The 115,101-nt window shown below is 39.6% G+C and overlaps 1 protein-coding gene across 1 annotated transcript; it reads left to right on the top strand.

Moving 5' to 3' along the window:
• The first annotated feature begins 11,354 nt into the window (after positions 1–11,354).
• Positions 11,355–99,349, top strand: SYNJ2BP (synaptojanin 2 binding protein). The gene is made up of 4 exons (XM_010588709.3): positions 11,355–11,538; positions 75,909–76,045; positions 92,329–92,424; positions 94,435–99,349. The coding sequence occupies exons 1-4, from the start codon at positions 11,475–11,477 to the stop codon at positions 94,573–94,575; spliced, it is 438 nt and encodes a 145-aa protein (XP_010587011.1). The 5' UTR covers positions 11,355–11,474; the 3' UTR covers positions 94,576–99,349.
• Positions 99,350–115,101: the final 15,752 nt, after the last annotated feature.

Genomic DNA, 115,101 nt, shown 5'->3' with positions numbered 1-115,101 from the left:
TTATAAAAATTAGAGCTGAACTAAATGAATTAGAGAACAGAAAAACAATTGAAAGAACTAACAAAGCCAAAAGCTGGTTCTTTGAAAAAATTAACAAAATTGATAAACCATTGGCTAGACTGACTAAAGAAATACACGAAAGGAAACAAATAACCCGAATTAGAAACGAGAAGGGCCACATCACAACAGACCCAACTGAAATTAAAAGAAACATATCAGATTATTACGAAAAATTGTACTCTAACAAATTTGCAAACCTAGAAGAAATGGATGAATTCCTGGAAAAACACTACCTACCTAAACTAACACAATCAGAAGTAGAACAAATAAATAGACCCATAACAAAAAAAAAGATTGAAACGGTAATCCAAAAACTCCCAACAAAAAAAAAGCCCTGGCCCGGATGGCTATACTTCAGAGTTCTACCAAACTTTCAGAGAAGAGATAACACCACTGCTACTAAAGGTATTTCAAAGCATAGAAAATGACGGAATAATACCCAACTCATTCTATGAAGCCACCATCTCCCTGATACCAAAACCAGGTAAAGACATCACAAAAAAAGAAAATTACAGACCTATATCCCTCATGAACATAGATGCAAAAATCCTCAACAAAATTCTAGCCAATAGAATTCAACAACATATCAAAAAAACAATTGACCACGACCAAGTGGGATTCATACCAAGTATGCAAGGCTGGTTTAATATTAGAAAAACCATTAATGTAATCCACCATATAAATAAAACAAAAGACAAAAACCACATGATCTTATCAATTGATGCAGAAAAGGCATTTGACAAAGTCCAACACCCATTTATGATAAAAACTCTCACCAAAATAGGAATTGAAGGAAAATTCCTCAACATAATAAAGGGCATCTATGCAAAGCCAACAGCCAGCATCACTCTAAATGGAGAGAGCCTGAAAGCATTTCCCTTGAGAACGGGAACCAGACAAGGATGCCCTTCATCACCGCTCTTATTCAACATTGTGCTAGAAGTCCTAGCCAGAGCAATTAGGCTAGACAAAGAAATAAAGGGCATCTGGACTGGCAAGGAGGAAGTAAAATTATCTCTATTTGCAGATGACATGATCTTATACACAGAAAACCCCAAGGAATCCTCCAGAAAACTACTGAAACTAATAGAAGAAGAGTTTGGCAGAGTCTCAGGTTATAAGATAAACATACAAAAATCACTTGGATTCCTCTACATCAACAAAAAGAACATCAAAGAGGAAATAACCAAATCAATACCATTCACAGTAGCCCCCAAGAAGATAAAATACTTAGGAATAAATCTCACCAAGGATGTAAAAGACCTATACAAAGAAAACTACAAAGCTCTACTACAAGAAATTCAAAAGGACATACTCAAGTGGAAAAACATACCTTGCTCATGAATAGAAAGACTTAACATAGTAAAAATGTCTATTCTACCAAAAGCCATCTATACATACAATGCACTTCCGATCCAAATTCCAATGTCATTTTTTAAGGTGATAGAGAAACAAATCACCAACTTCATATGGAAGGGAAAGAAGCCTCGGATAAGCAAAGCATTACTGAAAAAGAAGAAGAAAGTGGGAGTCCTCACTCTACCTGATTTCAGAAGCTATTATACAGCCACAGTAGTCAAAACAGCCTGGTACTGGTACAACAACAGACACATAGACCAGTGGAACAGAATTGAGAACCCAAATATAAATCCATCCACATATGAGCAGCTGATATTTGACAAAGGCCCAGTGTCAGTTAATTGGGGAAAAGATAGTCTTTTTAACAAATGGTGCTGGCATAACTGGATATCCATTTGCAAAAAAATGAAACAGGACCCATATCTCACACCATGCACAAAAACTAACTCCAAGTGGATCAAAGACCTAAACATAAAGACTAAAACAATAAAGATCACGAAAGAAAAAATAGGGACAACCTTAGGAGCCCTAATACAAGGCATAAACAGAATACAAAACATTACCAAAAATGATGAAGAGAAACCAGATAACTGGGAGCTCCTAAAAATCAAACACCTATGCTCATCTAAAGTCTTCACCAAAAGAGTAAAAAGACCACCTACAGACTGGGAAAGAATTTTCAGCTATGACATCTCTGACCAGCGCCTGATCTCTAAAATCTATATGATTCTGTCAAAACTCAACCACAAAAAGACAAACAACCCAATCAAGAAGTGGGCAAAGGATATGAACACACACTTCACTAAAGAAGATATTCAGGCAGCTAACGATACATGAGAAAATGCTCTCGATCATTAGCCATCAGAGAAATGCAAATTAAAACCACGATGAGATTCCATCTCACCCCAACAAGGCTGGCATTAATCCAAAAAACACAAAATAATAAATGTTGGAGAGGCTGCGGAGAGATTGGAACTCTTATACACTGCTGGTGGGAATGTAAAATGGTACAACCACTTTGGAAATCTATCTGGCGTTATCTTAAACAGTTAGAAATAGAACTACCATACAACCCAGAAATCCCACTCCTCGGAATATACCCTAGAGAAATAAGAGCCTTCACACAAACAGATATATGCACACCCATGTTTATTGCAGCTCTGTTTACAATAGCAAAAAGCTGGAAGCAACCAAGGTGTCCATCAACGGATGAATGGGTAAATAAATTGTGGTATATTCACACAATGGAATACTATGCATCGATAAAGAACAGTGACGAATCTGTGAAACATTTCATAACATGGAGGAACCTGGAAGGCATGATGCTGAGCGAAATTAGTCAGAGGCAAAAGGACAAATATTGTATAAGACCACTATTATAAGATCTTGAGAAATAGTATAAACTGAGAAGCGGGAGAGAAGAACACATACTTTTGTGGTTACGAGGGGGGGAGGGAGGGAGGGTGGGAGAGGGTTTCTTACTGATTAATTAGTAGATAAGAACTGCTTTAGGTGAAGGGAAGGACAATACTCAACACATGGAAGGTAAGCTCAACTGGACTGGACCAAAAGCAAAGAAGTTTCTGGGATAAAGTGAATGCTTCAAAGGTAGTGGAGCAAGGGTGGGGGTTTGGGGACCATGGTTTAAGGGGACTTCTAAGTCAATTGGCAAAATAATTCTATTATGAAAACATTCTGCATCCCACTTTGAAATGTGGCGTCTGGGGTCTTAAATGCTAACAAGCGGTCATCTAAGATGCATCAATTGGTCTCAACCCACCTGGAGCAAAGGAGAATGAAGAACACCAAGGTCACACGATAACTATGAGCCCAAGAGACAGAAAGGGCCACATGAACCAGAGACTTACATCATCCTGAGACCAGAAGAGCTGGATGGTGCCTGGCCACAACCGATGACTGCCCTGACAGGGAGCACAACAGAGAACCCCTGAGGGAGCAGGAGATCAGTGGGATGCAGACCCCAAATTCGCATAAAAAGACCATACTTAGTGGTCTGACTGAGACTAGAGGAATCCCGGCGGTCATGGTCCCCAAACCTTCTGTTGGCACAGGACAGGAACCATTCCCGAAGACAACTCATCAGACATAAAAGGGACTGGACAGTGGGTAGGAGAGAGATGCTGATGAAGAGTGAGCTAATTATATCAGGTGGACACTTGAGACTGTGTTGGCGTCTCCTGTCTGGAGGGGGAATGGGAGGATAGAGAGAGTTGGAAGTTGGCATAATTGTCACGAAAGAAGAGACTGGAAGGGCTGACTCATCAGGGGGAGAGCAAGTGGGAGTACGGAGTAACGTGTATATAAACTTATATGTGACAGTCTGACTTGATTTGTAAACGTTCACTTGAACCTCAATAAAAGTTAATAAAAAAAACATGCAATCAGGATGCATTGATAATTACTGGTGATTGGAATGTGAAAGCTGGAAACAAACAAGGATTGGTCATTGGAAATTATAGCCTTGGCAGAAACAATGCCAGAGATTGCATGATAGAATTTTGCAAGACCAACTACTCCTTCATTGCAAATACCTTTCTTCACCAACATAAATGGCAAATATACAAGTGGACCTCGACAGATGGAATACAAAGGAATCAAATCGACTACATCTGTGGAAAGAGAGAATGGAAAAGCTCAACATCATCAGTCAGAACAAGGCCAGGGGCCTACTGCAGAACAGACCATCAACTGCTCATATGCAAGTTCAAGTTGAAGCTGAAGAAAATTAGAACAAGTCCACGGGAGCCAAAGTACAACCTTGAGTATATCCTGCCTGAATTTACAGACCATCTCAGGAAGAGATTTGACCTGTTGAACACTAATGATTGAAGACCAGAGGAGTTTTGGAATGACATCAAGGACATCATACATGAAGAAAGCAAGAGGTCATTAAAGACAGGAAAGAAAGAAAAGTTCAAAATGGCTGTCAGAAGAGACTCTGAAACTTACTCTTGAAATGTCAAGTAACTAAAGCAAATGGAAGAAATGATGAAGTAAAAGAGCTGAACGGAAGATTTCAAAGGGTGGCTCGAGAAGACAAAGTAAAGTATTATAATGACATGTGCAAAGACCTGGAGATAGAAAACCAAAAGAGAAGAACACACTCATCATTTCTCAAGCTGAAAAAACTGAATAAAACTTTCAAGCCTCAAATTACAATATTGAACGATTCTATGGGGAAAATATTAAACGATGTAGGATGCATCAAAAGAAGATGGAAGGAAAACACAGAATCACTATACCAAAAAGAATTGGTCGACATTCAACCATTGCAGGAGGTAGCATATGATTAAGAACCAATGGCACTGAAGGAAGAAGTTCAAGTTGCGCTGAAGGCATTGGCAATAAAGAAGGTTCCGGGAATTGATGGAATACCAATTGAGATGTTTCAACAATCTGATGCAGAGCTGGAAGGGCTCACTCATTTACGTCAATAAATTTGGAAGACAGCTGCCTTGCCAACTGACTGGAAAAGATCCATATTTATACCTATTCCAAAGACAGGTAATCCAACTGAATGCGCAAATTATAGAATATCATTAATACCACAGTCAAGTTACATTTGCTGAAGACCATTCAAAAATGGCTACAGCAGTATATCAACATGGAACTGCCAGAAATTCAAGCTGGATTCAGAAGAGGACACGGAACAAGGGATATCACTGCTGATGTCAGATGGATCCTGGCTGAAACCAGAGAATACCAGAAAGATGTTTACCTGTGTTTTGTTGACTATGCAAAGGTATTTGACTATGTGGATCATAACAAATTATGGATAACATTATGAAGAATGGGAATTCCAGAGCAGTTAATTGTGTTTGTGGGGAACCTGTACATAGATCAAGAGGCAGTTGTTCGAACAGAACAAGGGGATACTGTGTGGTTTAAGTCAGGAAAGGTGTGAATCAGGGTTATATCCTTTTACCATACCAATTCAATCTGTATCCTGAGCAAATAATCTGAGAACCTGGACTATATTAAGAACTGGGCATCAGGGCTGGAGGAAGACTCATTAACAACCTGCCTTATACAGATGACACAACCTTGCTTGCTGGAAGTGAAGAGGACTTGAAACACTTACTGGTGAAGATCAAAGACCACAGCCTTCAGTATGGATTACAACTCAACATAAAGAAAACAAAAATCCTCACATCTGGACCACTAAGCAACATCATGATAAACTGAGAAAAGAGTGAAGTTGCCAAGGATTTCATTTTACTTGGATCCACAATCAACATCCCTGGAAGCAGCACTCAAGAAATCAAAAGACACATTGCTCTGGGCAAATCTGCTGCAAAAGATCTGTTTAAAGTGTTGAAAAGCAAAGATGGCACCTTGAAGACTAAGGTGTGCCTGACCCAAGCCATGGTGTTTTCAATTGCCTCGCATGCATGAGAAAGCTGGGAGATGAATAAGGAAGATCGAAGAAGAACTGATGTCTTTGAATTGTGGTGTTAGTGAAGATCACTGAATTTTCCACAAACTGCCCCAAAAAAATCTGTCTTGGAAGAAATACAACCAGAATGCTCCTCAGAAGCAAGGATGGTAAGACTACGTCTCACATACTGTGGACGTGTTAATCAGGAGGGATCTGTCAACAAAAAAAGAGGAAGACTCTCAATGAGATGGATTGACACAGCGGCTGCAACGATGGGTTCAAGCATAACGACGACTGTGAGGATGGCGCAGGACCGGGAAGTGTTTCCTTCTGTTGTACATGGGGTCACCATGAGTTGGAACCAACTTGATGGCACATAACAATAAGACGCTTCTTGGAAGAAAGACCTGGGGATCTTTCAAAAACAACAGCCCTTGAAAAGCCCTGTGGAGCACAGTTCTACTCTGACACACATGGTGTTGTCCTGAATCAGAACTTACTCAATGGCAACTGGTACAGGTACAAATTAATAAGCTAAAAAATAGATCCAAATCCACTGTCGTTGATTCTGATTCATAGTGACCCCATAGGGTTTCCAAAGCTATAAATCTCTATAGAAGTGGACTGCCATATCTTTCTCCCCAGGAGCTGCTGGTGGTTTCAAAATGCCAGCCTTTCGGTTAGCACTCAATGAGTTTAACCACTGTATCACCAGGACATCTTAAAAATGAAAAACAATAGAAAATTAGAAAAGATACTTGAATAGATTTTCTACAAAAGTGAATATCCAAATGGATAACAAACATACAAACACACACCAGCTTCATTTTTTTTTTTTTTTTTTTAGTAAACAGAAAATGCAAAGAAACATCTGTCATGGATTGAATTGTATCCCCTCAAAATATCTGTCAACTTGGATAGGTCATGATTCCCAGTATTGTATGGTTATCTACCATTTTGCCATCTGATGTGATTTCACTATGTGTTGTAAATCCTATCATTATGATGTAATGAGATATGAAAGAGAGAGGCCAGCAGAGAGACAGCAGAATCTCACACCACCAAGAAAGCCGTGCTGGGAGCACAGCGTGCCCTTTGGACCTGAGGTTCCTGTGCTGAGATGCTCCCAGACCAAGAGAAGACTTACGACAAGGGCTTTCCCTCCAGAGTTGACAGAGAGAGAAAGCCTCCCCTTGGAGCCAGCACCCTGAATTTGGACTTCCAGGCTACTGGATTGTGAGAGAATAAATTTCTCTTTGTTAAACCCATCCACTTGTGGTATTTCTGTTATAGCAATACTAGATGACTAAGACGACATACTAAGGAGATACCACTGTTTCTGAACCCAGGAAGGTGGGTCCAGTGCTCTCAGGCTTGCCAATAATCTGGACACCAGTCTCTGAGAAAGAAAAAGTGACTTTATAGCAATGCACAGAGCAAGGAGCCAAGAGGAAGTTCCTCAGATTTGACTCCCCAAGCTATGGGGAAACGGGGCTTTTATGTGATGTGGGCAGCAAGATGGTGGACGCACAGGTGTACTGGAGAGGGAAATTCTAAAAGGTAGCCAGGAAATAGGAGGTGATATGGTTATTCATTCCACCTGTTGCTGCATCCTCCACTGAGGTCAATTATCCATCACCGCTGGGTCTTCTGCACGTGCGGGGCAGGCCAAATTTGGCTCGGGCTAGTTTAAGGATAGGCATTCACAAGGTCGGGTTACACCACTTCACACCTACCAGACTAGCAAAAATTAGAAAGACCAATAACCCAATTATTAGTGAGGATGTGAGCAGTGGGAACTCTCAGATAGTGAGTATGTAAATAGGTATGATCATCTTGGAAAGCGTTTGGTATTATACTCTAGTGTCTGAACTTGTCTAAATCCATGAGTGATAACCAGGATCAGCACAAAGGAGATTCCTATGAGGTAGAGGTCAGACATACCTCTACTCTCCAATTTTTTCACCATTTCTTACGCCAGCCATTCTCCCCACAGCACTCATAGACTCATAGTGGCCCTAAAGGGCAGAGTATAACTGCCCCATATGGTTTCCAAGGAGTGCCTGGTGGATTTGAACTGCTGACCTTTTTGGTTAGCCGCCGTAGTTCTTAACCACTATGCCACCAGGTTTTCCACCCTTACTCCCAGGCAAGGCTTATTTCTTCCTACTTTGGTCTGTTCTGCATTTTTGCTTTTTGCCTTTATTACTGTAGGTATCATACCATGTGTGTCCCAGTTATCTAATGCTGCTATAACAGAAATACCACAAGTGGATTGCTTTAACAAAGAGAAATTTATTTTCTCACAGTTTATGAGGCTTGAAGTCCAAATCTAGGTACTGGCTCTAGGGAAAGGCTTTCTGTCAGCTCTGGAGGAAGGTCCTTGTCTCTTCAGCTTCTGTTTCCTGGTTCCTTGGTGATCTTCATATGGCTTGGCATCTATCTTCCCCCATCTTTGCTTGCTTACTCTGCTTCTTTTACACTTTGTGAAAGAGTGAGTCAAGATACGCCATACACTAATCCTGCCTTATTAACATAACAAAGACAACCCATTCCCAAATGTCATAATAACCACAGGCATAAAAACCAAACCCACTGCCTTTGCATGGATTCTAACTCATACAGACCCTATGGGACTGCCCATAGGGTTTTCAAGGAGTGGATACCAAAAAAATTAAACCCGTTGCCGTTGAGTCGATTCCAACTCATAGTGGCCCTACAGGACAGAGTAGAACTGCCCCATGGGGTTTCCAAGGAGTGCCTGGTGGATTCCAACGGCCAACCTTTTGGTTAGCAGCCGTAGCACTTAACACTACGCCACCAGCATTTCCAAGGAGCGGGTGGTAACCCAGAATATATGATCTTGTATTTCACCTCCATCTCCATCCAGCTGTTTGAACAAGTAACATGTTGTTGTTGGTTGCCTTGCTGAATCAGTTCCAACTCATAGTGATCAGATCTTCTAGAATCACCTCCTGTGTTCTTTTCACCATTCCATATTAATTTCAGTGTTGGCAAACAAGGGGCCTTCTGGCTACATCTGCCCCTTGTCTTGTTTTGTTCGTTTAACACAGTAGCTTTAGTTTAGCTTGTTTTTCAATCTGAATTTGAATGCCTTTATATTGGACGTCCACTTTCCAATCCTCCAGGGTTCCTACCAATTCCTGTTGTCTAATTCCAGGTTAGGCGCCCTGGTGGTGCAGTGGTTAATTGCTTGGCTGCTACCCAAAGGTCACTGGTTGGAACCAACCATAGGATCCACAGTAGAAAAGACCTATTTCCTCCTGTAAAGATCACAGCCTAGAAAACCCCATGGGGCAGTCCTACTGTGTCATAGAGGGCCGCTAGGAGTAGGAATTGACCCGGCACACAACAGCAACAATTCCAGGTTGCTTCACAGTTTAAAGTCACCTTCCTGGCCCTTAAGGCTTTTGAGTTTTGACCCCTCTCCATTAAGCACACTTTGGAATGTCCTATCCCCCAAATCAGGAGGGCTGGGCTGAAGTTACAGCTAGGTCATCTACCAGTCACACTGTAATGGTAAACTTAAAAAAAAGATGTAATTTTCCAAGTTGCCGAAAGGGAAAGACAACTTTCCCCTCTCTCTTTCTTAAGGACAACTCTTTGAAATGTAAACATCGAGGAATGTAATGCCCTACCTCCCCTCAGGTGGGAATTAGCCTAGGTGCCCTATCCCAAACTGTAAGTACCGCTTGCCATACAGATATTGTTAGGTGTTCTTGAGTCTGTTCGGACTCATAGTGACCCTATGTACAAGAGAACAAAATATTGCCTGGTTGTGAGCCCTCCTCATGATCGTTGTTATGCTCGAGCCCATTGTTGCAGCCACTGTGTCAACCACTTAGTTGAAGGTCTTCTTCCTCTTTTCCACTGACCCTCTACTTTACCAAGCATGATGTCTTTCTCTCGGGACTGATCCCTCCTGATAACATGTCCAAAGTATGTGAGATGATGCCTCACCATCCTCACTTCTAAGGAGCATTCTGTCTGTACTTCTTCCCAAACAGATTTGTTCTGTTGGAAGCCCAAGGTATATTCGATATTCTCCACCAACATCATAATTAAAAGGCATCAATTCTTCTTCAGTCTTCCTTGTTCATTGTCCAGCTTTCGCATGCATATGAGGTGACTGAAAACAATCACCCTGTTTTCAGGCACACTTCAGTCTTTGAGGTGACATCTTTGTTTTTTAACACTTTAATGATGTTTTTTGCAGTAGATTTGTCCAATGCAATGAGTTGTCTGATTTCACTGCTGCTTCCATGGGTGTTGATTGTGGATCCAGGTAAAATGAAGTCTTTGACAACTTCAATCTTTTCTCCATTTATTATGATGTTGCTTATTTCTCCAGTTGTAAGAATTTTTGTTTTCCTTATGTTGAGGTGTAATCCATATTGAAGACTGTGGTCTTCGATCTTCATCAGTAAGTGCTTCAAGTCCTCTTCACTTTCAGCAAGGAAGATTGTGTCATCTGCATAACGCAGGTTGTTAATGAGTCTTCCTCCAATCCTGAGACCCGATCTTCTTCATATAGTCCAGATTCTTGGATTATTTGCTCAGAATAAAGAATGAATAAATATGAGGAAAGGATATAACCCTGACACACACCTTTCCTTACTTTAAACTACGCAGTATCCTCTTGTTCTGTTCGAACGACTGCCTCTTGATGTATGCACAGGTTCCTCATGAGCACAATTAAGTGTTCTGGAATTCCCATTCTTTGCAATGTTATCCATAATTTGTTATGATCCACACAGTCGAATGCCTTTGCAGGGTCGATAAAACACAGGTAAACATCTTTCTGGTATTCTCCGTTTTCTGCCAGGATCCATCTGAAATCAGCAATGATATCCCTGGTTCCATGACCTCTTCTGATGTGGCTTGAATTTCTGGCAGATCCCTGTTGATGAACTGCTGTAACCGCTTTTGAATGATCTTCAGCAAAACTTCACTTGTGTATGATATTGTTTTATTGTCATACAGATAGAGAAGTTTTATTTTTCCTTTGGATAAGGACAATTAACTAACACAAACGGCCACTCCAAGTGTGAACTACTAAAGAATGTATAACAACTGGTGCTGTCAGGTCCTCTTACATGAGAACACGCATGTAATGGATGGTATCTGCTTGGCTATGAAAAAGGGTGAGATTTCTTTCTGTCTTTGTAATCTCAATAGCAGGGCCTGTGATGCCCATTGCAGGCTGATTTAATGCTTACTGAACAATAAAGTTCTTTTTTTCCCCCTACATTTGAGGAGAGGACTTCCTGCGTATGCAGGAGATTTTATTTTTAATTTTTCCTCAACAATATCAATTTACTAATGCCTCCTACCTTTTTTTTTTTCCTACCTTTATTTAGTTTGCCTCCCCCACGCTTTCAACCAGTTAATTAGGATCGTAATGTGCTCTCCCCTCACCCCACATTTTGCTGCAAGGACCAGGTGAGATAACGGAACAAGTCGGCTGCGGGAACCACGACTCCCAGCATTCCTAGCGCTCCTAGCTCTCGCGGTATCCGCTTCCAATCTGGAGGCTGCTGAAACCGAAAGTGCTGGGCTAAGGAATTGAGATTGATTCACCTTCATCTGAGTAGTTTTAGCCCACCCAGGTGGGAAGCCTGGAGAGCACTAAAACATGAACGGAAGAGTGGATTATTTGGTCACTGAGGAAGAGATCAATCTTACCAGAGGACCCTCAGGTATGTGCTAAACGGCTCCTCCCTGGTAGTAGGGGACATGAAGGTGTGATTGCAGAGCAGACAGTTCTGTCAAGCCAGATTCACTTAGCCTCGGAGCAGGCAGGCCCCAACCTTGACTTTTCCTGCAACTCTTGCAGGCACGTAGGAGGAACGTATTGACACCCGTTGTTGGCCAGACACGGGACTGAGACATCCAGCTCATCTGTCAGAGGCATTATCATACCTATTTATAGTCAGGAAAAGTTTCTTTCTGCTAATAGTGGCAGAAAAACAGAGAAAAAAAGCACACCCCGTTTTTAGCCGACATACCGTGGACACCACGCCCCTTTCCAATCCAGCATCTACCCCTGTTTCTATGACCGACCGTTTAGTAAAACGGGGGAGCGTGATCGGTATGGACTTCGAATGCGTAGTCATTTTCCTGGTGTTAGGCTCCTTCCTTATTTTTTTTTCTGTGTAATTCATTTTGGGTGTTAACGAGTATGTTAAACAGGAAGAGACTCTAGAGATCTTCTATTACAGCATGTCCCAAATCTGATTCCGCTCAGAATTACCCGGAGTTTTTTGTTTTTGCCGTTTCGTTTTTTTTTTTTTTAAAGTAAAAATGGTAACTCCTATGCCCAAGTTCTAGCGATTTGGATTCATTGCAGACTTTTTTTTTTTTTTTTTTAAAAAGCCTCACATGATTCTGCTGCAGCCAGATCCTCCCTTAACTAAAATAAATGAATTTGTTGACTGACGTCTTCTTGATTTTTCCCAAGCATTTTCATGTCTTTGTCATGTAAGTTAATGAACTTAAGAGCCTAGGACAATAGAGCCACAAACCTAGGATTGAACTTAGATAAAAAAGAGTCATTTGAAGTTTACTTAGGTTTTTTTTTTTTTTTTTTTAGTTTGGTTCAGTTAATTAGGAAGGGTTTCAAGTTCCTGTTTATCACTTCCCAGCACTGGTTACTTGGCATATGGGTACTCCTAAGAAGCCTAAGAGTCTAATTCAGTTTTTCTTCACTGTGTCATCGTGAAGATATGCAAGTGAGAAATCAGTTAGCACTTCTAGAAACTCCCAGGTAATTTTGGTAGTCGCACAGTGATCTTTCTTTCTATAGAAGAAATATGAAAAGCTTCTACTTCCAAATAGGCATTTCTGTTTGTAGGCAGCATTGTCACTCTTTGTACAGCTTCCTACGCAGGGACCTGATGGTTTAATCAGGTAACTGCAAGAGCGTGTATACCTTTGCCCTTTTGTTCCTGTGTTCGGTTAGGAGCAAGAGTTTGGGGTAGTTGCAGGATTTGGGTTCATATTTTGGGGGCATAAGAACCTATTCTGTTTGCCTCAAAGGAAATAATGAAATCTTGGGAAAATAATGACATTGAAGAGAGTGTCTGGGAGGCAAAAAGGAGCTTCGCATGTAGCTTGGCATCTCTCCTATGCCTGCTTCCTAAACTATGAAAGGAGAGACTTGGGCTAGATGACTTCTGAGGTCTCTTCTACCTCCAAGAGTTCGTAATTCTTTGGCCCATTCCACGTGCTGTTTTATGATACCTATCATTTTGGACTAACTGTGGTTGATCTGAAGAATCCTGAAAGGCAACGGTTGTAATCTCAAATACATTCAGGGGTTGAACAGTTTACCTATTACCTTTTTTAGAACACTGTCTTATCTCCAGCTTGTTTATAGCCTCTGAGGTCCTTGGTCAAGGACTTACCAAAGGTTTAAAGCTAGTAAGTTTCAAGAGCCAGGATTTTTGTGTGTGTGTGTGTGTTTTAGATGAAAGTTTACAGCACAAATTAGTTTTTCATTCAAAAATTTAATGCACAAATTGTTTTGTGACTTTAGTTGCAGTCCCTGCAGTGTGTCAGCACTCTCCCTCTTTCCCTTTCCACACTGGGGTCTCAGAGTCCATTCATCCAGTTTTCTTGTCCCGTCCTGCCTTCTTGTCTTTGCTTTTGGGCAGGTGCTGCCATTTGGTCTTATATACTTGATTGAGCTAGGAAGCACCTTCCTCACATTTGTTATTGTTTGTTTTATAGGCCTGTCTAATCTTTGGCTGAAAGGTGGACTTCGGGAGTCGCTTCAGTTCTGAGTTAGCAGGGTGTCCAGGGGCCATAGTCTGAGGGGTTCTTCCAGTCACCGTCAGACCAGTAAGTCTGGTCTTTTTTGTGAATTTGAATTTTGTTCTACATTTTTTCATCCTCTGCCTGGGACCCTCTATAGTGATCCCTGTCAGAGTGATCGGTGGTGGTCTAGTTCTTCTAGGCTTAGTCTGATGGAGACTGTGGTTCATGTGGTCAGTTAGTCCTTTGTACCAATATTTTCCTTGTGTATTTGGCTTTCTTCATTTTTTTTTTTTTGCTCCGGATGGAATGGGACCAATAGATGTATCTTAGATGGCTGCTTGCAAGCTTTCAGGACCCTAGATGCTACTCACCAAACTACAATGTAGAACATTTTATTTATGACCTATGTTATACCGGTTGACCTAGATGTCCCCCAAGACCATGGTCCCCAGTCCTCAGCCTCAGTAACTCAGTCCCTTAAGGTTTTTGGATGTGTCTGTGAAACTTCTATGACTTGACCTCGGTCAAGTTGTGCTGACTTCGCCTATATTGTACATTGTCTTTCCCTTCACCAAAGTTAACACTTGTCTACTATCTAGTTAGTGATATCTCCTCCCTACCCTTCCCTCCCTGGTAACCATCAAAGATTGTTTCCATGGGTAAACCTTTTCTTGAGTTTTTATAATACAATACTTGTCATTTTGTGACTGACTTATTTCACTCAGCATAATGCCCTCCAGATTCATCCATGTTGTGAGCTGCTTCACAGGTTCGTCACTGTTCTTTATGGTTGCATAGTATTTCATTATGTGTATGTACCATAATTTGTTTATCCATTCATCTGTTGATAGCCACTTAGGTTGTTTCTATCTTTTCGCTATTGTGAATAATACTGCAATGAACATGAGTGTGCGTATGTTTATTCACGTGACAAAGAGCCAGGATTTTAACCCAAGTCTTTTGATTCTACTGTAGCATAAACTGTCTGCCAGTATAGTAGCTGTGCCTAAGGAGTTAGCAGCCAACCTTTCTTTTGTTACATCACGCTTTCTTCTCAGAAGGATTTGAGACAACTTAAGGGACTTTTTAACACAATCCACAGTAGAAAGTTTTTAGTTTGCTGTTGTTAGAGTTGAGGGCATATCAAAGTGAGAACATTAAAACAGAAAACCCTATTAAGTCCATGCACTTGAGCCACTTTGGGGTTAACTGTAACTGAGAGTATTGCTAACAGTTTTCTGATCTGTTCCTTCCCTCATGTGTACAAGAGATCTGAAACAAAAGTGCTATATCCTTGCCCCATTTTCTGTTGATTACACAGAGTCTGGCCTTCATGGAATTTGAAGTCTAGTAGAGACATGACATTAACATGAAAAAAGTTAAATCTCATTGCAAAGGTGCATATGGTTAAGGACTCTGACGGGCATGTATGTAGTGGGAGGGGAAAAGGAAGTGTGGAAGGGAGGAGGAAGCATGTTAATCTCACCCTGTACTGTGAAAGTTCAAAGAATGGAGCTGTTGCTATGGGCCAAAGTGGTCAGTTACAAGAAGGTGGACCTTAAGTTGGCTTTACAGAATGGACAGGCTTTAGGGTAATGCCAGGAACAGGGTTAGGTATGCCTGAGCAGTAATAGAGAAAAGAAAATAAACAAAGGATATTCTGAGGTTAGTGAGTAAACCAGTCTAGATGGAAGGAAGGGTTCATTTAGGAGAGTATAGAGAGATGAAGTTGTTGAGGTAGGTAGCGATGAGATTATGGAGGATCCTCAACACTAGCGTGGAAACTTAACCTTTCTCTGAGGTTCCCTCTTGATTCCCTCCCCTCCCTATTCATTGGTTAAGATTCAGTTCAAGAGTCATCCAGGAAACCTCTGTACCCAGGCTGGGGACCCCCTTTTATCAATATCACATCACCATTTATTGAGTGACAACCATGTATTGCCATGCTTAGTACTTTGTCTTATCTAACCAAAAAAACCAAACCTGTTGCTGTCAAGTCGATTTCAACTCATAGCGACCCTATAAGACAGAGTAGAACTGCCCCTTAGGGTTTCCAAATAGCGGTTGGTAGATTCAAACTGCCGACCTTGGTTAGCAGCTGAGCTCTTAACCACTACGCCACCAGGGCCCTTTGTGTTATCTAGTCCTGACAAAAAAACAGATAGAACAGTTACTGATCCCATTTTACAAATGAGGAAATTTTTACTCTTTTAAATCATACAACTCTGTGATTTGCAGAGTTAGGAAATGCATCCAAATTTGTGTGACTTAAAAAATCCAAACTCTGAGCCACTCTCAGGTAATGTGTTTTTCTCCTTATACTTCCATACAACTCTGCATATCCCTATCTTAGTGCTTATTTTTATGTTTGCTTGCTTACTTATGTCTCTTTCTCTTCACTCTTCTAATTCAAAGGATCATCCCTTGTTTTCCTAACCCCTTGCAGAATACATGACACGATGTGGTCAATACATGGTGAAATGACTGGGGAAACTGTTGAATGATATAATATTAAATAAAAGAGAACCAGTAAGATGATCTATTTCAGCTTTCAGAATAAAAAAGCTCCTCCACTAAGGATAATTTAAGAGAGAGAGAATGCATGGGGACATACCGTGTTATGATGGATTAGAAACTGACTAAGAGACCAAAAACAAAGAGAAGGAGTAGATGGAAAACTCCATGCAGACAGAAGAGTATATGGCACAAGGCTCTAAAAGTTACTTCAAGAATCAGTCTTATTAAAAAAGAAGAATACTTAAAGGAATAACTATAAAGTGAAACATCTAGGAATTACTTTGGTGAAGTAAAAAGGCAAGCTGGTAGAAGCTCAGCTATAGAAACATTTTGTGAAATTATGCGACTAGGGAGAAAGGTAGTAAATTAATTGAAGAAAAAAATCCAAACTCTACTTATTCAGATGGTAAAATCAGAATTGTGGTTTCGGGAGAATCGGAAATTAAGGGAAACTGTTATAAAAAAATTCATTTACTGTTTAGTATGTGCCTACACAATGATTTAAAAGAAAAAAAAAAAGAATAATAAAAGATCTCTTTCTAAGAATTTTGCAGTTCAATCAGGTAGGTAATTATGATAGGTTTATGCTAAGGACCCTCAAAGGTAGAATAATCAAAGAGCTAGCTATGGCCTATTTCTTGTAAATCTAGACTCAGTAACCTATTACTGACAAAACCAATCCAAACCTATTGCTGTCAGGTCGATTCTGACTCATGGCAACCCCCTATGTTACAGAATAGAACTGTTAAGTGGGGTTTTCTTGGTTGTAATCTTAACGGAAGCTATCGCCAGACCTTTTGGTACTGCTGGGTGGGTTCAAACCACCAGCCTTCAGGCTGTACCACCTAGGCACCTGTTATTGACAGAAGACCCAAGAAAATATCAAATGTCTTTAGGAAGCATTTTGAAAGCAAATTGGATAATATCATTTTCCCCTTGTACAGAACCATAGTATATTCATGCCTACTACAGTGTACAGTTTACCATATGTCAATCAAGAAGCAGCAGAGTAAGAGAAAGTTGAAAAAAAGGCAGTTGCAAGTGTCAGGGCAACGGAGAGGCTATGAACTGTAATACGAGGTAACAAATAACAGGAGACATATTTTATCCTGGGATCAGAGAGTTTCTCCAGAGAATATAATAGTTTTCATTGGAAGATGCCTAATCATTTAGCCTCCTGATTTGCGTATTTGAATCATTGATTCGTTCTTTCAGTCCACACATATTTATTGAGCAACTGTTGTTGGACAAGCTTCTATGCTAGGCTCTATGAGTACCTCAGAGAATTGGATTTTAAAATAGCTTGAATGAGCAGCAGAGTATAGCGGCTAATGCCTGCACAGTGGCAAAATGCCTGAGTTCAAATCCGAACTCTGCCGCTTACTAGCTGTGGGACCTTGGACAAATAACCCCAGTTTCCTCAGCTCTAAAATGAGAGTAATAATAAGAGAGTAATAATAAAACCTACTCAAAGGGCAGTTGAGGGAATTAAAGGAGGAGTGTCCAAAGATGGTTATTGGGAATCTGAGTTTGAACTCCATCTTCTCAGTCAGCATTTTCCATTTGTTTGTTTGTTTTTTACTTTCAACTCTTGTTCATAGCAACATTTACTCTTGATAGATGCATAGAATTTTTAAAGATCATTTTATCATATTTGCATAGGAAACAGTAGAAAAAGTACTGTGTAAGAAGGGGGCACTGTGACCAAAATTTTTGCCTTATTATCACCAGATAATTGGTGCTTTGAGTAATTTTAAACTGTCTCTTATTATTGACTAATGAATAAAACCAAAAACAAAAACCCAGACTGGTTGCCATCAAATCTGTTTCAACTCATAACGACCCTATAGGAGTAAATAGGAGTCAATAATGGATGCTTTTCCAAGGAGCGCCTGGTGGATTACTGGGTTAATAGATGCTTGGACTGTTTGCATTTTTGTACCTGAGAATTATCTGACTTATTTTTTAATCAAGTTTATTAAGGTATGATTAAAAAATAAATCAGGTAATTCTCAGGTACAAAAATGCAAACGGTCCAATCATCTATTATTGACTCCTATTTACTCCTATAGGGTCATTACGAGTTGGAATAGACTTGATGGCAACCAGTTTGGGTTTTTGTTTTTATTTGTTAGTCAATTTTAATCAAATTCATTAAGGTATGGAGAAACCCTGGTGGCGTAGTGGTTAAGTGCTACGGCTGCTAACCAAGAGGTCAGCAGTTCGAATCCACCAGGCGCTCCTTGGAAACTCTATGGGGCAGTTCTTCTCTGTCCTATAGGGTCGCTTTGAGTCGGAATCGACTTGACGGCAGTGGGTTTGGTTTTGGTTTTTGGTATTAAGGTATGATTTATATTAAATAAAATATACCCGTTTTAAGTGCATGGTTCTAAGAATTTTGACAAATGTACAGACATGTGTAACCATGACCCCAGGCAAGATGTAGAATATTTCCATTACATGAGAAAATTCTCTTTGTACCTCTGCTGTTTCCCTATCCCAATCTCCGAGCAATCACTGATCTCACTTCTATCCGCATAGATTTGTTTTGTCTGTTTTAGAACTTGATATAAATGGAATCATATAGTGTATATTCAGGCTTCTTTCACACATCCATAGTATTTCATCATATGACTGTATGAGAATTTGATTATCTAACGACAACACTCACCAATTAATGGACATTTCCGTTGTTTCTAATGTTGACTAGTATGAATAAAGCTGCTGAGTATTCATATACAAGTATTTGTAGAGACATATGTTTTAATTTATCTTGGTTAAATACCTAATAACTAGGAGTGGAATTGGTAGGTTTTATTAAAAAAAAAAATTTTTTTTTTAATATATAGTATATGTATATTTAGCTTTAAAAGAAACTGCCAGACTGTTTTCTGAAGTATTTGTACCATTTTACATTCCCGCCAGCAATGTATGACTGTTCAGTTGTCTCATATCCTTACCAACATTTGATATTGTCATTCTTTTTCATTTCAGCCATCCTAGGCATTGTGAAATGGAACTGTGGTTTTTAATTTGCTTTTTCTTGTAACAAATGATGAAGAACATCTTGTTATATGTTTACTGGCAGTCTTAGTTTCCTAGTGCTGCTGCAACAGAAATACCCCAAGTGGGTAGCTTTAAAGGACAAAAATTCATTTCCCCATAGTTTTGGAGCTAAAAGTCCAAATGAGGGTTTCAGCCCTGTCAATTCCTTTCGTGTTGTAGCCCTGGACCTTCCTTGGATCTTGGCGATTCTTACATGGCATCTGTCTTCCCTGGTATGTGCTCGTCTCTGTGTCTCATTTCCTGTTTTTATAACTCAGAAGTGATTAGGTTTCGAACACATCTTACACTGGTATGGCCTTATTAACATAATATTAGATTGCATTAGGGGACTGCATCCACAGATATAGGGGTTAGAATTCTAAAACAAATGGAATTTGTCTAAACCAATGGAATTTGGTATCAAGAAGTGGGGCACTGCTCTAACAAATACCTAAAATGTGGACAGGGCTTTGGAATTTTGTAATGGGTAGAAGCTGAAAGAATTTTGATGTGTTTAATAGTAAGACCCTACATAGCCTTGAAAAGACTGTTGGTAGAATTATGGATATTAAGGAAATTCAGATGAGGGCTCAAAAAGAATTGAGAGTGGAGGCGGGCCAAGATGGTGAAACAGTCAGATGCTTCCTGTGGTCCCTCTTACAACAAAGACCCAAAAAAACAAGTGAGTCATTTACATATGACAATCTAGGAGCCCTGAACATCAAAGTTGAGAAGCCAGACTCAGTGGCAGGCGGAGGGAGAGACAATTCAGAAGCAGCGAAGAAGTGCCAGACTTGAGCTAGCCAGCACTCTGCAGGCTGGAACAGCTTGCACATGCGGGCTGGGTCAAGCAGTAGTGCTTGGGACACGTTTTACCATTTCAGGAGAGACCAGGCAGTGGAGAGACTACACAAGCCTCCAGAGCCAAAGGGAAGCAGCACTGGATCTGTAAAAGTTAAGTGCAAGCATCTGACCTACCACATGGGATCAAAATAGCCCCTCTCCCTCTGGGACTTTTGTAGCGAAGTGCCCCTTTCTCCTCACTCACCCCCCCGCCCCTGCTCCATATTCAAAAATTGTCACACACCCTAAGCCAGAAATAGGAGCTGTCACACCCAAACCAGTCTGGAGGCATTAGGAAAAAAACAAACAAAAAACCCCCGCCAACTCCCTTAAGCCAGGTACACAGGACTAACGGCACTCAAACCAGTTTCACAGCTTTAAAAAATTCGCCACACCACCTCAGCCAGGACCTCAGGGCAGGTGCTGCCACTTTGCCTAGGCACAGGCATAAGGGGTCCATGGGCTTCGAATGCCCTTCACCCCTGCCTAGACCTGTGTGGGCCAATTCAACAGCGTAGGCCCTCAGTAGCATAGGACAACAGGGTATATACCTGGAGCCTATTTTCAACTGCAACAGCTAAGGGGGAGTGGCAGGTTCATTTGACACCACCCTGCCCCTTAATCAGGGTCCTCATACACCCACATCAGGGGCCTGAGGACTGGTGGATTCACTCATTCCACCTAGCCACCCACAACAGGGGTGCAAGAATAAGCCATGCTTCCCAGTCCTTACAGTCAACAGCATTGGGTGCCCAAAGGCTGGCCATAGAATCCACTCACTTATGTGCTCTAGGGCACAGGGAGATATCTTCCACCTAGGCACTCAGGTAGCCATCAGCCCCCTACCTTGCTCAACACATAGCCCCCTACTGCAACCAGATACCTGTGCCTGCTCCAATCACCCCTATGTAACCCTGCTTGTCTAGGACCGTAGGCGAGAGCCTGTACCACACACTCCGTGACCTGGACACCTGAGCTGAATCCACACAAGAGAAGTAAACAGACTCCTGGACTCACACATCTAGTAGCAGAATTAATCACCTGGTGACAGGATGTGAGAGCTTCAAACACACCGATAACTAAAGTAGCTCACATGCCCAGACTATTTGGGTGTATCAAAACAAAACAAAACAAAAAGCTAGGACACAGTAAGCAAACATACAACAAATATAAAAACATATTGATAGCTTGGAGACAACAGTCATTATCAAATCACATAAACAAGCAGATCAGGATGGCTCCAGCAAGCGACCAAAACAAAGAGCCAGGAAATCTTCTAGAGGAAGAGAAGATCTTGGAATTACCTGAGGTGGAATTCAAAAGAGTAATACAAAAAGCTCTTCAAGAGATCAGGAAGGAGATCAGGCAAATACTAAGTCAAGGAACACACAAGTAAAGCAGTAGAGGAATTCAGAAAAGCTATATGAGATCAGAACAACAAATTTAATGGGCTGTTAGAATCCAGAGGGAGACAGTAAATAGAAATCCAAAAGATAAACAACTTTTCAGAACTAGACAACTGAATAGAAAGTCACAGGAGCAGAATTGAGGCAATGGAGGCCAGAATTAGTGAGATTAAAGATAAAGCACTAGACAGCAAGTTATTTGAGGAAAAATCAGATATAAGAATTAAAAAAAAAGAAGAAACTGTAAGAATTAAGTGGGTCTGTATCAAGAGAAATAACCTACAAGAGATTGCAGTGCCAGAACAGGGGTGGAGGGGGAGATAATAGAAAATACAGAGTGAATTGTTGAAGATTTGCTGGCAGAAAACTTCCCTGATACTGTGAAAGATGATATCTGTCCAAGAAGCTCATTGAACCCCACACAGGGTAGATCACAAAAGAAAGTCACCAAAACGTAATCAAACTTGCCAAAACCAAAGATAAAGAGAGAATTTTAAGAGCAGCTAGGGATAAACAAAAGTCACCTACAAAGGAGAGTCAATAAGACTAAGCTCTGACTACTCAGCAGAAACCATGCAGGCAAGAAGGCAATGGGATGACATATATAAAGCCTTGAAGGAAAAAAATTGCCAGCCAAGAATTATATATCCAGAAAAACTATTTCTCAAATATGAAGACAAAATTAGGGCATTTCCAGGTAAGCAGAAGTTCAGGGAATTTTAAAAACCAAAATTACAGGAAATATTATTTTATTAAAGGGAGTCCTTCAGCTAGAGAACCAGCAATATCCCATAACAACCCAATGCTAGAGCACAAGACAGCACAATCAGATATCAACACAGATAGGGAAGTCACAAAAATAAGTCAAAGCTAAAACACTGAAAATAGGGAAACAGAGACATCAGTATATAAATGATGAGAACATTAAAACAAAAAGGAGGGACTAAGTAGTGTAGCTGTAGAATTTTCGTATGGAGAGGAAGTTAAGGTGATATCAAGAAATAAAAGATCAGTTTAAACTTAGAAAAAAAGAGGCAAATTTTAAGATAACCACAAAGGAAACTAACAAATCTACCAATCAAAATAAAAAGAGAAGAAAAACGTAAAGACTCAACAAATACAAAAGAACAATGATGGAAAAGATGAAAAGAAAATATATAAAGAAAAACAACTCACACAGAAAATTCAGTGGAACAAACAGTCAACACCACACACACACAAAAAAAACATGAAAATGGCAGCAGTAAACTCATACCTATCAATAACACTGAATATAAGTGAACTAAATGCACCAATAAAGAGAGAGTGGCAGAATGGATTAAAAAAAACACAATCTGTATGCTGTCTGCAAGAGACTCACCATAGACTCAGAGACACTAGCTAAAACTCAAAGGATGGAAAAAAATATATCAAGCAAACAACAACCAAAAAAGAGTTGGAGTGGCAATGTTAATCTCTGACAAAACAGACTTTAAGGCAAAATCCACCACAAAGAACAAGGACGCTATGTAATGAATAAAATGTCAGTACACCAGGAGGACATAACTATAATAAATATATATGCACCCAATGACAGGGCTCCAAAATACGTAAAACATAGTCTAACAGCGTTGAATAGAGAATTACACAGCTCCAAAGTAATAGTTGGAGACTTTAATCACCACTTCCATTGAAGGACAGAGCATCTAGAAAGAAGCTCAGTAAAGACATGGAAGATCTAAATGCCACACCAACCAACTTGACTTTATAGACATATACAGAACTCCACCCAACAGCAGCCAAGTATACTTTCTTTTCCAGTGCTCATGGAACATTCTCCAGAACAGACCACATATTAGGCCACAAAGCAAGCCTTAACAGAATCCAAAACATTGAAATATTACTAAGCCTTTTTCTGACCATAAAGCCATAAAAGTAGAAATCAATAACAGAAAAAGCAAGGAAAAACAAAAATCAAATACATGGAAACTGAACAACACCTTGCTCAAAAACTGATGGAGTATAGACAAAATCAAGGATGGAATAAAGAAATTCATGGAATCAAATGAGAATGAAAACACATCTTAATAGAACCTTTGGGACACAGCAAAAGCAGCGCACAGTGGTCAATTTATAGCAATAAATGCACATATCCAAAAAGAAGAAGGGGCAAAACTCAAAACGTTAGCCCTGTGTCTTTGGCTGGCTTCTCTAGAGAAGCAAAACCAGTAAAGTGTGTAAATATATATAAATGAAGTTATACCAAGGAAATGAGTCATACAACTATAGAGTTTGGAATGTCCCAAGTCCATGGGTCAGGATAGAGGCTTCTCCTGATTCATGTAGCCAAAGGGCCGATGAACTGAAGATTGGCAGGTCAGAGAGCAGGGCTGTTGCTCAGGGGCTGTGAAGGTTGATGAATCCCATGATCAGCAGGCAAAACTGCAGGTAAGCTACTAGCTCAAGTCACAAGAACTGGAGGTCAGATGAACAGGAGCCAGCTGCAGAATTAAGAACCAGCAAAAGCCCACAAACCTTGCAAAATATCCACTTATATTCAATGCAGGCCACACGATCAAGGAAACTCCCTTTCAACTGATTGGCTACTCACAGCAGATGCCATCATGGAGATGATCACATAATATCAGATCTCATCATGGAAGTGTTCACAACATCATACAACTATCAAGCCACTGAGAATCATCTCCCAGCCAAGTTGACACACAACCTTTACTACCAGATCCTACGACTCAGACAGAAAGGGAGAAGCAAAAGAAGCCCTCAGGCACTGGAAGAAAGGAAATGATAAAACGTTAGAGCAGAAATAAATGAAATAGAGAACAGAAAACAACTGAGTCAACAAGACCAAAAGCTGGTTCTTTGAAAAGATCAACAAAATCAAGAAATCACTGGCCAGTGCGACAAAAGAAGAACAGGAGAGGAAGCAAATAACTGAAATAAGAAACGAGATGGGCGATACCACAACACACCCAACTGAAATGAAAAGGGTCATAACAGAATACTATGAAAATTGTACTCCCAACAAATTTGAAAAACTAGAGGAGATGGACACATTTCTGGAAACACACTACCCACGTAACCTAACACAAACTGGGGTAGAAAAACTACATAAACCTATAACAAAAGAAGAGATTGAAGAGGTAAAAAAAAAAAAAAAAAAAAAAAAACTCCCAACAACAAAACTCTAGTCCAGCAGCTTCACTAGAGAATTCTACCAAACTTTCAGAGAAGAGTTAATACCACAACTACTAAAGGTATTTCCAAGCATAGAGAAAGATGGAATACTCCCAAACTCATTCTAAGAAGCTAGCATAACTCTTGATACCAAAGCCAAGTAAAAGCACCACAAAAAAAGAAAATTACAGACCCATATCCCTCATGAACCAAAAAACCAAAACCAAACCCACTGCCTTCGAGTTGATTCCGACTCATAGCGACCCCATTAGACAGAGTAGAACTGCCCCATAGAGTTTCCAAGGAGCATCTGGCGGATTTGAACTGCCGACTTCTTGGTTAGCAGCCCTAGCACTTAAACACTATGCCACCAGGGTTTCCCCCCCATGAACGTAGATGCAAAAATCCTCAACAGAATTCTAGCCAATAGAATTCCACAATATATCAAGAAAAAAAATTTTGTCATGGCCAACTGGGACTCATACCAGGTATGCAGGAATGGTTCAAGATTAGAAAAACAATCAATGTAATCTGTCACATAAGTAAAAGATTAGAACCACATCTTTCCCCCAAGTGTCTGTCAGCTTGTCGTACCATGGGGGCTTGCGTGTTGCTGTGATGCTGGAAGCTATGTCACTGGTATTCAGATACCAGCAGGGTCACCCATGGAGGACAGGTTTCAGCTGAGCTTCCAGACTAAGACAGACTAGGAAGAAAGACCCAGCAGTCTACTTCTGAAAAGCATTAGCCAGTGAAAACCTTATAAATACCAGCAGAACATTGTCCGATATAGTGCTGGAAGATGAGTCCCCCAGGTTGGAAAGCCCTCAAAAGATGATTGGGAAAAGCTGCCTCCTCAAAGTAGAGTCAACCTTAATGACGTGGATGGAGTAAAGCTTTCAGGACCTTCATTCGCTGATGTGGCATGACTCCAAGTGAGAAGAAACAGCTGCAAACATCCATTAATAATCGGAACCTGGAATGTACGAGGTATGAATCTAGGAAACTTGGAAATCGTCAGAAATGAAATGGAATGCATAAACATCGATATCGTAGGCATTAGTGAGCTGAAATGGACTGGTATTGGCTATTTTGAATCAGAAAACCATATAGTCTACCATGCTGGGAATGACAACTTTAAGAGAAATGGTGTTGCATTCATCGTCAAAAAGAACATTTCAAAATCTATCCTGAAGTACAATGCTGTCAGTGATAGGATAATATCCATATACCTACAACGAAGACCAGTTAATACGATTATTATTCAAATTTATGCACCAACCACTAGGGCCAAAGATGAAGAAATAGAAGGTTTTTATCAGCTGCTGCAGTCTGAAATTGATCGAACATGCAGTCAAGATGCATTGGTAATTACTGGCAATTGGAATGCGAAAGTTGGAAACAAAGAAGAAGGACCAGTGGTTGGAAAATATGGCCTTGGTGATAGAAACAATGCCGGAGATTGAATGATAGAATTTTGCAAGACCAACGACTTCTTCATTGCAAATACCTTCTTTCACCAACATAACTGGCCACTGTACACGTGGACCTCGCCAGATGGAACACACAGGAATCATATTGACTATATCTGTGGAAAGAGATGATGGAAAGGCTCAATATCATCAGTCAGAACAAGGCCAGGGGCTGACTGTGGAACCGACCATCAATTGCTCACATACAAGTTCAAGCTGAAACTGAAGAAAATCAGAGCAAGTCCACGAGAGCCAAAGTATGACCTTGAGTACATCCCACCTGAATTTAGAGACCCTCTGAAGAATAGATTTGACACATTGAACACTAGTGACTGAAGACCAGACGAGTTGTGGAATGCCATCAAGGACATCATCCATGAAGAAAGCAAGAGGTCACTGAAAAGACGGGAAAGAAAGAAAAGACCAAGATGGATGTCAGAGGAGACTCTGAAACTTGCTCTCGAGTGTTGAGCAGCTAAAGCAAAGGGAAGAATTGATGAAGTAAAAGAACTGAAGAGAAGATTTCAAAGGGCGTCTCGAGAAGATAAAGTAAAGTATTATAATGACATGTGCAAAGAGCTGGAGATGGAGAACCAAAAGGGAAGAACACGCTCAGCGTTTCTGAAGCTGAAAGAAGAGAAGAAAAAATTCAAGCCTTGAGTTGCAATAGTGAAGGATTCTGTGGGGAAAATATTAAATGACGCAGGATGCATCAAAAGAAGATGGAAGGAATACACAGAGTCATTATACGAAAAAGAATTAGTCAATGTTCAAACATTTGAAGAGGTGGCATATGATCAGGAACCGATGGTACTGAAGGAAGAAGTCCAAGCTGCTCTGCAGGCATTGGTGAAAAACAAGGCTCCAGGAATTGATGGAATATGAATTGAGATGTTTCAACAAACGGATGCAGTGCTGAAGGTGCTTACTCATCTATGCCAAGAAATATGGAAGACAGCTTCCTGGCCAACTGACTGGAAGAGATCCATATTTATGCCTATTCCCAAGAAAGGTGATCCAACCTAATGTGGAAATTATAGAACAATATCACATGCAAGCAAAATTTTGCTGAAGATCATTCAAAAACGGCTGCAGTAGTATATTGACAGGGAATTTCCAGAAATTCAGGCTGGTTTCAGAAGAGGACGTGGAACTAGGGATGTCATTGCTGATGTCAGATGGATCGTGGCTGAAAGCAAAGAATGCCAGAAGGATGTTTACCTGTGTTTTATTGACTATGCAAACGCATTCGACTGTGTGGGTCATAACAAATTATGGGTAACATTGCGAAGGATGGGAATTCCAGAACACTTAATTGTGCTCATGAGGAACCTTTACATAGATCAAGAGGCAGTTGTTCAGACAGAACAAGGGGATACTGATTGGTTTAAAGTCAGGAAAGGTGTGCGTCAGGGTTGTATTCTTTCGCCGTACCTATTCAATCTGTATGCTGAGCAAATAATAGGAGAAGCTGGACTGTATGAAGAAGAATGGGGCATCAGGATTGGAGGAAGACTCATTAACAACCTGTGTTATGCCGATGACACAACCTTTCTTGCTGAAAGTGAGGAGGACTTGAAGCACTTACTAATGAAGATCAAAGGGCACAGCCTTCAGTATGGATTGCACCTCAACATAAAGAAAACAAAAATTCTCACAACTGGACCAATGAGGAACATCATGATAAAGGGAGAAAAGATTGAAGTTGTCAAGGATTTCATTTTACTAGGATCCACAAATCAACAGCCATGGAAGCAGCAGTCAAGAAATCAAAAGGCGCGTTGCACTGGGTAAATCTGCTGCAAAGGACCTCTTTAATGTGTTAAAGAGCAAAGATGTCACCTTAAAGACTAGGGTGCGCTTATCCCAAGCCATGATATTTTCAGTTGCATCATATGCATGTGAAAGCTGGACAATGAATAAGGAAGACCGAAGAAGAATTGACACCTTTGAATTGTGGTGTTGACAAGGAATATTGAATATACTGGGGACTGCCAAAAGAACAAACAAATCTGTCTTAGAGGAGGTACAGCCAGAATGCTCCTTAGAAGCAAGGATGGTGAGACTGCGTCTTACATACTTTGGACATGTTGTCAGGAGGGGTCAGTCCCTGGAGGAGGACATCATGCTTGGCAGAGTACAGGGTCAGTAGAAAAGAGGACTACCCTCAACGAGGTGGATTGACAAAGTGGCTGCAACAATGAGCTCAAGCATAACATTGATTGTAAGGATGGCACAGGACCAGGCAATGTTTCGTTCTGTTGTGCATAGGGTCACTATAAGCCGGAACTGACTCAACAGCACCTAACAACAACAACAAGAACCACATGATCTTATCAATCAGTACAGCAAAGGCATTTGACAGAGTCTGACACTCATTCGTTATAAAAACCCTCAGCAAAATAGGAATAGAAAGGAAATTTCTCAACGTAGTAAAGGACATTTATACAAAGCCAAAAGCCAACATCATCCTAAATGACGAGAGTCTGAAAGCATTCCCCTTGAGAACAGGAAACTGACAAGAATGCCCTTTATTACCACTGTTATTCAACATTGTGCTAGAGGTCCTAGCCAGAGAAATAAGGCATGACAAAGAAAGGGCATCCAAATTGGTAAGGAAGAAGTAAAATTATCTCTATTCGCAGATGATATGATCTTATACACAGAAAACCCCAAAGAATGCCCAAGAAAACTACTGGGACTAATAGGTTTCATCAAAGCATCAGGATACAAGATCAAAAAAAAAAAAAAAATCAGATTTTTCTACATCAACAAAGAGAACTTCAAAAAGGAAATCACCAAATCAATACCATTTACAGTAGCCGCTGTCGTGGATTGAATTGTGTCCCCCAAAAATATGTGTATCAATTTTGCTGGGTCATGATTCCCAGTATTGTGTGGTTGTCCTCCATTTTGTGATTGATATAATTTTTCTATGTGTTATAAATCCTAATCTCTGTGGTTAATGAGGCAAGATTATGTTATAGAGGATTAGGGTGGGATGTAACATCCTTGCTCAGGTCACAACCCTGACCCAATATAAAGGGAGTTTCCCTGGGGTATAGCCTGTCCCGCTTTTTATCTTACAAGAGATGAAAGGGAAGCGAGCAGAGAGGGGTGACCTCATACCACCAAGAAAGCAGTGCTAGGAGCAGAGTGCGTCCTTTGGACCCGGGGTTCCTACTCACAGAACCTCCTAGTCCAGGGGAAGATTGATGACAAGGACCTTCCTCCGTAGCCAACAGAGAAAGCCTTCCCATGAAGCTGACACCCTGAATTTGGACTTTTAGCCTCCTAGACTGTGAGAGAATAAACTTCTGTTTCTTGAAGGCATCCACTTGTGGTATATCTGTTGTAGCAACTCTAGATGACTAAGACAGAATTTGGTACTGAGATAGTAGGGTGCTGCTGTAACAGATACATAAAATTTGGAAGCGGTTTTGAAAGTGTGAATGGATAGAGGACTGGCAACAGCAGAGAACCAGCAATGGCAGAGAACTAGTAGCAGCAGAACCAGGAGACCAGTGCCAGACTGCACTGGAGCCAACTCCCGAAGTGAGAGAGCTGAGTGCCTTTGCGCAGGAGGCTTCCTGGCAGAGTTAGGTGACTCCGGGCACTTAGTGGCAGAGCTAGGCTTGCCAACCCACAGAGCGAGAGAGCTGAATGCCTTCTGGCGGAAGTTTACTGACATAGTGGGGTGCCTCCAGGCACCTATCAGTGGAGCTACAGAGCTTTGAAACATTTATTGCAGCAGGGCAGATGCGGGCATTAGGTCCAAGGGCCAAGAGGCCAAGTATCCAGGAAGCAGAAGCTGAAGAGACAACACAGGAAGCTGAGCTGCTTCAGTCTCAAAAGGCATGGCCATGACCTCTGGGGTTTCTAAGTGTGGAGTCTCCATTCAGATGGACTAGGAGAACGGCGCACCTAAAGCCAAGGGAGCAGAGTTGCTGTGCCAGTGGGCCTGGAAGGTGGAGATGAAGCCCAGAGATGAGGGGCCTCCATTCGGAATATGGAGAGTGTGGCCAATATCTAAAACCTGGAGGGCAAGACCACTGTGTAAGTGGTCTCAGAGAACAGATGCTTATTTTCAAGCCTTGAGGTCTAATGTAATATGTTCTCCTAACTAGCTTGGTGCCTGTTACGCCTTCTGTCTCTCCAGTTTCTCCCATTTGTGATGGAAATGTCTACTTCGTGGCTGTTCTGCCATTGTATTTTGGAAGCTGATAACTTGTATTCTTAGTTTCACAAATGAAGAAGAATTTTTTGAATTTTGGACTTGGAGTTGATTTAAGACTTTTGCTATGATATGATGGGGTAAATGTGTTTTACATGTGGCAAAAACATGAATTTTTGGAGGCCAAGCAGTGGAATGTCATGGATTGAATTGTGTCCCCCAGAAATATGTGCATCCATTTGGTTGGGCCATGATTCCTAGTATTGCATGGTTGTGCTCCATTTAGTGACTGTTATATTTTTTCTACGTGTTGTAAATCCTAATCTCTGCCTGTGGTTAATGAGGCAAGATTAGATTATGTTAAAGAGGATTAGGGTGGGATGTGACACCCTTGCTCAGGTCACATCACTGATCCAATATAAAGGGAGTTTCCTTGAGGTGTGGCCTGCACCACCTTTTATCTTACAAGAGATGAAAGGGAAGCAAGCAGAGAGGGGTGACCTCATACCACCAGGAAAGCAGTGTCAGGAGCAGAGCCCGTCCTTTGAACCTGGAGTTCCTGCTTATAGAAGCTCCTAATCCAAGGGAAGATTGATGACAAGGACCCTCCTCCAGAGCCGACAGAGAAAGCCTTCCCCTGGAGCTGACGCCCTGAATTTAGACTTCTAGCCTACTAGACTGTGAGAGAATAAACTTCTGTTTGTTCAAGCCATCCACTTGTGGTATTTCTGTTACAGCAGCACTAGATGACTAAGGCGGCCCCCAAGAACATAAAATACTTAGGAATAAACCTAACCAGAGACGTAAAAGATCTATACAAAGAAAACTACAAGATACTGCTGGAAGAAACCAAAAGAGACCAACTTAAGTGGAAAAACATACCGTCCTCATGGATGGGAACACTCAACATTGTGAAATTGTCAATTCTACCCAAAACGATCTACAAATACAATGCAATCCCGATCCGAATTCCATTGGCATTTTTTAATAAGACAGAGAAACAAATCATCATCTTCATATGGAAAGGGAAGAGGCTCTGGGTAAGGGAAGCATTCCTGAAGAAGAAGAACAGAGTGGGAGGTCTCACACTACCTGATTTTAGAACCTATTACACTGCCACGGTAGTCAAAATAGTCTGTTACTGGTACAGTAACAGATACATAAAGCAGTGAAACAGAATTGAGAACCCAGACCTAAATTCATCCACCAATGAGCAGCTGATATTTGACAAAGGCCCAAAGTCCATTAAATGGGGAACAGGCAGTCTCTAAATTTAACAGTGGTGCTGGCATAACTGAGTATCCATCTGCAAAAAAATGGAATGACCCATATGTCACACCATGTACAAAAACTAACTCAAAATTGATCAAAGACCTAAATATAATTTCTAAAACAATAAAGATCATGGAAGAAAAAACAGGGACAATGCTAGAAGCCCTAATACATGGCATAAACAGAATACGAACCATAACTAACAATGCACAAATACCAGAAGAGAAACTAGGTAACTGGGAGCTCCTAAAAATTCAAACACTTATTTATGCTCATCCAAGGACTTCACCAAAAGAGTAATAAGAAAACCTATAGACTGGGGAAAAAAAATTTTGGTTATGACATATCCAAAAAATAAGGATCTAATCTCTGAACTCTACAAGATACTGTAAAGCCGTGACAACAGAAAGACAACCCAATTAAAAAATGGGCAAAGGATATGAACAGACACTTCACTAAAGACAACATTCAGGTGACTAACAGATACATGAGGAAATGCCCATGATCATTAGGTGTTAGAGAAATGCAGATCAAAACTACAATGAGATACCACCTCATTCCACAAAAGCTAGCATTAACTCAAAAAACACAAAATAATAAATATTGGAAAGTTTGTGAAGAGACTGGAATACTTATGCACCGCTGGTGGGGATGTAAAATGTTACAACCACTTTGGAAATCCATTTGGTGATTCCTTAAAAAGCTGGAAACAGAAGTCCCATATGATCCAACAATCTCACTCCTTGCAGTATATTCTAGAGGAATAAGAGTCATCACACGAGTGGATATATGCATGCGCATGTTCGTTACAGAACTGTTCATAATAGCAAAAAGATGGAAACATCCTAGGTGCCCATCAATAGACGAATAAATAAATTATGGTATTACATAATATACATAATTAGTGGAATAATATGCAATGATAAAGGACAATGATAAATCCGTGAAACATCTCACAGAATGGATGAATCTGGAGGGCATTATGCTTAGTGAAATTAGTCATTTGCAAAAGGACAAATATTGTATGAGACTACTGTTATAAGAACTCAAGAAAAGGTTTAAACACAGAAGAAAGCATTGTTTTGATGGTTACCAGGGTGGGAAGAGGGAGAAGGGAAGTGACTAACTAGATCATAGACAATAATCATCTTATTTGAAGGGAAGGAAAACACACAATACAGGGGAAGTCAGCACAACAGGCCTAAAGCAAAAGCTAAGAAGTTTCTTGAACACAACCAAACACTTTGAGGGACAGAGTAGCGGGGCTGGGGTCTGGGGACCATGGTTTCGGGGGATATCTAGGTCTACTGGCATAACAAACTTTATTAAGAAAATGTTCTGCATACCCCTTTGGTGAGTAGCATCTGGGGTTTTAAAAGCTTGCAAGCAGCCATCTAAGATGCATCAATTGTTCCCAACCCCCTTGGAGCAAAGGAGAATGAAGAACACCAAAGACACAAGGAAAATATTCCTAAGAGACAAAAGGTCCACATAAACCAGAGACTCCATCAACCTGAGACCAGAACTAGATGGTGCCCAGCTACCATCAGTGACTACCCTGACAGGGAACACAACCGAGAGTACCTGATGGAGCAGGAGAAAAGTGCGGAGCAGAACTCAAAATCATGCCAAAAGATCTGACTTAATGGTCTGACTGAGACTGGAGGAACTCCTGAAGCCATGGCCCCCAGGCACTCTGTTAACCCAGAACTAAAACCATTCCTGACGCCCGTTCTTCAGACAAATATTAGACTGGACTATAAAGCATTAAAGAATACAAGATCAAAAGGGCGGCTCCTGTCCAGAGCCAGGATGAGAAGGCGGTAATGGACAGGAACTGATTGAATGGATACAAGAAACTTGGGGTGGAAAGGGGGAGTGTGCTGTCACGTTATAGGAGTTGCAACTAATGTCACATAACGATATGTGTATAAATTTTTGCGTGAGAACATGAGCTCTAAACTTTCACCTCAAGCAAAGCTTAAAAAAAAAATGAATTGAGAACTATGGGGAAAGCTATTGTCATGAACAGAATGTTGCTAGAAATGTGAATGTTGAATGTACTTCTGGTGAGTCTTTAAAAGGAAACAATGAACATGTTATTGGACAACAGAAGAAAGGCAGCCAGTCCTTTTTATAAGGTAGCAGAAAGCTTGTCTGAGTTATGTTCTAATGTTTTGTTGAAGGTAGAGCTTCTATATGATGAACTTGGATATTTGGTGGAGGAGGTTTCTAAGCAAGACCTTAAAGGGGTAATGTGATTTCTCCTTGCTGTTTACAGTAAAGTGTGGGAGGAAAGAGGTTGAGAAGCAAATGAAATGAAACCAGAACTTAGAGATTTGGAAAATTCTGTTGTACAGGCTATGAAAGCATGTCCTAGGATTTTCACAAGGCTATGGCTACACAATCTTTTTATAAAGAGATTAGGCCTGTAACCTATAGATCTAATCACCAACCTAAGCAGAATTCCTGTCAGCTTTGTCTGAAGGGGACAGAGATATGAGGAAATGAAGGAAAGCTGTCAGACTCCCAGACTTGAGGGTGGAGGACTGCCATTCCAGTGGGCCAGTAGAATTGGGCCTCCTCTCAAAGTTGAGGGAATGGGGCTGCTGTGTCAGTGGGCCAGGAGAATGGATCCACCCAGGGCTGATGAACTGGAATCACCACCCAAGTGGGCCAGGAGAATGGGACTACCCATATCCTAGGAGCAGGACTGCTGTGTCCGTCGGCCTGGAAGGCAAGGCTGAGGCTCAGAAGCTAGGGGCCTCAGCCCAGAACCAGAGAAGTTTAGCCAGCACCCTGAGTTGGGAGGGTGGGGCCATTTGCCAGATGGTCCTGGAGAACAGAGGATTATTTTCAAGCCTTGAGATCTAATGAAATTTGTTCTCCTGAGTTTTGTATTGCTTGGTTCCTGTGATCCCTTCTTCCCCTCCAATTTCTCCCATTTGGAATAGGAATGTTTATCTTATGCCTATTTCACCATTGTACTTAGGAAGCATATAAATTGTATTCTAGGTTTTATTGGTCCACACACAAAAAGGAGTTTTTCTCCAGGATAGAACACACCCAGAGTCTCACTCATACTTGATTTAGATGATTCAGAATATGAGATTTTGGACTTGGAGTTGATACTGCAATGGGATAAGACTTCTGGGATGATGAGATAGGGTGAATGTGTTTCGTACATGAGAAGAACATGTATTTTGGGAGGTAAAAAGGTGGAATCTATGGATTGAATTCTGTACTTCCAAAATATATGTTGGAATCTTAACCCCTATATTTGTGAATGTCATGTCATGTCACATCATATCATGTATGTTATGTCCTCACCTCCTATAGTGAAATCTAATGTTATATTGATGAGGCCATACCCATATAGGGTGTGTCTTAAACCTAATCACTTTTGAGTTATAAAAAGAGCAGATTAGATACAAAGAGGAGCATATACTGGGGAAGACAAATGCCATGTGAGGATCACCAAGAACCTGGGGCTACTGACAAGGAAGGAATTGTCTAGGCTGAGACACTGATTTGGACTTTTAGCCTCCAGAACTGTGAGGAAATAAATTTGTATTCTTTACAGCTACCGACTTGTGGTATTTCTGTTACGCAACACTAGGAAACTAAGACACTGGTCATGGATGTATCTTCTGAAGTGTCTGTTTAAGTTATTTGACCGTTTTTGGTTTTTATTATTATTATTGTCATGGGCTGAATTGTGTCTATCAAAAATATGTGTATCAGTTTGGCTAGACCTTGATTCCCAGTATTGTGTGATTGTCCACCATTTTGTCATCTGATGTGATTTTCCCATGTGTTGTAAATCCTATCTCTGTGACGTTAATGAGGCAGGATTAGAAGTAGTTGTTAATGAGGCAGGACTCAATCTACAAGATCAGATTGTATCTTAAGCCAATCTCTTTTGAGATATAAAAGAGAGAGGTGAGCAAAGAGGCATTGGGGGACCTCATACCACCAAGACACGAGAGCCAGGAGAATAGTATGTCCTTTGGACCTGGGGTCCCTGCACTGAGAAGCTTCTCGACTGGGGAAGATTGATGACAAGGACCTTCCCCCAGAGCCGAGAGAGAGAGAACGAGAGAGAGAGATTTTGAAAGCATTTCCCTGGAGCGGGCACAATGATTCGGACTTCTAGCCTCCAAACTGTGAGAGAACAAATTTCTCTTTGTTAAAACCATCCACTTGTGGTGTTTCTGTTACAGCAGCACTAGATAACTAAGACAGATGGTAAGAGTTTTTTTTGTATTGTGGACACAAGTCCTTTCTCGTGTATATGTTTTGCAAATATTTTTCCTGGTCTGTGGCTTCTTATCCTCCCCAACCCTCTTTTTTTAGGTAGGGCTGTCTTTTGAAAAGCAGAAGGTTTTAATTTTGTTGAAGACCAGGTTATCAACTTATTGTCTTGTATGGTTGGTGCTATTTATGTTATGTTTAAGGAATCTTAACAACCCCAAGGTAGAGAAGTTTTGTTTTTTTTTCAATGTTGTCTAAAAAATTTTTTTTATAGTTTTAGCTTTTATATTTAGTTCTGTGACCCATTTTTGGTTAATTTTGTATATGGTTTGAATTAGGCACTGACATTCATTTTTATCTATATTCCATCAAGATATCCAGTCATCCCAGTACTATTTGTTAAAAACAATATTCTTTCCCTGTTGAAATATGTTGGTGTCTTTATAAAAAATTGGTTGACTGTGGATTTGTGCAGTTTTGTCCTCTATTCAGTTCCACTGGCCTATCTCTCTTTTTTCATGGAAATACCACACTATATTGGTAACTGTAGCTTTGTAGTAAATCTTGAAATAAAGTAGCATGAGTCCTCCAATCTTACCCTTTTTAAAAAATATTTTGACTACTCTAGAACAGAATGGTAAGAATATAAATTTTAATGTAAATTTTAGAATCAGCTTGTCAATTTTTACAAATAGACTACTGGAATTTTGATTGGGCTTTCATTCACACTGTACACATCAATTTGAAAAATTTGAAGATCTTAAAAATACTAAATCTTCCAGTCCATGAACATGGTATATTTCTCCACTTATTTAATGTTTGATAATTTCTCTCAGCAACTGTATTTAGTTTTCAATAGACATCTTTAACATTGTTCAGTAAAGTTATTCCTAAGTATTTTCTGTTCATTGACTTAAATGGTATTATTTTCAAATTTCATTTTCCATTTGATTTTTGTACAAGTGCCTTGTATCCTGAAACCTTGGTAAATTCAGTTATTAATTTTAGTAGTTGGTGTATTTTATTTTTAACTTCATTCACTTGTCTATAGAAAGTCATGTTATCTGTGAAAAGTTTTATTTCTTTCTAACAGTTGTCTTTTACTTCCTTTTCTTGCCTTTTTGCACTGACTAGGATCACCAGTACAATGCTGAATACTAGTGGTCAAAGTGGACATTATTGCCTCGTACCTAGTTTCAAGGGTGTTAGTTGTAGGCTGTTTGTAGTTGCTTTTTATCACACTAATAGAGTTCCCTTATATATTTAGTTTGCTGAGAGTTTTTATCATGAATAGGTGTTGAATTTTGCCACCTGCTCTTTCAGCATATATTGACATACTCATATGATTTTTTTCCACTTATTTTATTAATTGGTGAATTAGTTCATTTGATTAAAAACAGAACAAAACAATCAGTTGCCATTGAGTCAACTCCGACCCATGATGACCTCATGTGCGTCAAGGTAGAACTGTGCTCCATAGGGTTTTCGATGGCTGATTCTTTGAAAGTAGATCATCAGGACTTTCTTCCAAGATGCCTCTCTGTGGACTCAAACCTATAACTTTTCAGTTAGCAGCCAAGCATGTTAACCATGTGCATCACTCAGGGACTTCTCATTTGATTTACCAGTGTTTAAACAACTGCATCCCTGGGATAAACCCCATCTTCATAACATGTTATCCTTTTTATGTATTGCTGGATTCGATTAGTTAATAATTTCTTGATAATTTTGACTCTGTTCATGAGAGGTTTTGGTCTATAATTTTGTTTTCCTGTAGTTTATTTTTTATATATTGGTATCAAAATTATCCTGTCTTCATAAAATGGGTTGAGAAATATTTTATGAAATTATTGTGCTCCATTGTAAAATTTTTTGTATAACATTGTTATTATTTCTTCCTTAAGTGTTTGCTACAATACACCAATTAAGTTATCTAAGTCTGGAATTGTCTCTGTGAGAAGGTTTTTGATTATGAATTTAATATCTTTAATATACTTGATGGATTTTTTTTAATGGAGATAATTAGATATTCTATTTCTTCTTGAATCAGCTTTGATAATTTGTGATTTTTGGAAGGAATTTATCCATTTTATCTAAAACATCAAATTTATTGTTCATTAATATCCCATATCCTGTTAATGTATATAGAGCCTGTAGTGATAGTCACCTTTTTAATTCCCGATATTGGTAGTTTGTGAATTCCATTTTTTTTTGGTTAGTCTTGCCACTGGTTCATCAACTTTGTTAATCCTCTCAAAGAAACAACTTTTTTTTTTTTAATTTTTCTTTTATCTTCCCTGTGTCCACTCTTAGCTGCAAAGGAGGCTGGAAAAGGAAGTTTCTGGCAAAGAGGCAAGGGTCTAGACTGACAGTGATTCACTCTCTTGGGTAGGCACATTGCTAAATGAAACCAAACCTGAGTTCTGTTTGCCAGGAATATGGAATTGGCAGTGGCATTGGACCCTGGGCAACTTCTTTTGCCCTCCCAGCCTCAGAGAGGACCCCCAGAGGCCACTTCGTCAGGAGCCTGGAAAGGAACTCCTGGCTTGTCTTTGGGCTGAGAATAAGATCCTCAAAGGAAAACTGAAGAGATTGAAGCTTCTAGAGCGGTGGACTCAAAGTGTGGTCCATGTACCAGCATCATTAGTGCCACCTGGGAACTTGTTAGAAATACAAGTTCTTAGGCCCCATTCCATAAAAACCAAAGCCATTGCTATCAAGTCCATTCTGACTCATAGCAGCCCCACAGGGCAGAGTGGAACAGCCTCATAGGGTTTCCAAGGCTGTAATCTTTACAGGAGCAGATTGCTATACCTTTCTTCCACGGAGCGGCTGATGGGTTCAAACCACCAACCTTTTGGTTAGTAGCTGAGCACTTAACCACTGCACCATCAGGGCTCGCTAGGCCCCACCCCAGACCTACTAATTTTTTTTCTTTTAATTGTCCTTTAGGTGAAAGTCTACAGCTCAAGTTAACTTCTCATACAAAAATGTATACTTACATTGTTTTGTGACATTAGTTCCAATTCCCACAATGTGACAGCACACTCCCCCTTCTCACCCCGGATTCCCTGTGTCCATTCAGCCAGCTCCTGTCCCTTTATACCTTTTCATCCTTCTTCCGGACAGGAGCCGCTCATTTGGTCCTGTGTATTATTTCTTGTTTTATAATCATGTCTCAGCTTTGAAGAGTGGGCTTCAGGAATGGTTTTAGTTCTGGGTTAACAGAGCGTTCAGGGGCCATTGTTTCAGGGGTTCCTGCAGCCTTTGTCAGACTATTAAGTCTAGTCTTTTTATGTGAATTTGAGTTCTGCTCTGCACTGTTCTCACGCTCTGTCCCACTCAGTTGTGTTTCCTGTCAGGGTGGTCATTGGTGGTAGCCAGGCACCATCTAGTTCTTCTGGTCTCAGGCTGATGGAGCCTCTGGTTTATGTGGACCTTTTGTCTCTTGGGCTACTGTTTTCCTTGTGTCTTTGGTGTTCTTCATTCTCCTTTGCTCTAAGTGGATTGGGACCAATTGATACATCTTAGATGGCAGCTCACAAGATTTTAAAACTCCAGACGCTACTCACCAAAGTAGAATGCAGAACATTTTCTTAATAAAGTTTGTTATGCCAGTTGACCTAGATGTCCCCTGAAACTATGGTCCCCAGGCCCTAGCCCCAGCTACTTTGTCCCTGAAAGCTAGAAAGCTTTTGCTAAGAGCTGCAACTAATCTAGTTCTGCTGACTCAGGAAACTTCTTAGCTTTTGCTGACAACTGGACTATTCCAGTTGTGCTGACTTCCCTTGTGTTGTGTGTTGTCCTTTCCTTCACTGAAGATGATCCTTGTCTACTATCTAGTTAGTAAATGTCCCTTTCCCTCCCTCCCCACCCTGGTAACCATCAAAGGATGCTTTCTTCTGTGTTTAAACCTTTTCTTGAGTTGTTATAGTAGTGGTCTCATACAATATTTGTCCTTTTGCAACTAACTGAAAAGAATGTTTATTCTATAGTGCTTGGGTGTGTTGTTCTGTAAAGGTAAATGAGTAGGTCAGGTTGATTGTTAGTGTTGTTGAAGTATTCTATATTTTTACTGATTTTCTTTCTACTTGTTCTACCAATTACTGAGAGAAAAATGTTGAAATCTACAACTGTTATTTTTTATTTTATCTATTTCTCATTTCAGTTCTCTCAATATTTGTTCCATAGATGTTTGAGTTCTGTTGTTGACTGCTTCAGTCATATTTTGAATTTTAATGTTTTTGATGAATTGACCCCGTTTTCATTATGAAATGTCCCTTTTTATCCCTTATAATAGTCTTTATTGTGAAGTCTACTTTTTATGGTATTAATGGGGCCACTGCAGCTTGGTTATGCTGAACTTTTTTTTTTTTTCCTTTCTTTTCTATCCTTTTACTTTTGACTTGTATTTACCCACATTATGATTTCTGGTAGTATTCAGTCCTTCATATAAATCCAAGATTTCATTCAATATAATTTTCCTTTTGTGAAAGAATTTTCTTTAACATTTATCTTAGTGCAGATCTGCTGTTAACAAATTCTCCCAGCTTTTTTTTTTTTTTAAATGAGAAAGTGTTTATTTTGCCTTACTTTTTGAAGGCTATTCTTACTGGATATAGAATTCTGAGTTGACCTGTATTTTTCTTTTAGCATTTGAAAGGTATTTTATTGACTTATGACTTGCATAGTTTCTGAGAGGAAGTGTGTTTTCATTTTTGTCTTTATTCCTATGTACACAATGTTTTCTTTTTCCTTCTGGCTAATATTAAGATTTTTCTCTTTATACCTGGTTTTGAGCAACATGATTATGATCTGTATTGGTGTGATTTTCGTTGTGCTTATCCTCATTGGGGTTTGTTGAGCTTCTTGGATCTGTTTATTTATAGTTTTTGTCAAATTTGAACCTATTAGTTCTTCAAATATTTTTTGTTTCCTTTCTTTCCCTCATTCTGGAACTGCAGTTACACACATATTAAGCCACTTGATATCCCTCATGTTACTCAGTGCCACGCAGTACTCCCAAGCCTTTTTTTTCCCTCTCTTTGTGCTTCATTTTGGATTGATTTTATTGCTGTGTCTTCAAGTTCACTGATCTTTTGCATTGTCAAATCTGCTGATAATTACATCTGATGTACTTTTCCTTTCCAATGTTTTTCAGATCCGTAAGTTCCATTAAAAAAAACCTTTCATTTTTCTCATTATATTTTCCTTTAGCTATGTCTATGTAGAGGAGCCCTGGTGGCACAAAAGCTAAGCGCTCGTCTGCCAACAGAAAGGTTCACAGTTTGAACCCACCGGTGGCTCTGTGGGAGAAAGACCTGTGATCTGTTCACGTAAAGATTATAGCCTAGAAAACCCAGTGGAGCAGTTCTGCTCTGTCACATGGGGTCGATGAGTTGAAATCAACTCAATAGCACCCAACAACAACAATATCTCTATAGTTTTAATAGTCTTTTTAACATCCTTATCTACTATTTCCATCAAGTCTACCATTTCTGGCTCTGTTCCTGTGGATGATTTTTCTCCTGATTATGGGTCATGTTCTCCCATTTCTTGGCATGCCTAGTAATTTAGATTTTGGAGGTTGTGAAAGTTACATGGTTAAGTGTCAGCATTTTGTTTTCTTTCATTAATAAGTGTTGAATTATATTTGGGTAGGCAATTAAGTAACAGATAAGTTTAATCTTTCCAAGGCCTATTTTTAAGCTTTTCTGGGTGGTTATAAAGTAGCATTTACTCTAGGGATAGTTAAGTCCTGCAGATCCCCAAAAACTAAACCCAAACCCAGTGCTGTCGAGTTGATACTGACTGATAGCAACCCTATGAAGTATGATTCCCAATGAATCGCTGAGAGTTTCTGTTCTGCTGGTCAGAACTGGGACTCCCCACATGTTGTGAACTCTTAAGAATTATACCGCTTACAAGTTGGGAATTGTTTCTCGTCCAACCTTGTGGAGTGTTATTCTGTATGTATATGGTCTAGTCCTCATAAAAACTCTTGAAGATATCTGGAGCACTTCTTCTGTGTAACTCCCTCCTTCCGAGAACTCTGCCCTGCAGCTTCCGGGAACCTCACCCACCCCACATTCTGATCTCTATTTCCTCAACACAGTGATGCCGCTGGGCCTTACTTGGGCCTTCTTCCCTGTGCTCATGGCCCAGAAATTGTCTCCATGCAGAGAACTACAGTGACCAGAGGGGTACTTTGTTTATTTCCCTTTTCTTAAAGTCCACAGTCCTGCACGGTCTGTTGTCTGAAAGCACTTATTTTGTGTATCTTATCTAGTTTTTTTTTCCTTTTTCTCCCTGTTTTTATTATTTTATCAAGATTGTCCCCCATAATTTCTTTCAGATTTTTTTTTTCCATCACTAGAAATCATCCTACAGATCCCTGGGGCTCTATTCTTTTTTCCTGTTTTTCAAATTTGAAATTTTCTATTGAGCTCTCTTCAGGTTATCTGACTTTTTTTTTCTGCCATCTCTAATCTGCTCGTAGGCCAATTCAGTGAATGCCTGTTTTCAGGTATTGTACTTTTCAATTGTAGTATTTTCATTTGATTTCATTTTCTTTGTGTGCACTCATTAAGAATATGTTTTTCTTTAGCTTTTTTAGTATGTTTATAAAAGCTCCTTTAAAATCTACTCAAGAAAACATTTGGGTCATCTTACAGGCAGTTTCTAGTAATTGCTTATTTTCTGTTGCTTTGAATGTCTAGTGGTTTTGTTGTATACTGGAATTATGTTGGAGCCATCGTGGCATAGTAGTTAAGAGCTTGGCTGCTAATTAAAAGGTCAGCAGTTAGAATCCACCAGCCACTCTTTGGAAACCCTAAGGGGAAATTCTCCTCTGTCCTATAGGGTCTCTATGAGTTGGAATTGGCAGCAACAGGTTGAGTTGGACATTATGTTGGTATATTATGGAAACTATTACAGAGCTTGTTTTTAGACTTTAAGGTGGGTCTAGAGTAAGCCTTATTCCTTATTCTTGACACATGGCTTTTCTGATCTGTCACCTAGATAGCATGGTTGTTAATCACTGTTAACAAGGTCTCCTCACTAAGGATGAATCAGAATGCCCAGTCTCCCAACACTGCTTAACTGCTAGTATCTCATTTTCATTCACAACCCAGCCCCTCGAAAGCCGCTCTTTGATAAGCCGTGGGTAGTCTTGCCGTGTGTGTGTAGCCTAACCTGAGCCAAGGACTTGTGGGGCCCGCAGATGGACTTCTGGGGTCCCTCTTTCGAAGCTGCCTCTTCTCTATGCCCTGTGGATTCAAGTTGCATCAGTTGCCTCAAAGTGATCTCTACCTCCTCATCTTAGTATGGCTTGTACTTTGCTCAGTAAAGCTTTACTCCAATTGGTTGACAAATTATCCATAGGCAGAGAACTGGGATGATTGTGGGATTTGACTCCAGGAGTCTTTGTTTTCTCAGGGACTGCAGTCCAGTGCCTAAAATAGTTGCCTTATAGATTTTGTCCAGTTTTGCAGTTGTTTATAGTAGGAAGGTTATTCCAGTACAGGTTACTCCATCCTAGCCAAATGCAGAACTCTAATTTTAAAGTTCTATCTTGTTTTCAAAAAATGAGATAATAGAACAGATTTTTTCTCCTGTGCTGTACGGGACCCTCTATTGTGATCTCTGCCAGAACAGTCAGTGATGGTAACCGGGCACCATCTAGTTGTTCTGGGCTCAGTCTGGTGAAGTTTGTGGTACATGTGGTCCATTAGTCCTTTGGATTAATCTTACCTTAGTGTCTTTGGTTTTCTTCATTCTATTTTGCTCCAGCCAGGATGAGACCAGCAGATATATCTTAGATGGCCACTTGCAATCTCTAAGTCCCCAGACGCTACTCACCACAGTCGGATGTAGAACATTTTCTTTATAGACTATGTTATGCCACTTGAGCTAGATGTTGCCTGAGTCCATGGCCCCCAGCCCTCAGCCGAGCAGGTCAGTCTCTCAAGGTGTTTGGGTGTGTCTGTGAAGCTTTTATGACTTTGCCCCGGTCAAGTTGTGATGACTTCTCCGGTATGGTATACCATCTTACCGTTCACCAAAATTACCACTTATCAACTATCTAGTTAGTGTTTTTCCCTCCCTACCCCTTGTAACCATCAAAGATTATTTCTTTCTATGTGGAAACATTTTCATGTATTTCTGTAGTAGTGGTCTTATGCAGTATTTGTCCTTTGTGATTGACCCATTTCACTCAGCATAATCCCCTCCAGATTTATCCATGTTGTGAGATGTGTTGTAGATTCATCATTGTTCTTTATTGTTGCTTAGTACTCTATTGTTTGTATGTACCATAGTTTGTTTATCCATTCATCTGTTGATGGACGCTTAGGTATTTTCCATCTTTTTGCTATTGTGAATAGTGCTGCTGCTAGTGATCGCAAGCATTTCCTCATGTGTGTTAGCTGCCTGAATGTCTTCTTTGGTAAAGTGTCTGTTCATGTCCTTTGCCCATTTTTCAATTATAGTCTTTTTATTGTAGAGGTGTTGAATTTTCTTATAGACTTTAGACATTAGACCTTTGTTTATATGTCATAGCCAAAAATTTTCCCAGACAGTAGGTTCTCTTTTCACTCTGGTAAAGTCTTTTGATGAGCATAAGTGTTTAATTTTTAGGAGATACCATTGATCTAACTTATCCTTTGGTGTTTGTTGTTAATTATGCTGTTCATGTATTACAGCCACTAATGAAAAGGTCAGCAGTTCAAATCCACCAGCCACTCCTTGGAAACCCTAAGGGGCGGTTCAACTCTGTCCTACAGGGCTGCTATGAGTTGGAATCAACTTGATGGCAATGGGTTTAGTTTTTGGTTTTTAGTGTTGACCCTATTTTTTCTTTATAGTTTCTGCTTTCATATTTAGGTCTTTGATCCATTTTGAATTAGCTTTTGTGTATAGTGTGAGGTATGGCTTCTGTTTTCATTTTTTTTACAGATGGATGTCCAATTTCACCAGCACCATTTTCCATATTTAATGGACTTTGGGCCCGTGTCAATAGGTTCTCAAGTTTGTTGAAGAACAATTTACCGTCTGTTATGATCCTTTTTATTTCAGTTGGGGATGTTCTGATGTCCTCCATCTCATTTCTTATTGGGATTATTTGCTTCCTCTTTTATTTTTCTTTTGTCTGTCTGTCCAGTGGTTTGTCAATTTTGTTGATCCTTTCAAAGAACCAACTTTTGGTCCTGTTGATTCTTTCTATTGTTTTTCTCTTTCATTTTTAAAGAATAGTTTTGCTGTACATAGAATTCTTAGTCGAAAGGTTGTTGTAGATTTTTTTTGTCAACACTTTAAGTATGTCATCCCACTGTCTCTTGGCCTCCATGTTTTCCAGTGGGGAATCAGGTTGACATTTTTCTGAGGATCTCTTGTATGCACTGGATGATTTTTCTCTTGCTGCTTTCAAGATTCTCTCACTGTGTTTCACTTTGTGAAGTGAAACCTGTGAGAGCCGGAGCTGGAACTCGATGGGACTTGCTTGTTTTTCCTGTCTCCCAAGTTTGCTGCCTTTGACAGGGTGCAGTCTTACCACTTTTCTGTCACTTGTTTTAGTGGAAAATACTTGAGTTTCCATTCTCTAACAGGTTTCTTCTGTCTTACACAGGTTCTGACTTTTGAAGGTTTTACAATAATGTGTTTTAATGGAATTTTTGTTTGTGTGTGTGTGTGGTTTAAGTGAAAGTTTACAATTCAAGTTAGTTTCTCATAGAAAAATTTATACACACATTGTCATGTGACCCTACTTGATCTCCCTATAATGTGACAGTACTCTCCTCCTTTCCACCCTGGATTTCCCATGTCCGTTCAACCAGCTCCTGTCCCTTTCTGCCTTCTCATCTTGCCTCCAGACAGGAGCGGCCCAGTTAGTTTCATGTCTAATAGAGCTAAGAAGTACTGTCTTCACGAGTATCATTTTATATCTTATAGTGCAATCTAAACTTTGAAGAGTTGGCCTCGGGAATGGTTTCAGCTCTGAGTTAACAGAGTGTCCGGGGTCCACGTCTTCTGGGGTACCTCCAGTCTCAGTCAGACCATTAAGTCTGGTCTTTTTACTAGAATTTGAGCTCTGCACCCCACTTTTCTCCTGCTCTGTCAGGGACTCTCTGTTGTGTTTCCTGTCAGGGTGGTCATTGGTGGTAGCTGGGCACCATCTAGTTCTTCTGGTCTCAGGCTGTTGGAGCTTCTGGTTTATGTGGCCCTTGTTGTCTCTCAGGCTAATATTTTCCTTGTATCTTTGATGTCCTTCATTCTCCTTTGTTCTAGGTGGATTGGGACCAATTGATACATCTTAAATGGCTGCTCACTAGCTTTTAAGGCCCGAGACGCCACTCACCTAAATGAGATGCAGAACATATTCTTAATAAACTTGGTTATGGCGATTGACCTGGAAGTACCGTGAAACCATGGTCCCTAGAACCCCGCTCCTATTCTGTCCCTTGATGTGTTTGGTTGTATTCAGGAAACTCCTTAACTTTTGGTTTAGTCCAGGTGTGCTGACTTCCCCTGTATTGTGTGTTGTCCTTCCCTTCACCTAAGATAATCCTTCTTCCTCCCCACCCTTATATCCATCAAAGAATATTTTCTTCCATGTTTAAACCTTTTCTTGAGTTCTTTATAATAGTGGTCTCATACAATATTTGTCCTTTTATGACTAATTTCACTAAACATAATATCTTCCAGATTCATCCATGTTATGAGATGTTTCATGGATTCATCGTTGTTCTTTATCATTACATAGTATTCCATTGTGTGAATATACCATAATTTATCTATTTGTCGGTTGATGGGCATCTCAATTGTTACCATCTTTTTGCTATTGTGAACAGTGCTGCAATGAACATGGGTGTGCATATATCTATTCATGTGATGGCTCTTATTTCTCTAGGATGTATTCCAAGGAGTGGGATTGCTGGATTGTATGGTACTTCTTTTTCTAGCTTTTTAAGGAAGCGCCAAATCAATTTCCAAAGTGGTTGTACCATTTTACATTCCCACCAGCAGTGTATAAGTGTTCCAGTCTCTCCACAACCTCTCCAACATTTATTATTTTGTGTTTTTTGGATTCATGCCAGCCTTGTTGGGGTGAGATGGTATCTCATTGTAGTTTCGATTTACATTTCTGTAATGGCTAATGATCGTGAGCATTTCCTCATGTATCTGTTAGCTGCCTGCATGTCCTCTTTGGTGAAGCATCTGTTCATATCCTTTGCCCATTTTTTAATTGGATTATTTGTCTTTTTGCTGTTGAGGTTTTGCAGTATATTGTAGATCTTAGAGATTAGACCCTGATCGGGTTTGTCATAGCCCCAAATTTTTTCCCAGTCTGTAGGTTGCCTTTTAACTCTTTTGGTGAAGTATTTTGATGAGCATAAGTGTTTAATTTTTAGGAGCTCACAGTTACCTAGTTTCTCTTCTGGCGTTTGTGCATTGTTAATATTGTTTTGTATTCTTTTTATGCCTTGTTACAGGGCTCCTAGCTTTGTCCCTGTTTTTTTCTTCCATGATCTTTATTGTTTTAGATTTTATATTTTAGGTCTTTGATCCATTTTGAGTTAGTTTTTGTGCATGGTGTGAGGTGTGGGTGTTGTGTCATTTTTTTGCAGATGGATATCCAGTTTAACCACCACCATTTGTTAAAGAAACTGTCTTTTCCCCATTTAACTGACTTTGGGCCTTTGTCAAATATCAGCTGCCCATAGGTGGATGAATTTACGTCTGGGATCTCAATTCTGTTCCATTGGTCTGTGTATCCGTTGTTGTACCAGTACCAGACTGGACTACTGTGGAGTTATAATAGGTTTTAAATCAGGTAGTATGAGACCTCCCAGTTTGTTCTTTTTTTTCAATAATGCTTCACTCACCCGGGGCCTCTTCCCTGTCCATATGAAGTTGGTGATTTGTTTCTCTATCTTGTTAAAAAAAAAAAAAAAAAAAAGGCAGAGCCAAGCTGCCAGAATAGACAGATGCTTCTGTCGAGCCCTCTTTACAACAAAGACCCGAAAAAACAAGTGAAACAAGTATATTTGTGACAAGCCAGGAGCCCTGAGCATCAAAAGCAAGCTTAGACAACGAACTGAGGGGCAGGAGAAGGAAGAGACTGTTTAGAAGCGGAGAGGAGTTGCCGGACCTGAATCGCGGGGAGCCTTCAGGCACCATTCCTGGAGTGGCTGTGGCGGCGGCAGCAGGGTGGTCCTAGCGTTCGGCCGCAGTTTCCTTAGGGAGAAGCAGCCAGCCACACAGCCCACTCACACCTCCGGAACCTGAGCAGAAGGGCGCTTTCGGCAAAAGCTAAGAACTTGCGTATATTTTACTGCGCCACCCCCACCCCCAAACTAGCTTCAGCGGCTGAACCCCTAGGCCTGCGACAGACCCTGGTGAGCACCTGGCACTGTCCTCCCGGCCTTGGGGAAGGAAAAAATTTCCAACTGGAGGAAAAGATAATCTGCTAACTCCATTAACTGGGGGAGCTCAGGACAGAAGCAGCTCCTGTCCAGGCATAAACCATCCATGGACCTTGAGCACCTTTCCCTTTGGTATGGACCTGTGTGGGCCTATTTCAGGAGAGTAGGCCCTTGTTGGCAAACTCCAACCATTTCAGCGGTGCAGTGGAGAGGTGGGTGTTTGACGTTTGACATTGCTTTGCCTATTAAACAAGGTCCTCACATACCCACAACAGGGACCTAAGGACTGGTGGCTCCACTTGGGTCGCCCAGCCACCCGCGACAGGGGCCCAGGGATAACTGGTACCTCCCATTCCTTACAGCAAAATCTTTGGGTGCCCATGGTCCCTCTGCAGAGCCCACCCACCAGCACCCTCTAGGGGACGGAGACGCATTTTCCTCAGAGACACTTCGGGGTCAGTTCTTAGTCCCCTGCCTTGTTCAGAGTGTGACCTGCTGCTGCAATCAGATATGGGTATATACGCCAATCACCCCTGCCCCTCTAAGACTGTAGAACAGAGCCTGTACCCACACACCTGATATCAGCTACCTGGAAACCTGAGCTGAATTCATTCAAGAAAACTGAATGGACTCCTAGACCGATATACCTGATGATAGATCTAGCCAGCTGGGGACAGGACACCAGAGCTCCAAAGGCGAAAATAATCAAGCTAGCTCACTCAAGCAACCCATAGGAGTATACCAAAACAAAACAAAGCAAGCAGCTACCACACAGTAAGCAAGCATAAACTAATACAATAACTTATAGATGGCTCGGAGACAACAGTCAATATCAAGTCACATAAAGAAACAGACCATGATCACCTCAAGAGGCTCTCAAAACAAAGAATCCAGGGATCTTCTAGATGAAAGTGCATTCCTGGAATTACCAGATGCAGAATACAAAAGTTTAATATACAGAACCCTTCAAGACATCAGCAAGGAAATGAGACAATACGCAGAACAAGCCAAGGAACACACAGATAAAGCAACTGAAGAACTCAGAAAGATTATCCAGGAACATAATAAAAGTTTAATAAGCTGGAAAAATCAATAGACAGACAGCAATCAGAAATTCAGAAGATTAGCAATAAAATTACAAAATTAGATAACTCAATAGAAAGTCAGAGGAGCAGAATTGAGCAAGTAGAAGCTAGAATTCTGAACTCGAAGATAAATCTCTTGGCACTAATATATTTGAAGAAAAATCGGATAAAAGAGTTGAAAAAAATGAAGAAACCTTAAGAATCATGTAGGACTCTATCAAGAGAAATAACCTACGAGTGATTGGAGTACCAGAACAGGGATAAAAATAACAGAAAATACACAGAAGATTGTTGAGGATTTGTTGGCAGAAAACTTCCCTTATGTTGTGAAAGATGAGAAGATATCTATCCAAGATGCTCATTGAACTCCACATAAGGGAGATCTGAAAAGAAGGTCACCAAGACATATTATGATCAAACTTGACAAAACCAAAGATAAGGAAACAATTATAAGAGCAGCGAGGGATAAAAGAGAGGTCACCTACAAGGGAGAGCCAGTAAGAATAAGCTCGGACTACTTGGCAGAAACCATGCAGGCAAGAAGGCAATGGGATGACATATTTTAAAAATTGAAGGAAAAGAACTGCCTGCCAAGAATCATATATCCATCAAAACTGTCTCTTAAATATGAAGGTGAAATGAAGACATTTCCAGATAAACACAAGTTGAGGGAATTCGTAAAAACCAAACCAAAACTACAAGAAATACCAAAAGGAGTTCTTTGGTTAGAAAATCAATAATATCAGGTATCAACCTAAGACTAGAACACTGGGCAGAGCAACCAGAGGTCAACCCAGAGAGGGAAATCCAAAAAAAAAAAAAAAAGCAAGATTATTAAAAAAAAAAAGCCCAACACAGGGTAACAGCGATGTTATTATATAAAAGAAGACAATATTAGAATAATAAAGAGGGACTAGGAAATGTAATCATACACCTTCCATATGGAGAGGAAGATACAGAGATACAAAGAAATAAAAGTTAGTTATAAATTTAGAAAAGTAAGGGTAAATAATGAGGTAACCACAAAGGAGAGAAACTATCCTACTCATCACAATAAAATACAAGGGAGAAAAACAGACTCAGCAGAAACAAAATCAACAACAAGAAATATGAGGAAAGGACAATATATCAAGAAAATCTACTCACCACATAAAATCAGGTGGGAAAAAGAAGCTGTCAACACACACAAAAACACGTCAAAATGGTAGCACTAAATTCATAAAAAAAAAAAAAAAATTCATACCTGTCCATAATTACCCTGAATGTAAATGGACTAAATGCACCAATAAAGAGACAGAGAGTGGCAGAATGAATTAAAAAACAAGATCCGTGTATATGCTGCCACCAAGAGACACACCTTAGACTTAGAGACACAAACAAACTAAAACTCAAAGGATGGAAAAAAATATATCAAGCAAGCAACAATCAAAAAAGAGCAGGAGTGGCAATATTAATTTCTGACAAAATAGACTTTAAAGTTAAATCCATTAGAAAGGCTAAGGAAGGACACTATATAATGATTAAAGGGACAATACACCAAGAAGATATAACCGTATTAGATATTTATGCATCCAGTGACAGGGCTGCAAGATACATAAAACAAACTCTATCAGCATTGAAAAGTGAGATAGACAGCTCCACAATAATAGTAGGAGACTTCAACACACCACTTTCGGTGAAGGACAGGACATCCAGAAAGAAGCTCGATAAAGACACGGAAGATCTAAATGCCACAGTCAACCAACTTGACCTCGTAGACATATACAGAACACTCCACCCAACAGCAACCAACTATACTTTCTTTTCTAGTGCACATGGAACATTCTCCAGAATAGACCACGTATTAGGTCATAAAGCAAGCCTTAGCAGAAACCAAAACATTGAAATATTACAAAGCATCTTCTCTGACCATAAGGCCATAAAAGTGGAAATCAATAACAGGAAAAGCAGGGAAAAGAAATCAAACACTTGGAAACTGAACAATACCCTGCTCAAAAAAAGACTGGATTATAGAAGACATTAAGGATGGAATAAAGAAATTCAGAGAATCTAATGAGAATGAAAACACTTCTATCAGAACCTTTGGGACACAGCAAAAGCGGTACTCAGAGGCCAATTTGTATCAATAAATGCACCCATCCAAAAAGAAGAAAGGGCCAAAATCAAAGAACTATCTCTAGAACTTGAACAAATAGAAAGAGAGCAAAAAAAGAAACCCACAGGCACCAGAAGAAAACAAATAATAAAAATTAGAGCTGAACTCAATGAAATAGAAAACAGAAAAACAATTGAAAGAATTAACAAGACGAAAAGCTGGTGTTTTGAAAAACTCAACAAAATTGATAAACCATTGGCAAAACTGACAAAAGAAAAACAGGAGAGGAAGCATATAACCCAAATAAGAAATGAGATGGGTGATATTACAACAGATCCAACTGAAATTAAAAAAATCATATCAGATTACTAGGAAAAACTATACTCAAACAAATTTGAAAACCTAGAAGAAATGGATGAATTCCTGGAAACACACTACCTACCTAAAGTAACACAAACAGAGGTAGAACAACTAAATAGACCCATAACAAAAGAAGAGATTGAAAAGGTAATCAAAAAACTCCCAACAAAAAAAAACCCCTTGTCCGGATGGCTTCACTGCAGAGTTCTACCAGACTTTCAGAGAAGAGTTAACACCACTACTACTAAAGCTATTTCAGAGGATAGAAAAGGATGGAATATTACCAAATTCATTCTACGAAGCCAGCATATCCCTGATACTGAAAGCAAGTAAGGACGCCACAAGAAAATTATAGACCTATATCCCGCATGAATGTAGATGCAAAAATCCTCAACAAAATTCTAGCCAATAGAATTCAACAACATATCAAAAAAAATAATTCAGCGTGACCAAGTGGGGTTCATACCCGGTATGCAGGGATGGTTCAACATTAGAAAAACAATTAATGTAATCCAGCACATAAATAAAACAGAAGACAATCACACGATTTTATCAATTGATGCAGAAAAAGCATTTGACAAAGTTCAACACTCATTCGTGATAAAAACTCTCAGCAAAATAGGAACAGAAGGAAAATTTCTCAACATAATAAAGGGGACTTATACAAAGCCAACAGCCAACATCACCCTAAATGGAGAGATCCTGAAAACATTCTTATTGAGATCAGGAACCAGATAAGGATGCCCTTTATCACCACTCTTATTCAACGTTGTGCTGAAAGTCCTAGCCAGAGTAATTAAGCTAGATAAAGAAATAAAGGGCATCCAGACTGGCAAGGAAGAAGTGAAAGTATCTCTATTTGCAGATGACATGATCTTATACACAGAAAACCCTAAGGAATCCTCCAGAAAACTACTGAAACTAATAGAAGAGTTCAGCAGAGTATTGGGATCAGAGATAAACATACAAAAATCAGCTCGATTCCTCTACAGCAACAAAAAGAACATCGAAGAGGAAATCACTAAATGAATGCCATTTACAGTAGCCCCCAAGAAGGTAAAATACTTAGGAATAAATCTTACCAGAGATAGGAAAGACTTATATAAAGAAAACTACAATACACTTCTGCAAGAAACCGAAAGAGACTTACATAAGTGGAAGAACATACCTTGCTCATGGATAGGAAGACTTAACATTATGAAAATGTCTATTCTACCAAAAGCGATCTATATACATTTAATGTGATTCCGATCCAAATCCCAACTACATTCTTTAATGAGATGGAGAAACAAATCACTGACTTCATATGGAAGGGAAAGAGGCCCTGGATAAATAAGGCATTACTGAAAAAGAAGAACAAAGTGGGAGGCCTTACTTTACCTGATTTTTGAACCTATTATACTGCCACAGTAGACAAAACAGCCTGGTACTGGTACAACAACAGATACATGGACCATTGGAACGGAATTGAGAATCCAGACATAAATCCATCCACATATGAAAAAATGAGCAGCTGATATTTGACAAAGGCCCCAAAACAGATAAATGGGGAAAAGACAGTCTTTTTAACAAATGCTGCTGGCATAACTGGATATCCATCTGCAAAAAAATGAAACAAGACCCATACCTCAGTCCATGCACAAAAACTAACTCAAAATGGATCAAAAACCTAAATATAAAATCTAAAACGATAAAAATCATGGAAGAAAAAATAGGGACAACGTTAGGAGCCCTAATACATGACATAAACAATATAGAAAACATAAAGAATGTAGAAGAAAAACTAGATAACTGGGAGCTCCTAAAATTCAAACACCTATGCTCATCCAAAGACTTCACCGAAAGAGTAAAAAGACTACCTACAGACTGGGAAAAAGTTTTTAGCTATGACATTTCTGATCAGCGCCTGATCTCTAAAATCTACATAATACTGCAAAAACTCAACGGCAAAAGGACATATAACCCAATTTAAAAATGCGCAAAAGATATGAATAGACACCTCACTAAAGAAGACATTCAGGTAGTTAACAGATACTTGAGGAAATGTTCACGATCATTAGCCATTAGAGAAATGCAGATCAAAACTACAATGAGATTCCATCTGCCTCCAACAAGGCTGGCATTAATCCATAAAACAGAAAATAATAAATGTTGGAGAGGGTGTGGAGAGATTGGAACACTTCTACACTGCTGGTGGGAATGTCAAATGGTACAACCACTTTGGAAATCAATTTGGTGCTTCCTTAAAAAGCTAGAAATAGAACTACCATACGATCCAGCAATCCCATTCCTTGGAATATATTCTAGAGAAATAAGAGCCTTTACGTGAACAGATATATGCACACCCATGTTTATTGCAGCACTGTTTACAATAGCAAAAATATGGAAGCAACCAAGGTGCCCATCAACGGATGAATGGATAAATAAATTGTGGTATATTCACACAATGGAATACTACGCATTGATAAAGAACAGTGAGGAATCTGTGAAACATTTCATAATATGGAGGAAACTGGAAGGCATTATGCTGAGTGAAGTTAGTCAGTTGCAAAAAGGAAAATATTTTATAAGACCACTATTATAAGAACTTGAGAAAGAGTTTAAACTGAGAAGAAAACATTCTTTTGTGGTTCTGAGAGCGGGGAGGGAGGGAGAGTGGGAGAGGGGTATTTACTAATTAGATAGTAGATAAGAACTACTTTAGGTGAAGGGAAAGACAGCACACCATACAGGAGAGGTCAGCACAATTGGACTAAACCAAAAGCAAAGAAGTTTCCTAAATAAACTGAATGCTTCGAAGGCCAGAGTAGCAGGGGCAGGGGTCTGGGGACCATGGTTTCCGGGGACATCTAAGTCAATTGGCCTAATAAAATCTATTAAGAAAACATTCCGCATCCCACTTTGAAGAGTGGCGTCTGGGGTCTTAAACGCTAGCAAGCAGCCATCTAAGATGCGTCAATTGGTCTTAACCCACCTGGATCAAAGGAGAATGAAGAACACCAAGGACACAAGGTGATTATCAGCCCAGGAGACAGAAAGGGCCACATGAACCAGAGACTACATCATCCTGAGACCAGAAGAACTAGATGGTGCCCGGCTACAACTGATGACTGCCGTGACAGGGAACACAACAGAGAACCCCTGAGGGAGCAGGAGAGCAGTGGGATACAGACCCCAAATTCTCATAAGACCAGACTTAATGTTCTGACTGAGAGTGGAAGGACCCCAGTGATCATGGCCCCTAGACCTTCTGTTGCCCCAGGACAGGAACCATTCCCGTAGGCAACTCTTCAGGCATGGATTGGACTGGACAATTGTTTGGAGAGGGATGCTGGTAAGGAGTGAGCTTCTTGGATCAGGTGGACACTTGAGACTATATTGGCATCTCCTGCCTGGAGGGGAGATGAGAGGGTGGAGGGGGTTAGAAGGACACGAAAAGAGAGAGTAGAGGGAGAGAGCGGGCTGTCTCATTAGGTGGAGAGTAATTGGGAGTGTGTAACAAGGGCTATATGGGTTTTTTTTGTGAGAGACTGACTTGATTTGTAAACTTTCACTTAGAGCACAATAAAAATTATTAAAAGAAAAAAAAGGCCTTTGGAATTTAGATTGGGATTGCATTGCATCTGTAGATTGCTTTGGGTAAAATTGACATTTTCACAATGTTGAGTCTTCCTGTCAATGAAGAAGGTATGTTTTTCCGCTTAGGTAGGTCTCTTTTGGTTTCTTGCAGTAGTGTCTCATAGTTGTCTTTGTGTAGGTTTTTTATGTCTCTGGCTAAACTTACTCCTAAGTATTTTGTCTTCTTGGGGTCAATTGTAAATGCTATTGATTTGGTGATTTCCTCTTTGAAGCTCTGTTTGTTGGTGTAGAGGAATCCAACTGATTTTTGTATGTTTATCTTGTATCCTGATATTTTGATGAAATCTTCTATTAGTTCTAATAGTTTTCTTGTGGATTCTTTGGGGTTTTCTGTGTATATGATCATATCTGCAAATAGAGATTCTTTTACTCCTTCCTTGCCAATTCAGATGCCCTTTATTTCTTTTTCTAGCCCTCCAGCAGAATGTTGAATAAGAGTGGTGATAAAGGGCATCCTTGTTACCATTCTCAAGGGGAATGCTTTCAGACTCTCTCCATTGAAGAAGATGTTGGCTCTTGGTTTTGTATAAATGCCCTTTATTATGTTGAGGAATTTTCCTTCTATTCCAATTTTGCCGAGAGTTTTTATCATGAACGGGTGTTGGACTTTGTCCAATGCCTTTTCTATATCAGCTGACTAGATCATGTGGTTCTTGTCTTTGGTTTTATTTATGTTATGGATTACATTGATTGTTTTTCTAATGTCGAACCATCCTCACATACGTGGCATGAATCCCACTTGCTCATGATGAATTATTTTCTTGATATGTCACTGAATTCTCTTGGCTAGAATTTTTTTGAGCATTTTTGCTTCTATGTTCATGAAGGATATTGGTCTGTAATTTTCTTTATTTGTGGTGTCTTTACTAGGTTTTGGAATCAGGCTTATGCTGGCTTCATAGAATGAGTTTGGGAGTGTTCCATCCGCCTCTATGCTCTGAAATACCTTTAGTAGCACTGGTGTTAATTCTTCTCTGAAAGTTTCGTAGACTTCTCCAGTGAAACCGTCAGGGTGAGGGCTTTTTTTTGTTGGGATTTTTAAAAATTACCTTTTCAATCTCTTCTTTTGTTATAGTTTTATTTAGTTGTTCTACCTCTGTTTGTGTTAGTGTAGGTAGGTAGTGTGTTTCTAGAAATTTGTCCATTTCCTCTAGGTTTTCAAATGTGTTAGAATACAGTTTTTCATTGTATTCTGCTATGATTCTTTAAATTTAAGTTGGGCCTGTTGTGATATTGACCATCTCATTTCTTATTTGGGTTATTTGCTTCCTCTCCCATTCATCTTTTGTGAGTTTGGCCAGTGGTTATCGATTTGGTTGGTCTTTTCAAAGAACTAGCTTTTAGGTCTTGTTAACTCTTTAAAAAAAAAAAAAAAAATTTTTTTTTTTTAAATTTATTGTGCTTTATGTGAAAGTTTGCAAATCAAGTCAGTCTCTTGTACAAAAACTTATATACTCCTTGCTATGTACTCCTAACTGCTCTCTCTGTAATGAGACAGCATACTCCTTCTCTCTATCCTGTATTTCCAATGTCCATTCAACCAGCTCCTGTCCCCCTCTGCCTTCTCATCTTGCCTGCAAACGGGAGCTGCCCACATAGTCTGATGTGTCTACTTGAGCGAAGAAGCTCACTCCTCACCAGTATCATTTTCTGTCACGATCCAGTCCAATCCCTGTCTGAAGAGTTGGCTTCAGGAATGGTTCCAGTCTTGGGCTAACAGAGGATCCGGGGACCATGACCTCTCAGGTCCCTCCAGTCTTAGTCAGACTATTACATCTGGTCTTTTTACGAGAATCTGAGGCCTGCATCCCACTGTTCTCCTGTTCCATCAGGGATTCTCTGTTGTGTTCCCCTTCGGGGCTGTCATTGGCTGTAGCTGGGCACCATGTAGTTCTTCCGGTCTCAGGTTGATGTAGTCTCTGATTTATGTGGCCCTTTCTGTCTGTTGGGCTCATATTTACCTTGTGTCTTTGGTGTTCTTCATTTTCCTTTGCTCCAGGTGGGTTGAGACCAATCGACACACCTTAGATAGCTGCTTGCTAACGTTTAAGACCCCAGATGCCACTCGTCAAAGTGGGATTTAGGATGTTTTCTTAATATATTTTGTTACGCCAGTGGACCTGGTTGTCCCCTGAAACCATGGTCCCTGGACCCCCAGTCTTGTTAACTCTTGCAATTGTTTTTCATTTAATTCTCCTCTAATTTTATTATTTGCTTTCTTGTGGTGCCCGAGGGCTTCTTTGGCTGCTCTCTTTCTATTTATTCAAGTTGTATGGTTAATGTTTTGATTTTGGCCCTTTCCTCTTTTTGGATGTGTGCATTCATTGCTATAACTGACCTCTGATCACTGCTTTTGCTGTGTCCCAAAGGTTCAGGTAGGAGATTCATTTGATTCTGTGAATTTCTTTATTCCGACCTTAATTTCTTGTATAACCCATTAGTTTCTGAGCAAGGTGTTCAGTTTCCATGAGTTTAATTTTTTTTTCCCTCACTTTTTCTGTTATTGACTTCTACTTTTATAGCTTTATGGTCAGAAAAGATGCTTCATAATATTTTGATACTTTGGATTCTGTTAAGGCTTGCTTTATGGCCTAATATATGGTCTGTTCTGGAGAGTGTCCCATGTCCATTGGAAAAGAAAGCATACTTGGCTGCTGTTGGGTGGAGCGTTCTGTATATGTGTATGAGATCAAGTTGGTTGATTGTGGCGTTTAGATCTTCCACGTCTTTATTGAGCTCTTTCTGAATGCTCTCTCTTCCGTGAAAAGTTATGTGTTGAAATCTCCTACTATTATTGTGGAGTTATCTATTTCTCTTTTCAATACTGTTAGAGTTTGTTTTGTGTATTGCAGAACCCTGTTGTTGGGTGCTGTCTTAGTCATCTAGTGCTGCTACAACAGAAATACCACAAGTGGATGGCATTAACAAAGAGAAGTTTATTCGCACCAGCTTCAGGGGAAGGCTTTTTGTCTCTCTCAGCTCTGTAGGAAGGTGCTTGTCATCAGTCTTCCCTTGGTCTGGCAGTATCTCAGTGCAGGAACCTCAGGTCCAAAGGAAATGCTTTGCTCCTGGCGCTGCTTTCTTGGTGGTATCTGACTCTGCTCACTTCTCTCTTTTGTATCTCAAAAGAGATTGGCTTAAGACACTACCTAATCTTGTAGACCTCATCAGTATAACTGCTGCTAATCCATCTTACGATATCATAGTGATAGGATTTACAACATATAGAAAATCATATAAAATGGTGACAATCACCACAATACTGCAAATCATGGCCCAGCTATGTTGACAGGTATTTGCGGGGGGGACACAATTCAATCCATGACAGGTGTGTAAATATTATAGTTATGTCCTCCTGGTGTATTGACCCTTTAATCATTATATGGTGTCCTTCTTCATCCTTTGTGGTAGATTTTACTTTAAAGTGTGTTTTGTCAGAGATTAATATTGCCACTCCTGCTCTTTTTGATTGTTGTTCGCTTAATGTATTTTTTCCATCCTTTGAGTTTTAATTTGTTTGTCTTTGAGCCAGAGGTGTATCTCTTGTAGGCAGCCTATAAACAGACTGTGTTTTTTTAATCCATTCTGCCACTCTCTGTCTCTATTTTGGTGCATTTAGTCTATTTACATTCAGCATAATTATTGATAAGTATGAGTTTAGTGCCGTCATTTTGATGTCTTTTTTCTGTGTGTTGTTGACAGTTTCTTTGTTCCACTGAGAATTTTCTGTGCTGAGTAGTTTTTTTTATGTATTTTCTTTTTATCTTTTTCATTGTTGTTGATTTTGTATTTGCTGAGTCTTTATGTTTTTGTATTTTATTTTGATGTGTAGGATTGCTTCCTTTGTGGTTACCTTAATATTTACCCTTATTTTTCTGAGTTTAAACTAATTTTTTATTTCTTTATATAGCCTTGACTGCCTCTGCATGTGAAAGACTTATGACATTTTTTAGCCCCTCTTTTTTGTTTAAATGTTGTCGTTTTTTACATATTGATGTGTCTGTTTCCCTATTATCAGTGCTTTAGGTTTGATTGGGAAACCCTGGTGGCGTAGTGGTTAAGTGCCATGGCTGCTAACCAAAAGGTCAGCAGTTCGAATCCACCAGGCACTCCTTGGAAACTCTACGGGGCAGTTCTACTCTGTCCTATAGGGTCGCTGTGAGTCGGAACCGACTTGATGGCAGTGTGTTTGGTTTTTTTGGTTTGGAGCTTTGATTCATTTTTGCGACTTCCCTGTCTGGGTTGATATCTGGTTGTGTTGTGCTGTGTTGTTGTTATTGATTTTCTAATCAGAGGACTCCCTTTATTGTTTCTTATAATTTTGGTTTGGTTTTCGCAAATTCCTTAAACTTCTGTTTATCTGCAAATGCCCTAATTTCACCGTCATATTTGGGAGACAGTTTTGCTGGATATGTAATTTTGGCTGGCAATATTGTTCCTTCAAGGCTTTATATATGTCATACCATTGCCTTCATACCTGCATAGTTTCTGCTGAGTAGTCAGAGTTTAGTTTTATTAACTCTTCTTTGTAGATGACTTTTTGTTTATTCCTAGCCAGTCTTAAAAGTCTCTCTTTACCTTTGGTTTTGGCAAGTTTGAGTATAATATGGCTTGGTGACTTTCTTTTGGAATCTACCTTGTATGAGGTTTGATGAGCATCTTGGATAGATGTCATCCCATCTTTCATGATATCAGGGAAGTTTTCTGCCAGCACATGTTCAACAATTCTCTCAGTATTTTCTGTTATCTCCCCTGTTCTGGTACTTCAGTCACTTGTAAGTTATTCCACTTTATAGAGTCCCACATAATTCTTAGGTTTTCTTCATTTTTTAAAAATTCTTTTATCTGATTTTTCCTCAAATAAGTTGGTGTTAAGTTCTTTATTGTCAGTCTCACTAATTCTGACTTCCATTGCCTCACTTCTGCTCCTGTGACCCTCTATTGAGTTGTCTAATTCTGAAATTTTATTGTTAATCTTCTGGATTTTTGTTTGCTGTCTCTCTTTGGATTCCTGCAGCCTGTTAAATTTTTGTTATGGCCTTCTGTGCTCTTCTGTTGTTCCTCTATTGCTTTTCTGTGTGTTCCTTGGGTTGTTCTGCATTTTGCCTGACCTCCCTGATCTTTTGAAAAATCCTGTATATTAATCTTTTGTATTCTGCCTCCAGTAATTCCAAGAATTTATTTTTCTCTGGAAGATTTCTTGGTTCTTTGTTTTGGGAGCTTGCCAAAGCCATTCATGATCTGCCTCTTTATGTGTTTTGATATTGACTGTTGTCTCCAAGCCATCAATAAGTTATTATGTTTTTTATTTTGTTTGTTTACTGTGTCCTAGCTTCCTGTTTTGTTTTGATATGCCTAGATAGGCTGCTCATGTGAGCTAGTTTGATTTTTGGCACCTTTGAAGCTTTAACGTCCTGTCACTGGTGGTTAGATCTTTTATTAGGTATGTGAACTCAGGAGTCTGTTTACTTTTCTTGTATGGATTCGGCTCAGGTGTCCAGGTAATTGGTCACCAAGTGAGCGGTACAGGCGCTCACCTGCAGTCCTAGACGGGCAGGGGTGATTTATGTAGGCACAGGTATCTGGCTGCAGTATGGGGTCAAGCAGTGAGCAAGGCAGGGGGCTGATGGCTGCCCTTGAGTGTCTGGGAGGAAAGCGTGTGCCTGTTCTCCAGAGCCCATAGGTGGGTGATTTTGAAGCTGGACTATAGGCATCTAATGCTGTTGGCTGTAAGGACTGGGAGGCCCCATTTATTCCTGCACCACTATCATGTGTGGCTAGGTGGTGTAGGTGTAGCCAACAGTATTCAGGCACCTAATGTGGGTAGGTGAGGACCCTGCTTAATGGGCACAGTGGTATCAAATGTCACGAACCTACCACTTCACAATATAACTGATACAGTTGAAGTTAGGCTTCTGGTATATACCCTGTTGTACTGTGCTAATAGGGGCCTACACTGTTGAAATGGGCCCACACAGGTCTATACAGGCGTGAAAGGCATTCAGAGTCCATGGACCCTTTATGCCTGTGCCTAGGCAAAAGAGCTGTGCCTACCCTGAGTTCCCAGCTTAGGGGACCTGGCAGATTATTTTCTCCTGTTTGTTAACTTGTTCCTTCTCCAAGACTCAGAGAATGGCTCAGGGTGCATGACAAGTCCTACTTCCAGCCCAGGGGATGTAGCAATCGCTGAAGCCAGCTCAGGACCCCATGCAGAGCAGAGAAGGGGCAGGCAAATGGGAGACAGATTATTCCAAAGGGGTTGTTTTTTGATGCACGCGGTAGGTTAGACACATGTATTTATCTTTTGCTGATTGAGCACCGCTTTTCACTCGTCCTGGAGGCTCAAATAGACTCTCCGCTGCTTCGTCTTCTTAATGTGGAAAATGCCTACTGAGCACCACTGCATGCCTCACCACGCATGCCAGCTGATCTGGTCTACAGAATGCCAGTCCCTGCCAACTCCTCACTGCTTCTGAACCGTGTCTTCCTCCCCTTGCCACTCAGTCTGATTCCTTAACTTTGTGTTTGATGTTCAGGGCTTCTATACTGTCATATGCAATCAACTCACTTGTTCTTTCAGTTCTTTGTTGTAAGAGTGACCACAGGAAGCATCCAACCACTCTGCCATCTTGGCCTTGCCCTTAAGTGGATGTTTTTCCTTTTATCGTACTTGGAGTTTGTTGAGTTTCTTGGATGCTTCTAGATTCTTGTCTTCCATGAAATTTGATAAGTTTTGGCCTTTATTTCTAGAAATTTTCTTTGTGTACTTTATTCTTCTTCTATGACTCACATTATGTATATGTGGTACACTTTATTTTGTCCCACAAGCTATTGGGCTATTTTTATTTTTCTCCATGCTTTTTTCTTTCTGCTCACACTGGATAATTTCAATTAATGTATCTTCATGTTCACTGATGCTTTCTCCTGCCTGCTCAAATCTATCGGTGAAGCCTTCTAGTGTATTTTTGTTTCAATTAATACTCTTTAGCACCAGAATTTCTATACAGTTCCTTTTTATTATTTTTATCTTTCTCGCTCTCTCTCTTTTTAAAAAGTATATGTGTGCAAGAACAGTGAGGAATCTGTGAAACGTTTCGTGACGTGGGGGAACCTGAAGGGCATTATGATGAGTGAAATTAGTTCCAGAGGAACAGATATTGTATAAGACCACTATTATAAGAACTTGAGAAGTAGTTTAAACTGAGAAGAGGACATTCTTTTGTGGTTGCGAGAGGGGGGAGGGAGGGAGGGTGGGAGAGGGGCATTCACTTATTAGATAGTTGATGAGAGCTACTTTAGGTGAAGGGAAGGACAGCACACAATACGAGAGAGGTCAGTGCAGTTGGACTGAACCGGGGGCAAAGAGGTTTCCTGAATGAACTGAGCTCTTTGAAGTCCAGCGTAGCAGGGGCGGGGGTCTGGGGACTGTGGTTTCAGGGGACATTTAAGTCAATTGGCATAGTGAAATCTATTAGGAGAACGTTCTTCGTCCCACTTTGAAGAGTGGCGTCTGGGGTCTTAAACGCTAGCAGGCAGCCATCTGTGATGCATCAGTTGGTCTCGGCCCACCTGGATCAAGGGAGAATGGGGAACACCAAGGACACAAGGCGATTACGGGCCCAGGAGACAGAAAGGGCCACATGGACCAGAGACTACATCATCCTGAGACCAGAAGGACTGGATGATGCCCGGCTACAACCGATGACTGCCCTGACAGGGAGCACAGTGGAGAACCCCTGGGGGAGCGAGAGAGCAGTGGGATGCAGACCCCAAATTCTCATAAGACCGGACTTAATGGTCTGACTGAGACTGGGAGGACCCTGGTGGTCATGGCCCCCAAATCTTCTGTTACCCCAGAACAGGAACCATTCCCGAAGCCAACTCTTCAGACATGAATTGGACTGGACAATGGGTTGGAGAGGGATGCTGGTGAGGAGTGAGCTTCTTGGATCAGGTGGACACTTGAGACTGTGTTGGCATCTCCTGCCAGGGGTGGGGGATGGGAGGGTAGAGGGGGTTAGAGGCTGGTGAAGTGGACACAAGGAGAGAGAGTGGAGGGAGATAGCGGGCTGTCTCGTTGGGGGGAGAGTAGTTGGGAGTGTGTAGCAGAGTGTGTATGGGTTTTTGTGTGGGAGACTGACTTGATCTGTGGACTTTCACTTAAAGCACAATAAAAATTATAAAAGTATATGTATGTGTGTATTTGGTGAGATATTGGTTTTCTTTAGGTCTTTTTCCTTTAGCTCTTTGAGCTGGTTAGTTGATTTAAAGTCAGTCTTGTAAGTCCAATTATCAGGGATTTCTAAGGCCATTTTCTATTAATTTATTTTTAACTGTGAATAGGTCATACTTTCTAATTTCTGTTCATGCTTCATAATTCCCTTGTTCAAAGCTGTACAGTTTGAATATTATAATTTGGTAACTCTGTCAATCAGATTTTCCTCTGTCCCCATAGTTTTTTATTGCTCCTTGTTGTGGGTTGTTGTCACGGATTGAATTGCGTCCCCCCCAAAATATGTGTCAACTTGGTTAAGCTATGATTCCCAGTATTGTGTGGTTGTCCTCCATTTCGTGATTGTAATTTTATTTTACGAGGATTAGGGTGGGATTGTAACACCACCCTTATTCAGGTCACCTCCCTCATCCAAGGTGAAGGGAGTTTCCCTGGGGTGTGGCCTGCACCATCTTTTATCTCTCAAGAGATAAAAGGGAAGCAAGTAGAGAGTTGGGGCCCTCATACCACCAAGAAAGCAGCACCAGGAGCAGAGCGTATCCTTTGGGCATGGGGTCCCTGCCCCTGAGAAGCTCTTCGACCATGGGAAGATTGAGGACAAGGACCTTCCTCCAATGGGAAGACTGAGGACAAGGACCTTCCTCCAGAGCCGACAGAGAGAGAAAACCTTCCCCTGGAGCCCACGCCCTGAATTTGGACTTGTAACCTACTAGACTGTGAGAAAATAAATTAATCTTTGTTAAAGCCATCCACTTGTGGTATTTCTGTTATGGCAACAGTTGTAATTATTTGTTTGGTAAGTTTTCAAAACTTGTTTCAGTGTGGGCCCTGAAGTCTGTGTTCCATTAGTTTAATGGCAAAGAACGAGGAACTTGGACCACTGTCCCCACAGCTGGGGAGCAGGGGATGGTAGGCAGGTAAGTTAAAATTCCACAACATTCTCTTACCAAAATTCAGCATCTTTTTTCTTCATTAACCATTCCCTGGGTTGTTGTAAGTTTTTAATGGATTCCAAAAGTTGGAAAAGTGATTGTGACTGTTATTACTAGATTACTTGTTGCTTTAATATTGGTTTTTGACTTACAGGAATATCTTGATGGGCCATGTAAAAAACTTTCAATCATTTGCATGTAGCATGTAAATCAGTAAAAATTTTGAGTCAAATGTGCAGAATTACAACCATTTTTATACTCTTCACTGCTTTTTTTCATTACTAATATTCCTTGGATTCATGTCTTTAACCAGCAGTCCTCTAGAGTATAAATTAAGCAACACATATATAAATGTTTAAAAAATATAAAGCAGTAACTAAGCCATTAATGACATGCAACTGAATGACCATCCAACCAAATGACTGAACCTAAAGCACGCTCTTCTGATCCCCACTAACCTGTGTGTGTGTCTTCAACCACTGTATATTTAGATTTCCCACACAACTGTTTTTAAGAACAAATAGTTTTAAAATTATTTTCTTTGACACTTAAAAGTAGAGTGTGAAGTGTCACTGTTACCACACTGTTAATGCTTGTTCACTCCTCTCTACTTCTCCTCTAAATAAACTTCAGGAATCATAATATATGTAGAGGTAAATGTCCTATAGAAAACGACTAATGAAAAAAAGTGGGTTGTGTCTAATAGAGCTTGATTGATGTCTGGAGAAAATGAGTGAAACTGAACTTGGGTTAGAAAAAAATCTCAAAGTAGATAGAAGGAAAATAAGGTATTTGTCAGCCTAGTATTCTTAATCAAGTGATTGTAATCATTGGTGCTAATGGAGTATTTTATTTCATATTAATTATGTCCAGAATTACTATTTCCAGAATAATAGGTCAAACAGTAGCCTTTTGCTTTCTACTTTTAGATTTTATAGATAAGAATCTGAATGAAATGCAGGGTTTTTCCTTCTGTGGACTGAAGATGAGCAATAAGGACCTTGACTGTGGTGACAGAATTCCAGAATGATGAATTCTTCCTCTGGAATATATTACTGTTGTATACTTTTCTACAGCCATTATTTCAACGCTGCCTATTCAGAGCCATCCCAAAGAGAAGCTGGCTCCCAAGATAGCCAGCAGTGCTTTGAGGACCTTTTTCTAAAGCAATTCTTATTTTCTGCAAAGATGCAGTATTGCAAAATGGTCAAGAACTCAAGCTTTAGAATCAAGCAGCCTGACTTGATTTTGCAAGGAACTGCGATCTTTTGGAAGAGTTACTTAATTTCTCTGTGCCTCACTTTTTAAACTCCTCTATAAATATTGGTAATATATTGGTAATAATCACCTCATGAGTTTGTTGAGAAGATTAAATGAGATAATGTATGTAAAGTACTTAGGATAGTACCTAAACCAAAACCAAAACCCGTTGCCGTTGAGTTGATTCTGACTCGTAGCGACCCTATAGGACAGAGTAGAACTGCTCCATAGAGTTTCCAAGGAGCGCCTGGTGGATTCCAGCTGCTGACCTTTTGGTTAGCAGACGTGGCTCTTAACCACTACTCCACCAGGGTTTCCTAGGATAGTACTTAAAAAAAAAAAACCAAACCCAGTGCCATCGAGTCATGCTTAGCACGTAGTAAATGCCCCATAAATATTACCAGTTGCTGTTGCTATTACTGTTCTTACACTTACACACGATCAGTGTAATCACTTGGAGTCAGGAGGGTTTCAGAAAAAGGCATTTCTGATTTAACTTTCTAAGGCTCTTTAACGAGGTAACTTTTTTCTATCCCAATCCTATAATGATGTCATCCTCATGCCACCTTTACCCTTTCGTATTTAGACTACTCATCTAAATTAGAGATCAAGCAATTCATTTTAATCTTGCCACATGTTTTAATTTAGTGGCACTTTATAACCAGAATTCAATAAGCAATACTTGCTCGTTCATAAATTTTTGAAAAACAAACTATTTTTAGTGCTGTTAGATTTACAGAAAAATTGTTCAGAAAGTACAGAGATCCCACTACTCCCTTCTCCACACATACCCCACACAGTTTTCCCTATTATTAACACCTTGCATTAGTGTGGTCCATTTGTTACAATTAAGGAACCAATATTGATACATTATTATTAACTAAATCCATGGCTTACAGTAGGGTTCACTCTCTGTGTTTAGTCGGTTCCGACTCACAGCGACCCTGTGCACAACTGAGTGAAACACTGCCAGGTCCTCCTCCATCCTTACAATCATTGTTATACTTGAGCCCATTGTTGCAGTCACTGTGTCAGTCCACCTTGTTGAGGGTCTTCCTCTTTTCCACTGACCCTGTACTTTACCAAGCATGATGCCCTTCTCCAGGGACTGATCCCTCCTGACAACATGTCCAAAGTATGTAAGACGCAGTCTCACCATCCTTGCTTCTATGGGGCATTCTGGTTTTACTTCTTCCAAGACAGATTTGTTCGTTCTTTTGACAGTCCATGGTATATTCAATATTCTTTGCCCACACCATAATCCAAAGGCATCAGTTCTTCGGTCTTCCTTATTCATTGTCCAGCTTTCACATGCATATGATGCAATTGAAAATACCATGGCTTGGGTCAGGCGCACCTTAGTCTTCAAGGTGACGTCTTTGCTTTTCAACGCTTTAAAGAGGTCCTTTTGCAGCAGATTGCCCAATGCAATGTCTTTTGATTACTTGTCTGCTGCTTCAGTGGGTGTTGTGATCCAAGTAAAATGAAATCCTTGATAACTTGAATCTTTTCCCCATTTATCATGATGTTGCTTATTGGTCCATATGTGAGGATTTTTACTTTATGCTGAGGTATAATCTATACTAAAGGCTGTGGTCTTTGATCTTCATTAGTAAGTGCTTCAAGTTCTTTCACTGTCAGGAAGCAAAATTGTGTGATCTGCATAACGCAGGTTGTTACTGAGTCTTCCTTCAATCCTGATGTGCCATTCTTCTTAATATAGTCCAGCTTCTCAGATTATTTGCTCAGCATACAGATTGGATAGGTATGGTGAAAGAATACAACCCTGACGCACACTTTCCTGACTTTAAACCACTCAGTATCCTCTTGTTCTGTCTGAACAACTACGTCTTGATCTATGTACCTTATGAATAGCAGCAGAACATTGTGTTTATAGGTTTTGACAAATACATAATGTCATGTATCCACCATTACAGTGTACATAATAGTTTCACTGCCCTAAAATGTCCTGTGCTTTACCTATTCATCTCTTTTCCCCTCCCTGCACTTCCGGCAACCACTGATCTTTTTACTGCCTCCATAGTTTTGCCTTTTCCAGAATGTCATAAGGTTGGAATCATAAGGTATATAGCCTTTTCATTCAGCTTCTTTTACTTAGTAATGTGCATTTAAGGTTTCTCCATGTCTTTTGTGGCTTGATAACTCATTTTTTTTTTATCATTGAATAATATTCTATTGTATGTGTGATGGTTAAGATTGTGTGTCAGCTTGGCTGGGCCATGATTCTCAGTGTTTATATGTGATCACTCCCATAATGGGATCTGCTGTAGGTAGCCAGTCAGTTGAAAGGGAGTTTCCTTGGGGGTGTGGCCTGCATCTAAATATAAGCAGATGTTCTGGCTTTTTGCTTGCTCTGGATCCTGTGGCTGCCTCCCAGGCATCTGACCGCCATTTCTTGGGACTTGAGCTATCAGCTTATCTGCTGATCTTGGGATTCCTCGATCTTCACAGTCTGTGAGCGGAGCCCTGTTCTCTGATGTGCTGATCTTGGGTTCACTAGCCCCTGCAGCTATGTAAATCAGGAGAAGCCTTGCAGTCTTGCCTGCCAATCTTGGGATTCGTCAATATTCACAGCCTGTGAGCAAGAGCCCTGCTGTCCGACCTGCCTATCTGGGGTTTGCCGGCCCCTGCAGCTACGTGAATCGGGAGAAGCCTCCATCCTAATCCATGGACTTTGGGACAGTCCAGGCTCTATAATTGTGTGAGCAGTTTCTTTGATATAAATCTCTCTCTATATGTATTTATATGCTTTACTGGTTTTGCTTCTCTAGAGAACCCAGCCTAAGACAGTATGGATGTACTCCAGTTCGTTTATCCATTTACATATTGAGACTAAATTCACTGCCACTGAGTCGATCCCAACTCATAACAACCATATAGGAAAGAACAGAACGGTCCCATAGGGTTTCCAAGGCTGTAAATCTTTACTGCAGCAGACTGCCACATCTTTCTCTCACAGAGCAGCTGGTGGGTTCCAACCTTTTGGTTAGCAGCCCGTGCTTAACCACTGTGCCACCACTGCTTCTCCATCTATGAAAGAACATCTTGATTGCTTCCAATTTTTGGTAATTATGAATAACCCCAAAAAGATGAATAAAGGTACTATAAACATTGGTGCGTAGGGTTTTGCATGGACATAAGTTTTCAGCATTCACTCATTTAAAAAATTTTTTTAGTTTATTTTATTGATGTTGTTGAGAATATACACAGCAAAACGTACACCAGTTCAACAATTCCAAAGGTACAATTCAGTGACAGTGATTACATTCTTTGAGTTGTGCAACCATTCTCGCCCTCCTTCTCTGAGTTGTTCCTGCCAATCAGCATAAACACAGTGGCCTCTAAGCTTCCTATCTAATCTTTAGAGTTGCTGTTGTCAATATGATCTCATATAGATAGTTCTTAATAGAACATAATGCTCAAGGCAGACATTTTTTACTTGTTAAGCTAAATTATTGTTTGATTTTAAAAAGGCTTAAGGGGATATTTTTGGTTTAAGGTTTAAAGATTATCTCAGGGCAGTAGTTTCAGGGGTTCATCCAGCCTTCATGACTGCAAAAAGTCTAGAGCTCATGAGAATTTGAAATTCTGTTCTGTATTTTCTCCTTTTTGATCAAAATTCTACTGTAGAATCTTTGATCAAAATGTTCAGTAGTACTATCTGGGCACCACGCAGTTCTTCTGGTCTTGTGGCAGAAGAGGCAGTTGTTCATGGAGGCAGTTCGCCATGCAGTCCATATCCTCCTCCTATTCCTGACTCTCCTTCCTTTGTTGCTCCAGGTAAATAGAGACCAATGGTTGTGCCTCAAATCACATTCACTCATTTTTAAGTCTGTTGATTCCCAGTTTTTTTCTTTCTTCTTCTCCCTTCGACTTCTTTTGTGTCTTAGATGATGAAAGCTTAGTTAATTGTATCTTTAAAGTCCACAGCACACAGTCCTTATCAACATACAGGTAGTCTCCAGCTTAAGACGGGTTTCTGTTCCAACACTCGATGGTAAGTAGCTTCTGACATAAATTGAATATCTCTTTTTTTTAAGTTTTTATTATTATTGCCTTTTATTATGAGTGTCTTTATAAATCCAATCTTTATTTGTCTTTGGGGGTTAGAAACATATATAAATTTACAGATATATTTTAACGCATAGATATACACATACATAAAAGATATACAAACCATAAAAATTTACTCTGACAGTTGACAAGAGTTGGATGATGTCATTTTGTCAGCTGCAGTAATAACTCCACCTGTAGAAAGTTCTAGATCATGTGGATTATCCTAGGAATGGGAATGGCATTTCTAGTCAGAAAATCAGTGAGTTGTCTGTATGATCTTTTTCTTTTTGTTTTCATATATTTTGCAGTAATATCTCACTGCTTCCTGAATCTGCCTGTTGACTTTAGCAAAATGATCAGTGTTTTTGAGTTCATGTCTTAAAGCAACCAAAACCCCTGATTTAGTTTAGAAAAAACTTGAACTAATCCTTTTACTGTAAAATTTTTTGACAACTTCTCTCTTTTCTCTCCCTCATTCTTTCTTTCTTCTTCAGGAGTTCATTCCTCTTAAAAATCCATTAAGTCCTGATCTGTCAGTTCCCCTTCTTTGTGATCTATGAGCCATTCCACAACAGGCAATATCAAGTTCTAAATTCAGCATTCTTGCCTTATGGGTGATTTTCCCACCGATCTCTTCTACCATATCATCCTGATCAAATGCTTGGAGCCCGTTCACATAACTCAGCATTTTTTTCCATATTCCGTACTTGCATTTTTCTGTAACTTTCTCCCAAGAAGGTGCAGTGTTCCAGATACACTGAAAACTATTATAATTCTTCCAAAAATTGTGTCATGTTACTATACCTCCATCTATTACAGCTGTAGCCTGAGCAAATGTAGTCCATAGGTAGTAAGCCTGAAAGTGGCCATAGAACCTTGATCCATAGGCTGAATCACAGCTCTCCTGTTGGGAGATAGATATACCACTTTCACATCTTGATTTAGATCATCTATGTGGGAGGATGTCCTGGGGCAGGTAGCAGCAGAATCTTGAAAATAATGCTCTTTTCAAGGTAGTAGGTATGCACTTCTGGTATGAAATAATTTAAAAACCAGTCTTTAAATAACACAATTGTCATCCAGACCTTGGAGTTACTTCTGCAGTAGACCTGCAACTTACTTTTGTCAATGTTTTTGAATGCTCTGGGATTTTCAGAACAGTAAACAAGAAAAGGTTTTCATTTAAATCCAGCAGCATTTTCTCTAAGCAGCAGTGTGATTTTGTCTTTAAATGCCTTGAAACCAGGCATCAGCTTCACCTCTTTGTGTAAACAGATGGTTGTAAGTGCAGTTCGTCGTAACTTGAATATGGGACTACCTGTATGCAAGGCCCCTTTCTTGTTTTATTTTAATTTTTAATCCTTTATCCCTAAACCCTATCCTGTATCACTCTGCCCAAAGGTACTCATGGATTTTAATATGTCCTTATATATGTGTGCATTCTTGTAAATAGGTAATATTGTTTTGCATTTATGTGTTTTAAATTTATGAGAAGATATTCTGCTATGAATAGCAACATTACATTTTAAAAATCAATCCATGATTATTCAGTGTTTCTACTGTCTAGCAATAGTTTAGATAATCTGCTCCCCGAAGGATATATTACCGGAATAAGGTTCTTGCCTCTCACTGGTCAAGAATGAGCAGGTAAGGCACATAGTTTTCCACACGAGCAAAGCTTTATTGAAGAGGCTTGCAAGCGGAGAGGAGGAGGGCCTAGAGCAACGCATACCCTCATCTCACAGAACAAAAGACGGGCCGAGTTTTTAAAAGTTTTTGAGCTGGAAAAGATTCATGTTTATTCATAGACACAGGCAAGGATATGTTAACTAAGGTGCGTGTGCAGCAGCTTTCCAAGATGGCTCCTGTCCTGGAGGCCTCTGGGATTCGCAGCAGGACTTATTATGGGTTGTTGCACCTGCGTGGTCTTTCACCGTCTGGGTTCGATTCCCCGGCTGGGGTTGTAGCCCCTCGCTGCCCCTGGTGGAAGGTCACACAGCGGTCACAGGTGGATGTTCTGCACAAGTCCCTGGGCCTGGTTTTCTCCAGCTGCTTCTGAAATGCAGTTTTAAAGAAGCTTGTGGGCTATTTTTAGATACCCTGCCCCATTGTTCTGTGGACTGGCTTTGTTTCTGCGCCCTGGCCCTTTCCTTGTTATTTTGTTTGCAGATTTGGGCGCCCCTCTCGTCCTTGTCTTTCTAAGTCTCTAGATTCCACACTCAACCCCCTACTACCTCAAGTTGTTAACATTTTGCCCTGTTTACATTATCTTTTTCTTATTTGAACCACTAAGGACATATAGACAACATGCCCATTCATCCCTAAATATTTCAGTGTGTATTTCCTGAGAACAAGAAGATTCGTGTTCATAACCTCAGTGTAATGATCAAATTCAGGAAGTGTAACGTTGGTATAATAAAAAAATAATCACAGTACGTAGTCAAAGTTTCTCAATTATGACCTTTAAGGTAAATTTCCCCTGATCCAGAATCCAAACGATGATCTCACATTGCATGTATTTCCCTGTCTCTTTGCTCACCTTTAATCTGGAGCCACCTTTAATCAGTGCCTTTCATGACATCGAAGCTTGGGACAAGCACAGGCAGATGGTTTTATGGACCATCCCTCTATAGTCTATTTCTGTTTTACTTGCTTCTCCTCTAACCACACCAGCCTCTTTGCTGTTTCTCAAACAGGCACCCTCTGATCTCAGGGCCTTTGCCCCCTGTCTTAGATAGACAGCCAAAGTAACCATCAGTCACCACAAAACATGCTGCAATGTGCATATTCTTACATTCTGAAATTGAAGGGGTCTCTGTTAATTGCATTGGAAAAAGATATGTATCCCAAGACTCTCAGACAAACCAGGATGTGTGGTCAACCTATTTATGGACGATTTCTCTGGAACATAGCCAATAATCAGCAGATATGTACCCGTGTAGCCTTTTTCGTGTTTCCGTCTGGCATCTGTTGCAATTGGTTGGTGCATTGCATATGCTGTACTGACTTGCATACTAGAAACTTCCCAGGAGGGAGATTTCTGGATCATAGGTCATAAACATACTTAATTTCAATAAATTTGAGTTCCGTTCAGTCTTGTCCTATTTATAGGCAGAGGGAGTTTTTAATCTCTTTTTCTTCCCATCTTCTAGGAATTTTAATCTTTGTACTGTATATATACTCATTCTTTCTCCATCAAGCTATCTAGTTTTGGGCTATAGCAGTCACTAGTTTATTGGCAACGAACTGCTACCAATGCCTTAGCCCAATATAGCAACTACTATGTAGTTTATAAATAATTTCTTCAGATTTTATATTATTGGGCTATAACAATTACCTTATGAGGTAGAGAGGACAAAATTTGTCATTTTTATTTTACTGAAAATGAAGCTGAGGGTTAGAGGTAAGCTGACATTTTTTGTTCCACACATCTGGTAAATTAAGAAGTTGAACTTGGAATCAGGTCTTCTGTATTAGTAAATATGCTTCTGCAAAATCCATAAGGGACAGGGAAAAGGATAAATTTCTGATTGTGTATATCTTAGTATCTAGTGCTGCTATAACAGAAATATCACAATTGAATAGCTTTAACAAACAAAAACTTACTCTCTCACAGTTTAGGAGGCTAGGAGTCTGAAATCAGGGCGCCGGCTCTAGGGGAAAACTTTATCTCTGTTGGCTCTGGGGGAAGGTCCTTATCTCCTTTCAACAACTGTGGGCCCGTTGTTCCTTGGAGATCTCCATGTGTTTTGGCATCAGTCTTTCCCTGGGGTCTAGGAGGTTCTCACCGCATGGACCCTGGGTCCAAAAGATATGTTCTGTTCTCAGCTCTTCTTTCCTGCCAGGTCCCTTTCTCTCTGCTTGCTTCTCTCTCCTTTTATTTCTTGTAAGACAAAAGGTGGAGCCCTTGGGGCACAGTGGTTAAGAGCTTAGCTGCCAAACAAAAGCTCTGCCCTTTGAACCCACCAGCCATTCCTTGGAAACCCTATGGAGCAGTTCTCCTCTGTCCTGTAGAGATGCTGTAAGTGGGAATTGACTACACTTCAACAGATAAGATAAAAGGTGATGGAGACCACACCCCAGGGCAAGACTCCTTACATTGGATCAGGGCTGTGCCCTGAGTACGGGTATTGCATCCCACCCTTACCTTATTAACATAACAAACATAACTTAATTTTCCTTAACATAGACTAATCCTGCCCACAGGCAGAGATTAGGATTTACAATACATAGGACAGTTACATCAGATCACAAAATGAAGGACTGAGAATCATGGCCTAGCCAAGATGACTCATATTTTTGGGGGGGACACAATTCAATCCGTGACAGTGGGTAAAGCAGCAACTGTTCAGTGTAGCTTTATGTCTTACTCATAATGTAATAAAATGCCTACTCATAGTAAATGATCAATAATTTTCATTAAACAAGTGAATGAACAAATGACCTGGGGATTGTGTAGATACCCATAGGGCCCAGATTTGAATTGCTAATACCATTACTCACTGCTTCTTTTAGCAATGATTTGCATTAGAGATAAGCTCAGTTCCACAAATTTTCTGGCTGAGGAAAGGGACTTGATGCCAAACCAAGGGTTCTCATGGTTTGGTTCATTTGCAACAAATATAATGGTGACTTTTGATGGTGACTTTTGAGGAGTAGACTGGAGTTGTTTGTTTATAGTTAATCCACTCTCTAAAAAAGCTGTTCTTTTTAAAAGCTTTAAATTACCAGTAGCAGAGCCCCTCCCTACTAACTACTGCGTTGGATTTGCAGCTTAACATGCGCTTTCTGTTCCCCAGATGCTGGTATGCAGCTCTAGTGTTTGGTGAGAGATTCTAACCAGAGTGAGAATGTTGGGTTTCTTTGAAAAAATTCTAAGTAGTTTGTTCCAGCATAGGGAGAGGCTGGTTGGTGTCAGCCATTGCTCAAATCTTTCACAGTTTTTAAGTAATTTCAAAGCCCCCAGATCTGCTCCCCCCAACCTTTCCACCTTATCTCAGTTTGCTACCTACCACCACTTCTTCAATACTTCCCCAGGCATTGTGTTACAAATAAAGGTATTCAAAGGAAGACTTCAATAACTTAAATCAAGCTGTGGGGGAGGAAGCCAAGCAAAGGAAATAGGGTTTAAGTGCAAAAACTGCCAGGCAAGCTAAGTAAAGAAAGCAAGGTTCTGATGTAAAGCTGCTTGAGGTAATGGAATTTTCCACAGCCTGGGGAATCTGTCTTAAAAATAGCAGTTTGGTAGTCAGTTTTCTACAGTGAATAAAACTTGGCAACCACTGTACCCAGCTTTGTGATCGTTTATACTTGAGGTAGAGAAGGAAAGAAGAGTGAATTTGGTGGTTTAGTCACCACGAATCAAGCAGCAGTTACCTATCTAGTCCCTTTACTTCAATCTCGCAGCGTTCTGAGGTTTCCTGCTAACACCTACACCACTGTCCTGGGCTCCCCACCCCAAACCCAAATAGAGGAAAAAAAAAAAAGGGAAAGAAAATCCCAAGGCAATTCCTTCCAAAAAAGCATATATACAAACTCTCTAGGAACTTGAGAGAAGAAAAGTCTGGAGGAGAAATACAGCTAGGAATCCCACTAAAATTAGGAATAGTTCATTTGGTAATTATTTAAAAGTGTAACGTCTCATGGGCAAAGGTTAACCCTGTTCATTAATTATCAAGAATGTGAGAAATTAACGTCCTCTGAATGCCAACAAAAGGATCAAATTCAAATGTGAATTATAGATATTTCAAAAATTACCATTACTCTTTCACTGAGTTCTATTTAGATCTATCTTGATATATTCAACAATATTGATCACTGTGTTTGTATTTTTAGTCCTGCCTGATCTGAGTGGGCAGCTCCGGATACATTTGTCCTCTGTTGGTGGTGATACTTCCTGTTCACCAGCTACATCACAGCCTGATTCACCAGTGTCCCCTTCCCATCATCCTTCCCTCCCCGCTAGGCCCTCCCTCTCTCATCTCTTCTTCTCTAATGCTTTTTTTCTACTTCACCCCTATCTCCTTCACAATTCCTCCATGATTTTCTCAGGGCTGGGCTTCAACATCGTCGGTGGGACAGATCAGCAGTATGTCTCCAACGACAGTGGCATCTACGTCAGCCGTATCAAAGAGAATGGGGCTGCGGCCCTGGATGGGCGGCTCCAGGAGGGTGATAAGATCCTCTCGGTGAGAACTGGCTTCGGCCTCCTTCACTGTTCCTTGTTCCTTAGACCCTAGGTCTTACCCTCTTTTGGGAAGATTCCTGCCTACCGTTTTGAGTTTGGAAATATTTAGATTGTAGTGTTGAATGGAAGGGACCTTGATCAGTCATCTTTTCCAACCCTACCGTTGGACATGGAGGATAATATTATCCTCATTTGACTGACAAGGCACATTAAGTTCAGAATGTGAAGTTAGTTGCCTGAGTTCAAAAACCACAAAACAGTAAGGGGTAAAGGAATGGTGTGGGGGAAAGGGACTTAAAACCCACATTTTTTGCCTTTCTTCTGTTATACTTCATCACCTCCCTTTTGTTGATTAAAATACTAAATGTATGTTTTTTGGAGGCGGAATATTGGCCCTTATGATTGGATTTGACTTAACTCCAAAAGAAGCAAAGAAGAAGGGTAGGAATTAAGAGTCTTTTTCATACTCAAAGCCCTTGTCTCACCCACTAGTAAGATGAAAAATTAGAATGTAGTTTGATTTGGATACTTGACCATATGCTCCCATTTCACCTTGCTAACCTCTCTAATAAAACACTTACTACAGGTAACAATTAAATTTTTTTTTTTTTTTAAATGAAAACTCTTGAAGAGCAGGGACTCTCTCTCTCTATATATACACACATACATACATATATATCTTTTTTTTTTTTTTAACTTTTTACACCTTAGCATGGTACCCAATATATGTTTAGCCAATGATCAAGTTATGAATCCAGACAAATCCACAAAGGTTGACTGTAAAATATAGGCTCATAAATGCTTGGTCTTAAAATAAATTAGAATAACCCAGAAGTAAATCAGAATGCAGGCAAAATAAGAATTTTTAAAACTATTAAAATGCAGAATATAGCTCTAGCCCTATTTTTAATTTCTGTTCCTTACCATTGGCAACAGCATCACTATGATACTATCACATAGAGTGGCTTGGAGATAAGCATGGCATAAGTTGTTTTATTTTTTTACATGCAGGTTAGCTGAAGATGGTCAGCTTATTGCTTGTATGGAAACAATAAAGACAATTGGCATAAAGAATGGAGAAGTGCTGAGAGGGATGAAACCATGGACGGGATGTAGGGCTGGCTTCAAAGGGTTAGACTAAAATAGAGGTACATTTGAACTAGGATAGGACTTCTACTGACAAGAGCCTCTCCCGTCTTCTCTAGATGGGCCATGAGTACAAGGTCTAAGAGGAGATAGCTATTCTGCTTTCTTTTATAAATTGAATAGGGCAGGAAGACAAGGTTGGGAAAAGTTAATGAATTAGGTACAGACTGAGAGAAGTCTTGAATGATGGAATTCAGTATCAGTTTCAAAGACCTACCTCAAAATAAGATAGATTTATCTTAGTAGGGTTAGAAGAAATTTTTTAAATTTATTATAGTTTTCTTTTAAGCTTTCCCCTTTGACTTATTTCTCATACAGTTCAATTGATTGGTGATTAAAGGTCATATGCATGAAATTTCCTTCTGGACACTTCTCTGCTACCCAGCCCACTTAGTAGCAGTACATGAAGGCATCTGAGTTTGTAAGAAATTAGACTCAGCAGTCTGATTCTGGAAGTCTTTTTTGAGAAGAATTTCTTATCAGAACAAGTAGTTATCCAACCAAAAACCAACCAAACCCATCGCCATTAAGTCAATTCTGACTCATAGTGACCTTACAGGACAGAGTAGAACTGCCCCATAGGGTTTCCAAGGAGCACCTGATGGATTTGAACTGCTGACCTTTTGGTTAGGAGCCAAACTCTTAACCATGACACCACCAGGGTTTCCAGGTAGCTATCAAAAAAACCCAAACCAAACCTGTTGTCGTTGAGTCGATTCCAACTCATAGCGACCCTTAAGAGCAGAGTAGAACTGCCCCATAGAGTTTCCAAGGAGCACCTGGTGTATTCGAACTGCTGACCTTTTGGTTAGCAGCTGTAGCCACTTAACCACTGCACCACCAGGGTTTCCAAGTAGCTAACGGAGCTACCTAAATTAACTCAAGAATTTTTCTTAAGAATGTGTTCTAGCTGATCAACAATAGAAATAGAGCATCGTGGATATCAATATCCCATTTCAGTCCCTTCCACTGACTGTTTTGTCTCTGATGAGTCCGTTAAGCTTCTGCTAAACTAATTGCTGTCAGATTGATTCAGACTCATGATGACCTCATGTGTGTCAGTTTAGAACTGTGCTGCATAGGGTTTTCAATGACTGATTTTTCAGAAGTAGATTGCCAGGTTTTTCTTCCAAGGTGCCTCAGGATGAACTCAAACCTCCGACCTTTCAGTTAATAGCCAAGTATATTAATTGATTGCTCAACGCAGGAACTCCCAAGCTTCTCTTCTCCTAGACCCTGTTTATTATTGATGAGATAGAGATAGCGATAATCTATCCTTCATCTCAAAAGGATATTGAGAAATTTAGTAGCAGACTATTTCCCTTAGTTTTCAGGAAAAAGATATTCTAAAAACATGAATCAACTTGACAGTGGTATTTAAGGCAAGATTGAGAGTGTGTTGTTAAAATAGAAGTATAGCAAGTAAATAGAAACTACCCAATTTAATGTTTTGACAGAGGTCACATTTTCTCTAGAACACTGAGGCCAAGGCTCTGCAGGTGAAGAAGGATTTAAACACTATAGGGGTTAAGAAGAGAGACATCTTATTTGGAAAGCTTTGGTTAAAGTTAGATTATTAAAAATAAGAATTGTTAGAGAAATAATAATAATTAGAAGTTACTTGCCAAGTAGTATGCTAAGAACTTTAAACTTATTATTTCATGTAACCCTGTGAAGTGAGTAAGATTATTATCCCCATTTTGCAGGTAAGGAAACAAGCTTGGTGAGATCAAAGAATTTGACAAGGGTCACACAACTAATGGCAGTCAGTGGCAGAGGACTAGAACTTTGGTCTGTCTGAGTTTTATCTGCTATACTGTGTTGTTGTTAGATGCCATCAAGTCGTTTTCACCCATAGCAAACTTGTGACAGAGTAGAACTGGCTCATAGAGTGTTCCTGGCTGTAAACTTTATGGAAGCAGATTGCCAGGTCTTTTCTCCTGTAGAGCTCCTAGGTGGGTTTGAACCACTAACCTTTTGGTTAACAGGTAAGTGCTTCACCCTTTGCACCTAAAAAGTAAATGATAAGCTAGGATTAGTTATCCTAAACAGAAAGTTACATGGTTAATTTATAATATCTTTCATGCATGGTTTTATATAAAACTGAAATTAGTCTTTCTGTAACGGGTGGTACTAGAGAGGAAAAAAAGAACATAAACCTCAATGTGAAAAAATATATTAGATGTAAGCAGAGATGAGCAGCCTTTCTTATGTGCCTTTGTATTCTCTGTGGACCATTGCCTCACTGAGAAAAAGAAAATTATTGTAAGGTCACTCAAATTTTTAAAAAAATGCCAAGGGGAGTGATGGATGAAACTGTCATGGGGAAGATGGTGAGAAATAAATGTCAATGAAGAGACAAGTAGATATCTAAAAGACACAGCTCACTTGACTTTAAAATTTAGAGAAAGAGGATTTTACTTTATCAAAATATAAAGAGATGAGAAGCATCACAAAGGTATATATATATAGGTAATATCTAAGATATATTACAAAGAATGATTCCGATTTATGTTATGGCCTGTTAAGAAAAAGGCATGCAAAAGAAGAGAGGGAAAAATGCCAGGGGAAGGAAAGGCAGAAATAGTAGAAAGTGGACATGGGAGAAAGAAAGAAGACAGAAGGAAAAAAAAGATGGAGAATATGGAAGAGGAAAAGACCAATATATCCTTTTTTTTTCCTTCTTTATTCAGTTTAGGCCTATATGCTTTCACTCCAGTTTCCTTTCAGTGGTTTGCTCCAAACTTCTTTCTAGATCTCATTCCGTAAGAACTAGATAGAACTATTTTATGAAGCAGGCTTTGTTGCCTTACTTCCCTGCCACATCCTATTCCCTCTCTATTCTTAAGTAAACCTGTTAGGCCGTACAATTAAATGGTTCTATCTATGCTTTAGCTCACTTTGTCCATTTGATGTACTTCACTACTAGTTTATTATTGGCTTTGGAGTATCTTAAATGATCCCAAATTATCTATTAGCCTATATGCCCATTTATTCTTTACGGATTTTCCTGTTCACCTTAACATGGGTTATTTTTCATGTTGTAAAATATGTCTCATTTCTCTCTAGTAACTTTTGCTAGATAATCTAAGAATATGTCCCTTCCTTAGTATATGTCTCTTTTGGATAGCAAGTAAAAGTATTAAGTGATCTCTAGCTTTCCTTAGATTATTATTGATGAATTATACAGTTTCTTCTCTTCCATCAAAAAGTAAAATGTAATTGTTCTGTGACCACTAGGATGGTTTAAAAAAGAAAAAAAAAAAGTCTTCTTTAAAAAAATCTTTAATGACTATGAATGATTTTTAAAGCCATGTTGCATCTAACAACCATATAGCAAAAACGAATATTACCAGTGGAAAAATGGACCTGAAGTTGAGTTGAGGACTGGAAATTCCCCACCCATAATTCATTTTGTGTATGTGATGATGAGGATGCGTTTGATATTGGAATAGATTGCCAGGGAACATGGAGAACAAGGAACATGGGGAAATTTAAACTGTCTAGGTTTTTAGAACACACTCAGCATTTCCTAAGCTGAAAGAACTGAAGAAAAATTCAACCCTCGAGTTGCAATATTGAATGATTCTATGGGCAAAATATTGAATGATGTAGGAAGCATCAAAAGAAGATGGAAGGAATACAGAGTCACTGTACCAAGAAGAATTGGTTGATGTTCAGCCATTTCAGGAGGTAGCATGTGATCAAGAACCAGTGGTATTGAATGAAGAGGTCCAAGTTGCACTGAAGGTATTGGCAAAAAACAAGGCCCCAGGAATTGATGGAATACCAATTGAGATGTTTAAACAGATGGATGCAACACTGGAAGCACTCACTTGTCTGTGCTAAGACATTTGAAAGACAGCTACCTAGGCAACCAATTGGAAGAGATCCATCTTTGAGCCCGTTCCAAAGAAAGGTGATCCTACAGAATGTGGAAATTATCGAACAATATCATTAATATTACACACAAGTAAAATTTTGCTGAAGATAAATCAAAAACGATTGCAGCAGTACATGGACAGAGAATTGCCAGAAATTGAAGCCAGTTTCAAAAGAGGATGTGGAATGAGGGATATCATTGCTGGTATCAGATGGATCTTGGCTGAAAGCAGAGAATACCAGAAAGATGTTTACCTGTGTTTTATTGACTATGCAAAGGCATACAACTGTGTGGATCATAACAAATTATAGATAACATTGGGAAGAATGGGAATTCCAGAACACTTAATTGTGCTCATGTGGAACCTGTACATAGACCAAGAGGCAGGTGTTTGAACAAAATAAAGGAATACTGCATGGTTTAAAGTCAGGAAAAGTATGCATCAAGGGTTGTATCTTTTCACTATACTTATTCAACCTGTATGCTGAGCAAATAATATGAGAAGCTGGACTATAAGAGGAAACCCTGGTGGTGTAGCGGTTAAGTGCTACGGCTGCTAACCAAAAGGTTGGCAGTTCGAATCTACCAGGCGCTCCTTGAAAACTCTGTGGAGCAGTTCTACTCTGTCCTGTAGGGACGCTGTGAGTCAGAATCAACTCGATGGCAGTGGGTTTTTGGTTTTGGTTTTGGACTATATGAAGAAGAACGTAGCATCAGGATTGGAGGAGGACTCATTAACAAACCTGCTTTATGCAGATAACACAACCTTGCTTGCTGAAAGCAAAGAGGACTTGAAGTACTTACTAATGAAAATCAAAGACTACAGCCTTCAATATGATTACAGCTCAGTGTAAAGAAAACAAAAATCCTCACAGCTGGACCAATAAGGAACATCGTGGTAAATGGAGAAAATATTGATTTGGCAAGGATTTCATTTTACTTGATCCACAACCAATGCCCATGGAAATCAAATGATGTATTTCATTGGACAAATTTGCTGCAAAGACCTCTTTAAAGTATTAAAAAGCAAAGAAGTCACTCTGAGGACTAAGGTGTGCCTGACTCAAACCGTGATATTTTCAATCACCTCACATGCATTTCACGTGGAAAACAGAAGAAGAATTGATGCCTTTGAATTATTACATTGGAGAAGAATATTGAATATACCATGGACTGCCAGAAGAAGGAACAAAGAATGAACAAATCTGCTTTGGAAGAAGTACAGCCAGAATGCTACTAAGAAACGAGGATGGAGAGACTTTGTCTTAAATACTTCGGACGTGTTATTCAGGAGAGACCAGTCCCTAGAGAAGGACCTTATCCTTGGTAAAGTAGAGGGTCCACGAAAAAGAGGAAGACCCTCAATGAGATAGATTAACACAGTGACTGCAACAGTGGGCTCAAAGATAGCAACAATTATGACCATGGCAAAGGACTGGGCAGTGTTTCGTTCTGTTGTACATAGGGTTGCTGTGAGATGGAACTGACTTGATGGCACCTAACAACAAAAACAAGTTACTCATTTCTCCTGTGTGCCTGTCTGCCTAAATGAAGGGAGTTGGATAGTCAAGAATACCCAGTCTTCAGTCAATGCTATGTTTTTATGAAACTCAAGATGATGTAGCTGGCTATTATACTGCACAGATGAATATTCCATTTTAATTAAACTCCTTATGTAACAAAATGGCGCAGATGGACTATTAACCATTTGCACTTCTTATTCTGCTCAAGTACAGTTCTTAATTTGGTGAGTGAAAGAATTGCTTAGTTATTCACATTTATAAGTATTGTAGCTGATGGACTGCAGAGCACTGTGCCACGCCAGGTGCTATGGAAAATTACAAGGAAAATGAAAGACTAGCCTTTGCCCTTAGCTTAGAAATGAATGGGAAAGACCCAACAAAGACCCTCATCCGATCAACTGCAAAGACGTTGAAATATACAGCACAATCCTTTAGGCAAAGTACCTTCACGAGAGAGTTTTTTGTCTTCTCATCTCTGTTTCCCCAGCACCTAGGCCTATAGCTAGCACAGTATGACCGTCAAAGAATTTCAGTGAATGAATCACGAGTTATAGCACAACCCACTTTTTTATTGGACCTAATTAAATGGAACTAGATAACCTTTTTTTTTTTTTTTTTACCCCCTTAAACTTTGAGGAAAAGAGACCAAAAAAAAAAAAAAAAAAAAAGTGGTTCATTTCAGGAACTTGATTAAAAAAGTAAAATATCCAGAGTGTAATCCGAAGTAAATGTTCACTAAATTGAGCCCATTCTTTTTCTATCCCTTTCTACATCTACACTTATGTCCCTGGGTGGTACAAACAGTTAATGTGCTCAGCTGCTAACCAAAAGGTTGGAGGTTTGAGTTCACCCAGAGGCACCTCAGAAGAAAAGCCTGGTGATCTATTTTCAGAATATCAGCCACTGAAAACCCTATGGAGCACTGTTCTACTCTGACACACATAGGCTTGCCATGAGTTGGAATCGACTCAAGGACAACTGGTTTTAGCTGGTTTAATAGTCCGAGCTCATTATTTAAATAATCCTGAGGCAATTCAAAGTTCTTAATCATAAATAACACAACTACTTTTAACTCAGCTTACTCATTTCCTAAGGCTGGAAATAGGAAGCACATTTTTTAAGCTATTAATAACCAGAATAAAGGCAAAAAATTTTATGTTTCCCCATCAGTTAATTAGAACATCACCATCCCAATTGTCTGAACATTCAGAGGCAGCCAGTTTTTCTGTTTCCAGCACATTACAAACTTGCCATGTCTTATGTCCAATAAAACTTATTATCCTGTGCTTTAAGGAAACTGAAAGAGCAACTTTAACAGCAGCCTAAGAATACTGAGTTGAGTAGCTGTTGATACTCAAAGTGAGGTCCAAGGACAAAACAGCCTGGATATCACCTGGAAGCTTGCTAGAAAGACAGAATCTCAGGACCCACTCCAGATCTACTGAATCAAAATCTGCGTTATAACAAGATCCCCCAATGAGTCTGTGCACAATAAAGTTTGAGGAGCACTGCTGTCGGCAGGTGTTTTCCAGACTTTTAAAATTATCATCTGTAATAGTAAATACATCTTATCTATAAAGTATTTTTTTTAAAGTTTAATAAAACAGTACTTAGCTTTTCTATATGTGAGGTATTCTGATGTTTTGTTTTCATATCATTTAAAAAAATTAAATATTGTTCTTGATGCACCAGTCTCCTCTAATTGATCAACAGAGCCATATTTGAAAAATCACTTCTCCAAACCCAAAAACCAAACCCACTGCCGTCAAGTCGATTCTGACTCCTTGCGACCCTAAAGGACAGAGTAGAATTGCCCCATAGAATTTCCAAGGAGCAGCTGGTGGATTCAAACTGCCGTCCTTTTGGTTAGCAGCTATAGCACTTAACCACTATGCCACCAAGGTCCAGGATATGGAAAATTACTGATGAAATCTGTGCACGTGTAGAGTTTGTTTTAAATAGGGGAAGCAGGCCAGGAGTGGAGACCAGTTAAAAGCCATTTCAAACAGTGTAGGTTAGAGCTAAGATCAGTGATTCTCCAACTTTAGTACACTTGGAGGACTTGTTAAAACACAGATTGCTAGAATGGGGTCCAAGAATATGCATTTCTAACAAGTTTCCTGGTGATACTAATGGTGCTAGTTTGGGGACCATACCTTGAGAACCACTGGTCTACATAGGTGTATATTAGTAATGACAGTGATAAAGAGAGTAGGCTCCCCAGATATTCAAAGGTAGAATCTATAGAAATTGGTAGTTAGTCACTATGCCCCTAGAATCTGTAAAGATGCTTAGAGAAGGTAAACATTGAAAAGCAGATTAGCAGGATACAAGCTTTCCTATTAGTAGCAATGAACAGTCGGAATTTGAAATTACAATCACAGCACCATTTACATTAGCAACATCAGCAAAAAAGAAATACTTAGGTATAAATCTACCAAAATATGTACAAGATCTATATGTGTAAAACTACAGACACACAAAAATCAATTGTGCTTCTATATCCCAGCAATGAACAATTTGAAAAGGAAATTAAAAAAAAAATTCTGCTTACAGTAGCACCTAAAAGAATAAAATAACTAGGAAAAAAATTTCTCAAAGAAGATGAAAGATTCGTGCACTGAAAACTATAAAACATTGCTGTAAGAAGCTAAAGAAAACCTAAATAAATGGAAAGATAACCTGTGTTCATGGATTGGAAGACTGATTATTGGTAAGATGTCAGTACTACCCAAAGTGATTTATAGATTCAATGCAATCCATATCATGTTACTACAGCCTTTTCTTCAGAAGTGGAAAAGCCAGTCCTCAAATGTGTATGGGATTGCAGTGTGCTCCAAATAGCCCAGACAGTCTCAAAGAACAACGTAGGAGAACTCTCACTTCTTGATTTGAAAATATAAAGCTACAGTAATCAAAACAATGTGGTACTAGTATAACGGCAGGCATACAGTAGAATAGAATTGAAAGTCCGGAAATAAACTGATACATCTACAGCCAATTACTTTTTTAACAAGAGTGCCAAATCTATTCAGTGAGGAAAGGATAGTCTTTAACAAGTGATCCTGGGGCAACTGAAACCTCCATATGGAAAATAATGAAGTTGGATCCATACCTCACACCATGTATGAAAATTAACTCAAAATAGATAAACGATCTAAATGTAAAAGCTAAAACCATAAAAATCTTGGAAGAATATAGGAGTAAAGCTTTAGGATCTTGTTTTGGCAATGGATTCTTAGATTTAACACCAAAAGCACAAGCAAAGAGAAAAAATAGATACGTTGGACTCTATCAAAATTAAAAAGTTTTGTGCATTGAAGATCTTTGTCAAGAAAGTGAAGAGACAACCTTCGGAATGGGAGAAAATATTTGGTAACCATGTATTAGATAAGCAGCCCAACATTTAATCTTTGTGCACTAGGGCTCCTCATTAGGCATTAGGGAAATACAAATCAAAACCACGATGAGATACCACTTCACACCTACTTCGTTGGCTGTTTTAAAAAATACAGACAATAACGAGTGTTTGTGAGGATGTGGAGAAATTGGAACCCTCATCCAGTGCTTGTGGGTATGTAAAATGGTACAGCCACTGTGGAAAAGAGTTTGGTAGTTCCTCTAAAAGTTAAACATAGAGTTGTCACATGACCCAGTAATTCCTCTCTTAGGTATATATCCAAAAGAATTGGAAGCAAGGACTCAAGCAGATACTTTTCCACCAGTGTTCATTGCAGCATTATTCCAGTAGCCCAAGGGTAGAAACAACCCAAGTGTTCATCAACAAATGAATGGAAAAACAAAATGCGGTGTATGCATATAGTGGAATGTTACTCACCCATAAAGAGAAATGAAGTTTTATACATCGTGCCACATGGATGAACCTTAAAAACATGCTAAGTGAAATAAGCTAGATACAAAAGGACAAATACTGTATGGTCCCACTTATATGAAGTATAGAGAAAAGCAGATTAATGGGTACAGGAGGCTGAAGAAAGGGGACAATAGGAAATTATTGAGAAGAAAAAAAAAAAAGTCCAGTGAATGAAATTGGAAAAACAACATTACACAGGTTGTGGGAGGTAACCTAAAAAGTCCTTAACAGAGCTGGGCATACAATTAGTGCTCATTACACGAGAGCTATTTTTATTATTAATCACCATCGCAAGTCAGCTGAGGGAGGGTATGTTATAGAAGGGAAAACAAAAAAAGATGACACACTGAGTCATTGCAGGTAGGAAAAAAAAGCAGGTAGAGCGGCTATAAATTACAAAGGTCCAGGCTTTTCAGCTTTGTATAATGTCGAGAATATGTTAGCCAGGCTTTGTGTGGTTATGGCTTTTGCAGGGTACACTCTGCAACCACACTTGAGGAAATCATGTAACATATGTTAGGCTCAAGCTTGTGCAAGGCATTATGCCAGGTATTGTAGGGGTTGTAAAGATGAGCTGTGATAGAACTTTTCAAATGATTTACTGTGGAATATAAAGTGATGTAATATAAAAAAATATATATATATAAAGCAGAGTACAATTAGAGCTTTAAGAGAGATACAGAGTATGGAGATTCAAAGAAGTCACATCAGTCACATCTAGTGGAGGTATTAGAAAGGCTGTTCCTTGAAGTGGCACCTAACTGAATTGCTTTTTAAACTTTAATGCTATTTCAATATATACAAATAAATACAAACATTAATATCTAAACATCTGATCCATTTATAGAAGCCCTGGTGATGCAATGGTTAAGTGCTCCGTTGTTAACTGAAAGATCAGAGGTTAGAACCCACCAGTAGCTCCACGGGGAAAAAAGACCTGGAGATCTGCTCCCGTAAAAATTACAGCCTAGGAAACCCTATGGGCAGTTCTACTCTGTCATATAGTGTCGCTATGAGTCAGAACTGACTCGGCACACAATAACAACGTGCTTTTATACAACTGTATAAGATTTTAAAAATGTATAACATTAGATACAAACAAAAATGTAAAACCTATGAAAATTCAATTTATGACATTAATGTACGGACAGTGATATGCTGCCAAAATAAAATCCTTGCTTGCAATATGAATATTATAGCTTAGTGAATTAAAGTGATATCTTTGAGGCCAGGCTGCTTGAGTTTGAATCCTGGCTTTCCTAGTTCCATTCTGTATGCCAAAGACAGGTTGCATAGCCTCTGGGCATGAGTTTTATGATCTTTAAAATAAATGGGGCTTCCTAAATTATAGGACTGTTGTGAAGAATAAATGAGTTAATACATGTAAATTGAATAGACAGCTTGAGGTATGATAGTAAGTGTTCAGTAATTCCTGGCAGTTAATATCGTTGCTGACTACTACGGCAAAGATTATTTTGAGCTCAGTATTCCTGTCGTTCAAGGTCATTAGTGACTCAGATCTCCCACTTGCATTCAAATGACTGTGAAACCTTGGTTTGATACTGAGCTGTTGCATCGTTTGGCTTTTGTTGACATGATTGCATCATTTACTTATTTGTCTGCCTCTGTTCATTTCTTTTAAACCTGTTGCCATTGAGTTGATTTTGACTTATAGCAACCCTATAGGACAGGGAGGACTGCCCCATAGAGTTTCCAAGGCTGTAATCTTTACAGAAGCGGAACTGCCACATCTTTCTCCCACAGAGTGGCTGGTAGATTCGAACCACTGACTTTTCAGTTAGCAGCCAAGTGCTTAACCAGTGGGCAACCAGGGCTCCTTTCTTTTCTTTTAAGACACCAAAATACCTATTTCTCTTCAAAGAAATACAGCTGTCACATGTGCTAGATCACTTAAGTGAGCATTCTAACCACAGTCAGCAATCTCACACCTATTCTCTCCCCCAAGAGTTAACTGGAAAGCAGAATCATTGAGGATTGATTGCAATGGTTCTAGAAATCCTGAAGGTCTTTCCCTGTGGCAGATTTGCCAAGAAAACCATGGCATAATCAAATGATAACTTGGTGGCCTGCAATTAAAGTTCATCCACTGGAAAACCCTGTGTTCATTTCTATACTATAGGTAGCAGGACTGATCATATTTAAGATCACTTTTGGAAGATAAATAGAATATTTTAAAAGATAAGGACGTTCAGGTGGTATATATAGCTTGCATACAAGTATGAATATAAGAATATATATATTCCAGGGTCAATGAGTTATACGATTTAGTTAGAACATGGGATATATGAGGTTGTAGTGAAAGATTTTGGAAACCCTGGTGGCATAGTGGTTAAGAGTTCGGCTGCTAACCAAAAGGTCAGCAGTTTGAATCCACCAGGCGCTCCTTGGAAACCCTATGAAGCAGTTCTACTCTGTCCTTAGGGTCGCTGTGAGTCGAAATCGACTCGACGGCAACGGATTTTTTGTTTTTATTTTTTTAGTGACAGATTAAACTGGGAAGATAGGTTGCATACCAGACTGAGAAATCAAGCCTGCAGTTCCCACACTCCTTCCTCTTGTGCTCCCCGGTTTTGCTGTTGTTTTTTGAGCAGTAAAATGGTATTAAGAGAATTCTACTTTAGGAAAGTTCATCTGGAGACATAGCATTTGAATAGGTTAGAATGGAGGAGGCCTTAGAGAAAAGTAAAAATAAAAGAAAAGGCAATCATAATATTCCAACCAGGAGTATCCACGGCCTGAAATAGAGGGAGAATAGGAAAGAAAATAGGGTATAAGAGATGTCATGTTGTTACCCTAGGGGATTTGGCAATTATTACATGTGAAGATTGATGGAATAGAGAGAGTTTAGAAATGATGTCAAAATTTTAATCTCAGGAAAAGGTACTGTCATTAAGAAGGAAGTCAGTATATTCTGGTTTTGTGGGAAGTAATAAAGAGGATTTGGATGTGTTGAATTGGCAGTCTAGTCTAGCAGAATATCCAAGTGTAGGCATTGGCACAGAACTGGCAAACCCAGAGTCAGAGTAGAGATAAAAATTTGGGAATTGTCTTTTTACAGATTGTGGTTGAAATTGTGGGAAATCACCATAGGAGAGAAGGGAAGAAGACGAAGGACTGACATTGAGGAGCATTTACTTACCTTAAAAAGGATGAAATAGGAGAGGAGTCAGGAAAGTAGTATTTCAAAAACAAATAGAGGTAAATGTTCGTAAGAGAGGAGAGAATTGCAAAACGGAAGCGGTATGGTGTAAAAGGGAGAAAGGACTGTAGGATTTGGTAATCAGAAGTCACTGCTGACCTGTATGAGAGCATGCTCTGCTCCTCCCTTCTGCCTCATATATTATGAAATTACAAGGGAATAAAGAGTGAATGGATGGTGAGGAAGTGGAGGCAGTGCACACAAACAATTCTTTGAACAAGTTTTGCAATGGAAGAGAGGAATAGGGCAATAGTGGTTTCCAAGAAATATTTGTAGTTTCTTTATAGAAACCCTAGTGGCGTAGTAGCCAAGTGCTACGGCTGCTAACCAAAAGGTCAGCAGTTCAAATCTGCCATATGCTCCTTGGAAACTCTATAGGGCAGTTCTACTCTGTCATATAGGGTTGCCATGAGTCAGAATTGACTCGACGGCAATGGTTTCTTTTTTTTTTTTTCCTAATAAATAGATGAGGATAATTTTAGTTGAGTAGAGCAGGGAGAGATAATACCTAAGGAATCAAGAGTAGAAAGTGACTGATTGAGTTTTGTAAGGATTAAATTCATTGATAAATAGTTTAGCCTCCATAAAGGAGCTATATCTAATTTGGAGACTAGGGAAAAAGCAATGAGAGGTTATCAAGCAACTTTCAGTGGAGAAGGAAGAAAATGGGAGAGTATTTGTGAGAAGTCCTCAGTGCTGAGGCTGAGGCATCTGCTGAGAGGAGGAATGAGATTGGGGATACAGTTTGATGGTGGAAAATGTCTGGAACAGCTACTGCAGGGCATTAGGGAGTTCACCAGAGATAAGTAGAAGGGTTGTAAGGTTGTAGTTGGAGTCGGCTAGCATGGGTGTGTTGTGGAGAGTATGACTGTGTATCTTTCTCCAGGAATACCCAACTCATTGGTGACAAGGAAAGTCGATGCAGTATATTGCCCAGGACTGGAAAAATGGCAGAAGATCATGGGGACAAGGGATTCTAATTCTTTACCAAATGCTTTATTGAAATAACAACAGGAACTCCTAGATGGGTAAGGATGCAAGTAAAGTCTACAAAGATTTAAGGCTTTGATGAGGAAATTCAGTAGAGGTATAGATAGTGAGGAGAGTAGAAATGATCGTCAGGTTTTTAAGAGTGTAAGGTATTGGAGCTGAAGCATTTTAAATGTTGAATTGGTTTATACCAATTGGTGACTAAAGTAGAATGGAATTGGAAACTATTAATTTGAGAAGGTGGATAGTCTATGAGGCCAAAGAGTTGGTAGGAGATTAATTCAACAAGATATTGCTAGGAGATAGAGTGAAGGTAAGATTAGGAACCCCTTGGAGGAAGATTAAGGAGCCCTGGTGGCACAGTGGTTAAAGCACTAGGCCGTTAACTGAAAGGTTGGTGATTTGAACCCACCTCCATTCTGTGGGAGAAAGATGTGGCATTGTGCTTCTGTAAAAATGTACAGCCTTGGAAAACCTATGGGGGCAGTTCGACTCTGTCCTGTAGGGTCGATATGAGTTGGAATTGACTTGATGGCAGTGGGCTTGGGGGGTTTTTTGGTTTTGTTTTGGAGGAAGACGGTGACAAGGGAAATGAGAAGGTTGAATAAGTCAGTGAGCTTCAACTGAGTACAAGATAGTTGGTGAGTCAAGATTGAGGACTAATAGTGCAAAAGGAATGGTAAAATGCAAGGACACTTTGATCTTCTTTTCGATATTTAAAAACCCTAGCCCAGGTCTCGCACACACTAACTGTGACTTTAGACCAGTTACCTAATCTCACTTAAGTTTCTTCATCTGTGAGAATAAGATAAAAATAGTGTCTACATTATAGGGTTAGTATGAGGATTAAATTAAAAAATGTATGAAAAGCATATAGCACAGAACCTATCAAAATAAATATACTAGATGCTCTTGTTGCTGCTACTATTGATGATGGCATTGAGATGTATAAAAGATATGTAGATCTTGCAAAAGTGGGCTATGCTACGTGAGTGCAGCATAGGACAGATAACTCTTGTGACCATTGGTACTCCTAACACTAATAATTATTAATACTAGTAATTCCTTCCCATCTCAAACCTTTAAGCATCAGGAGTGACCTACTATACTACACTGAAACTTTTTTTGGGGGTGCGTATTACAACAAAACACAGCCCAATAGAATGGGCTAGTGGAGTATAGATTTGCGCCACACCAGAATAAACTGTGGGAGACTTTCATAGTGTTATGTTTCTAGAGTTGAAGCTGGCGGTGGCAGGGAATGGGACTATAAAGGATTGGATGGTAATCTGAAAGGCCATGTTAGCTGGAGGGAAGAAGGCTGATGCTAATGGGTGACATACAAATACAGGAACAGAATCCCAAGTGTTGAACACAAAGAGGAAGGAGAGAGTACTTTATACTCACACCTAACACCAGCCCCAGGTGTTCTTCAAGTGCCCTGTGGAACCTCAGGTCTAGGAAACCATAGCTTTGAAAATGAGAAGAAGTTACTTGACCTAACTTCAAAATAACTTTACTCATTCTCCTAACCCTTGAAATCCTCTCCGTAGGAGTTTGTACGGTTCGGTCACATGAAAATAAATTGTTGATTTATGACAGTTTGCCTTCTGCCTTTCTTACTACTCTTCCTTGCTGTTTTTGACAGGTGAATGGCCAAGACCTAAAGAATCTGCTGCACCAGGATGCTGTAAACCTCTTCCGTAATGCAGGCTATGCCGTGTCTCTGCGAGTACAGCACAGGGTAGGTGTCACTTGCAGCCAGGAGCCTGGCACCAGGCATTTGAACCATTCTGGGAATGTGGGTGTGATCTTTAGTGTTTTTTTGTTCTTTTCTTCCTTCATTTGAAGAGCTTGTCTGGAACAGACAGGGGTCCCCTGGCACTTCTCTTATCATTAAATGAAATTCATAAGAATGTGCTTGCAACCCAGGGCCTAGCTTCTAGGTAATGTGCCTTAAAGATAAAGCATGACAACCAAATTAAAATAGATGGGGGGAAAAACAGAATCAGTTTTACTTTTTAGTGTGGAAGGAGCCATATCTGTGCCCTAGAAAACTCCTAGATGACAGATCCCAATCTATAAAACCCTGAAGGCAAAGATAACAGGTATTCTTTTACCCACTCTATGCTGTTTTCTATCACCAGCGTGAATCCTTCTTTTATCAAAATTGATGACCCTCTTAACCAAAGCTCTAGTACTCAAAGGGGAGCGCCAGGAAAAAGGAAGTAGAATTCAGTCAAGGCAGCAACTATCCCTGCATCTACTTTTCAGTCCCTAGTGTTTTATAATTGGATAATGGGAAGGGAAACACAAGTAGGCATAATTCCTTCCATAGCACCAAGGATTTCTGAGTGCATTTACAACACAGGCTCAATGCTTCTCTAAAGTTGCTCTCTGCCTCTTAAATTGGCATTCTGTGTGCTTTACTTAGCTCCTGAGTGAGGCTTCAGAGGGTGAAAGTTTGAGAGGAGATAGTAAAAAAGTCAAGAGGGCAAGACATGAAAGATATCTGAGAAAACAGCCACTGTTGCAAGCAGAATCTAGGTGTGATGGATCAAAAAACAGGGTGATAAGAGACAATAGAGGTGATCCCTGCTTCTGCCCTTACTCTTCCCTGTTTCTAAAACATGGGAGAATTTATGCAGTAGATAAAGGCAAGTAAATATAGGCATGCACTTCAGATATGGTTAGGGTTCTTTTTGAAGACAGATGGGCAGTGATTTCTAGTGCTCACACTTTTGGGAAGCATCCATAAATAACTGCTTGTAAAACAGGCTCTTCTGGTCAGGGAATTGGCCTAAGACCTGAAAACCATGTCTTCCTACTGAGCATGCCCTCTAAAAAGAAGACATCTCGTAGGAAGTGAATGAAAGATGTGGAAGTGGAATAAAGGGTAGAAAAAGGTAGTTTGTGCAGTCTTCTCTTTCAGATTGAGAGGTCAGGGTTTTGTAGTCCCAAAATGAGGAGGTTTCCAGAACTGAAACAAGATGGTACCATAATCATTGCAAATTGGCTATTAAAAGTTGGTATTAAGAAAGGCTGCCCTGAAAAAAATGACTGAAATGAAGAAAGACCACCTGGCCTCAAAAGGAAATGCCTAGGTAATTCAAAATTATAATCACTAGGGTATGAATTTACCTCTGAGTCTTTTACCTCTGTTTGGGATAGGTTTCACCTTCATCTGTGTCTGGTATAACAAACTAGGGGATGAAAGACAAGACCCCATTTTAGGAAGGAGTGGGTGCCTTCTGGAACTTAGAAACCATTTCTAAGTAATGGCATCGCACCTGCGTTAATATTGCCCAGTTGACACTTATTGTACTCTAATGACTGATAATCTTTCTAAGTAAATATTCCAGAAAGCTGGACCCCCCAGCAATTTCCAGGTTGCCTATAGAATCAACAGGCTTCATCTCATTATCTCCATCTTCCTGGTAGGACACACATATAGCAAGGTGGAGGCAGTACAAAAACAAAGGTTATCTGACTTGCCCGCAGGGGTCTCTTTAGATCAATAGCACAATGAGGTTAAATGCTACCTGATTAGACCTATTTCCTTTCCAGAGAATTGGTGACACTGACCCATTAGGTCAGGACAAAGAGAGAGGACTCTTTCCATCAGCTAGTTCTTGGGGTTTATAGCTTTGGATGGTCTAGAAACTTGAGACCCAATTGGTGTATTGACCTGGGCATTTCAGTTGTGATAAACACACATTGGTCACTAGAGTTAACATTCTTCTTTCCCTTCCAGTTACAGGTGCAGAATGGGCCTGTAGGACACCGAGGTGAAGGGGAGCCAAGTGGCATTCCCATAGCCATGGTGCTGGTGCCGGCATTTGCCCTCTTCGCAGTCGCAGCCTGGGCCTTCATGAGATATCGACAACAGCTTTGATAAGCTTTCTTTCCTCCAGTGCCCCCAGTGAAGATACATTTCTCTCTTTCATGCTCCTCCCCTGCTATCTTTCCCTCTTTCTACATAGCCAACACATGATTTAAAGTGACTGACACCCACCCAGAACCTTGCTGTTCAAAATCTGCTCCCAACCCTCATATTCTAATGGGAGAGTAAAGGTATTATTTGAAGGAAAGCTGAAGAAAAGACTTGTTTAGAACAAATGAGGAGTTTTATATATATTACTAGGTCCATCAGTGGAAGTTCAGCTACCACCCAAAGAGGGAAAGGCCGAGTCTTCCTATCACCACAGGCACTATCTTTTTCCTTAGCTGGCATGCCTCAAAGCCTAGCTGCATGCGACTGAGAGGAAGAGAGGGTTTTTCTCTTAGTGATTCTTTGGCAAGTCGTTGTGGCCTTTATTTAATTTCTTTCTAATTCCACACCTGTGTGCCTATATTGAACAAAGAACAATGAGGGGAACGTTTTCACTTTTTTTTTTTATACATATGTATATATATATATATATATATATATATATACACACACACACACATATATATATGAGAGTTTAATAGGGTGCTTTATGTAAATTACAGTTGAGACAACTACTCTGGTTTCTAGGTTTCTTACCTAAGGGACGATCTTAACTGCAGAATTTGAAGAGACATTTTAGAACATATATAATGGGAGTGAACCTTTAAAGAGGATCCCCAATTTGAGTCATTAAAAACAAAAACTGAAGGAACTAATCAAAAATTTTGCTGGAACAATATTTCTTTTCACAATATCTATGATGAAGTTGAAGTAAATTGGCGTAATCCAGCTCTGCACAAGGCAATCTGTTCAAAAAACTTTGAGCTATAAAGATAAACTTTACTAATCTCCCGGCTACCCTAGTGGCTTTGGTACCTCACAGTCCTAGTAAAGGATCATCTGAGATGATTGTGGTCAGAGCTATGGCAATGGCACCAAACCCATTCAGGGAAAAAACTCTAAAGGGAAAAAAAGATAGTACCTCCAAGGTGGCCCCTCAACCCTCTAGGCTGTCTACCAGTCTTTTTGGTTTCTAGTAATAGTCAAAACCTGAGAGAAGGGACTGTCTCCCTGGCAGGATGGGCATGAAATCAGTCCCATTTCTGGTTTTGGTTACAATGAAATGGCCTGGATTGCTAGTTTCTTTTTTTTGAAAGGCTGTAACACTGGTTGTGCCTTTTAATTAACAAACAGTTTTGCAGGGAAGGAGGAGGGAAAAGAGAGTTTTATTTGTTTAGGGGAGTTGGGTGACTGTTTCTTGGGGAAAGCCTGGGAGAGGGAGATATGGATGAAAGGATACTAGGGAATACCAGGTATATTAGTAATTTTGGAACCATTGTATTCATGTGGTACTTAAGGTTGGTATTAAAGCACTAATCATAGCTAAACCAAGGCTCATTTTCTGAATTTGGGAAGATCATTTCCATTCTCCAAGTATACTGGTCAGACTGTGGACCTTAGGTAATCTTGACAGAAAGATTATGAGAACTTTCCCTCAAGCAATCAATTGTATCCAATTTTTACTATGAAGGATTTGGTAATTATTTCATAAATGTGGATTGGACATCTGCCTTGTCAAGGCATTTTTTTACAAAGAAGTAAAATATGTGGCCTCCATCTTAAAGGGCTTTTTGGTTCCAATTAGGAAGAGAATAACTATACATATAAAAATGGAATTAGCCATATAGGCAGTGCAGTGTAAGCTGGTGTCAAATTTATATTGCAAACACTAAAAGTTTCTGAGAACTAGGGCAATTGAAAAAGTTCCACGGAAGAGGGGGACAAATTAAGGACCCTTGAGTAGCTCATAGTCTAGTTATGAGAATTCTTAAATAGGTGAGAAGTTATAAGTGTATCATGGAGTTAAGTAACAGTTGAAAACAGTAATAAAAGAAATGTTACCATCCAGAACATGGTGCAACAACAAAAATATATAGATAACCATCACATTTTTTTAGGAATTCAGAAAAAGAAAGCTGTCACATGATGGAATCAAGCTAGAGTACAAAGGGAAGGCTATTAAAAATAAAATTTCCAGTAGGACTTTACCTCTGGGTCAACCATTGGGAGAGGGAGAAACTTGCTTTAAACAATCCTTACATAAAGTATGCCTTTAGACCTACGCTGTTCAATAGCTTTGAGGCTTACTTAGATGACTACATTTTCATGTTCTAAAGAGAAACACAGTACCCCAGTTCTCGCCTCAACCAGCCCCACTGTGGACGCATGACCTCTGGTGCCCTCCCCGTATCTCAAGGCATGTGCCGTGGCTTCTGGACGTGCTCACCTTCCAGGATTCACCTCAGGGTTTGAACATCCACACAAGAGGACCTGAAGTCATACAGAATCCCAAAGTAAAGCAAATGGCAAACGGGAAGGAAAGCTGTGTAGGTTTTTTATGTCGGTATATGTAAATAAAAAGAACATCTATTCCATCCCATCTCTGGTAGAAGTTTTACTTTGGTTGATGGTAGGAATTCTGATGCACTCTAATAATTTAGGTTTTCTCTGGAATTAAATAGCGTTTAAAGACCAAGTTCTAGGCAAGCATTCTATTCAATTATATTCTTATTTTTGATTGTACGGAAAACTAAAGTTATTACCGGAGATGAGGTTTCAGAATCCATTATAGGTTCTAAAAAAAAGTTCATACTGTTTATAGATTATATCTAATATTCTTACCACCTAAATTATTATGTTCACAGTTTTAAAAATTGAATGAAGGTATTTTTAAGGTCTGTACTTAAAACATTATATTTATCATTTTGTACTATACACATAATCCTAATAGGACATTGTTTCAGTCTTCTCTATTTTCCTCTCCTGCGACATTGTAACTTCTTTGCTGTTAAATTAGCTTAATTAATAGAATCATCTAGCCATGTACAATGGAAAAAAGGAAGTTAATTTATTTTTTTTTTTTTTGCTCTCTATGCCAGGGGCTCTACTATACCTTTATTGGTACACTGTTTATTTATGGCTTGGAACTCTGAGATCTAAGTATTATAAATTGCTTTTCTAAGATTATGTAAGTAGTAATAATAACCAGTATTTAAACTCAGTACGTCAGCTGGTTCTCAAAGTGTGGTCCTTGGACAAAAATTAACTAGGAATTTGTTAGAAATGCATATCCCAGGGCTTCATCCTGGACATACTAAATGGGAAACTCTGGTGCCCAGCAACTGGTGTTTTAATAACCTCTCCAAATGACTTTGATTCATGCTAAAATTTGAGAACCACTGCTTTATAGCAATAGTTGTCCTTTTCTCCCCCACATTAGAATCTCCTGGAGAGCTTAGAAAAATCCTGCTGCCTAAGCTATACCACAGAACAATTAAGTAGGAGTCTTGGTGTGGGACTTAGACAGCAGTAAATTAAATTCATTAGGTGATTCCAGTGTGAAGCCTCTGTTGAAAACTGCTACTCTACAGCATTTAAACCCAGACACTATTTAAATTATTAAATCACATACAGGCATTTCTGCAGTCAAAAATGAGAATTTCACTTCGACCTTTTTTGAGCCCAGCACTCTGTATGCTTCTGCCCAAGTATAGATGTGGAGTAAGAAGTAGAGCACTATTTAGCTCCACATTTACTAAGGACTGACCAACCTCCAGCAAAATGTATGACTAGTGTGCATTTCAGTTTGTATATGTATTAAATTAGAACCAAATCATGGAATGTTGAACCTAAAAGGGAGCCAGAAAAATTCTAAGATGAAATTTGTCTTAGAGATGAGAAAACCAAGGGTCAGAAACTTAACCAAGACCAAAGATTTAGTCTGTTGCAAAGATGCCTTTTTTGTCTTGTATTTGTGTCTTAAATGTGTCTACTATATGAATATATATAGATAAATTATCCTTTTTATCTCAGTCCTCTACCATTTTCTGCCTGGCTCTTTAATAAAGACTGGGAGAATGGATTGACAGCAGAAGCCAATCACAAACATCATTATTGGAATTGGGAGCTTCTACAGAATAATCTGCCATGACTCATCTGTCAGTTTGTCGTACTGTGGTGGCTTATGTGCTGCTGTGATGCTGGAAGCTATGCTACTGGTATTTCAAATACCATTAGGGTCACCCATGGTAGACAGATTACAACAGAGCTTTCAGACTAAGACAGAGTGGGAAGAAGGACCTGGAGGTATCCTTCTGAAAAAAAATTGGCCAGTGAAGATCTTATGGATAGCAGCAGAATATCATCTGATATAATGCTGGAAAATGAGCCTCTCAGGTTGGAAGACACTTAAAATACAACTGGGGAAGAGCTGCTGCCTCAAAATAGAGTTGACCTTAATGATAATGGATGGCATAAAACTTTCGGGACCTACATTTGGTGATGTGGCACGATTTAAAATGAGAAGAAACAGCTGCAAATATCCACTAGTAATCAGAATGTGAAATGTACAAAGTTTGAATCAAGGATAATTAGCAGTTGTCAGAAATGAAATGGAACACATAAAGGTCGATATACTAGGCATTGGTGAGCTGAAATGGACTGGTATTGGCCATTTTGAATCAGACAGTCATATAATCTGTTATGCTGGGAATGACAAATTGAAGAGGAATGGCATCACATTCATCATCAAAAAGAACACTTCAAGATCTATCCTGAAGTACAGCACTGTCAGTGATAGGATAATATCCATACGTTTACAAGAGAGACCAATTAACACAACTACTCAAATTTACACTACCAAAAAAAAAAACCAAACCCACTGCTGTCGAGTCAATTCTGACTCAGCGACCATAGAGGACAGAGTAGAACTGCCCCACAGAGTTTCCAAGGAGTGCCTGGCAGATTTGAACTGCTGACCTCTTGGTTAGCAGCTGTTAACACTTAACCACTACACCACTAGGGTTTCCTCAAATTTACACACCAACCACTAATGTGAAAGATGAAGAAATTGAAGATTTTTACCAACTTCTGCAGTCCGAAATTGATCAAATGTGCCATCATGATGCACTGAAAATTGCCAGTGATTGGAATGCAAAAGTTGGAAGCAAGAAGGAGCAGTAGCTGGAAAATACGCCCTTGGTGACAGAAACGATGCTGGAGATCGCTGATAGAATTTTGCAAGACCAACAACTTAATCATTGCCAACACACCTTTTCTCAACAACATAAATGGTGACTATACATGTGGACCTTGCCAGATGGAATACACAGAAATCAAATCAACTGCATCAGTGGAAACAGACAATGGAGAAGCTCAATATCAGTCACAGCAAGGCCAGGGGCCAACTGTGGAACAGACTATCAGTTGTTCCTATTCAAGTTCAAATTGAGGCTGAAGAAAATTAAAACAAGTCCATGAGAGCAAAAGTATGACTTTCAGTCTATCCCACCTGAATTTAGAGACCATCTCAAGGATAGATTTGATGCATTGAACACTGATGACCAAAGCCAGATGACTTGTGGGATGACATCAAGGATATCATACAGGAAGGAAGCAAAAGGTTATTAAAAAGACAGAAAAGACCAAAATGGTTGTCAGAAGAGACTGAAACTTGCTTTTCAATGTGGAATAAATAAAAGTGAAAGGAAAAAATGATGAAGTAAGAGAACTGAAGGTTTCAAAGAGCAGCTTGAGAAGACAAAGTCTTATAATGAAATGTGCAAAGACCTGGTATTGGAAAATGAAAAGGGAGGGACACCCTCGGCGTTTTTCAAACTAAAGAAACTGAAGAGAAAATTCAAGCCTCGAGCTGCAACACTGAAGGATTCTGTGGGCAAAGAATTGAATGACGCAGGAAGCATCAAAAGGAGATGGAGGAATACAGTCATTGTACCAAGTAGAATTGGTTAACATTCAGCCATTTCATCAGGTAACATGATCAAGAACTGATGGTACTGAAGGAAGAAGTCCAAGCTGCACTGAAGGCATTGGAAAAAAACAAGCCCCCAGGAACTGATGGAATACCAATTGAGATGTTTCAACAAATGGATGCAACATGGGAAGTGCTCACTTGTGTATGCCAAGAAATTTGGAAGACAGCTACCTGTCCAGCCAACTGAAACAGAGCCACATTCATGCCCATTCCAAAGAAAGGTGATCCAACAGAATGCAGAAATTATCAAACATTATCATCAATGATCACATGCAAGATAGTTCAAAAATGGTCGCAGCAGTACATTGACAGGGAACTGCCGGAAATTCAAGCCTGATTCAGAAGAGGATGTGAAATGGAGGACATCATTGCTGATGTCAGATGGACCTTGGCTGAAAGCAGAGAATATCAGTAAGATATTTAAAAAAAAAAAAAAAGATATTTACCTGTGTTTTATTGACTATGCAAAGCATTTGACTGTGTGGATCATAACAAATTATGGATGACATTGCAAAAAATGGGAATTCCAGAACACTTCATTGTGACCATGAGGAATCTGCACATAGACCTAGGGGCAATTGTTTGAACACAACAAGGGGATACTGCATGTTTTAAAATCAGGAAAGGTGTGCATAAGTGTTGTACTCTTTCACCATACTTACTGAATGTATACGCTGAGCAAATAATCCGAGCAGCTGGACTAACTGAAGAAAAAGGGACATCAGGATTGGAGGAAATCTCATTAACAACCTGCAGTATGCAGATGACATAACCTGGGTTGCTGGAAGTGAAGAGGACTTGAAGCACTTACTGATGAAGGTCAAAGACTACAGCCTTCAATATGGATTGTACCTCAACATAAAGGGAAAATAAATCCTCACAACTGGACCATTAAGCATCATGATAAACGGAGAAAAGATTGAAGTTTTCAAGGATTTTGTTTTACTTGGCTCCACAATCAGTGCCCATGGAATCAGCTGTTAAGAAATGAACGGATGGATGAGGCCAACGTGGTGCTGTAGACAGAAGCACCACGCTGTCCTTCCACAGCAGAGACCTGAAAAACTAAAACAGAGGCAGAGGTCAATCCCGGAACCTTAAGCATCAAATGAAGAGATGAAGAACTCAGCCAAGCACTGAATGGAATAGAATAAGGAACTGAAAGAGAACAGAGAGTGAGGACAGATACTTGTGGAGGTCTCCTATTAGCTAACACAGCACAGATTCACCATCTTGGAATCCTGTCGGAGATTGGCAGACAAGGAGTATGGGAAAACAGCTTCACAGAGTTCCCAGGATGAGACAGAGCACACGGTAAAGCAGCCATATATGGTTTCTCACTCCCCATCCTTCTCCCCCCTGCTCAACCTCCGCAGCTTCCTAGCTGGCTGCCGGTCGCTGGGCTCACTGGGAAGTGCAGGGTCAGTGCCGCTTGGATTTGTCCCACCACATTGGAGATAGGCAGATGGGGAGTACAGGAAAGCAGCTTCCTGGAGCTCCCAGCAGGAGACAGAGCACCCAGTAACCAGGAATATATGCTTTCCCACCCCCCACCCTTCTTCCCACCCACTAGGCCTCTGATGCTTCCGGCCAGTCTCTTGGCCAGGAGGCACTAGATGCAGCCCCCTGCTGCTTGGATTCACCCCGCCTACACTGGCCAGCTTCATCAGCACCATTTGTTTGTTGCTGGTGCTTGCTTTATTTTTGCTGCTTTGGTTATCTCCCTGCCTCTCATCACCTCCCCCTCCTCTCTCTCAAACACCTGGATCCATGTGCCAACTTTGCTTCTTGAAAGGCTGTGAAGTACTGCTAGGCTGGGGACTGCTTCCCCAGTCAGTGCCACCACCCTGCTGGGATCCTTGGGGCCTTTTTTTTTTTTTTTAATTTGTTTTGTTTATTTTTCTTTTTGCAGCTTGGGAGCCCCTTCTAGCTGGGTTGTAGTGCCTGGGTTGGGAGGCACTACCCGGTCCTCGCAACCACACCTGTGAGATCCCTGGGGGTACTTCCTTTTTTTTGTCTTGTTTGTTTGTTTTCACGGCTTGGGAGCCCCTTCTAGCCAGGCTGTACTGGACAACCTGGGATCCACTTCCCTGATCTTCACAGCCAGGATCTCTGGGGCTTTGCATTGCTTTGCTTTTTTTTCTCTCTCTCTAATTTTTATTTTTCTTTTCGTCTTTCTCCACTTCTCAGTTTCTCATCTCTCCACTCCAACAGCAAGCACCCTTAGGACTTGTTTGTTTTGGGCTCCTGTTTCTCTCTCCACCTCTCTTCTTTCCCATACCCATCTTAGCTCCACATATCACAACCTCCCCACTCCTCCCTGCCTACCTGCATCATGTGCTGAACATCACACCCTCAAGCAGCACAGACAAAGCCTACCAGAACCCACCCCACCCTATCAGCCTTAGTACTTGCCACAAACAACCCATCCCAGCCTCTCCCCTTCAACTGGACCTGCCCTGCTGTTCCATAGCTGAGCAACTGGCCCTACCCATTGGACAAGGAGATGAAAAGTATTGTGCCCACAGACAAGGAAAGAACAAAGAACGCACAGGCTGCCTGCTCAGATATAACCAAATAAAAAAGCAGGATGAAACAAATCTGCAATCAATAAATGAAGAAGCTAACCACGGAAAAGACAACAGGCAGTATCAAACATATTAAAAAAAAAAAAAAAAAGGATGGTTCCAGTAGCCATCCAAAATAAAACACCAGATGACTTTTCAGTAGAAGAAAACGCACTAGAACTACCTGACTACCTGTTTTTTTTTTTTTTCTATGTTACGTTGAGTCAATTCTGACTCATAGCAACCCTATTGGACAGAGTAGAACTGCCCCAGAGGGTTTCCAAGTAGCGCCTGGTGGATTCAAACTGATGACCTTTTCATTAGCAGCCATATCTCTTAATCACTATGCCACCAGGGTTTCCAGAACTACCTGAGAGGGAATTCGAATCTTTAATATTCAGAGCTCTCCAAGAGTTGAGGCAAAAAGCAGGCAAAAATGAGGAAAAAATAGACAAGTTAATGGAAAAATGGAAGAATTCAGGAAAATAATACAGGAACAAAATGTCAAATTCACAACTAGAAATCATAGAAAAACAACAATTAGAAATCCAAAAGATGAACAACAGGATTTCAGAAATTGACAGTTTCATACAAAGGTTGAGGAGGAGGTTTAAAACCGTGGAAGACAGGATCAAAGAAACAGAAGACAAACACTTGGATACAACTTTATTTGAGGAAATGTCAGAATAAAGAACAAAGAAAAATGAAGAATGCCTGAGAATTATGCAGGATACAATCAAAAGCAAAAATTTATGAGCAGAGTTCCAGAACAGGAGGAGAAAACGGAAAACAGATGATCATTGAAGAATTGCTTGCAGAAAACTTTGCTTATATCATGAAGGATGAAAAGCTGGCCATCCAAGAAGCTCAACAAAGCCCATATAGGATAGACCCCAAAAGAAAAACACCAAGGCATATCAAAATCACACTAAAACCAAAGACTAAAAGTCCTGAGAGCAGCTCAAAAAAAAAAAGCCACACACAGAGGGGAAACAATAGGACTAAGCTCTGATTATTTGGCAGAAACCATGCAGGCAAGAAGGCAATGGGATGGCATATATAAAACCTTGAAAGAAAAAAATTGCTATCAAGAATAATATATCTGCAAAACTCTTGTTCAAATGTGATGATGAAATTGGGACATTTCCAGATAAACAGAAATTAAGGGAGTATGTAAAAACCAAACCAAACTTACAAGAATTATTAAAGGGAGTCCTTTGAGAGCAAACATCAGACCACAGCCGGAATCTAAGACACAATATCATAACAGCCAGATACCAACCTAGGTAATGAAGTCTCAAGGACTATCCAAAACCAAAAGAATTACCACAGGGAACCGGAGAGGTTAATCTGTAAATGACACCATCAGAACAACAAAAGAGGAAATAAACAGTGTAGGTATAGAACTTTCTAGTGGAGAGGAAGGCAAGGTGATACCAAGTAATAATATACTGCTTCAAACCTAGGAACATAAGGGTAAGTTTCAAGATAACCACAAAGAAAGTTAACAAACCTACTCATCCAAATAAAGAAGAAAAACATAAAGTCTCAGTAAAAAAAAAAAATCTACAGAAACAAAAGAAAAAAAAAATCCCCAAATGAGAGGACTTCAGCACTGGAGAATAAGGGGAACAAAGAAAATGTCAACACCACAAGAAAAAGCACTACAAAATGATAGCAATAAACTCACACCTATCAATAATTACACTGAATATAAATGGCTAAATGCAACATAAAGAGACAGAGTGCAGAATGGATTAAAAAAAAAAAAAAAACCAGAATCTATCAATATGCTGTCTAAAAGAGACACACCTTAGAAACAAAGATGTAAATTTATTGAAAATCAAAGGATGGGAAAAAAAAAAAAAAGCGAACAGCTACCAAAAAAGAGCAGGAGTGACAATACTAATCTCAGATAAAAGAGACTTTAAAACAAAATCCACCGTAAAAGACAAAGAAGTGAACTATATACTGATTAAAGGGACAATCCATCATAAAGACATAATCATAGTAAACATTTACGCCCCCAGTGGCAGGGCTTCAAAATACATAAAACAAACTGTAATAGCACTAAAAAGAGAAATTGACAGTTCCACAATAATAGTAGGAGATTTTAGCACACCACTCTCAGTAAAGGACAGAACATCTAGATAGAAACTGAGCAAAGATACATAAGAGCTAAAGGGCACAATCAGCCAACTTTATGTCATAGACATATATAGAACACTGTACCCAACAGCTGCAAAATACACATTCTTTTCCAACGCACATGGAATGTTCTCCAAAATAGACCACATCTTAGGGCACAGAGTAACTCTCAACAAACTCTAAAACATTGAGATAATACAAAGTATCCTCTCTGACCAGGGTGCAATCAAGGCAGAAATTAACAAGAAGAGCAAGGGAAAAAAATCAATTACATGGAAACTGAATAACACCCTGCTTAAAAACCACTGGATAATAGAAGAAATCAGAGATGGAATCAAAAAATTCCTAGAATCAAATGAGAATGAAAACACATCATACCAAAACTTTTGGGACACAGCTAAGGCAGTTCTCAGAGGTAATTTATGGCAATAGATACCCACATCAAAAAAGAAGAAAGGGACAAAATCAAAGCATCAGCTACAAAACTCAAACGAATAGAAAAGAGCAGCAAAAAAAAAAAAAAAAGCCTACAGCCACCAGAATGAAGGAAATAATAAAGATCAGAGGAGAAATAGAGAATAATAAAACAATAGAATCAACAGAACCAACTTTTGGTTCTTTGAAAGGATCAACAAAATTGACAAACAACTGGCCAAACTGCAAAAAGAAAAACAAGAGGATGCAAATAACCCAAATAAGAAATGAAATGGGGACATTACAACAGACTCAACTGAAATAAAAGGATCATAACAGAGTATTGTGAAAAACTACACTCCAACAAATTTGATAACCTAGAGGAACAAATTTCTAGAAACACACTGCCTACCTAAACTAACACAAAATGATGATGAAAATCTGAACAGACCCATAACAAGAGAAGAGATTGAAAAGGTAATAAAAAAACAAACTCCCAACAAAAAAAAGCCCTGGCCCAGATGGCTTCACTGGAGAATTCTACCAAACATTCAGAGAAGAGCTTACACCAGTACTACTCAAACTATTTCAAAACAGAAAAGGAAGCGATAATTCTGAATTCATTTTATGAAGTCAGCATAACCCTAATACCAAAACCAGGCAAAGACAGCACAAAAAAAGTTACAGACCGATATGTCATGAATGCAGATGCAAAAATTCTCAACAAAATTCTAGCTAATAGAATTCAGCATCATATCAAAAAAAAAAAAAAAAAACACCACAACCAAGTAATATTCACACCAGGTATGCAAGGATGGTTCAACATTAGAAAATCAATCAGTGTAATCCACCACATAAATGAAAGAAAAGTATCACATGATCATCTCAATTGACACAGAAAAGGCATTTGACAAAGTCCAACAGCCATTCCTGATAAAAACTCAAAATAGGTATAGAAGGGAAATTTCTCAACATAATAAAGGGCATTTATGCAAAACCAACAGCCAACATCATTCTTAATGGAGAGGCTGTAAACATTCCCCTTGAGAGCAGAACAAGACAAGGGTGCCCTTTATTACCACTCCTATTTAACATTGTGCTGGAAGTTTTAGCTAGAGCAATAAGGCAAGAAAGTAAATAAAGGGCATCCAAATTGGTAATGAAGAAGTTAAACTATATCTATTTGTGGATGATATGATACTGTACATAGAAAACCCAAAAGACTCCATGAGAAAACTACTGGAACTAATAGATACAGCAGAGTAGCAGGTTACAAGATCAACATACAAAAATCAGTTGGATTCCTATACACCAATAAAGAGAAAGATGGAAAGGAATCAGGAAAACAACACTGTAATATACCCTAAAAAAATGAAATACTTTGGAATAAATCTAACCAGGGATGGAAAAGACTTATACAAAGAAAACTGCAAAACATCTCTGCAAGAAACCAGAAGAGATCTACATAAATGGAAAAACATACCATGGTCATAGATAGGTAGATTCAACATTGTGAAAATAACAATTCTTCCCAAAGCAATTTACAAATACAATGCAATCCTAATCCAAATACCAACATCTTTCTTTAAAGAGATGGACAAACTAATTGTCACCTTTATATTGAAAGGCATGAAGCCCCGGATAAGTAAAGGACTATTGATGAAGAATAAAGTAGGAGGACTTGCACTACCCGACCTCAGAACATCCTATACAGCTACAGTAGTCGAAACAGCCTGCTACTGGTACAACTACAGATACACTGACTAATGGAACAGAATTGAGAACCCAGATGTAAATCCATCCACTTATGGTTACCTGATCTTCAACAAGGTCCAAAAGACCATCAAATGGGGAAAAGACAGTCTTTTTAAGATACGGCGCTGGCAAAACTGATGTCCATCTGCAAAGAAATGAAACAGGACCCATACCTCACACCATACACAAAAACTAATTCAAAATGGGTCAAAGACAGAAATATAAAGTCATAAACTATAAAGTCCATAGAAGAAAAAATAGGATCAATGCTAGAGGCCCTAATACATGGCATTAACAGGATACAAACCATAACCAACAACACACAAACTCCAGAAGATGAGCTAGATAATTGGGATCTTCTAAAAATTAAACACTTACGCTCATCAAAAGACTTCACCAGAAGAGTAAAAAGAGAACCTACAGACTGGGAAAAAAAATTTGGCTATGACAAATCTGACAAAGGTCTAATCTCTAAAATTTACAGGAAAGTTCAATACCTGTACAGCAAAAAGACAAATAATCCAATTAAAAAATGGGCAAGGGAAATAAACACTTCACCAAAGAAGACATTCAAGTGGCCAAAAGAAGTATGAGGAAATGCTCTCGATGACTAGCCATTAGAGAAATGCAAATGAAAACCACAAGGAGATACCATCTTACCCGGCATTACTGGCACGAATCAAGAAAAACAGAAAATGCTGGAGAGGCTGCAGGGGTATTAGAACTCTTATGCAGTGCTAGTGAGAATGCAAAATGGTACAACCATTTTGGAAAATGATATGACGTTTCCTTAGAAAGCTAGATAAAGAAATACCATGTGATCCACCAATCCCAGTCCTAGGAATATATCCTAGAGAAATAAGAGTCGTCACAAGAATAGACATATGCACACCCATGTTCATTGCAACATTGTTCACAATAGCAAAAAGATGGAAACAACCTAGATGCCCATCAACAGATGACTAGATCAACTATGGTATAAACACATAACGGAGTGTTACGTAACGATAAAGAACAATGATAAATCTTAGAAGCATCTCATAACATGGATGAATCTGGAGGGAATTACAGTGAGTGAAATAAGTCAATCACAAAAGGACAAATATTGTATGAGACCACTACTGTAAAAACTCATGAAAAGGTTTACACCCAAAAAGAAAATCTTTGGTGGTTATGAGGGAGGGGAGGAGTGGGGATGGAAAAACATTAAATAGACAATAGATAAGTGGTAACTTTGGTGAAGGTCAAGAAAGTACACAATACTGGGGAAGCTAGCACAACTTGTACATGGCAAGGTCATGGAAGCTCCATAGACACATTCAAACTCCCTGAGGGACCAAATTCCTGAGCTGAGGGCTGCAGGCACGATGATCTTGGGAAACATCTAGCTTAGTTGGCATGGTTTATAAAGAAAATGTTATATATTCTACTTTGGTGAGTAGTGTCTGGGGTCTTAAAAGCCTGTGAGCAGCAATCTAAGATACTCCACTGGTCTCACCCCTTCAGGAGCAAGGAAAAACGAAGAAAACTAAAGATACAAGGGGATGATTAGTCCAAAGGACTAATGGACCACATCTACCACGTCCTCCACTAGATCGTTCCCAGCTACCACCACTGACTGTTCTGACAAATCATAATAGAAGGTCCCAGGCAGAGCTGGAGGAAAATGTAGAACAAAATTCTGACATACACAAAAAAACCAGACTGACTGGCCTTATAGAGACTGCAGAAACCCCGAGAGTGTGCCCCGCCCCACACCCTTTTAACTCAGTAATGAAGTCACTTCTGAGGTTCACCCTTCAGCCAAAGATTAGACAGGCTCGTAAAACAAAATGAGGCTAAAGGGGCACAACAACGCAGTGGCAAGGACTAGAAGGCAGGAGGGGACAGGAAAGCTGGTAATAGGGAACCCAAGTTCGAGAAGGGAGAGGGTTGACATGTCGTGGGGTTGTTAAACAATGTCCTAAAACAGTATGTGTACTAACTGTTAATGAGAAAGTAGTTTGCTCTGTAAAATTTCATCTGAAGTACAATAATAAAAAAAAGGAAGAAAAAAGAAATCAAAGGATGTATTGCATTTGGTAATTCTGTTGCAAAAGACCTCTTTAAAGTGTTCAAAATCAAAATGTCACCCTGACAGCTGAGCCGCGTCTAATGCAAACCATAGTATATCCAATTGCCTCATATGCGTGCGAAAGCTGGACAATGAATAAGGAAGACTGAAGAAGAATTGGTGCCTTTGAATTATGGTGTTGACGAGGAATATTGAATATACAATAGACTGCCAGAAGAATGAACAAGTCTGTCTTGGAAGAAATAAAACCAGAGTATTTCTCAGAAGCAAAGATTGTGAGACTCCACGTCACACACTTTGGACATGTTATCAGGAGAAAGACATCATGCTTGGTAAAGTAGAAGGTCAGTGAAAAAGAGGAAGAGCCTCGACGAGATGACAAGATGGATTGACACAGTGCCTGCAAGAATGGGCTCAAACATAGCCACAATTGTGAGGATTGCAGAGGAACTGGCAGTGTTTTCTTCTTTTGTGCGTGGGGTCCCTATGAGTTGGAACCAACTCGATGGCACCTAGCAACAACAACTACAAACAACTCAATAATCTGAGGAACACCTAATATCGAGTCCAACCAGATGAGTCCTTCAGGGACTAACCTCAAAAGTTCTAGAGAAGTATGTTTTTTGATTGTTTTTATTGTATAAAAAATATATTTGAAAAAATGAAATAGGATAAGTGACTAAAAAAAAAAAAGTGACTACAGTGTGTAAAGTATGGGGTAGTAGAGTTCTTGGAGTTCCATGTTGAGCCATTTTATTCTAGCCACTTTTAGTTAGAATTTGTCTTTGGACATATGAGGGTTTTTCCTTCCTTCATCAAAAAAAAAAAAAAAAGTAAAATTTTTACTATATGGTAGGTGCTGAAGATACAAAGGTAAATAAGATATAGTCACTCTAAGCTGAAATAGCTCAAAGTCTGAAAGTGGGGGTGTATTTCCTTGGTGATCTTGATGTTGAAGCATTTTTCTAACTTCACATAGAAGTAGAAGACTTAAAAAAAAAAAAGTAGAAGACTTGAGTTATGGAGCTCTCTACCTCTCACCTATAATACGTTTAGAGTTGGCTGCTATCCTAGAGTAAGCCCTGTTTTTCTTCCTCTTAGCTGCAGATCTTTTTGAGGCCAGCACTCACATCCAAAAGGGCAATTATGATCAAAAGGAAGTTTCAATATTTAGGATTTCTGTTCTGATTAAACCAGGTTCTTAACTGCCTTAAGCTCTTGTCTGATGCTGATATTAATGTATAAAATACAAAGCACTTGATCTGCTTACCTGATGCACTCAATGACACTGTCATTTACTGTATTATAAGAAAGTATTACTCTTTCTAATGAATCGAATTATAGCAAACACTAGGTGTTGTTTCTAAAAACTTTCCTTATTGTTCTTATTCTCTTTCTTTTTGCAACAAGGGAAAATGAAAAAGGGGGAAGGCTAAAGTATGTTTTCAGATGCAAGTCAATCGTCAACAGAGTCATTTACAAAAGAACCCAGTATTTGTTGTAGTCATTAAATTTATGAGTTCTTACTTTGTAGATTTGCAAATGGAGACACAGAATTGAATCCCATTTTAATCCTGCAATGCATGTTTAAATATGAGTTTCTTATTACTAGATACATGTATGTTTTAACACTAGGCCTTATTCTTATAACTAAGGTTATTTTCCTTGTGAACTTTGTTTCCTTTCCACTTTGATTCTAATGTCACTTTGCATCCCTGGGTCCAAACGGCAGTTTCTCAGATTAAATAGATGCCTTTTTTTTTTTTAATAGCAACTTGGAACATGTGTGGACATAAAATCATACCTTATCACTACAAATTAAATGTGTTCATGAGGCCATGATCATGATAATCTTTCCTAAGCGTTCCTATTTGGTACCAGATACAACAAATGAGATAATATGTGGAAGTCTAACTGTGGCTAGACCAGTAAAAGTGTTCAGTAAAAACTTGTTGAATTTGTTAATGGATCTTTACAAGCCCCTCTTTTTGATTACCTAATTCTGGAGATGGTTGATTAAATTGCTCTTTATTTTTCTGTCAGCTTCTTGGAGTAACACCTCTGACACAACAATAGAAAGAGGAAAGAAAAATCTGCATGGTCAATTTTTGGTTTAGCTTTGACATAGGAGATAAGGAACAGGACACTCTCATTTACTTCTAATAATAATTGACTAACAACTACTGAACTCTATCAGTATTCGCTACCACCTGTCAGTTTGTCATCCTGTGATGGCTTTCAACTTGCTATGATGCTGAAAGTTACGCCACTGGTATTTCAAATACCAGTAGGGTCACCTATGGTGGACAGGTTTCAGTGGAGCTTTCAAACTAAGACTAGGAAAAAGGCCTGGCAATCTGCTTCCAAAAATTAGCCAATGAAGACCTTATGGATGATCACAGAACAGTGTCTGATTTATTGCTGGAAGGTGAGATCCTTGAGTTAGAAGGCACTCAAAGTACTACTGGGGAAAAGCTGCCTCCTCAGAGCAGAGCTGATCTTAATGACGTGGATGGAGTAAAGCTTCTGGACCTTCTTATGCTGATGTGGCACAACTCAAAATGGGAAGCAATAGCTGAAAATATCCATTAATAAAAGGAACATGGACAGTACAAAGTATGAATCAAAGATAATATGAAGTTATCAAAAATGATATGAAATGCTTGAAGTTCGATATTCTAGACATTAGTGAGCTCAAATGAACTGATATTGGCCATTTTGTATAGGACAATAATAAGGTCTACTATGCCAGGAATGGCATAGTAGATGAATGGCATTGCATTCATTGTCAAAAAGAACATTGCAAGATCTATCCTGAAGTACAATGCTGTTAGTGATTGGTTAATATTCACACACCTACAAGGCAGATGCATCACAAATGCCAAAGATGAAGAAATTGAATTTTATGAACTTCTGCAGTCTGAAATTGATCAAATGTACAATTAAGATGCATTGTAGTTGGAAAATACACCCTTGGTGATAGGAATGATGCCAGTGATTGCATGAAATAGAATTCTGGAAGACCAATGACTTACTCATCAAAAATACTTTTTTCAACAATCACTGTACATGTGGACATGGATGGTTTACACAGGAATCAAATCGAATACACCTGTGGAAAGAGATGATGTAGAAGCTCAGTATTATCAGTCAAGACAAAGCCAGGTCCCGACTGTGGAACAGACCATGAATTGCTTATTTGCAAGTTCAAGTTGAAGCTGAAGAAAGTCAATGTAAGTGCAAGAGAGCCAAAGTATGACATTGAATACATCTTGCCCGAAATTAGAGATCATCTCAAGAATAGATTTGATGCAGTGAACAGTAATGACCAAAGACCAGAAGAGTTGTGGGATGACATCAAGGACATTATACATGAAGAAAATAAAAGGTCATTAAAAAGATAAGAAAGATGGAAAAGACCAAAATGGATGTCAGAAGAAACTCTGAAACTTGCTCTTGAATGTAAAGTAGCTCCTTGTCTGTTGCTTTGTTGTACTGTTATGGCTGCGTGTCGCTGGAAGCTATGCCACCAATATTTCAAATACCAGCAGGGTCACGCATGGTGTACAGGTTTCTGTAGAGCTTCTAGATTAAAATAGACTAGGAAGAAGGACCTGGCAACCTACTTCCAAAGAAAATTAACCACTGAAAACCTTATGGATATCAGTAGAACTTTTGCTGAAGGTCATTCAAAAGTGGCTGCAGCAATATATCGACAAGAAACTGCCAGAAATTCAAGCTGGATTGAGAAGAGGACATGGAACCAAGGATATCATCGCTGATGTCAGATGGACCCTGGCTGGAAGCAGAGAATACAGAACGATACTTGCCTGTGTTTCACTGACTATGCAAAGGCATTTGACTGTGTGGATCATAACAAATTATGGATAACATTGCAAAGAATGGAATTCCAGAACATTTAGTTGTGCTCATGAGGAACCTGTACACAGATCAAGAGGCAGTTGTTTGAACAGAACAAGGGGATACTGCATGATTTAAAGTCAGGATTGTATCCTTTCACCAGGAAACCCTGGTGGCGTAGTGGTTAAGTGCTACAGCTGTTAACCAAATGGTTGGCAGTTCGAATCTGCCAGGCTCTCCTTGGAAACTCTATGAGGCAGTTCTACTCTGTCCTATAGGGTTGCTATGAGTCAGAATTGACTCGATGGCACTGGGTTTGGTTTGGTTTTGGTATTCAATCTGTATGCTGAACAAATAATCCGAGAAGCTGGACTCTGTGAAGAAGTACAGGGCATCAAGATTGGAGGAAGATGCATTAACAACCTGCATTATGCAGATGACACAGCCTTGCTTGCAGAAAGTGAAGAGAACTTGAAGCACTTACTGATTAAGATCAAAGACCACAGCCTTCAGTATGGATTACGCCTCAACATAAAGAAAACAAAAATCATCACGACTGGGCCAATAAGCAACATCATGATAAACGGAGAAAAGATTGAAGTTGTCAAGGACTTCATTTTACTTGGATCCACAACGCCCATGGAAGCAGCAGTCAAGAAATCAAAAGACACATTGCATTGGGCAAGTCTGCTGCAAAAGACTTCTTTAAAGTGTCAGAGAAAAAGAGAAAGACCCTCAAGGAGATGGATTGACACAGTGGCTACAATGGGCTCATGCATAATAACGGTTGTGAGCATGGTGCAGGACTGGGCAGGGTTTTGTTCTGTTGTACATAGGGTCACTATGAGCTGGAACCGACTTGACGGCACCTAACAACAACACTGGTAGGACTTCAGCTAATTGATTAATTACATTATATCAGACTGTATTATGGAAGGTGATTATATTAGATGAGATTACATCCACAGGTATAGGCATTAGGATGCCAACGTATTTTTTTTGGAGGGAAGGGGCACAATTCAATCCATAACAAAAGGTAATCTGATCTAGAAAACAGCCAAGAACAAGGAAAGAACACCACAAAGGAAAAACTTAAACATGTTACAAGATCCACACACAAAAGCCCTTTGTTTTATATTCCTTTCTAACAAGCTTGCATAGCTAGTTACCTAGTCGGTAATAAGTTAAAATAATGGCTAGCTCACTGTATGCTAGGGTCTGGCAATATGTAGGCCAGGGCTCCAAGCAATTAACTAGGAATGATTCTTCCATATCACATCTTTCATCTATTCTCAGCCACAGTGAGACTGCATTTCAAACTTTGTACATGAGGTCAATGGCTAACTAGGAACCACTTTAAACAAATGAGGTTGAGCAATAACTATTATTTAAAGTAAAGAGTATTGATCTGTCCTAATAACATTTCCCTGTGAGGCGGTTCTACTCTGTCACATGGGGCTGCTGTGAGTCAGAATCAACTCAATGTCACCCAACAAGAACAACAATAGTATCTTCAGCCACATCAAATGACCTTGGGTACACTGTAGCCCTTGGGCCTATTAGCTTCAATGATCTGTTTTAAGCATTTTATTCTGTCTTGCTCTATTACCAACTGCTCCCTTTGGGAGTCTTATTCCAAACCACCATTCGGTTTTACTGGGACTAATGCATTAGCTTCCCAATCAGATTTATGCCGTTTTTTGAAAAGGGTAACAGTTTATTGACTATAGCATTATCTAGAATATATGTACATGATTTAACCAATTGTTAACTTGCTGGGAGTGGAGTTTTGATGGAGTAGGACCCAGAAAGGTGATGTTTTATGCAGTGAAGAGGTA

Source organism: Loxodonta africana, chromosome 10 (genome assembly GCF_030014295.1).
Source record: "Loxodonta africana isolate mLoxAfr1 chromosome 10, mLoxAfr1.hap2, whole genome shotgun sequence".
Taxonomy (NCBI): Eukaryota; Metazoa; Chordata; class Mammalia; order Proboscidea; family Elephantidae; genus Loxodonta; species Loxodonta africana.
This window is presented reverse-complemented; position numbering and strand designations above follow the sequence as displayed.

Excerpts from the sequence above, each read along its gene's own strand:
- SYNJ2BP (XM_010588709.3), top strand. The coding sequence starts at position 11,475 with ATGAACGGAAGAGTGGATTATTTGGTCACTGAGGAAGAGATCAATCTT. Across the intron at positions 11,539-75,908 it reads TCTTACCAGAGGACCCTCAG|GGCTGGGCTTCAACATCGTC; the intron begins GTATGTGCTAAA and ends TGATTTTCTCAG. Across the intron at positions 76,046-92,328 it reads AGGGTGATAAGATCCTCTCG|GTGAATGGCCAAGACCTAAA; the intron begins GTGAGAACTGGC and ends TGTTTTTGACAG.